A 123,319-nucleotide genomic window follows, 5' to 3' on the forward strand; every position below is an offset into this window, starting at 1 on the left:
CGAGGGTGGGAAAATGATTACGAAAAATCGAGTGCAGATGGAATAATCTGATTATTCGTCTTTTTACTGCCGCAATAAAAACAGCTTAAAAAAATATGTCCTGTCATAAAGTTGAACCCAAACAAATGGAACCCTGACAAAGTGAAATCCTGAAGATGCCAAAACCATGGCGACACAGGATCCTGACGCCGTGGAAGGCCGCCGACACGAAACCATGGCAACACAGAACCCCGATGGAACAGAACCATTAAGATCGGAACTAAACTCTGTCTGACTCCCCGTTCCACTGCATCTCGGGACTTGGAGCCATAATGTTGTTTTGGTTTTGAGTTCGGATTTAGCGAAATTGGCAGCATGTCGCGTGGATATCTCGGATGACAAACAATACCACCAACTGCCCCCTAGTGGCCAAACTAGCACATTACAGCACTTCTGCAAATCGGGGAAGATGACGTCGAGCTTTCTGAATCGCCTGATTTGTAAACAGGCGGCTCTTAGACAACAACAACACAAAAGCAAAGTTGAACAATCATCAGCCTATCATCGAGAGTGACACGGGGGGGGGGGGGGGGGGGGGGGGGGGGTCGCCCTTCATAACTTGTGATGTTCAGTCTCCTGGGGAGCAGAGCGTTGATAAACCGCCAAATGGCCAATAAAATACTAGCGGGCGGGTCAATGGACAAACCAACAGCAGATAATTTACGGACCCTGTTACTTCCCCCACAGGAGGAAAGCGTACATTAACAGGGCATGGGAACATATTCAAACCATGCTAACTCTCTGACTGTCCCACACATGGAACTGGTTGGAGCTTGTTCTCAGTCATGTTGGCTACTGCCAATGCTATTCTTTTCTTTATCTAATTTTAGCGGGAATCGTCACAGCATGGAAAACAGGAAAAAATGCGGATGGAGAATTAGCATCAGCCGTTTTTTTTTTCTTTTTTTTTATTTTTTTTACTTGACCCGGAGTAGTTCCGGCCCGCTGTTGCGAAGGGTGCCTGGAGAAAGTGCTAATTTCCGCTTGGATGACGCCGATCAAGATGGCCCTCCGCAGGAGTCCTTTATTGAACAAACGCTCGCCCTTTATTGGGAATTAGCTGCGATACGACATCAAACCATCAACATCGTTTTACCCCGCGGCGGACGGACGAAGGACAGAGCACGCTCCAAGTCTGCCGCTCGAAAATCTCATCATCCCTTGATCTCCGCCTCAGTATCGGCTTAAAATGGAAGCCGCTCGAAGTTGGGCCAGATTAAGAAAAGCACAATGAAAAAAAAAAATCCCATCATTTGATAGAAACATTTTTTTCATTAAGTTATTTTTATCAATTTTTTTTTATTTTTTTGAGCTGGTCAAGGGAGGCGGGGGAGAGGTTCGCTGTCTCTTGGCAACACACACTCATTAGGGATCATTTATTTCAGTCACAAGAGTAGCTTTGTTTCATTTCTCCCTTCCTTAACGTCTAAGTGTTTTTTTTTTTGCAGTGTATCATCATAATTTGCCCAATAACTGGATAAATTAAAAAATAGAGAGAGAGAGACAGAAAGATGACGTGCATTTGGCGCCCAAACAGCGAAGACCATTTAATTAGGGAAATTATAAATGGGCCTGCAGATGGGGGTGGGGGCTAAGGAGACAGGGACAATGTGGCGGCGGAGATAAGGCTACCTATTGACCACGACTCTGGTGGCGCTATTCACGGCAGATACGCCGTTATCGGACTTGGGTGACGGCCCAGACGGAAGGGTGTCTGCTTCCCCGATTTGTCTTCAAACCGGAAGGGGGGAGGAGTGAACATGAAGGTGCAGACGAATCAGACCTTCATGTAAAGGAGGTTCACTTGGCTCTGAAAGTGAAAGTAAGTTAAAAAAAATAAAAAATAAAAAAAAAATAACGGTTTGTTGACAACAAACTGAAACTGAAGCTGGTTTGAATGGGGATTCAAGCCGGGATGTTTTGTCCAGGTTGTTCCCAATTTTCTATACTTTTAAACACAATTTCGACCCAATAAGTGAGGCATTTTCTTTTTGTTGTGTTAAGTTTTAGTTGATATATTTTTCCTTGTTTTTGTTTCATCACCTGTTTTTTTTTCCAGGACGGTTCCAGTGATTCCAGGAAGGCCTGCGAGCCGTGGTGAAGGTGGGACATTTTTAGTTAAAATTAAAATATGACCCTCCCCCCTCTTCTCCAGGCAGCAGTGGTGGCGGCTCACAGAGATAATCTGTCATTTAATGGCACCATCTGGATTTAGTTTATGTAAGCAAAATGAGCAGACTCTGGGGGTGGTGTGTGTGTGTGTGTGTGTGTGTGTGTGTGTGTGTGTGTGTGTGTGTGTGTGCGTGTGTGTGTGTCGGGGAGGGAGCCTATGACTCCCAAAAAAAAGAGCCTTTTTAAGGTCCTGAGCACAAACCAATATTTTTTTATGGCAAAACATTAAACTCATTAGAAATTCTTCGAACACACAAAGAAGAAGAGAAAAAAAAAGTCTTCCGGAATTGTGAGGTTAATTGGATAAAAGTGTCGTTGAAACAAAGATGCTGACCCATTTGACCTAGAAGGCGGGGGGGGGCCCGCTGAGGGCCTCCAGCTGTCAATCATAATCGCGGTCGCCTCTATCGCTCAGGATCCATGAATACCGCATGAGATTATTGGCAGGAGGATTTGTTTTGTTGCTTTTTCTTATGTTTTTTTTTTTGGGGGGGGGGTTTTGTTTATGCTGTCTTGTGTTGATTCCAGCTGGTGCGCGGTGAGGACGTGGCGCAGGTACGTGCGGTAGCCCGGTGGCGACGGCGGCGCCGGGAACGAGTTGTGCAGATGTCGACTCACGCCCCCCCGCCTCGCCTCCGGTGGCATTTTTGCATAATTTATCAATGTGCTGACATTTTATGACTTGGTCATAAACGCCAGGGAGAACGAGCCGGAAGGATGTCGGAAGTAGAGGGGAATCAGTCCTCACCCGTGAGTTAAACAATACATCAATATGCAGACCCCGTAATGCTGTTTGGATAATTCCCCCTGAGGAACATCAAACTCAAGACCGTCTGAAAAGGTTTATATAAAATAAATAAATAAAATAAAAAGAGGAATCCCTTCTGTCAGCCTGCTGGCAGTGAGGGACAGAATCTTACAAACTCAGAAATCTTCTTTTTTTTTCCGGCCCTATGAAGTCATATCACATCCAGTCACTCTAACTGGGGGGGGAAAAAAAAAGTGACAGTCAAGTGTCACAACGCGTCTTGAAATTATTTATTCATTCGTGCTTTATCTACACCTGTTGTCCTAAGCGAGGGGGGCTGGGGTGTTGATTGCAGCCAATCCCAGCTGTCTCTCAGGCAGTGTTTTAACTGGATGGCTCAGCTGTCAATCACAGGGTAACCTGTCAATCACAGGGCCACTAACAGTCATCCTCCCATTCATGCTCTCTTTGACACTTCTATACAGACAGGCATAGAGGCAGGGGGAGTTTGAGCCAATCCAAGCTGTCATTGAGCAACAGGAAGGGTTTAACCTGGGTGGGTCAGCCGTCAATCACTGCCCTCATATTTGGACATTGGTACTCTGACTCACACCAACAGATTTACAATTTACAGTATTCAATTCACCTGCTGACTGTTTTTGGACTGTGCGAGGAAGATGGAAGAGTCTGGAGGGAACCCAGGCAGTAGAACCCGGAGAACCCAGTCAGATTAGAACCCGGAAACTCCTTGTGGTAAGGCGGTGTTGCATACCGCTGCCTCACAGGACATGCACAGCTCATGTTTGAATATTAAAAAGGGAACCTGCACTAATGGGCTAAATATGCATGACTGTATGTCTCATACGACAATGTAATTTAAAAAAAAACAACACAAAAATTATTACATCTTTAATAATTGCAATTTATAATTTATATTATATTTTAACCCACAGGTGCCGCCTTTGTTTTACAAGCGCAATGCATTCTGGGTTGATGACATATGGAGGTTGCTTGTTTAAATGTTGGCTTTCCGCTAGTTTAACCTCCGCCCGGTATGGTATATATGATAATAATGCCACATTGTGCTAGTTTTGGGTGCGATTTCCAGTCAAAGGGAAACAAAGGTAGTGATGCTTGTCCACACAACTTTCCAAAGGACAGGAAGAGGAGAAAAAAGTGGGAAGTTGTGGACGTAGACAACGATAAGCCGCGACTTTTTTCACGTAAACAACGATGCGGCTGATACATGGACTTTTTGGGTAAGGGACACTAACGAGCTTCACGACGCTAAAACATTTATCCTCGTCACATCGGACCGATGAAATGACCGGGAAATTCTGAGTCCGTTCAACTCTGACACCGAAGAAGACAACTTTGACGGTTTTAGCGCGCAGGAGGAAGACCAAGATAGCGATCGGCTAGCCGGTGCGGCTTATATTGAGGCGCGCTCAATAGTCTGGAAATTATATATATAAAATATAAATATATAATATTTTCAACAGTCGTTTAAAAAAATCTTATCTGGATTCTGTGATGTGAGATTGGACTGTGGAGCTTGAACCCGGAAATCATTCTGCCGGCTTTAGTTTAACATTTTCAGAAAATCAGCAGGATTAAACAAACAAAGGATCAATTAAAAGAACCTGAACAAAAAAAAAAAATGGAGTGTGTCCAAGATAAAGACGTGTCCATCTAAGAATTAAGGTGGGGCATGATGAAAATAGGAAATAGGTGAAAACATCCCGGAGTGACCTGAGAGGAACTCTACTAGGTTCGTTGTTTGACAGAGATTTAAAGCTCAAGTGTGTCCCGGTTTAAAAAAAAATAATGAATACAATCTGGGATTATTAAATAATATAAATCGCAGGCTTTGTCACATCACAGTGAAATATTCAGGACACACCGGCTGCAGTTGTTTACATTTGCAGTAAATCATACGTAGTGCCATATAGTGCACGGACAAAATGTTACCCTTAAGTGCCCTCTCTGCCTGGCATTGTTCTTTCCACATGGAGATATTCAGAAAATATGTTTTCTGAAAAACACACGCAATCGCTACAGACATTTTAAAAAGAACCAAGATGTTAATTTTTGCAGCTTTAGGTTAAATATATCAAAAAGTAAAATGTATGACACCTCCCACCAGCATGTCTAGCAGAGTCTCTTTTTTGGGGGGGAAAAAAATATCCCGAAGCATCTGAAATATGCCTGTTTCCTCCCCCAGTCGGATTTTTATGGAATATCTGGGCAGAGGAGGAGGTGGGGTCTGGCAGCAAGAGAGTGCCTCAAATCCACACCTGGAACCACTCTGTAGATCTAGAAATATTTCCAAAAACTAGGCATTCATTTTTATTGCTATCATAAACATTTGTAAAATGTTTCCTGCTTAATTAATTAAAATATGGCAGGCGCTGGTGGGGGGGGGGTTAAAGAAAAAAAAAAATCAGGAAAATTACTAAAAAATAAAATGATTTTGAATAGTGTCATTCAGAATCTCTGCTGTCATATGGACAGGAGGCTGGGCTTAACCTGGACAGGTCTCGCTGACAATCACAGAGCCACATATAGAGTCATCAACTATTCACGCCTGTGGAATATTTCGGTCGTCACACTGCACCTATGTCAAACAGACCATAATCCCAACAATATAATTGAAACTATTGCTGGCCTGCATCTTGCAGTTGGATCGCCACCCGGCCGTAGGTACCAGAAAAGAAGATAACCAGAAGAAAAACGTTTGTCTACTGGACAAAACAAGGAAGGGAAATCAACCCCTGCCAGCATATTCACTTATCGGGAAATGCATTTTTAGAACATCAAGACCAAACTGTTCAACCGGGTCGTTACAATCTATTGCCATCAGTCTCTGGATGAATATCTCTAATCATTAGTCCACTTCCTGATTCCCATGGTGCGCTGCCTTTTGCGCTGCTTCCGGTCTGCTTTTCATTCTGACCTCAAATAAACTGCGGCAGTTGGGAGTCTGAGAACGGCCTTTTGACGCGGACCAGAGTTCGCTTGAATGTTCACACACACCCAACCCGGCCGCAAAAAGCACCGGGGGTTCATATCAAGTGCAACAAACTGCGCAAGAGTGAACGCCATCAAGAGTCTTCGGTGAACCTGTTTTTGGGACTGTGGGAGGAAGACATGTGGGGAACCCGGACAGGCAGGGGGTAATATGGGGACTCCACAGAAGGAGAGCAATGTAAACACAGAAATCCCCCTCGAAACACAAGAGAAGCTGTGAAGATTGGTGCAGGCTCCACCTCTAGCTGCATCGTAGCTTTTGTGTGATTTCGCCGTGAATCGAGATACACGACACAGAATGTTCGCTAAAACTCCTCTGCAGGAGATGACCTGAAAATCTAAACGGCTCTGACCGTCATTATTATTTATGATTTCCCGAGTCAAATCCCTGAACACCGGGCAGCTTTAATTTATCAAAGACGATGCAAACAAAGACGCGCGGCCATTTTAGCCCCGGTTTCTGGACGCTCGGTGCGTCTCCTTTTTGGATTTAATCCAGAAGTCGATGTTTAAAACATTGCTCGGCTCGAGGGTCGCGCTTCGGCGACCTTTTTCTGTCCTTTGCCAATTTGTGAACAGGAGGCGTTGGGAGGAATTCACTCGAAAATCCTCCCGGGAAACCGGCCAGCTCGCCTCGGTTTAATGACGCACTTTGCCGTTGGAGCGCCCCCCTGTGGACGTCACAGGAAGTGATGCAATGAGTTCCTTGTGTCACGTAAAACTCACGTAAACTTGTGTTTCAAATTGCTGATTTCAAATAGTTTTAATCGACCGGTCTTAGCGATTTACTGGCTATCTCAAAACAATTTTGAGTCTTCATGCGACCACCGATGGGAAGCCCCTCCCCCCCAGGGAAGTGTGTCATAGGTGTGGATGCAGCATTTAGACAGAATAATATTTTTAATTGAGACAACGTCTTTTGGGTTCACCCCCCTTCATTTGGTTGCCACGTCAGGGGGTTAACTGGATTGTCACATACCGTGACAAGATTAATTCTGCATCAGTGTCTGTTTCTGCGTTTTCTGCTTGGTTAAAAAAAAAGACAAACAAGAGGGTCTTGACTGGTGTTTAAACAGCTGAGCGCAGAAGAGAAGGAAAGCGAGGACCTGGAGGCCCGAGAGGAACACTTGGGCACGTTCCCACACTAGCCAAATGTGTCGGAAAACATTGCAGCCGCACTTTGCGTCAAACAGGATGACGTCACGGAAGCCCCCCCACCCCCCCCGTCCCGTCTGCGCCAGCCCACCCCTTCGCGGCACTCAACTCAAGCAAAACACAGCGTGCCGTGTTTTCCTGCCGCGTGAATAACTGCCCCTCTGGGGCCGGCGGCGGAGCCAAAGTGCAGATATTTCAAACAAACGGACGGAAAATCACTCAGTTCTCAGAACCTCCTGTGCATTGAATGTGGTTAATGGCCTCCGAAGCCCAACCCTCCCTCCTCTGACCAACCGGATCGGTGTGTGTGACCGCCGCTTCTGCCGTCTGTCCTCAAGACGTCCAGCGGGATGTTTGCTCACGTTCCTGGGGACGACGGCAAGAATTTTCACCCGCGGGCCCGACATTCTGCACCTCCAAGAAAAAATCCGACGTGGCCGACGCCGTTTGCATTGAGACGCTCGGACACACGAGAGACACACACAGGAAATTAACTGCATGAAACCTAGAAGTCAATTATACTTGGCTGCCCTTTAAACTGGCTTCTAAAAACATTCTGAGAGCCGCTGGATTGGTCGCCCCGGCGCGGACCGTGCATGCTTCTCCATTTCCACCAGCACGGTTGTGCATGTATGTGTGTGTGTCTCCTTTAATCCAGTGTGCCTTTGCGGGTGTATATTTAGAAACACTCGCCCCGTGTCTCGGGTTGCAAACAGTATTTACGCGAAAGCTTCCAAAAAGGAGTCATTAATATTTCAGTGCCACTGGGTTACGAAACAAAAACTCGGCAGCAGACAGTCCCGATCTTACCTGTGCCTGTGCCGGTGGGGTCTCCTCCCTGGATCTGGGGAGAGAAAGCGAAAAATAAATGAATAAAAATCACACGACGTCAAGGTCGGTTTTTTCGTGGTGTCATTTGTTGATTCGTCTTTTCCTCCCAGCCGGATCCATTTACCAGCTGCATTTTCATTAATTGGCATGGCAGCAAATTAAGTTTCTGCAAATGTGGTGATTAATAAAGGTTCCTGATCAAATACACAGTTGGCTTTTAGTGCTCTGGGGAATGGGAGTTAAAAAAAACAAAAAACAAAATCCAATAGCCAAAAGCACAATTTTGATTGATAAGTCACAATAAAGAAAGCTAATCCTTGAATAATCCCGCAACAAGGGAATGGTGTTACCAGCTTAACTCTGGAAAAACACCAATAAATCAACATGTGAACTTTCCTTAATGAGGTCTCCTTAATTTACGAGGCTTTTTTTTTTTTCAGTTGTTTGTTTTTAAATGAGTATTTCCGGCAAACGTATAAGTACTTTCTGACAGGTATTCAGGCCTTTTACAATTTTTGTAATTGAATTTTTTTTTTTTCTTTTTTAAACAAAAGGTTGATGTCAGTGGTAAATGTCACTTTGGCATGACGGAGCTGGGAATTGAACCGCCAACCCTTGAATCGGGGGCGCTTGCTCACATAATTCCACACTCTAACAACCAAGTGCCTTTTGTTTGTTTTGCTCATGATGCTTCAACAAACATCCACTTGTGGAGTTGATTATGAGGAAAAAGTTATGTATCAAGATGGCGCTCGGCAACCCTCAGACACAGAAGAGGACAAAAACAACAATAGCGCGTTCCCCCGTGCACCGCCGGCTGAAACCTGCTTCCAATAACATCCTCTGCTTCTTCCTTCGCTGCTGCAAGAGGTCCGGGGTTTGAGCCGCCGGCTTTCTCTGGCTCAACACAGATGGAAACAAAAAAATCCCAACGAGTTTTCCAAGCGGCGAGTTAAGGTCACGTGTCAGACACCTGCCTCTCGCAAGACGTTCAGCGGCGGCCCACGGCCCCGAGGCCTGACCCGGCTCCACCCTTACTTCGAACCAGACCGCCACATTCCTCCCGGCGTCATTGGGAGGAAATGACGAAATGCTTTTCCTCTCACGTTGAACGCAAATACCTCCGAAATGTGAGGTTACTGTGGAGGCCCCTCCGTCAAGACAGCACGGTAATCGCAGCCGTGCAAAGCGGGGCTCGGCTAAACGCCTGAAAAAAGGTGGGACAGAATCAAGGAGGGTCCTCTGGAGACGGCGTGTCCACACAGAGCCACTTTAATTACGGCGACATCTGTGAAAGGCGCTCGCCATCGACCGATCAAAGAAAGGAGCGGGGAAAACGCTATTTTTTTTTTGCACCTTTTGAGCACAGTGGATTTCCACGCTAATACACGTCTCTTACATAGTAACAGAGCGCGACTCACCCGGCCTGAAACCCGCTTAGCCTCCATTTTTTTTCAACGCCTGAACTCTAGAAATGCTTTTGCTGATATATATAATCCGCTCAAGTTTAACACACTTTGTAAAAAGAAAACAAAAAAAAAACAAACATCAAGCCAGTGAGGAAGTTTAAGAAATTATGACATCTGTGAGATATTCCACAAAAACAGCTATGTGTGGAATATTCCACAGCCATATTAAAAAAAAAAAGATCCCACTTTGCTGCTGTTTGTGAAAACCAAAGCAGAAAATTTGAACTTAAATTTGAATTTAAACTAACAACTGCAGCTGCGCTTCAACCTAGAAGGGTTAAACCCACTGGCTGGTCAAAAAGGTTCTCACCATGAAGTTCCTGATGGACCTGTGGAAGATCGTCCCGTCGTAGTAGTTTTTCTTACACAGACGGATGAAGTTCTCCCCGGCCTTCGGCACCTGTGGGGGGTAACAAAAGGTCACACAGACATATGATGACATATTTAACAGCATAAATAGTGCAATTTAAAAAAAAAAATCTTTACATCACATTACATTGCATTCATTTGGTGGACGCTTTTATCCAAAGCGACTTACAGAAAGTATTTTAAAAATTCAGATGGCCCGGGCCGCAATCGAGGCCAAAGGCAAGAGAGTGCATCATGAAATAAAAAGTAAAATAAAAATGGACACTCAAATCTCACACAAATAGATAGATTTACTTAAGATTCTTTAAGTTCAAGCCAGTACAAGGTGTACTACATGCGGCAGGACATGCCCTAACTGTGAGGTTTTCTTGAAACTTGTGGAAACGAATACTACTTTTCTCCTCATGATGATGACTCCAGATCTGCTGTGCAGTGTGATGATGGTATTGTGTGTGAGACGGAAAGCAGGTACGCTGGTGAATGGTTGCTAAGTCTTGAGCTTTGTTCTGTGTTCGAAAAAAAAAAAAAAAAAAAGAAGGCAGAATGTGTGTGTGTGTGTCATTTCCACGACTCACTTCCATCTCACCTCATAAAAATCTTGGTTGAAAAAGCACCTGAGAGGACTGTGTGACCCACAGGATGCAAATCTTTTTTTCTTCCTTTTTTAAATAAATCCACAGAATAGTATTTTAATGGCAAGCCTGTGGGTGTCAACAACCACCTGGAACGAGTTGTTGTTTGTTATTTTATTTATTCATTTATTGACATCCCTTTTACCTTAACTGTGGAAAAAGGTGTGTGCGTGGGGAGGGGGTTTCAGTGCCTTGCCTCCCCTCCCACGCTTTGTCCACACCCTGGGTCATAAAGTATTTTTTGGGGTGTTGGGCCAGATTGTAAATCACCAAGAAGCACCTTCTTTAAAAACAAATAAAAAAAAAAAAGTAAAGTTTGACTGACTGCTTTTTGTCCCCCAAACGGCGGTGGTGGGGGGAGCCAAGATGACGACTTTCAGCTCAAGTTATTAATGTCAACAGCCTTACAGGGCACTATGTGTGTATGTGTCTGAGAAACGCTAACTCCAGCCCCCCCACCCCCTTGGCAACAATGGACAGCAGTTTTCAAGAACCACCAGCTGCTTTCATAAAACCTATTTTTATTCATTGGCTTTCGCCCTGTATGACAAGTTCTCCTCGGCTCTGCTGCTCTTATTTCTTCCCCGCATCTGCTGCTGTTTGGGTTCGACGGCAACAGTTCCACCTCCCCCATATCCCCCCTACCCACGTTATAAATCCCAGATTGTCAAAGTGGTCCAGTACAAAGAGGCTTATTGTTTCAAAGCACTCCATAAAAAGCTAAAAAAAAAATAAAAATTGGACTGGTTTTCGGGTATTCGGCGCAAGAAAATAGATTCTTGGAATGGAAAGGAACACCTAATCAACAATTACCGAAATGGCGAACCGTACGCAGGTGGTATGCGTGTGAGCGGTTGGCAGTTTAAAAAAAAAAAAAAAAGGGAGGAAAAAAAAAAAAAAAAAAAAGGGGTTACTCAGTTGTGTGCTGTTTTTACTGTTCACCTTTCAATGCAGCTTCTGTCTTCTGATGCGCTGCCGACTCATCGTAGAGGCAAATTTAGTGTGTGTGTTTGCGAGTGTGTTTCACGTCATGCAATGTTAAGCTTAAAATACAATCCAATTCACCAACGTCCCTGGGTGCTTTCAAGCGCTAATCACTTATGTCCGAGTGGAGAACAATGGCGGCTGAGCCAGACAGAAACAATCAGGTGACTCGTTTCACCTTTTAGCGATACTTCTCAGGGAATCGGCCCGTTATAGACAACGTTTCCAGGTTCTCCAAACCGTGGTTTAAGTAGCAGCGTTGCAAAAGGTAGGATAATTTATGAAACAAAATGAATAAACGCCATTTTTTCCCATGAGCGCATTTGCAGGTGTTGGCTAACCGGTGCACGTTTTACAGTAGCGTCTCACTACACGGCAAACCCCTCCAGAGGCTTTCTTGTGAGGCATTCGTGTCAATTCAATACCAAATCCCAAAACCAAGAGACTTAAAAAGCGTTTTCCTTTAAGCTCTGGGATGCAAGGCTTCCTAGTGTATCCAGTGCTCAGCAGGCTCTTCACTCCGTTTCGTTAATGGTTAACTAGCCGACTCCGGTGTTAAGATCATAATCTGTGTTTGGGCTGTGGATCGACGTGGCTCGAGGTGTGTGTGCGTTTTCACTGTCAGATCTGACATAGCGGCCGGGTCTAAAACTTCCTGTTTTTCTATTGAAACAGTGAACTGTGCTACAGTTGTGAATGAGGCCAGGTGTATGAAAAAATATACAATGGAACCTTGACTTACAAGTTTAATTTGTTCCATGACCTAGCTGGTAAACCAATTTCCTCTTGTATGGAATTAAATTTCCCAACAGGAATTTCCCCATTGAAACCTGCTCCAGCCACCTGGTTTTGTTTTGGGTTTTAAATAAGAAAAACGTACTATACAAATAAAAAATAATTTCACACATCATGAAAGAGAATGTAAATAAATAAGTGTAGTAAGTGTATTTACCTTGAAGCTTGGACCAAAATGCCAGCCCTGTTAGAGGAGGTTGGGAGCCTTATTCAGCTTGTGCTCTAATGCTTAACTGTACTCGTGACACACTTAATGCTACAATGTATTGCTAAATTTAACTTGGCCGCTATGCTACACTTTATTGCCAAACTTAATTCAGAGACGAACTGAGTGTCACTCCTCTCCTTAAAACGATCAAATCATCCCTGCCTGGCTTTGAATAACTAGTCCAATGCCTCATTCTAAGCTACCGTATCTCATCAACAGCATCCTCTCCATAAATAGACAACAAACGAACCTCACCCATTTTTTTCCATGATTTTGTCGAGGCTACCTAGTAGCGGGTGTCGTGTCTGAATGTGTTTAAATGTTTTAAAAGTCGTAAGCTGATGCACCCGTAAGTCAAGAGTCCACTGTAGCCTACATCTAAAATATGAAATACATTTATATAATCCCATTTGCAATAGACACCCTGTAATCTTTCAAAACTGAGCCGAGCATCCTAAATGGGCCTGCATAGAGCTCACTGCATGATGAGTAGCTTTAACTGCAAAAATGCACATTTAAATTCAACAATATCCGCCATTTTTCAACAAAATGGCCAATTTTTTTTTACTTGAGAAAAACGATGTAGCGGTATGTATGCACAAATAAATAATCAGGATTTAAAGCAGAATGGGTTCATATAACCATGTGAAGATTCCACTGTCCCCTTCAAAAAAAGAAATGTTAACCTTAGCCATGGATCACAGTATTCACAATTCCATGCAAACTAAGCTGGCCATCCTGTGAAAAAATGGCTCTTCATTGTGTGTGTTTGACATCTGAAAGACGTTTTGAAATTTTACGTGATGAATCTATAAATGAAATTCTTACAGATCTCCAATTTCTGCACGGGAGGCGTGAGAGGCTGGAAATTGGCTAGCGTCACATCGCCTTCTGATCAGAGGACAACTTTCATTTATTTACACGTTTTTCATCGAAATGACGTCGGCCGGCCGAAAACCCCCTTGTAGGAACTCGCTCACTCTTCTACATCCCGAGTACGTCCAAACCGATCTGCCGTGATTGCTTTGCAATCTCCTCCTCACTTTATTATTATTTTTTTAGTATAAGTGAGGGCGACAGCGAAGGCCAGGGGGTGGAGGAGACATTCTGGCCCGGAGAGAGGACGCTTTGCGGGGAGACGCGTCTGATTGAGCCGATGTGACAGTGAAGCTGCGCTCATTAATTCATAAACAGCAGGCCGCAAATAGAGCAGCAATGTTGTGTGAAACAGGTCTAACCACCGTAGCCCTCCCCTCATTATTCTGATTCGACGTCTCAGAGTCCAATAGAAATTGAGCACATCGAAGCGCCTGGTTACTGGGGCAGAAATGCGTTCCAGGAACTGGCTCAGTCGCTCCGGAGAGCGGGCTCTAACCTTAGACAGGGTGCAGGCTGAAAAACAAATAAACAAATAAAAAAAAAAAAAAAAAAAAAAATCAACGTCCAAAGGCAGACAAAACAAAAAGAAACCAACAAGCTGATTAAGTGACCGTGTCACTTGTTTCATCAACTGCGTTGCTCCACTCAAGAACCAGTGTTTTGATTGAGATTGACTAGAGATTGTAACAATCTGGAAAGCAAACAAAAAGCTGCCAGTGAAGTCGGCCCTTCATCACCAACTTAGCCGCGGTAATTCATTAGACGAGCTTTGACTTGACCTCCCTCTACATGGACAAATAAACATCGGCGGACGGGGGTTGAGAGCGTGGTGGTAAGATCCTAAGGCCAAATTCACACCGCCAACTATCCCCCCCCACCAAGAGACAGTGGTTACAAACTCTGTCGCAACAGAGAAAATCATGGGGCCCCGTCACTCCTGGCTGTTCATGACAAAAACATGGCTCAGGGTCAGGATTCTTAGCCGTTTCTTCTTCAAAAAAAAAAAAAAAAAAACAAAGAAAAAAAACACACAACACACATCAAAAAGGGCCAACACAGCAGCTCTGCAGCCTGGTAGCCATCTTCTGACCCGTCCGCTGCCTCGATCTCCATGGCAGAGGAGTGGTCACATGACCCTCCCTGGTCTCCATGCAGACTGGACCTTCTGCACAACAACAACTGGCCGGCTCGCGATGCAATATGCGTTGATGCATCTGAACGAACTGCAAGCTGAACGACAACTTTATAATTCAGCCAACAGAATTTTTTGAGAAGTACCTGAAGGCAGCAGTGTGTGTGTGTGTGTGTGTGTGTGTGTGTGTGTGTGTGTGTGCTGTGGTAACGCGCCCATACCTTATCACAGTGTAACTCCAGATTCAGGTCCCCTTTGTTTGTGTGCAGGCGGACATAGCCCTTCTTCTTAACGTACTGGTAACGCACTGCGTCATCCGAGATGGCGTCTGAAAGTACATTTTGAAGTATTTACATAAATAAAAGGGCAAAGTTATTTTTCTCCACTCCTCTCCAGCCCTCAATTTCTTTTGAGATTTCTTTAAAAAAAAAAAAAAAAGGAAATCAGATGATTTACCGAACGCTACATGGTTGCCAGCGCAAAGAAGTGCGGCCGATAAGTGAGTTGAACCCGGTCAGTTTCAGCCAAATTTATTTTTTCATTCTGTGTAGCTCTGTTTACTATTACTTTCTCTGGATATTTTCTGGAGAGATCATTTCTCACCGTCTTCTGAAATACACCCACACATACACACTTACTAGGGGTCCTTTTTATCACCACTTTGCTGAAATTATTTTTTTTTGACTAAAGAAATTGATAGGGATAGTTGGGTCAATATGATAGAGGGCACTGAAACAGATCAATGTGTAAGAGGGATAACACACACACACACACGCACAGAAAACGTTCAGAACGCTCCTTTCCTCCTCTCCAGTGGGCAAAAGCTCCTCGATGGTTGTGTAATAGGGAGCTACGAAAGTTAATGCTGGGAAGGGGTTTACTTGCCTGCTTCGTGGGTTGTAGCCGGGGTCATGGCTGTGGATGTGAAAGAGGCAGAAACTCTGCCTGTGGAATAGTGGGCCTAGAGGGACACACACACACACACACACACACACACAAAGAAAAAAGGAAAACTTAAGTGTTAAAAAAAAAAAATTACACTACCGCCGAACTCCAGCTGGCATTTCCATTTATTTAATTCACTTTAATTACATTTAATCACACTCAGATATTTTTCTGAGCGGTCCTGGAGGATTTCGCTATCTCGCTGTGTTGGTCACATTAACTCAGTGACAGTCTAGTCGGTGTGAAGAGACGGCCAGCAAGTGGGAGAAATCACCTGTTGTCAGTGGTGGAAACTCAACTACTGAACATTTCTTCTTTTCCTTACGGCTTTTCCCTTCAGGGGTCGCCGCAGCGACTCGACTTTCTCCATCCAGCCCTATTCTCTGTATCCTCTCTCACACCAACTACCTTCATATCCTCTCTCATTTTGTCCATAAATCTTCTCTTTGGTCTTCCTCTGGACCTCCTGCCTGGCAGCTCCAATTCCAACACCCGTCTACCAATAATTTCTCTATCCCTCCTCTGTACATGACCCAATCATCTCAGTCTAGCTTCTCTGACCTTCTCTACAAAACATCCAACATGTGCTGTCCCTCTGATAGACTCGTTCCTGATCCTATCCATCCTGGTCACTCCCAAAGAGAACCTCAACATCTTCATCTCTGTGACCTCCAGCTCTGCCTCCTGTCTTTTGGTCATTGTAACGGTTTCTAAATCATACAGCATGAGTGTGTATGATTCTGACCCGTCCGCTGACCCTTCCACACCACCACTGTCTTGTACACCTTTCCTTTCATTCTGGCTGATATTCTCCTATCTCATGGTACCCCTGACACTTTTGCCCACCCATTCGAACCCACTTGAACCCGTTTCTTTAACTCTTTCCCACACTCTCCATTGCTCTGGACTGTTAACCCAACGTACTTGAAATCTTACAACTTCTTGATCTCCACTCCCTGTGGCCTCACTGTTCCACTCAGGCTCCGCTCATTCACACACATATATTCTGTCTTGCTGCAACTATCCTACATTCCTCTCCTTTCCAGAGCATACCTCCACCTCTCTAGATTTTCCTCAACCTCTTCCCTGCCCTCACTACAGATTACAAAGTCATCTGCAAAAATCATGGTCCATGGAGATTCCTGTCTTAACTCATCTGTCAGCCTGTCCATCACCACTGCAAACAAGAAGGGGCTCAGAGATGATCCCTGATGGAGTCCCATCTCCAACTTGAACTTCTCTGCACCTACAGCACACCTCACCACTGTCTCACAGTTAGCATACATGTCCTGCACCAGTCTAACATACTTCTCTGCCACTCCAGACTTCCTCATACAATACTCATAAAATTCCTCTCTTGGCACTCTGTCATATGCTTTTTCTACATTTACAATGGCACAGTGCAGCTCCCTCTGACCTTCTCTGTACTTCTCTATTAGCATTATCAAAGCAAATACTGCATCTGTAGTATTCTTTCTAGGCACGAAGCCATACAGCTGCTCACAAATGCTGACTGCTGCTCTCAGTCTAGTTTCCACTACTCTAATCCCATAACTTCATTGTATGTCTCATCAACTTTATCCCTCTATATCGATACCACAATTCTGCATATCCCCCTTACTCTTAAAAATGGGCCCCATCACATTTCTCCATTCATTCCTCAGGAATCTTCTCACTCTCTAAGATCCTGTTGAATAATCTAGCCAGAAATTCTACCGCTGCCTCTCCTAGACCCTTCCATACCTCCACTGGTATATTTTCAGGACCAACTGCCTTTTCACTCTTTATTATCTTCAGTGCCTTCCTCACTTCACTTTTACTACCGGTAATCTCTGCTACTTTGTAGTCAATAGTCACCTCTTCTACCCTTCCCTTGCTTTCATTTTCCTCATTCATTAGCTCTTCAAAGAACTCTTTCCATCAGTCTTCTAACATCTGTCAATACATTGCCCTCTTTATCCTTAATCACCCGGACCTGCTGTACATCCTTTCCATCACTAGCTCTATTTCGCCAACCTGTATAAATCACTCTCCCTCCTTATTGTCCAACTGAGCATACAAGTCATCGTATGCCCTTTGTTTTGCCTTTACTACCTCTATCTTTACCTTACGTTGTATCTCCCTGTACTCCTGTCTGTTCAGTCCCCTCAGTGTCCCACTTCTTCTTTGCTAACCGCTTCCTCTATATATACTCCTGCACTTCCTCATTCCACCACCAAGTCTCTTTATCTACTTTCCTTCCATATGATACACCAATTCCAGTGCTCTCATTACTGTCTCCTTTATCACATTAGCTGTAGCTGTCCAGTTAAACTGGAAGCGCTCCCTGACCACCCAAACCCTTTTTCAACTCCTCTCTGAAAACCATAGAACACTCCTTTTTCAGCTTCCACCACTTTGTCCTCGGCTCTGCTTTTGTCCTCTTGATCTTCTTTGTCACCAGAGTCATCCAACAAACCACAATCCTATTCTGTCTGGAAACACTCTCATCTACAACTACTTTGCAGTCGCTGATCTCTTTGAAGTTACCTCGTCTATACAAGATGTAGTCTACCTGCGTGCTTGTACCTCCACTCTTATAAGTTACCCTAAGTTCCTGTCTTTTCTGGAAAAAAAGTATTCACTACAGCCATTACCATCCTTTTTGCAAAGTTTACCACCATCTGTCACTCTGCGTTCCTATCCTGGATACTAAACCTGCCCATCACTTCTTCATCACCTGTACCACCTGCATCAACATGTTGATTGAAGTCTGCACCAATTACCAGTCAATTATCTCTGGGGATATTCTGCATCACTTCCTCTAACTCATTCCAGAACTTCTCCTTCTCCCCTAACTCACGTCTCACTTTTGGGTCATAGCCACTAACAACATTAAGCTTCATACCTTCAATTTCCAGTTTCAGACTCATAAGTCTATCTGACATTCTTTTCACTTCCATACCATTCCTCACAAACTCCTCCTTCAAGATAACTCCTACTCCATTTCTCTTCCTGTAGTACAACTTAAAACCCGCTCCTAAGCTTCTAGCCTTACTACCTTTCCACATGGTCTCCTGGACACACAGTATATCCAAGTTCCTTCTCTGTATCATGCCACCAAGTCTCTAACTTTTCCTGTCACTGTCCCACTCTTCAAAGTCCCAACTCTCTGTCGCAGAATCTTGCTTTTCCTCTTTTCTCTCTGCTTCCGAACACGCCTTCCTCCTCTCCTTCTTTGACCCACAGTAGCCCAATTTCCACTGGTACCCTGTAGGTTATCAGCACCAATGGTGGTCGTTGTTAACCCGAGCCATGACCGATAAGATATGACATTCTTAGGTTCGATTCGCATATTTGATTTTGGCACAAGTTTTACGCCAGATGCCCTTCCTGACGCAACCGTCTGCATTTATCCAGGGTTGGAACCGGCTCAGGGAGACACTGGCTTGTGCTTCCCTGAGAAAGCCCATGCAAAATGTACAACACTTCTGAAATCCCTGAGAGATTTTTTTAAAAATGCTATGAATGGGAAAAAAAAAGGAAACTCAAGGAGTGGGAAAGCAACTACTTAAAAACTGATCTAAAATCACAATGAAAAATACCCAACATATAAAACCGTTCACAACCTACTCGGCAAGGATCAATCTTAGCTTTCATTCTTTTCTTTGCGGAATAATCCCCTCAACCCTTCCCACCATCCGCGCCTCCACTCCACTCATTAGTGCTAAGTGGTGCATCAGGTGAAAATGAGCTTAATGGCGGCCAGCGTGTGATGAAGAGCACAGCCAGCTCCACTGGCCCGGAGAGATTTATCGCGATTAAAAGAGCGGCTGGATGGCGGCCTCGGATGCCCACCCCATGCTCCTCCACCCCCCCCCCCCCGTCCCTAACAAGGAAATTAAAGAAAAAAAAAAAAAAGGAGGGACCAGGGGAGGTGAAAGTCCTCTCTGCCGTCCGGGGCTTACATTCTTCTGCTCCAGTTGCCGTCAACGGCAGACTTTACCTTACCTGATCTATGAACTATCCCCCCCCCCCCCCCCCCCCCCCCGCCCCCTCCGGGCCCCCTGCTCGGTTACGATCACAACATCCCCGACATCACCTTCGCTCTGAGCCCAAGACGCAAACTTGCCCGAAGGAAAAACAACAACAAGATGCTGGATTATATCAAAGCTGCATTGACAGGAGGGTTCGGAGCCCCCCACCCTCGGGCAATTGGGGGTGGAGGGGGGCACTTAGGGACAAAGTGTGTCGTCACGCGTCTGCTGTTCAGCCTCTCTGTTGCAGATGTTTGTTTGTTTACCGGCTGGTTAACACTCATCACGACGCATCAGTTGGGATAAGGGGAGTGAAAAAAAAAAAGGGTTCGAATGAAAATGAGTTCTGATGAAAATCCTTGTTTTAGCATTTGAAATTCTCGCTGGTTTTAATGTTTTTTTTAGCACCTAACGTTTCCATATTTCTCGGATTCAATCGAAATCCCTGCTTTTAGTGTCCAACACGTCTCTCAAGACAGCCTTTGTTCCCCCATCCCTGCGAGTTTGGCTCTCTCTTGTGGACAATCAGTATTACACCCCTAGCCACCAGTCGTCTCCATGGCGATAAGACTATTGACGCTCCAAGGTCGCTGTGGTAAGGGAACAAGTTATGGCAGAGCTTTTTTCCCTCTTTTTTCAAAATAGCAGTTTAAGTTAATATTATTCATGAATTCCTTAAAAACCATTAGCAGGAGGAGAAAATCTGATTGAAACTGGAAAAAATGAAGAAATATATCGCGATTTGCAGTCACTTTTTGGGATATAAATATGTATCGACGACAAATAACTCAGCCATCACATACACAACACAAATGTGTAGTAGTCCAATTCCAGTGTATAAGGCGTTTTGTATTTTCTGTATCTATTTTTAATCACTTATTTCCTCTTAGACTATTAATGGCAAATTGCTCAAGACAGTTTCAAGAAGTAACTAGTATTATTATTATAAATTATCATTAACACCCTGCACACCAACAGGAATCTAAGATTAGATAATCCCAAGTGATCCCCACAGCAATGGAAACTTACAGCATTTAATTTATCTGTCTTCTTGGCCTCCGGCTCCTTCATGGTGGAGGCGAGCAGCTCGTCGCCCTTGTAATCCCTGTAGAGCTCGGCCAGAGTTTCTCTCGTCTCCAGGTTGGTGCTCTTCAGGTGGTAGGCCGGGTCCTGTCTGGCCTTCTCCTCGTCTGGCCAAAGGATTAGGGATAGACAACAAATGTTTAAAAAAAAAAAAAAAAAACAGACTTCCAACCGCGTGTAATTGGTTCTACTCGGCCTCTCACCCGGATCCAGTACTTTCAGATTGTTTTTCACATGGAAGAAGCTGGAGACATTGAATTTGTCCAACCTTGTGGGATCCTGCAAGATGAAAAAGAAAAAAAAGAAAAAAGAAATTACGCTAAGCAAAGAGAAGACATGGGGCCCGGAGATTTCCAAAGTAAGATCCCAAACCCACCTGGAGGATGATGAGGTCTTTACGGGTGAAAGGCTCGTCCGTCAGCAAGTCTTTAAAACTCTTGGTCTTGATGTTCAGTTGCTCAACAGCCTGAAGAAGGTAAATAAAATGGCTTGTTGTTATTTTTCAGAGCCTCAAACCCATTCTTCCACCTTGTTTTTCAAAGTTCTTGAGGGTGTGCGTGTGTGAGCGTTTAGTCAGGATCACACATCTGGTGGAGTGGAAGGTCACTCACATCGTTGGAAAACACATTGCCGGTGACCTTGTTGGTCACGATGTGCGAGTTGTTGGTGAAGACGCTGTAGAGAACCGGGCAGTGATACTTTCCTGGAGGGAAAAAAAAAGGAGAAACACAAGAGTGAGAGCGAGTAGAGTGCCGGTAACGTCCGTCACCCGCGGGAGCTGAAGGGACTCCCAGTGGAGCTGAGGAGACTCCCGAAGGAGTCGAGGAACCAGGATTTAATTACAGTCTAAGATGTGACATCTTTTGGGCCACTGCTTGACTCCCGGGTGTGTCGGGCAGACCAACACCCCCCATGGATGACAAAGGAATAGCAGGGTGGCGAAGGGCAACATGCAGGAGGGTACATTGCTATGGTGCTGTTGTCAACATGTTAAAAAAAATAAAAAAAATGGAATAAAACTGTAGGTAAGCTTGTTCAAAGTGGCTACAACTTGTTATCCTACTTTGCACCACAGTTTTAAACAAAGCCAGTCAGCACAGATTAAAAAAAAAAAAGTGTGACTTGACCAGAAGTGGAGGTTTGAGTAACCATGGCAACAAATAGCTACATTTAATTAAAAAAAAAAAAAAACAACGCATAGCATGAGGGGTGGATTTTGAACCCCTCTCCTGCAGTTTGCTATAATACCCAGCAGCGTTTAGGTGAAAGTGAGCGTCTCCGCAGGGACAATGCATGGATTGAATTTGTGATGTTTCCAGTAACCACGGCAACAGACTGGCACATGGCTGGTGATCACAAGCACAGAGGGTCATAGACATCGGTTGGAGGTTGAGTTTTGGTTGAATGTACGTTTCACAACAGATATTGGCCGTCTGGATTTTGTTCTGATGACCTTTATTCATCTGCCAACGGGGAAACTGCAGCATGTTGATATTTTTGCGTGAATTTGGGTGAAATTGGAGTTTCCCTTCCGGGTGGGTCTAAGAGACCAAACAGTCTCAGACTTTAGCTGGTTCATGAATAACCAGTATTTTAGCTCCCCGGTATTGCGGTGGCACTGAGCAACAGGGTGGGCTCGACTCGCACCTCTCATCATCACGCCAACGCCATCATGTGACATCCGACTTAGTGTCTGCCAGGTCTTTTCTTAGAAAAAGAACTGGGACTCTCTGCATTATTTTCTCAGGTTTCTGGCCCTGCTCCATATGAGCCGATCCAGGCTCTGTGAAAACTGGGCTGGAAGAGGATGAAGGCGCTAGGGAGGCGTTACCTTCGCTGTTCTTGGCGAAGTTCAGCTTGATGAGCGACTTGGCCTCCAGTTTCTGCAAGGAAAATGCAGACAAGTAAAGTTTTAGGATGAAGCTTTAGACACATTAATATAAATAAAACGTCCTGGAATTTCAGGGTCAGGTGGCAATTTAGATTTGGATGGATGATAAGGAGGAGAAAAAAGTAAAATAAATACGTTCAGAGTGTAATATCTTGCTGATTTGTCTTTCACAGGTTGATCAATTGTAGATTCACTCATGACATTGTTCATTTTTTAGAGCAAATTGACTCAAATTTCAGTGCCATCATCAGCAGAGGATTTGCAAAAAAAATGAAAACAAACAAAAAAGAATTTGAAATTATTTGAGCGCACAGTGATTTGCCTTTGGATGCAGACAGTAACACTGCATCACTGGTTGGACGTCACAAGGTGTCTTAAACAATGCCGAGGGACGTTTGAGACAAGATCAAAACCTCTCCCAAGAATCCACAACCACATGGTGCACCAGGAAAAAATGATAAGCTTCCAATGATGTTTGCAGGAAATCAACAGAGTCCAACCAGTTTGACAGAGGAAATTCTATGTTAATGTTGGTGTCAGCTGCCGATGAGGTTAGCGCGGGGCTTGGAAATATATATATTTGCACTGGATTTCACTGTGGTGAATCGGCTGCTGTCTTACCTCTCCGGAGATTGGATTTGTGCCATACTTCTTGATCCACGGAATGATGCTCCTGAGATAGAAAAGAAAGCGAGGGGGATGAGTGAGGGAATCAAAAGGCCATCCAAAGGAAAAAGGCTGGGCGTAGATGGCTCTGAGACAAGGAGACGGGTCCTCCCTCATCACCCCTGCTGATATTCAATACCAACTCTTCCAAACAGCTTTTTCTCACTCTTGTCCCCTTTTTTCATTGGTATACATGATTTAACCTTATATGCTAAATACTATTGTCTGTATCCTCTCTTATACAAAATACTGGAGGCGGCTGAATGGAGTGTTCAAAGCACCAAAAACGAACAAAAAAAACTAGAAACTAGTCAGTGAGAGATTCACAGTGGGGCATAAAAGGATTTGTTGCTACTCACAGCAAGTCAAAGATGACGCCCTCGGCCGTGCAGACAGGATACTCAAATGGCTGAAGGGACAAGCTGCAGCACAAAGAGAAACAGGCCAAGTTGAAAGGACAAGTCATTTGTTAACTGCCACAAAAAGAAGAACCTGGGGTATCAAATCCACTCTTGCAGATAGCGCTTTGCAAGCAACATGTCGCCATATAACCACTTTTTTTCATACCTGCAGTGGTCAAATGGCAGCCGCCTGAAGTCAGACCGCGGGACCTCTGAAAAGTAAGAAAAAAACAGCTGAAACAGAATGACAAATAAACAGCACTCCCGCACATTCATTAGACTGATTAAAAAAACAAACAAACAGCTGCAGCACTGTAATGCTGTCGGATCACAAATGACCAAACAGCGGTTATTTGAGAGGTACATCGCACCCCATAATTCACCTTTTTTTTTCAAAATTAAATCTGAGTTCCAAGCTCTCACATCCTGAGGAAGATATCAAGAATATGATGAATATAACAATATATATGAAAGCATAGAACTCGACCAATGATCTAGAAATATCTTTGGTCTCTGGGGAAATCAATATTTCAAAGTGCCATTGATTTATAATTCAGAAATAATCCAATACAGCACCAATCTGACATTGATGGATGGTTTATTTTTAAGTCAATTACCATTTAGGGCTCAGTATATTGTTGTAGATTTTAGGGACAGATTACATCGAAGGAACTTTGTGAGAGATTTAAAGAAAACATGCGTGGTGTTTACGGTGGCAAGAATGTGTAGGAAATTAATTTTGACAGGACTGATGTCAAAATTCCACGACAGGATGGAGTAAAGAAAAGACAGGAAACCGAAAAACAAACTGTACCTGCTCGCTTCCCTCCGTAGAAGTTCGTGTACTCACTACACGTTATGTACCTGCAAGAAAAATAAAAAAGAACAGTATTCTTGTGTCACAGTAACTTTAAACTCAAGTACTATTTAGCTAGCTAACTAGCTCAAACGGCTAACGTTAGCCTGTTAAGCTAACAACAACGAATAGGTTTCAGTTATCTCGAGTTTACCGCGATAAGCTCTGAACTTACATTTTGTCTTTTTGGTGCTGTCGTTTCCCCATTATGAGGTTTGTGTAAATTTATCTCAGGAGGGAATGGTACTTTTGATTCCTCGAGGATAAGTATTCCGACGCCAGTGTTTATATTCTTGTTCGTGGGCATCAACTGTCGCAGGTTTGTTTTCACAGCGACACTCTTTCGCCCCCTGCGGGTGACTTTGGGGAAAAACTTGAAAATGAAGTAAATGTTTTATGTAATTATATGTCGACAGAAAAGGAAGAAGATGACAGTGATACTGTCTTATATTTATTTAGTATTTAGGGACAATAAACAACAATCCCCTCTTCCTCCTTGGATTATTTTCGAGTGACGGTAAAAAGTTCCGTTTTTGTCAGCACCAGTTACATCCTCTATTTCCAAAATGTCTCTGTCACCTAATTTTGAAAGTCTAAGAATAATATCTTTAAATCAAAAATAATTGTAAGGACACAGCATCAGCTTTATCAGTTTGCATTTATTACAACTGCCACTTTTAATCCATTCTTCCACACAAGACATGTAATAATCCTAGGATAATTAATTTGCCATCATACTTAGCAAATTTATTTTCACTCACCACTTCATACACACAAACACACACAAAAAAGGCATTATTTCATTATACAACATAATTGCTTTATGCAAATGTCAGAGGGTAAAAAAAAGAAAAACAGGACGGATGAGTAAACTCATCAGGGTTTCATTTATTTCGCCTTGGCATTGAGTTACTGGAGTATATTCTCACATTTATGGCTAATTATCAATGTCTTCTGACAAGAGAAGGGAGCAAACAGTGATGGTTAGAGTATTAGTTTAGTTAGTTACATGTGGTGATCCAGTGGGCAGGAGGTACATTCACACCAGCGGGAGGTGATTCTGCCGGCCTTCATAAAGATGCTTAAAAATCTGCACTCATTTGGGTTAACAGGCATCAATCGGCCGTTCACACAACCTGATCGATACTAGCGCGTGCTGGCTGGCGGGAAACCTGTCAATACAGATAATATGGAACACAGAATACCTGACTGATTTAGAGGGACTGCCTGGGATTTGGTTGAATGTTGGTCGTGATGTGTCACACCAACCCATTCTGACCAGTCGCAGTTGACGTGTTTTTTTTTTTTCCAGTTTTGCCCTTCACTGACCCAAACAATCCTTCCAAAACACAGAATTTCGAAATAAACAAACAATTTTTTTTTGTTTTGTTTTTTTGTTCTGATTCTGAGTGTTGGATTTGACGTCAACCTCGCTTTCTGCTTTGAACAAAAATTTGACACTTAATTTGACATCTTCACCAGTACTCTGCGTCTTTAGAAAGAACGAAGAAAACAAATATTTATGTTTATAAAAGTTGTATTGGGGCCCTTGGCTGAATAATCATCCATCGTTTTGAAACTGTGAGTGCTTTTGGTGTGATATTGTCAATTTTGTATTGACAATTCTTGTTGAAATCTTGTGACAACTGAATATTTTCCAGTCCAGTTGCCATGACAAGAAGATTTCAACAAGAATTCACAATGGCCTGGCTGACTGAGAACCTCCCAAGATATTGTCCAATATAATTACGTCCGAAAACATTTACAAAATTCTAAAATTACAGGATGATATCGTCCTCGCAACAAAAACTGGGTTTCCATTGCTAGCACTGATGGAGCAGCCTTTGTGATAAGACCTATTACTTCCACTGCCATACACCTATTTGTCAGTGAAGGATCCAGTATCGTGGGATTTCTTAACTTTGTTTTTTCCTCACCAACACATCAGCACCAAAATAATCCAGTATCAGTCAAGCTCTAATAAAGTCGTGTAAAAAGGTCCACTCATGAAAAGACTGAGGAAAGAAACCTTCATCCTACAACCTCTCCGAGTGGGTGGGCGAGGGGGAGCGGAAGGGGTACTGTGTAACACGTTTGTTTATACAGAAAATACCTGAGTTAGAAAAAAAACAAACAAAAAAAAAACACTTGTTTCTCTTGTCAATCGGAGCACTTTGAAGAACCTAGAGGGAAAGACACGCTGAGACTGAAAAAGGAAATAAAAAGCGGTAATAAACGGCAGACTTTACGCTGAACTCTGATGCACAGAGAAGAACCCAGCGGGTGAATCTTCTCGTCCTTGGCACTTTAAGTCTGTCAAGGCAGACGAGAGGGCGACTCAACCCCCCACCCCGACCCTATTCCCAATATCTGGGAACCCAAACGACGATATGACCAAAGGGGACAACTCGCTCACCGCTGGTTGTGGATCTGGTTTACATGCGGTAAAAAAAAACAACAAAAAAAACAATTGGATCCGTGAAGATCCAGCCAGGATCAGGCAAGGCTTATTATGCTGTGTGTGTGTGTCTGTCCATGCAGAAACTTTACATCAGGTTAAGACAAAGCGTTACCATGACAATGCATGGACTGATTTTGACTTCTTAGTTGCATCAGCTGTGAAATCCCCGCTGATCCAGTCCTACCACCCCTCCAGGCCCGGTGGTTCTGAGTTGGTTTTCCATGTCTGAGGTTTCACCGAGCACTTTTCTTCGAACACACACAACTCCGATTTCGAGTTCGGGTCCGGCTGCTCTGTGGGGGTTTCACATGTTATCCACAGTGGGTTCGGGTTCCGGACCGAGCGCCATCAAATCTGCAGGAGTTTCCTCCACAGCTTCCAAAAACACTCGGGTGCAGCTCTGATCAGACCAATATTATCTTATCTAATTAGGAGTGGTTTCCTGGTCTTTCTGGGTTCAGATGGGACTTCCCAGTCCTGATTTTCTTGTTAACTTCCTGGTAGCAAATGTTTTTATCAAAGAGAGGCAGGTGAGTGTCAGCCTGACAATGACCCAGATGGGGGTGTAGGAAGCTGGAGAGCCAGAGGTTTGGCAGTCAGTTAATCGTAGTTGTTTGCTTTCAAAGTGCAATAATATGCTTTTTATTTTGCTTTTGATTCTTTCTCTTTTTTTTTTAAACCAAGCAAAAAAAAAGAAAATAAAGGTTCCCTTTGAGAACAACTGAAGTCCGTGTAAAGGTTGACGATTGATCAGTACCTTCCTGAAAACGAATGTTGATGTTTTCTGAAATAAAGATTCTCCGGTTTGATAAAACAGTCTTCTGAGTGTTCTGGTTGGACAGATAAAAAGAAAAAATAAAAAACAAATAAATCACCGCAGATCCATCATGGATACAGTGTCATCGGAGATGGTGATGTGCCCTGCATGCTGGAAAATAAATTTGGGGAAAAAAAAATTGGGATTAAAATTCAGAGAATGATTTTGTGGAAAATCCTGACGACTAAACCAATCTTAGCACCTTTTAAAGAACAGAAGCATAAACAAATTCAGTCAGGTTTTTAACCAAACTATTTTGTCTCATTTTCCACACCAGTTGGTTTCCAAATTGCTGGCCTGACCGCACCACAGTTAGAAATCACTCGTGACGACATAATGTCTTTCACGAATCACCTCATTCGAATAAGAGTGAATATCAATTCATGTTCTGCATGGGAGTGGTGCCATCGTCGGCCGGGTCAAGACTGCATTTGTGCAATTATGGGTACATTTCAATTGCAATTTAGCAGCTATCTCCTCTACCGTTTGGGCCAAACCATTGCTATGTTACCCCTTTTCAGACTGAACCATCTGCGGGGTGATGCAGCGAAGAAGGCCTCCTTTTGTTTTCACTGAGCTAATCTCTGTCAGGCACACTAGCGAGGAACAAGGAAGTATTCTGACATGAGAGGAGAGGAAGCCCTCTGATTGGCTAACTGTTCCAGAGGAGGCTATGGCTGGTGGAATCTGACGGGACGTGCTTGACTGGCGGCTGCGCGTCTTCTGAACAAGAACCAGAGTTTGTCGCGTGAAGGAAACCTAGACCCGGCTGCGATCTGGTCTAAGCGGCCTACCGTAAACAGAGGTGGGTCTTTGCTGTGAGGGTGGAACCCCTTCTGTTTGCACGAGGAGATCTCATTGGTTCCACGATCTGTCAGCCTGAAGTAGCCGATTCTGCAATGTTTTAAAAAAAGAGATGTTTACGTCAAATTAAGAATCACACCGACAGGACTACAGGCCGCGCGGCAGGTGAAGCCGAGTGCTTCCCGACTCACTCGTTGAATTTGGGAGAACAGACGATGGCGATGGCCTCTGGCAGCATCATCTGGTAGGAGCAGTGCGTGTGCAGGTCGACGCTGGATAGGAAGGCCGTCTGCGTGGGGTGCGTCTGCGACGATAAAACAAAAAAAAGAAAACAATATCAGGCTTTGTGCAACTAGAGGTCACTCTCATCCTTTTCTATTCATTCCTTAAAAAGAATTGCCGTTTTCTTGATCATTTCAAGAAATAGGAATTCTTGCGGAACTCCTTGCCTTTTTAGTGTTTTTCTTAGCTCCTGTTCAAAGCTTATTGTTTTTATTGAATTCTCCATCTATTACCAGGTAACAACCATGAGTATTTTCTTCCATTTTTTCTTATATAAAACCAAGACCGGTTTGCTTCCCACTGATTTTCATTCAAGTTATTCATTGCTGATATTTAGGTCAATTATTGCCGGCTTTTTATGAAACTTCCCTACAACTTTCACATGCAATGTTTATAAGCAATTCAGTGTTGCATATATATCCACTTGTGGTTTACCATTCTTGTTATTTCTTAATTTATTATCCATTTTTGTGCTGGCTCTTAGCCCCCTTGCTTGCAAATACTGTGTTGTGTGGCTTATATTCTGGAGCTACGCTGCCTCACGGTGGACCAGACCTGAACGGTGGAAGGAAATGAGAGGGAGAACCGCAGAAGGCCTGGAACTTGGGATCAATTGAGGGATCCGGTCAAGTCAACAGAAGGGTGCCTGATTCCCGCCATCCCCGTCACTCACATGAATCCAGCCCAGGGTGATGAGGTCGTACTGGTCCTGAATGAGAAACAGCTCCTCCTCGTTCTCGGTGTCACAATAGTCCGGTCCTCCGCACTGCTTCGGTATGATGACATGCGTCACAGTGAACATATTCCTTGTCTGTAAGTTCATCACACAGTCACAGACTAAAATCAGATTGTGTTCAAGGTCTTTATCCACGTATATAGATATTTGCACATATTCCAGCTGATACTTAGATAATTACAGTGGAACCTTGACTTACAAGAGCATGACCTAATGAATTTTCCCTGACACAAGCCGTTGCTCTATCGATTTTTTGCTTCAGATACAAACAAAGAATTGAGTTACGAGCAAGCGGGATAAGTGTTTGACACCAACCTGCTGCTGTCAGTGAGGTGGAATTTAAAAAAGTCTGACGTGCCGCCTGCTACTAGGTAGCCCAGAGAATATCATAGAAAAATACAAGCGAGGTGTGTGTGCTGTTGACTTGTCCGTGAAGAGGTGGAAAAGTGGTAGCTGGTGAGATAACGTAACTGAGAGAATCATCCGCGAGAGGGACTTTTACAGGATTTTGGCGCAGCAGATGGCTGGACTCTCAACAGGTGAGGCATGGGAAGAGTGATTCAAAGCCAGTTGCGGGTGGTTTGATTCTTTTAAAAAGAGGACTGGCAGTCAACCTGACGCTAAATTAAGTTTAGCGATAAAGTGTAGCATGGTGTGCAAGTTGCATTTAGCAATGCATTGCTGCATTAAGTGTGTAGCAAATAAGTTAAGGGATGAGGCACAAAATGTAAAACACCCCCCACCTCCAACGCTTGCACCTCCTACACTTGATAAAACAAGTTCATTTTATTTACATTCTCTTCTATTATGTTTTATTGTTATTTTTATCATACATATTTGCTATTTACTAAGTACATTTTTTTTATTTAAAAACACACAAATGGATTAATAGCATTTCATTGGGACTCTTCAACTTAAATATATGAGCAAACTGAGTTATTAGGTCGTGGAACGAGGCAAACTCATAAATCAAGGTAATATTGTACTTTATTTTAAATTGCTATCTTTTAGTGTTTGATCTGGAAATGTTTTTCTCAACCTACCTACACCAGGTACTTTCTTATGTGATAATTAGTTCATGGTTTTAAAGATCATATTAAATTATTAGCAATTTGCTGAAAAAAAAACATCTGAGAAAAAAAAAAAAAAAAAAAAAAGGTTCTTGTTTGGATGTCAAATTCAAATCTTGCGCTGAAATACACAATTTCTTCTTTAAATCTTCTTAATTTTCAAACTGGTGTGCGACCCATGTCTCAGACCCCTCACCCCCCCAACCTCAAACACTTCCCCGCCATGATCTTACCAGTTTTCCACAAAGGATGCCGCAGGTCTCCACGGCCCGGCTGGTGTTGGCCTCAGCTAGCCTCAGGAAGCTCCTGCACAGCTCGGATGGGACGGCCAGCTGCCGCAGAGCGTCCACCATGGCATCTGCAACACAGCGTGCGGTGGAATCAACACAAGGCGTGCGGGACAGCGATGTCAGGAAGGGTGAATTAGGTCAGGGGGAAAGGGATCGGGGCAGGAGAACAAACAGGGTGACGCGGGAGCAAGGCAGCTTTTAAATCCGCTGAGGACTGCCGCCCCTCGCCGGAAACATTAACCCCCTGTTGTTACCAGGGCAACGGAAACCTCACGTCTGAAATGATCTCTGATATGATGTTTGAAGAATGTTTAGAAACGAACAATAAACATATGAAATAAAAAAAAATCTTTTAAATTCCTTCCACACCCCTCAACTAATTTTAGATGATTAATTCATTAATTTGTTTTGCAGTTTTTAGTCATTTTGGAGTAACCCGTGAGATTATTTCACATTATTTTGAAAACAAGTTCATCAGAAGGTGAAAAGCAGTAATTTACAAATGACAGGGAAAAAAAAGTCAGCTTTTCTTGGGGGGGGGGTATTAGTGTTTTTGCAGTCTGATTACAGTCTGATACTTTTGAGTCGAGCCTTCTGAACTTACTGTTGTTCCCGGGGCTGGCCAGAGACCCCGGCTTCAGCGAGCGGTCAAACGTGGGCGGTCCGGCAGCAGATGTGCCGACGGTCCCGGGAGGATGATTGTATTGACTATTGGTGCCGCACGATAGGTCCCCTGGGCTCTGTGGAACGGCGGGGGAGACTGTCGGTGGGCCCTGAATGCCCGGGATAAGCGGCATATCGGGGGAGGGCGCGACGGGCGTGGCGAACTCCAGCAGCACCCGCTGGCGCTCCTTCTCCAGCTCCTGGCGGCGGATCATCTCCTCGAAGGCACTGAACTGCTCCTGCTCCTGCTGCCGCCGCTGCATCTCTGCCACACGCTCGCGTTCTGCGTCCAGCGCTCGCTGCCTGGAGAGCTCCCGCGCCAGCACCTCCTCCTCGGCTTTCTGGGCACAGAGGACAGTTTAAAAGTTAACACTCGGACCAGCCCAGAACTTTTGCATGTCGTGCATGTGTGTGTATATTTTTATTTATTTATTTACCCCCCCCCCCCCACAAACACTCATACATTCCCCATATATTTAATGATGGTCAAAATTTGATACTGCTACCCCATGTGGCCCCCAATTGCCCCTTGGTTACAAATAAAGCCATCCTTTCTCTGATTCTGATTCCTCGAGGGAGCTGGGTTTGGAGCATATTTGGAGAGGGAGTGACAAAAAACTTGTAAAGGTATGTTGCTACAGTGACTTTCCTCCTTGACTGACGGCGCTGTTGTAAACCTCGCAGTGGAAAGCGGCAAAAATGTCAAGTATTTAACACTGAGCGTCCCGTGTTGTCAGTATTCTTCGCTGAACTTGTGCGATTCTGCCCACGTGACAAGAGCGCCGGGGGACGAAAGCAACGCTGTCGGTGTTTGCTGGCTCACCGCCACTCGGCTGCCGGGCGGCCTTATCCTTTTAATCGGAGGAGTAATGGATCAACGTGTTAATAACAAGCTTATGTAACAGACTTAGTGCGGCTGAATATAGAATGCGGGTAATATGTGTCGATCGACAAGCGGCGTTCTCGCCACCTGCCGCGCTCTAACTGTTCATTCATCCGGTCAACATGAATGGTTCTGCTGTTGAGATGCTCAACGATGTTATGACCAGCACCACTGACACGCTCTCTCAATGCTCACTGTGAAAAGAAACACTGACTCAAAGTATAAACAGCAAAGAATGAGACAGAGGTAAGTTATTTCATGACATTTAGGCCTCTGGATACTTTACGACACGAGGAAATTCCCCTCAAATCCAGCGGAATGACTTAAACGCCTTTCTCGCTCTGTTTACCAACCTAGAAGTCAAATTTCAAGGTGTTTGATCTAGATCTCGGGGGATCCCGGCATTAGCATAGTGACTGTCAACCACCAGGTGCACTGGGGGGCGGGTATGGATTTTCAAAGGTTCACCCTAAAGTATTTATTAGTGTCAAACTCTGAGTATCTACACACGCTCTGAACGAGATCTCACAACAAAAAATGTCTCGTAATGAGTCATCGAGGCTACGAGGACAACATATGCGCTCGTACGAGCATTTGAAAATCCCCGAATTCTGAAAGTCTGTCAGTCTTTCCAGCGTGGAGCCCCCGCCTGGCCATGATTTCAAAACACTTTCTTCTCTTTTGCATTTCAAGGGGCCATTTCTTTCCAACTTAGCACTATTCTACCATGATAATCAAGGGATAATTTAAAGGAGTTTCAGAGTGGGATCAGTGTAAAAGATATCATACGGATCATAAGGAGGCGGCGGGGAAGCTTACCTTTTTAACATGATACTGAGCATATTCTTGCTCAAATTTTCTCAGAAGAGCCTTCTTCAGAATCTCTGCTTGAGGAAATGCTACATCCTTCAGTTTCTGGAAGACAAACAAAAAAAAAAAAAAGAAAAAGTCCTTTAGAATATATGGAGAAAATAAACGGGAATAAAAATGGCCAGTCATGTACCTTCAGTGTGTCCTTCTTCTCCGGAATATTAGCTGTCTTATACTCGGGGTGTTTGGGAAGTTTTTCCACAAAGAGTCTGTGTAAAACAGAAAATAAAAATTATTAACTGGCTAACTAAAGTTAGTGGCTGTTAGATATTAGGTTTTGATTTGAGAAAACTACCCAGACTGGAGGAAGTGACTTTCTCTGCCAAATTCTTGTATAAATCAGCGGAGGGAGGAAGGTTTCTCTCCACTTTGTTGAATTAATTACTTAAATTATCCAGCCTTATTACGGGAAGGAATTAGAGGGGGGGAGGAAGAAAAAAAAAAAAAAAAAAAAATCAATGAGACCTCGAAACTTGACACGAATCATTCATGGTCCTGCAAACTTCAGCTGAGCACCAGCGTAAGTCCCTCTATTGATCTTGCAAATGAAAATAAATAGATTAGAGGTTGACTGGTTGGGGAAGGGGGGAGAAGACCTACGTGATGTATCTGTTGTAGAGGACGAAGGCGGGCTCAATGTTGCCCTCATCCGTGTAGATGTGGGCCATTCGGATCATCTCCATGCCCGAGCGGAAGTAGCGGCGCGGCGGCACGTCATCGTTCACCTCCACCGAGCTTCCCTTCTTGGTGAGGGCGCGGACCCGCTGCTCCGGCTGCAGGCTGACATCAGCGTGGTCCGACATCATGACAGCACCTTTAATAAAGAAAACCTTTAATAAATCACACAATTTGCTCTAAGGAACTACAATTAAAAGTAGGATCTACTTTTTCAGCATCAGCGTATATTTTTACACAATCAAATCACCTTATGTTACTCAAATTTTCAACACAAATCAATGCTTAGGAGAAAGTAAAGCTATACCGAACAAACTATTTGGCCTCCTGTCCTCATGAGATTTATGAAAATCTCTGAAACAAGCTTGGTCGGGTTGTAAAATTAATCCCCCCCCCCAAATTCTCTGCATTTGTATATCAGCCAATCCCAAGTACCATTTCCCCAACTTTGTTTTCAAAAATACTCGAAGTGCTACGAATCACACTCGGAGTATAAATAAAAAGACATCCGAGCCTTTACTGATGTGATCGATCAAATTGAGAAAAGCGTTAAGGGACAGAATGATCAGCTGGCAAACAGTCGGCAGGGTTGTATTGATTCTCGCATGATAGCTTTTGGCCCTGCCGCTGCAACCCGCAGCAGAAGTGGGGCGCGTTCAGGTTTCGCATAGAGGCAGCAGCTCAGACAGCAAGGCACAAATTTCAGGCCTAGTGACAATCAGACATTAAGTGAAATTGATTAATAGGTCTAACACTGATATACATCAACACAAATAAAACATTAAATAATGCTCTCCCTTTCAAAAAGTAAGAAAGATAACCCCCCTGCTGGCTGGCTGGTTAATGAAAATATGCAGCTGATATAAGCTGCAAAAAAATTGGAAAATATCCAAGTAAATGTAATTATGTCAGGTGTTTTAGGACAAAAAAACGCTTCTATTGTATTGAATTTTTGTCTAATTTGTTTCTTCTAAAATTCGAGATCTTCGAAATGAACAAATATTCAATTTGCAAAAAGAAATACAGGGTTTATCTGTTCCGCAGTGAAACAACATAGCTTCTGTTTACCCTAATCACACTGGTTTTGTTACTTACAGCTAAATAAATCAGTAAAAAAAAATCCAATCCCAAATATAGCTTCTTTTCAACGTAAATTTTACCATCATTATAAATTGATTGATTTTCCAACTCATGACCTTTCGAATTGAAAAACTATGGCCTTGTTGGTCATACTGTGAGGATTTCTGCAGACACTGCACTCTGGAGCTGCAGGCCAATCTGTTACAGAAAGTATCAACGTTTAGTCCTGAAAAGTGGTGACTTATAAAAGCAGCACATGATCCATCGGTGACTTAACATTGCAATCTTTGTCAAGAGTCAGAATTAGCCTGGAGCTCGTAGCTCCAACTCCCACATTGCAATGCATTCTGGACATTTAACATAACGTGACGTCAACTTCAGATCTACCAATAACGTTTTTTTTTTATCTCTCAGTGATGAAAAACAAAGATTGAATTACACTGAAGACAGTCTTTGAGTTGGAAAATGTATTGCCTAATATTTTGAAATAAAACTCCAACTGAAAACCACCCGAAAATAACGTCTCACTTACTTACCTTACAAGCACATCTGTCACAGGCAAACAAAATACTGTATAGTTTACAGGTATGGATATCAAAACTCAGGGCCTTTACAAGTTATAATCCCGAGAAACATTAAGTTGGTGATACTTTCTATTTATATTACATTAATAACGCTATAGCAGCATGTTATTTAAAAGGGTATGTTCCCTCCCTGAGCTCTTTTTATCCAACTTCGCGGTGTCACTGACCATCACTGTCACAGCGGCACGGCGTTAGCTGCCGATTTAACGTTAGCTAACATGAAAGACAGCTAGTCGTAAGTTTCAAATACAAAACGGCGCGACGACAAGCGACCGCGGTAACGGTCTGGGGGGCACTCGTACCTGGTCTTCTCGCTACCCGAAAGTCCTACATGAAACCGGATCGAAACGGGATTGAATTACCAAGTCATAAAGCAGCTTGCTTCAACGAGCTGCGCCTCGAGCATCCATACACTTCCGCAATCAAACCAACTTCCGGATGACGAATGGTCACATGGGAGCGCGCACAAGAGAACGTTTTTCCAACAAGTTATTTACGTTTACGTTACGTTTAAGACAGTTTACAGCAAACAGTATTCAGAGAAAATATATGTAGTATACAGCGTATTTTAAGCACAATGTTTTTGTTTTAAATTTAAAAGGTAATGATATTTTATTCACATCTATTTTTAGTTATTTATCATTTGTATTTGCTGATACGCAAGGACCTCAACTGTATTTGTGTCCATTGGTCTGTTGGCATGGAATTAAAATCTTAACCATAAAAGAGTAAAATAACAAACTTACCAAATGAATATAAGAATGAATAAATAGATGGATGATTTTATTAATGGTGGGAATTGTTTGACACGCATGCGCAGTAGTCTTGATGAGCGGTCAATGACGGGGGCGCGGTGCGATTGTCTGCAATTATAGATTTTTTTCAACCTTTATGGGACTTATAAAGTGTAAACAAACCATATAAGCAAACTAACATTGCTAAATTCAATCGTACATCAATGACATTTAACTGACACGAGGAAACAAAAAGACTTATTTTGTATACAATCAAGTAACTTTAAGAGTAACAAGAGTAGAGCTGTGCGGAAAAACAATGGTTGTACAATGTAAAATGTAACTTTGAGAAGCAACCAAAAAAAGAAATGACAAGGGGAATACAATATGTATTTATCTTAATGGATCTAAGGGAATGTCATTCATAAATCGGTTATCTTTTGGTTTGGTTTTTTTTTTTAAATTTTTTATATCATTCAAAATAGTTTTTAAAGATAGTAAAATTGAGGGTACATTTTGCATTCTGTTTTTGTGTATGAATAACTTGGCCAAACCTTGACACAGAGTTCATCTCATTCATTTCCTAAAAGTAAACGAAATGTTATGTCATCTCTTGAGAGAGAAATTGGTGATGAAGGAAATTTTTCTTCAATCCATTTTTGATCACGGTGCTCAGTTTCAGGACCACTGCCACAAAACCACACCTCCGGGAATGTTGCTTTAAGATCCCCTGGAGTAACATTTCAAAAAGTCCTTCCTTTTTCCTTTTTGGGATATTCCATTCACTGGGTGGCGCTTTTTCGGGGAGGAATCTTGAAACCATTGGGTGGTGAAGAGTTGCGCAGCTTGACAAAATAATCCAAGCTTTTAGTGTAAATGGGTTGCTTTCAAACTCTTTTTGTTCCATATATCAACCTTCTAACCTCTTTGTGCCATATAAAGATGGCAGAACTTGTTTGAAAATGTAGGGTAATATTGACAAATGACAGGAACCCAGAACGCCGGGTTCAGTTTTTGTGTCATCATATTCCCAAAAGACGGCTTGTTGGTCTAGGGGTATGATTCTCGCTTTGGGTGCGAGAGGTCCCGGGTTCAAATCCCGGACAAGCCCATAATGTTTTGATTTTACATCAGTCAGTGCTAAACTCACATTTCCAGTTATCATTCTTTCCTCCTCTGAAACTGCTGCCTCTATTATTAACCCTTGAACACTAATGTTAAAATAAGTAACACCATCACTAACGTTGGATATACCCAATACAATATCCTGGATAAAATACAGTTTTCATCAATTTATAGATGGGCCGATGGGAGGAGGGAGACAAACATACAATTAATAACATCAGTGAGCCCATAAAGGACCCATAAAACTCAATGGCAACACAATGAAAATCACATGACAAGAATTGTGTGGGTGAAAATCACCCAACGTTAGTGTTCTAGGGTTAAGGACAAATAAAGCAATAAATAAAGAAAAAAACAAATGCATACATTTACACAAGTTTGCAATATTATCCCTGAATGATGAAATACATTTGATTATAACGATAAAATCACAACCATCTATTTCTGTTAATTGTATTAGTTTACATTGTTGTCACTCTGATGTTAAACAAAGTACAGTTACTACTGTCAGTAATGTTTCATGTGTTATCTGTGTCGTTTCATATACGGTAATTTCATGTGTTAGTTGTGCTGTTTTTCTTCTATTTCCACTTATTATTGTAACTCTCTTGTAGGAGAAATAACTGACAGCAAATGATTTGATTTAATTTGTAACTTGTCAATTTTATCTGCATTCTGTGTATATGTCTGTACAGTGTACTTGACTCTTAAATAAAATGCCTTAAAAATCCATTATCTATCTATCTATCTATCTATCTATCTATCTATCTATCTATCTATCTATCTATCTATCTATCTATCTATCTATCTATCTATCTATCTATCTATCTATCACCTCCATTACATTACATTTACATTACAGTCATTTGGCAGATGCTTTTATCCAAAGCCACTTGCAAAAATTGCAATTCAATAACCGTAAATCCAAAGTACGGGTAGTTGTTATTCACCCCTCTGCCAAATAGCCATCTCAAAACCATAACAACCCCCGCTTGTTATCTACCTAAATTATTTTGAACCCCAATGAATTCCAGTTTTCCAATGTTTTGTCAATGTCATCGCTGTCTATAAAGGTTACAGAAAAAGAAGTCTTTCCCCTTGCAGTTCCCAATGTCTACCACTAGAGGGCGCAGCGACCCGCCTTCTGAAAACACCACAGAACGCGTTTATCGACGTCACCGTTAACACGTCCGAACGCATCCTCCACGCGCTGGCTGCCGTAGAGCTGTGCGTGTGTTCCAGTGGTTGAATGGCAGGAAACGTACCGGCGACGTCCCGCCGCCGCTGCCCGCACCTGACGTCCCTCCCAGCGGAGGGTGGCTCTCCGGTTAGTCAGAGGCAGGAACACGTAGCACCGGAGAAGAGTTTGACGTCAAGCTCGGCTCCCGCGCCCCCAGCAGCATCACCGGGTAAGCTAACTGGCGAGGCTAGTAATCAGCAAGCTAACCTCTACCTGTCGCACTTAAGCTAGTAGCCGGTGACCGTTAGGGCATGGAACGACCAGGCTGGCCGAAATGTTGAGCGCATTTCCGGGGGCTACCCAGGTCAAGGAGTCGACGTTTTATTTTGGGAGGGCGGGCGCTGGAGCTAGTTTAAGTTCAATGTTGTGAGTGCGGTTGTTCCCGGTATGGAAAACCACGACCGGAAAGGAAATAAAGGAAATAAAAATATTAGCAGGGAAATGTCAGTCGAGGGGTCTGTTCTGTGTGACGCCGGATGCACAACGTAATTTCTTTCTCTCTGCATTGATTGATGTATCATGAAAAAGGATGTTTTCTCAGCCTATCTTACAGTCAGACACACTCTCACCATTTAGATATTATTCTTAAATGAAGAAATGAAACCAGCCATTTAGGCTTTAGGATTTAATTTCTTTGAACTTCCAGGTGAGTCGTCCGGCTAATTGACAGCACGGAGTTGGGAGATACATAGTACTGTGTGTTTTATTCATTTTAATGATTGGGAGACACAATTCTACATTTGTCTTCTTCTTTTCCTTTCGGCTTTTCCATTCGCCACAGTGAATCAACCCTCTCCGTCTAACCCTATTCTCTGTATCCTCCTCTCACACCAACTACCTTCATATCCTCTCCCACTACGTCCATAAATCTTCTCTTTGGTCTTCCTCGAGACCTCCAATTCCAGCATCCATCTATCAATATATTCACCATTCCACCTCCGTACATGACCGAACTATCTCAGTCTGCCTTCTCTGACCTTCTCTTCAAAACATCGAACATGTGCTGTTCCTCTGATAGTTCCTGGTACTATCCATCCTGGTCCCTCCCAAAGAGAACCTTAGCATCTTCATCGCTGCGACCTCTAGCTCTGCCTCCTGTCTTTTGGTCATTAAAACTTTTTCTAGTCCATACAGCATCGCTGGTCTCACCACTGTCTTGTATACCGTTCCTTTCATTCTGGCTGGTAGTCTTCTATCACATAGTACCCCTGACACTTTTCTCCACCCAGACCAACCCGCTTTAGCCCGTCTCTTAACCTCTTTTCCCCACTCTCCGTTGCTCTGGACTGTTGATCCTAAGTACCTGAAATCCTCCAACCTCTTGATCTGTAGCCTCTGCCCTGAGGCTGCCTTTTAAACTTCCAGGTAAGTCTCAGTAGATATTGTGTGGTTTATTTCTGGAATCATGGACTGAAGAGGATGTTTTTTTTAATTAGAGTGGAATGATATGTTTCTGAAGTCATTACCATTCCAATCGTGTGTGAAGGATCAAGAGCTGAATTCATTTGTTTTTATTTCAAAGAAAGGGTTCCTACCATTTCACTGCTGTTGGGTTGCCCGCTGAGGTCTCACCTCCTTTGTCTGGGAAACAAATCACTGTAGTGTTGAATTTTTTCATGGCAATAAGTAACTAATAACACATATACAACATCTCAAATTATCCAATGCAGGGCATTGGATATCTAACTGTCACATCACTGAAACTGTCACATGACTGAGTTCTTGTTATTAAATAAGGTCAGCAAAAAAAATACCAAAGTTCCCTAGAAATTTTTTTTTTTTAATCTGCAAAAAAACGTTAACTCATGTTCATGAGTTGGAAATGTTGGTGGCGGGGAAATGAAATATCCTTGTCATTATATACTTGGAGGAAGAAATAGATAGCTAAATATTTTCCAGCAGTTGTTAGAGCAATACTCTGTATAAATTCAAACTGAGGATAAATACTTTGGTTGTACGTTGGTTTGCAATATTTCAATATTCATGCAGTGGTGTTGTAGAATTTAAAACCTACATTTCCACTCTAGAAGTACATGTTACACACAAAAATCTGGCCATACAAAAAAATAATTTGACAAGTATACTTTGTACACCAAAAAGTGAGATTCCTCCATCAAACCACTTCTGTAGGAGTATTGTTGTGTATGGTTTATTGTCAGTTATATTCTCTGCAAAACATAGGCCATTGATTCCTGAAATGTTTTTGAGTTAAAGTGGTTTTAAATGTTACCTGGTGGGAGTTTGGCTGGTGCTCTCCTGTTTTTCCTGACCTCTAAGCCGTCCTCTGGTTAAAAACCAGGGGCCGGAGCGCACCAAGTCATGTCTTAACCCCTTAATTTGCCGGTGAAATGGCTCTTTGTCGTGCTCTGTGGGTGAGCGGAGCCGGTGGATAATGTGCTCGGTGAACCTCTTTCGTGCCCACAGCAATCTGTCTGTCATGTAATGACGCTCTCAGGTCGATGATATCAATCGTTGAGCCAGCTGAATGGTAATTATAGGGTTTTGTTGGTAAAAGGTTGGAGAGTCAACATGCAGCACTACCTACCTTTTAGCCTGACAGTATATAAAGGTGCAGATGATGGTGAAGTGGCAGAAGATGAACTGAAGTGACACCAGTTGTTTTGGAGCTTCCCACAGATGAATTGTTCTGTCTGATTAAAGTAAGTTGTTTTTTATGTTTTGTACGTTTTTTACAAATGGCAAATCCAAAACTAAAGCTCTTTCAGTCTTAAGATGTCTGCGATTACCATTCCATCTACCCTTATCAATCTATTTGTGCAGATTACAAACAAGATTTAGCAGCTTGACTTTTGAATTCACTGGATACATAGCATATTGTTCTAATTTCAGACTCCCAACATGGATAGACAGCATCACAATATTTACTGGGCCAATAATTTATCAATAACTCTGATGTCAAGTCATTTATTCACATCTGCTGGTAACAGCAGGGAATTTAAATCGGCAAGATATTGCCTAAAAATATTGCAAGAAATTTCCTAAACGTCTTTGAATATTTGCGTGTGGATTATTTGTATCGTCCTATTTTTAAAAGCAAAAGTCCAAACTCCCAAGCACAGTGGATGAAATGTGTGTTTTTATGTATTTAGTTTTTTCTAATGAGCATCGTTCTGTGACATGATGCTAAATAAATTTTGGGTTGTGGACATTTGAGATACTGGATTTTAGCATTTTCTTGGATGAAGTTGTAGCTTTAATTCGCAGTATAACTAAAGTTAAAAAAAGTGTCAGTAACCTGCATCCCGATCTCCCTTAGATATCTCACTCTCAGCTGATAGCAGCTGACGAGAGCAAACTATATTTCCATCAGCATTTTCTTATCCAGGAGATGTTTAGTATCACCAGCAGCTATCTGTTTGCCGTCTGTCTGTCTGGGTGTCTGTTTCTATGCTTGTTTTTCTGTCTCTGTTCATCAGTCTGTCTTTCTGTCTGTCTCTGTGTCAGAAGGATGCAGCGTCTCCTTGCATGAGCTTGAGAGACGGTCTAGCCTATTAACATATGGAGCAGACCCGACAAACATAGATAACCTGTGTGGAACTCTGTGCTCCACATTGCCCTTCTAGTTTGGCGCTACATCTCCTAAATGATTGAATATCAGTGACAGAACTGAGGAACTTACCTTTTGACTGTCCGACCCATGCAGCTTCTAGTTACGCGTGTAACTATTTAATATTGACTGATAGCAACACATTCCATATATTTTTTGCTGAGATTCAAACGATCACAGTCCAGTGAGGTGGTTTTCCCTGTATATGCGTGGCTTGGGTACCACCTGTGCAGGTTTTTCTCACTTCGGGTCTGACTCTCCGTAGGCTGAGCATGCCGACATGCATCTTTAAGTGGATGATAACCTCCAGACACAATGTCTGAGACAAGATGTTTTCGCTTTGGGTCTGATAAATGTGACCACAAGTTTCCATTGAGTGAGCATGTTGTGGAGGTTGTTACAAACCCATTACAGAGCACTGTCAGCTGCTGAGGGCCAAGTGTGTGTTTTCGTTTTACCCCGTTAGCAGCAGCAGAACGGACTTGTGCGGGAGTGTGATGGGTTTTGGGGCCCTTTGTCAGGTGTGTTAGGATTCTTGCGTGCTCCAATATGTTAGTTTTGTTTGTGTTTCCATTAGCTTGTATCATTTAGTATTTCGTTTTTATTTTTTGAGTATTTACTGTGAGCATCTGTTTTGTTTTATTCGACAACAGAAGATTTTGGTTAAACTTTTCTTTGTTTGCCAATGATTATGTTATTAATCATATAAAATGGGCGTTACTCCATTGACTATTTGGTTACTCCAAACTCCAGTTTCTTTTTCCCTTTATTTTTGGGAAATAGTCACTGTAACATTGTATGAGTCCTTCATCACCCTGCTTCGAGAAGTGCCCCCCCCTCCCCCCCCCCCCAATATCACAGAGCTCCCACCGAGAGCCCCCTATTTTGCAGTTTGGAGATTCTTTCCGAGGCCTCTTCACGACCTGGCTGTTGATGCTGTGTTTGGACTGGCAGCGTGTCCTTGACTCTTGACCATTAGACCTCAGCATGCTTGCCTCATTGACCTTTCTCTGCCCACTCAGCTGGAGAGGGTGGCAATGACCAGGAACGTGTGCGTGTGCGCGTGTGTGTGTGTGTGTGTGTCCTCAGACATGCTCCGTCTCACTTGCGCAATGCTGCGCTCACTGTGAATGGAAATGTGTGTTCGGTTCAACAGAGGCATGACTTTATTGATAGGTTGGCTCAGTGTTGTCTGACTGCGATTCATCAAGCGTTTATTTATTCTTTTTTTTTTTTTTTATTCAATTCATTATCATAAAAAAGTCTGAGCTTTGTATTCAACAGTTATTTTCCAATTAGAAGTTCTTGGAAAATGCACAGGAAATGTGTCTGCAGCTCAAAAATGTAACAATATTATGAGAAAAATTATATTCAAATTTTATATTCATTTTTGTGTTTGTTGAAATTCTATTTAAACTAAACATCAGGGATACAACATCGGGGCTCGTCGTATTTACAATACAGAGGTTCCCACACGTCACGGTGGTGAAGTGGTTAGCGCTTCGGCCTCACAGCATGCAGGACCCTGGTTTGATTCAGTTCAAAAACATGCAGGTTAATTGGAAAAATTTGGAAAATTGCCCTGAATGAGTGATTCCACAGTACAGAACTGTATGGTCACTGAGCTGAATCACAGGGGAAGTGTGACACTTAGACTGACAGTCCCGATGTCTGACTGCCGCAGGCCTTATCTCCTTTGCTTCAAATAGGCCATGGACTCTCAAGCGCGCGCACACACAGGACAGGGCACAGTGACTCCGGGCGTGTGTGTCTGAGCGCGCATTGATGCCACTCCAAGCTGTGGTGCTGACATTTAAAAGTGCTTATTCTTCCGATTGGAAGTTGAGCTGCGGAGACACATGTCTTGTTGTCCGGCTGAGATGATGACCAAATCAAATTCAGGGTTTTATCTTTGCAACACAAATTGTGACTAAAATTAGTTGGGTGACCAAAACTAATTTACAGATATGACAGTTTTTTTAGAACAACTTTTTCAGGACTCTGGTTAATTTTAAGTTAATTTTCAGGCACAAAAATTTACCTGTATTGGGGGGAATTTCTCATTGATTTTGTTGGGATTTCATGACGCTCTTTCAGGAATTTCCTAATGAATATTAGGGATTATCTTTGTTTCGGGTGGTTGATATTGCAGTCCTCTCACAGTTTCTCCGTATACCCGCCATGTTCCCACACTGGAGCTGTGGAATGTGGCTCTTAGACAAAAGTCCTTTTTTATTCCACATTATCCTCACTTCACCTGTCACTGTCCTGTGTGTCACCCTCAGTAAAACCCCAGTGCAGGCTATTTCTGCATTCTTCCTAAATGGCCTTATTCGGGTTTATAACATCACTCGATATTTATTAATTTAAAATTATAAAACCTCAATTAAAGCTAAATGTTGTCATTTTTCGGACATCTACCCTTAAATTTTCCAAATTACTTCAAGTCTTTTGCATGAAAGTGCACATTTCCCATGTCATGAACTTAATCCTGCCTTATTAATTGTTACGCTGCCACTCAAAGGTATTAAGAACCATTCAGTAACAACAGAACTGATATCCCTCACTTTCATACTTCCCTGCAATTCTTGAACGAGCAGGCAGATTTTTTTTTTTGGAAATTACAGATTTAGTTGAGAGGGATATTGAAACGCCTTAAATAATGGGTTCTGGCTCCAGGATACACCTAGCAGGCGGACACATGCAGGACTTTGTCACCTGTGAGAAAGTACTCTGGTGCTGTGGCCTAGCCTATATTTCCGTGGAGATAATCTTGATAGTTTCCATTGTAAATTTCACTTGTAAGCGTTTACCAGCAAAAAGTCGACAGAGGATTGGTTACACTGTCAACATAATTGAAAATGGCTACCGTCTGGGGGTGGCGTGGCGCAGAGTAATCGTCTTGGGAACCGGAGGTTCCCAGTTCGATTCCAGTCTCCTCCTATTGTGTCAGTGTTGTTGAGCAAGACACTGAACCTCTTACTGCTCCCCTGGCGCTGGTGGACAGCACCCTACTGTTCATGGTTCATCCATGATGGGTTAATTACAGAGAACAAATTTCCCCAAATGGAATTGGTAAAGGATAAATTGTTATTATTATTATTAAATAACAGTGAAAGAACATAGACAAACACGACTGATAAGAAACGTGGCCAAGCTGTGACAAACACCGCAATGGCAGGGATCGTCTTTATGTCTCTTCGTTGTTGTCATCCGTCAAACACTTTTCTCTCTCATTAAAAATAAATGTGGGAAACGAAAGAGGTATCACTTTACCTCTAGCTGTTTTCACACATTTTTACTGCTGCTTTATTCACGTCACATGTTTATCCTCTTCTATTTTCCTAACGCCCCACTGCCAAAATCCAGAGGTGTATCAACTTCAGTGATACAAGCTAAATATTTAAAATAATTATTTAAAATAAAAAAAGATAAAATGGTTGTACATGAAGGCTGGGCTGTATATGGATATGACGTAAATATCATTAAATTGTGACAGGAAGTGAAGGACTGAGACATCAAATGTTATATTTTATTTAACTTTGGAAAGATAATTATTGAAATATTGCATTATTAAATTGGCCATATTTAAAAAAAAATCTACTGAATTGTTAAAAGTTAACAAGAAGCCACTTAAGAGTTCCATAAGAATGAAAAACAAACATCAAGAACCTTCTTACAACAAATTTTAAAAAATGGCCTACCCATCATAAAAAAACAAATATAAAAACATAGAAAGCTGACTGAAAAAATCAAGGAGTTACTCTCTGAAGAATGGAGAAGTTGCACAGAATCTATGACATTACTGAAATAACCTGATAGTAGCTGGTTTTAAACATCTGAATCAGAAATAAATGTAAAAGAAAGTGAGATACTGTGATGATATTGCAAAAGAAAGTGTGTGGGAAAGATAGTGGACACTGCTTACAGTTGCATGTATGTTGACATTACAAGAGTCAGGCGCCTCAGTTGTTTGTCGGATGTGATAAATGTGAGATTCCGTTATTTAACTGTAACCGTTAAAGCACTTTTCTAATTTCGGCTCGTTTCTCTGTTGGCGTTAAAACTAGGACCCTGAGCTCCTGCCTCCAAGTCAAATTGTATAACAAAGAAAACACGGCCAAGCTCATAAAGGCATTATTTCTGTTGTCCGCCTCTTTTCCTACTATCGGGGCGCAGCTCTGATAGATCGCGGAGGGGGAAGAAGAACACATTGAGAGTAACTTTGACTGATTGGCTTCCCTGATTCATGACGACTCAGTAGGAGAGGGGTGGAGACAGATTTGAAACAAGAATTGGCAATTACACTGCAGTTTTGCCCGTTTTCTAATAAGTCACTTGATTGTTATTAGACAGGGAAAACATTGTGAATAAATGACACAACTAGCAAATGTCTATCTGAAAATTCAGCAGGAGCTGAACATGAGGTCACAGCATGTACCCGGGAGTCTGGGAGGAGCTACAAATAGGAAATAGATAACTGCTGTTGAAAAATCCCACATTTGCAGTTTTATCAGCATGGTACTATGAAAGCAGGGATGATTTTAACATTTTCTGACCTTGAAGGAGTTCTTGAGTGAACCATGTCTGACGTGCACTGTGACCACCTCAGATTAAAATTATTTAATCAAACATTTTGATACTGAATCACGGTGGTTATGTTCCATTTCTTAAAATGTTCTGAGTTGTTCTTTGTTTTTTATTTTTTTTGTCTTCCAATGCACAGCTGACAGGCAGGGATCTAACTCTTTATCAGATAAAATCCAGTGTGTGATTGGTGTGGGCGTGTAAAACCACATTAATTATGACAGCAATGCCAAGAACACAACGGAATAAAAGGTCTGTGTTAATATCAGGATCACAAAACAGTGATTTATAGTCTTAACCTCCATCTGATGCCAAAGTGATATGTCAGCTAAAGAAAAATGGTTTTAAGCTCTCGTAAAATCAACCTCAAACGCTAATTTTGTTTCCGGTGAAGATGGAAAGCAGTGCCTGTCAGTTGAACTTTGATTCATGTCAGTAGGTGATTTCTTACTTATATTTTAGGGAATTCCTGGATGTTTTTTTACATACATCACTCATTGAAAGGTTTTATTGATTTTTCTTGATTACTTCCAGATTTTTTTGTATTGGTTTTCCATTTTATTTCTTTTTTAAGTAAATATTTCATTTTAATAATTTTAAACGTGCTCCTAGGCACTGACTGCAAACAATAATGCCATGCACAGTCTTGATTGTATCGTCAAGTCAGGCTGTGACAATATCTGGCCCAAATATTCATTGATGAGATTAAATGTCTATCATTTTCTATTCAAAGCTCAATAATGCCCATGGACAGAGATGTATGTGAACGTTTTGGAATATCAAAGGGTTCAGGAACCTGACACACACGCACACACAAGCACACATCTCTCTCGTGTCAAAACCATTCCAGAGGCAGTTAACGTGTGCAAGAAGACAGAAAAAAAGCCACAAACTGCTTGGAGTTCAAAGGGTTTAAAGGGAGATTAAATGAATGTCCTGATCTGTGGGTCACAGCAGTCGCTGGCTTTGTTTCTTTTTTTCTTTTTATACATTTCTTTTTTTTTTTTTTTTTCTTTTTTTTTTTTCTTCTCGGTTGAGATGGTTTGATATTTCGAGTCACACTCCCCTAACCAGTGGGATACATGGTCTCACACAGCTCAATATAAACCAAGAAGGAATGCTGCCGCATCAAAAAAGCCGTGTTGCGGCCGGTTTGGCTCCACACTGGATGTTGTGATCTGGGCTAAAATGTGAGTGGACAGCCACCATTTCAGGATTCCTTTCTTTTCGCTCCATTTCATACTATTCCTCCCTTCCTCACTGGCAACTCATAACCTTTGTTTGACCAGCCCCTCTCCCCCTCTCTCTCCTCCACAGTTGCTTGCCCTCCTGAAGCTACTACCGCTTGCTGTTCCCACAACCCCCCCCTTTCTCCCAGGTAACCCGTGGGCATCGGTCCGCTCGCCTGGAGCCTCGGGCACTTCCCGCACCGCCTGCCATAAGGGCCTCCATAAGGAAAAGGTGAGCATTTTCTTGAACCAAAACAAAATGAATGGGTCCGTTTATTCGTCCTGAGTGGAGGCATCGCAGACATGAATCAGTGCTCTGTGTGTTGGAGGAGGGGAGCTCACCTTGTGTGTGCGCTCACGCACGTTGGGGGATGGCCTAGGAGACATTGCATTACATCTGGTGAATTTAAGATCATAAAGGGATTCTTTCTTTGTATCCCAGCAGGCTGTCAAACGTCTTAACTTAGACCACAGAAGAATGACGAAATGTTTGCGTCAATAAACAGTCTGAGCATCTGTTTGCATTTGCAATGCTGTTAAATGGTTGAAAAACATGTTTTACAAACTGTTAACTTGGTTCAATCGCACAGAGAACCTTCTCCCCCCTCACTGTCCAGTGTGAGGTTACTTTGTGAAAAATATTGAATGTGCAGGTAGTAAGACTTTCAACAGACATTACAGAAATGGTGTTAAGTCCTGGGCGGTAGGGGAAACAAAATGAGAATATTCAAAATAATATTCAGGAATCTGTTCAGTCCCAAGCACATCATATTTTTCATATATTTTCAAAGTTTTGCTTACCCTCAAGCAGTTTCAAAGTAAAATAGTATTTTATGCTTGAGTGTTTTCTGCAGGTCTTTAACTCTGCCATAACGTGTCATGATATGTTGCCTGGTTGACATTTGCTGTGATTTTGTGTTATTACTGGCTGAGTTTATCCCATTGGCTTCTTGCCACAATGTGTACATTGTAACCTGGTTTCGAGCCAGGCCCCTGTGTGGCCTGAGGTTTTTCCTTTGTTTTTCGTTTGAAATAATTGGAAGGTAATTATGGGACGCCATGTATGGTCCTCTACCCCCGCAGACCGCCAGCCTCCTTCTGTGAAGAAGCCATGCTCACCTCGCAACCTCATGGCCGTCCAGCTTCCACCATTAGATTCCTCCAGTCACGGCCCATGCTGGTCCTGGCCCTGGCCCTGCTACTCCTCCCCAGGACCCGGCTAACAGTGAAGGGGGAGAGCCAGACGCAGTCCCCTGCCCAGGTGCTCCAGGACCTGCTGGCCCGCTACGGGGACAACAGCACCATTACTGTGCCGCAGCTGCGCTCCCTGCTCTCTCTCCTCAGCCAGGGCCAAACCCAGGCCCAGGTCACGGCCCCGGGTGACACAGACAACAGTAATGTGGCAGAGACACCCACAACCGCTCCATCTAAATTAAACAGCTCCAAGGTGAGATCAAATGTCTTCCTGTGTTGGTATGTTGTATTGTTATAAACTACAGTGAAAGGTGGCAAGTAAGACCAAGAATAGTCAGATATGTCAATTTTTGTGGCATTGAATTCATCTTAACCGTTGCAGAGATAAAGCCTACTGATGATAACACCCATATACATTTTGTAATGATGATAGCAAAATGTGATAATCTGTGACTCAATGCGGGAGAGAGTGTTTGTTTAGCAAAATGCAAGTGTTTTTACATTGATTTTATATACTACAGATGTTAAGTTTTGATTTGAAATGGTAAAGATTCATCTGCAGTCTAGGATCCTCACCTTGGGGGCTAAAGATGCGTCAGGCATAGTTTTGACTCGGGTTTCAGTACGTGATCCAGACCTGAGAGGACAACACTGGATCAGGAGACCATTTAGGTTGGCTGAGGTGGACTCCCTCTGATTGTGTTAGGCAATGAAGTGCCCTGAGCAGTGGAGATATACTGACATATTTCAGTCCCGGCAGCAGCTGAAGCTGTGTTACTGGCATCTTGGCCAGATCTGTGAACAAGCTGTTTGTAATCCAGACAAATGCATGCAGGGTTTTCCCAGAGAATTCTTGACATGTGTGACCTTAGCCATAATTCCCAGGTTTTAGAGCCTAGCCCTGATTGTTGACTTGACGTAACAACTTGAATCCAAGTCTGAGTTTATCGGAAGATAAAAGTACTATTTGTACTCAAAATTTATCTCCCTCTTATATACCGGTAGCCATACTAAAAAAATTATAAAATCCTGAGCATGAAAACAAATTGATTTTATTTAACCTTCCCATTTACTTGTTGTAATGTATTAATTAGAATGTAACTATGGTAATAGGCTTTTATCATGTTATTAGATGGTAGCTCCTACTGTTAATAACATCAAAGACTCTGTGATATCGACTTACACTAGATCACTTTAAACATAATAAGCAATATGATACTTCAGATGAAGCCAGTTATTTACAGTACCTCCCTGAATTTCTAGCTTTTTTTTTAACACTTTCAATGACTAAATTCTCAGTTTTTCTTTTCATGTCCTAAAAGCATGCCTGTTGCCTGTCTTGTCTATCGTCATATACAGAATGTTGGTCTCCTGAAAAGGTCCAGTGAAGTTGTCATTGTCTTGAGTCAGGTGTAGATGTCTCTGTCAGACAGTCTGAAGTCCACTTGCTGTCATGCCTTCATAAAACAAACATTGCGGTGAGCTGTCCCTAGTATTTGACCAAGACAGCAATGGAGCTCAGTGATGTTCAAATTATGTTTCTGAACTGTTGTTCATTTATGAGCATTTTATTAATATTTTAAGCCCCACGTACCAGTTCCTTTTTTCTAGCAAAACTGATATGTGGAAAAGTTGAATCTCGATAAGCCACAGCAACCACAGTTCTCATCAGCTGGTTCACGAGACATCTGAAAACTTCAGCCTCAATAATTCAGCAGCAGGAAAATCCCAGATATGTTTTACCTCTGATTAAAAGCATTGGCATGAAGGCTTCTTACCGTCAGAGGTGAAATTTGTCTTTTGCCACCTAAACATCTCATGAGGGTCTTCAAGCTTCATTTGTTTTGGAGGTCAGTCCTACTCCAGTCATCAGAAGACTCAGTGATTATGTGGAAGCCTGATGTTTTCTGGTCATAAACAATGAGGGAGGGCATTATAATGGAATAGAAGACATCATGTGTCCACTTGGATTTGGTCAATTCAGGAAGTGGAATTTTAATGTTAATATTGTGTCCTCAATAGTATAAGTTAGGCATAACATTTCTTGGTATTTTGAAAAACCACATTAAAAGACTGATAATGCAGGGTCTGTTTGACATTAAACAATTCCACAAGTCTAACAGGCCAGATCCAGACAGTACTGGTTATTCGGGGTCTGTAAGAATTTCCCAGCATGCCTTAATGTGGAAGGTTTTGCGAAATTGTCAAACTGAAAATTTGATAATGTTTTTTGCCTGCCGTAATGAAGGGGATCTTCAAGGATTGCTCAAATAAAGCTGTTAGGGACTGTGTGGTTAGTTGGGAGTGGTGAGCTGTGAGTGTTGCAATTCAGGTATGTGTAGCATGAATGTCCTGATTGCTGCACGTTCTACTACCAAGACCAAGCCCTGAACCGGGCACAGAACACAGACCTCCTCACGCCCATTTGCCTCCCCAGCAACTAAAGGAAATCCCACTGTGAAGGTGCAGTCGAGCATGCTAGACAAACCTGAACTAAAAATTCTGTTACCTCCCTGTGTCGTATCCTCACCCTTGTTGTGTCGTCTCACGGTCTTAAAAAGACTTCTGAGCGTCTTTTAACACCTTTAGGTCTGAAGTACATTTCCAGCTGGAGGCCTCTGCTGAAAGAAGTGAGAGCAACCGTTTCCCAATATCTGAAATTTTTAACATATTTTCAATGCTTAATGTCCCCGGCACAGCTTACTGATCTACGCTTTAATTGCTCCAACACAGACATGTTGCTAAGGTTACAAAAACATGAGTAATGCAATTGAACATGGGAATCATGTCACATGTTTTCAGTTTCAAATAAGTTGACAGGATTTACTGTTGCATACCTGTTGGTGCTTGCACACAGAGGTACGAGTAATTTTGGGCTTCACTGTATACTGAATTCCTATATTCAGGTGTTTCCTGCATCTCATTCATGAATTTAGAGATTGAGATTCCATGCCATTGACCCTCTGGTTATTGAAATGGAATGTCAGTTTAGGTCCTCATCAGCAAAACAGTGATCAAAAGGTTTCTGTTTGTGCACCTGTTTATTTAGCCACTCCGTAGGAAATTGATTATTTCTTTTGCAGCTGGCCTGAGTGGCCCAAGTGTCTGTGATGATTTGTTGAGTCTGTCTCGCTGTTTGACCCCAGGAAATGAAATGTTAAGGTACCTGTGTTCCATTGTAGGAGTAATTCTGTTGTTCTCGTCTCTGCTGTTTATAAGACGATGTCCACTTCCCGAATTGGGCTTTATGAGCCATGATGATTACGTTCAAAATGCTGAATGTTAGAAGTTTCTTACCGGCAGCTTTAACTTCCAACAAATTTTCTAGATTTCTCTCAACCTCTCTCTGCTGAATTAGAGAGTAGATTTTTGTTGTGAAGAGTTGTGCAAGATGTATTCATATTGAAAATTGTCCTACTTGGAGAGCGCAATGAAAAGTATTGAGCTGTGATGCACATTTTTCCATAATAAATACTGTAGACTTAATTCAATACCAAAAAGGATTTCAGAAATCCCACAAAAATATATTAGAAAGTATGTATTGAAAAGGCAAGATCAAGAAATGCTGTGTTATGTAGTGTCTGACAATTGTTTTTCTTTTCCTTAGACAATATTCACATGTATACTCACATTGAAAATCTGGACTCTGAATTTCACGCTGATTCATTTTATAAGCAAGGTCTGTATTCTGATGAGTTGCCGACCAGTGGGTCTGTTTCCATCCCCAGTGCTTGCCGGCTGACAAGCTGGCCATCTACAGCATCAGCGAGCAGTCGCGTCTGGATGAGCGGGGCTTGCAGGAGCTGTGTCCTACCATGCTGCAACAGCTGGGAACGGGCAGCTGCAGGGCGAAGATGCAGGAGGAGCTGAGTGCGGACACCTCCCCGAGGCCCTCCGACGGTGAAGGTACTGGCAAAAATGGCATGAGAAAACAGCGAGCAAGTAATTACCATGGAACTTACTAAACTAATTAGTCATTCTTGAACAAGACACTGTTCATTTTGTTTAGGTCATGGTTCAGACCTGGGTAAATGCACAATATCTTTGATTTCAGAGAAGGGTCTGCAGGGTATTGAATCGTCATTTGTCGTCATTGCCCTATCCTGCCTAATTATTTTATTTGAATATGTGATAGGTCTTTATCAGTTCACCCTTAATTCAAAATATTAAAGGTGAAAACATGATTCAATCAAGCCCCTGAATCATTATCAGAACTGAGCTGCAAATGTGTGTCCTGTTGCCTAGAGACAGCGCTACCAAGATCCCACAGAAGGAGATGAAAGACTTGAACACACTCACACCATTAGCCAAGGCTTAGGCTGTATTTCTCACTTTTGCTTCCAACACGTCTTTGACGCTCCCAAATCCAACCACCCTCGGCCCACCGGCTGTGTCGCACTTCTTCTCCCACTCGGCAGCTCGACCAGGAAAATCTCTCCGGTACTAAGAGTTCTGGTTTCTGCTGCTGCTGACCAGGTGAAAATGCATCCAAATTGCTGACTGGACACCAAGCACGGTGTCCTTGAGCACCCTGGAAGCCATTTTTTTGGCATTCCGCATCTCATCAGTGGGGCTCAGGAATGCATGGTGCCTCTCAGGCTGAGTTCTTTTCAAACTAAAATGGATTTGAAGAGAGGAGCTGGTATGAAAGTCAGCTAATTACATGGAGACTGTGGTCAACTTGGGTGACTTTTCTGTCCTCAAAAGTGCAGCAGCACTGAAGTGAATGTCATGACTTCCAGCTTCGAAATAACTTATTTTTATGCATATGATGCTTTCAGACACTCATTCTATACGGAAAGGCTTGGCATTTTAACAAACTTTCAAAGCAATAGAATATTGAGGTTTTTTTTTTTTATTTGTCCAGTATGATGCCAGTTTTTTGCATCCTGGCTGAACCTGGCCACCATTCAGATAGAGAACACCTGATGAGCAACAGAATATTTTTCTTATAGACAGTTCCTTTACACTATTGGCACCCAAAAATAAGGCTCTTCCAATATTTACTGTCAGCTTTGCTCTGAATATGTAATATTGGGGTGAAATGCATGTTTTAGGACTGCAATCTGTTTTTACGTGTGATTTTTTTAAATTATTTATTTATTTATTTTCTCGGCACAGTCTTTGAAAGACCGACAGCTTAATCTTACTTGGCCTCACTCAAGACACCCCACCTACTCCAACCATGACGGCGAAACAAAATCCGCCCTTATTTTGAACAGTTCCATCTCCTGTCAGGCAGGTAGAGAAGTCATTCCGCAGCCTGTAACTCTGGCTCTCACTCAGGCAAACTTCATTCCCCCCTCATGCACTCACAGCCCCGGCAGGCTGCTGAGTTTGGCTTCGTTGCTGTTTTTCTTTGCAGATTGGCAGCGGCGGGGAGGCAGATGTCCTCTCTGCCTTTTAGAACCTGATCTCTTTTCTTTGTCTAAATCTGACACCATTTACTTTATGTTGTTTCAGAAATAAAAATTTGAACCTTATCTGACAGAAAAACCTGCTGTATGTAAAGTCACTTCTTTTGTTGCCTTAACCAATGTGCTTCCTGCTACAGTGATGTTTCTGCTGACTAATCCCCCAGGCAAAGATCCAGCCACGTAAAAGGGATCTTTGACTCCATGTCAGAAATATTATTTCATATGTTTAAAAAAATAGTACCAAACATGGAGTTACGGATCCTCCAAATAGATTTCAAGATGAGGGGTCTTGAGAGGATTTCCAAGAAATTATGGAAAAAATCACACTTTTCTAACATTTGTTTATTTGAACACGTATATTTGAGCCTCTGGTTATCCTACCAGCACCCATCGTGGAATAAGATCACCCATTCAGCTAGGTCACAGCTGGGTGCTTCTGTCAGTCAACCATAATACAAGATGGGAATGAATGGGTGGTCCCGCCTGAGTGAAATTCCATTTTAAAAAGGATTTAATTTCTGTAGATTTTTCTATCAAGTAAGATGTTAATTATTACGTGGAAAATAAAAATAATATAGGTTTTGTGCAATACTTAAACCTTTAAAGTACTGAGTCTCTGAGCATCATGGATGTTCTTTTTGTTTTCATCCAGTAGAGCAGAGGTGGGAGAATGAATCCGCTGATTGATGCTAGGTGCTACCAACCAGTCACCTTTGCAGACCAAATTTAAATTCAAGAAACTATTATTTAAAGCTCAGCCGAGGCAGACAGGTGTTATTGGAGCAAGAATTGGTCCAAACATAGTTTATGGTGATTATATTTAGCATCTCTGAACTAATATGACGATACAGAGCAGCAGCTGCATCACCACTCATTCTGTACTTTTGTCTCGATGAAACCATTGCCTTTTCCTCCTGCCCCGTGATGGGCATTTCCTTCAAGAGTATAACAGTGCTGGAAACTCACAGATGTCGTCATCGTGCCGCTGAAGAAGGCCCAACATGAAATGTCCGCTAAGCTTTTGCATTGCTCTTGCTATTGGCATGTTGTTCTTTTCTGCCGTCCTGCAGCTGCTGCCAGAGGTCTGTCATCCACCCTTTCCCCCGTGGCACATTTCCACTTTCTGTAAAGCTTAATCACATGAACTTCTTGCAGCTCTACTGGGCTGACCAAAAAAAATTAATAAAAATCAGCTTTTGTAGGAGGCAAGCCCGCTAAGTGCCCTTCAAAATGCAACATGACCCGGTGGAAGCAGCGTTCCCCCTGCTACTGTTGTGCTATTTAAAGCACAGTTGCCCCCTTTTGTGTCTGCAGTGATAGCTGGTGTTTAGCCCGAGGTTAGGTCAGTGGCGGAGGCACCTGAATGATCTAGGACAAAGTAGATTTCTCGGTCTGTGCATGCGGTGTCACTGCACTGTAATTTTCACCTGTTGTTCCTCACCGCACCAAATGAATGGAATTCGAGCATTGCTTCTAATGACAGTCTATTATGTGGGCCTGAAGTGTTTTCAACCAACAATGAGCCGCCTTGTGTCTTGGGACACACTTGTGGGTATTTTTACAATGTCTTTTGTCTCTGATCGATTCAGTTCTTCCTTTTCTTTTTTTTTTACGCATTTAACCTCCGTGTTCATCACCCGCCCACCCACGTCGAAGACTTCGATTCAAATCCACTGACTAACATTTCTCCTCAATCTTCTTCCAACCTGTCTCCTCTGATCAGTGTGGGGCTACGGGATCCTGTGTGTGACCCTCATCTCTCTGTGCTCGTTGGTCGGAGCTAGTGTGGTGCCGTTCATGAAGAAAACCTTTTACAAGCGGCTGCTGCTCTACTTCATAGCCCTTGCCATCGGCACGCTCTATTCCAACGCCCTGTTTCAGCTCATCCCAGAGGTAATGTCCATAGATCCTCTTCGTTCCAGCCCCGTCAGGTATATTTATCTTAGATAAACAGGGTTAAGCTAAACAAGCAGGTACGTAAGTGAATTTCATTCCAATCTAATGGGGAGTGGTTGCACCACTATTTATCAATTGCAACAGAACGTCAAAGGTATACGGCAACAATATGGTGAAGATATTGGTGTGCCACGATCCCTGCAGTAAAATGAGGGGATAGATGGATTTATATCTCTTCACAGTTACTTAACATCACATCTCAGTTGGGGGCTTACGTGTTAAAACACCAGCTGTGTAAGAGATTTGAATAGTGGCAATATTCAAGACTAGTTCCATAAAAAGGCCAGATTCTATTCTGGAAAGACAAAATTTGAAAGTGATTTGCTTGTCATCACGCCCTCAGATGTGAAAAAGTAGGGATTCACGTGTTTGCAGTGAACATTAATGCACAAGTCACAGCATGTATATTTGAGTACTTCGAGTTGTTGGAATGTGTCTGAAACCTTTTGTCAAACGAAGGCCAATACTGAATGTGCTAAGTTAACCAGCAGGATGGGGCTCTCAAGCTCTTTGACGCAGCACAGAGAAGAGGACTCATTGCTCCTCTTGTTATAAGGGAAGATCACACATCCCTTAAGTAGTGAGGAAACAGCTAAAATCTCTTATGATCTGGGCCCCGTGGGTTGTTCAAACTATCCACTTTTGATCATCAGGGTTTTGCTAAACAACCATGTACTTGCCGAGTCCAAATGAAAGAAAATCTTTGCTTTCAGTCTGTCTATGGTGGAGGAGTAGAAGTTCTATTATTCATCAAGAGCAAAAGAACATTAAATATCATATTCTATTATGTCTGGATTCATCTGACAGTTACCAATGTTCACACATTGCACCTGAGGATTATACAGCACATTTGAAGGGTACTTGATAGACATTAAACTTCTAACAAATATCTTGCCGGACAGCTTTGAATTTAAATAGAGTCTAAAAATGGCTATAATTCCAAGTGATGGCTCATTTCCGACAAATCAAAACTACACATTTTCAAGGCAAATTGTAAAGCTTTTATGGTTGCTTTGTCTTATCAGGTGAAAATTATTTCTGAAAGACAGTAAAAGAGGATCCCAAACCCACACCTGTCTTGTTTCTAAAGGGAAGAAGTTAGCAAGTTAACATTTTTTTGGATTATATTTAACCTTAACCTTAATATAAACCCTTCCTATAAAGGGCAGTGCATCTTACCAATCATCACATGCCTCCCCGATAACATTGTCGTATAATTTGGAGGTTTCGGCAAGATATGACCTTGCAAACAGGTGTATACAGATTGCCTCTGGTCAATGCATCCAACTTGGTTCCTTTCAGTCCTTTCACCGCAGTTATCCCCATGGGGCGTTGATTAGCACGAGTTTTAATCAAATCAAAAGTGACAGTTGAGCTGTGTAATAAAGACCCCCTTTAAAGTAAAATGCAGAAATTGCTTCCTGTGTTGAAACACTGTCAGGATGGTGTGCTCTCAGCTGCCACCATGTTCCACAGCCGTTGCGTAAAGAATTTGTGGAATGGATTGGATGGATTCACCAGAGATGAATAGTAGGAAAACACATTTGTGAACCTTAGGTCTCAAGTGCTTTGATTTATGTGACACTTGTTCCTGCGTGAGACAGAAAATTAGATGTATAATTCAAGCTGTCTCTGGGATCGGAGACTGCCCTGAAATATGCCTGCGCTGCCCCCAAAGAATACTGGCTTTTGGTTGATGTTGTTGTCCATTTGTTTGTGACGGAGGGTAAACAAAAGCGAAATGTTCCAAAACCATGGTGAAGGCCTTGTTTCCACACAGACAGGGCTCTTCCTCACCTAGAATACAAATTCAATTCCAACATTGAAGTATAATTAGCACAGATCAATAAGAATTTTAATGGAAATTACTTTTCTGCTCACATTAATTTTAATTTGCTGCATTTCAGGCCTTTGGTTTTGATCCGATGGTTGATCTCTACGTGTCCAAGTCTGCTGTGGTGTTTGGAGGCTTTTACCTTTTCTTCTTCACCGAAAAGGTCCTTAAAGTGCTCCTCAAGCAGAAGCAAACGGTTGGTATACGGTTAAATCTCTCCTTTGTTTTATCCTACTGGTACGAAACGTGACCCCTTGGGAGTTCACACCCAGTGGTATTTTTGAGGCCTACACTGATTCTAGAGTGAAAAAATAATTGGACTGCTGACGTGGCAGCAGATTCATAGACTGTGAATTTAGAGAAACAAAAACAGAACTCTTGATTGTCAAAGGGGAAATTACACTAAACCCTGAAGAAACTCTGAAGAACTCTGTAACGTAATAAACTTTATGTATTGTGTCTTTCAGGAATGAATGTAAGACAAGTTGAAATACCTTTTACAGGCCAACGTTGGGAGAGCATTATATCGCTTTGGTTATAATTTGGCCACTGGGAGATACTCCAGAATATCCATGTGGAAAGGTCATCCAGTCAGATCTTCAGGATAGATACATCCAACATTCCCTACTTGTTGAAAGCAGGGGGCAACTATCAGGCCCAATCATGGGACCGAGAAGAATAGCTTCAAACTTGTGAAAAGTCCTGTATGGCTTTCAGCAAAGAGTAGCTGCACATGAAATGTATTTGGAGTGAATATAGACCGTTACAGCAGAAGTAACAATCAGATCAGCTGATCAGAGAAGCTCCCCTGCAGCTCCTCATGAATCTACCCTGATGGGTTTGTGTTCTCCATGCTTCTGTTTTATCAAGGAACTCCACACAGTAGATACTAGTGCTTATTCTGGGCACATTTCTACATAATCATGGACGACAGTGTTGCATTTTCTCCTGAGGAGTTGTACCCAGAGAACTAACTGAATGGGGGAAAAACCTTTGTTGGGCACCTTGAGAGAGAGCCAGAAATGCAAGCTACACCTTTTTAACAAAATTGGAATGAAGAAGTGGATATTTGAGTGTACAATCAGCCACTTTGTCCCAGATCAAGTGAACTATCATGAAATCAAAAGGCCTGAACTACTGAGCCACAAATCTGTACAGTTCAGTTGGTCATTTAGTGCCGGGCTGGACATTTCATTGCGTTTTGAAAAACCATCTACCTACAACCACAAATGTCAATACTAGAGAAAGCTGTTAAGCTCCTTCATCCACTTAATTTGTTTTCTTTCCAGCCGCTTCATTGTATCCTATTGTATTGGTCCACCATACCCTGAAATACATGAAACAACTGACACATACAACAGAGTCCTGAGCTTTTCCTAGTTACTGTTTTTTGTCTGCATTTTTCCACAAACATCCCTTGCTTCTCATGTGTGAAGCACAGCTCCTTTTCAATTACTGGCATCACCTACAGACCGTGGCAGGTTTGACCAGCTGTACAGGATTTTTTTGGCTCTTGTGTAGGTATGTTCCTTTATGTGTAAATTTCCTTTACACACAAAGACAACAATGTTAGCTGGATCACGATATCTAACAGTACCCAGACCAACAGGATTGTCCAGGTCAGTCCAGGTTTAACTGCCACTGTAGGTCAAACTAATACAATAATTGTATTATTTGACATATCAGTGTAATGACAAAATCTTGATAATTTTTCCTTAAATTTGCCCCTTAAACTTTTGTAGTTGTGCATTTTTTTTCCTGGATTCAGTTTTATTGTTAGAGATTTGCTGCTTTTAATCGCAGATTTATTTATTTTTTGCACAATTGCCACTTATGATAAAATACATTTCTCATTTTGTTACCCGTTAAATTTCCTATTTATGGTCATATTGCAGACAGCGCAACTTTCTAATTGGATATTTTTGTATATTTCTCATGAATTTGTCAGTTTTAATTGCTCAATTTGCATTGCCATCACCTACATGCTAGATACAACATGCAGGCTTTATTAAACACTCCTTTTGAATCTTAAAAGTCCATTTACTTTTATTACAAAGCTCAGATTAAAAATCTTTGGATTCTTTTTTTTGTTTATTTGTTTGTTTGTTTTCAAAATTCCAATTTTAAACTGAGATAATCTATGCTCTTTTCTCATACACTCATCATTTATTAATTTTTTAATATAATGGCTCTACATCATCCAAGGGAGTTGCTTGCTCTGTATGTATGTCTGTGCTTAAGACTGAAAAATGCACAGACACAGGGTGCCTTCACCTTTAGTTCCTTTCATTTCACACTGAGGTTGGACTTGAATCTTAAATTCTCGCCCTGTCACGGTGGACACTGTTTTTCATTTCGGTAGGAATTGATGTCATTTATCAGGAGAAATACCACAAGATTAGAATGAAACAGAGTTATCCGTTTGTGCCCATGGACTTTCGAGAAATTCTCCCCAATTAGGATTTTCCTGAGAATCAATGAGGTTCATTGGTTATTATCCAAATATTCCATATTTTAATCGCATCAGGAAATAATGAAAGATGTAGTCATTGAGTCTCTTTCAGTGCCCCCCCTTTTACAGTTGTGTTTACAAATTCTGTTTCCCTCTTGAAAGTGAAGGGGAGTTTTTTTTTTTTTTCCCATGTGTTTATGTTGTGTGGTTTGCCAATGTAGAGAGACAATAATACCAATCCAGCCTAGTTTCCTCATTGTTTTGCTCTTGGCGGCCGTGACGTGACCTGTGTTGATGTTCAGGCTGCACTGCCTAAATTGTCTTTGTCCTCAAAATTCACTCCTCTTGCCAGCCGGCCTGGAAGCTGCAGCTTCACCAGGGCCTTGCACTCTGGCTGATTTCATTCACAAAACAGAAGTTGCTGGAAGGGAAGGTGGAGGTGCTCCACCCTGTGGCCAGTCTGCTGTGAGCCATATGGTCAGGAAGCCTAATTAACACACGGACCTGTTGATCCAATTACATGCACTGTGTGACCCAAAATAGCACCAAGACTGGTTCAGTAATCTGCCACTGGACATCCGGGGAGGGAAAGGGGTAGGGGGAGATGTGGGGGGCAGGCAGTACAAAGAATACTGTCCAACTGTGGGGGTGTTTCCTTGGCTATTTTATTTTTCAAGGGTTGTGCTTAATCACTTTAGTGTTTACAAACATGCATCTTCTCTACTCTATCATTTTCCTGTCATGTAAAAATCCACCAGATCCAGTGCTCAAGTGCAATGACAAAACTGTTTTGTCACTTTTTAAATTCAGACCCATCCCCACCCCCTTCAAAAAATAAAATAAAGTTACAAAATGTACTAGAACAGGCCTTAATCAAAGGAGGAAATGACCTGGAAATTGGAAGGAATGAAAAATTGGTAAAAAAAAAAAGTTCCTAAGATGATGTCAAATTAGCACAAAATTGTCCTAAAATGTGTGAAATCTGGTTATGTGAAAATCAGGTGTTGTGTGTGTGTGTGTGTGTGTGTGTGTGTGTGTCTGTCTGTGTGTGTGTGTGTGTGTGTGTGTGTGTGCGCATGCGCATGCGCATATCAATACATATTTATAGTTTACAATATGAACCCAAAAATTATAAAAAAAACTCCTTGTGCATTCTGACATTTTTTCATTCGTGTCTTAAGGGTTACATTTTTGGGAACCCATAAGTCATGCAAGTCTGAGAGATATGTCCGTGTGCAAAGCTCAAGCACATGTCTTTAAACTTGCGACCTCATGCGCAACCTGACTTGTGACTGTGTCATAGACGTGTAAGAACATACGTGAATAATTGCTATGTGGAGAACCACTCAATGACGCGCCAAAACTTGCTGTTTGTCTCTCAGAGTCACGGCCACGGTCATTACTCCAGTTCGGATCACTATTCCACACCTGACCGGGAGGTAGAGGAGGGCGAGAGGGAGAAGCTGCAGCAGAACGGAGAGTCCAGCAGCCTGGCTCTGGGGAAGGTGGACTTAGGTGAGGGCGAGCTGATGCTCAGCCCTGCTCAGACCCCGCAGGTACGCCCTGGACTCCTTTCAGTGCTTCTGCGTGTGTGTGTGTAATCTTTATCTTCCTCAGTATGGGAAAAACCACATGTTCAATGCAGCTTAGCTCTCTGAATCATCTCAAATTTGTGTCTTGCTATTTTTAAGCCAGCCCCTAAATGTACACAAACAAGTGAATATCTCTTCTGACAATAATTGATTGTTCTTGCTGAGATAAAAAGCAGAAAAGTATACCACTGAACAAAAATAATCATTCATCACAATAGATTTTGAAGATGGCTCAAAAATGCTCACAGAAGTGTTTCCCCAAGTCTTTGACTGCTTTATTGTTCCCGACAGGAGTCTCAGAACCCGGAAGCTGGTGGGAGGACCGGCGGCGGGGGATGCTACTGGCTGAAGGGGACGTCCTATTCTGACATTGGCACACTGGCCTGGATGATCACTCTGAGCGACGGCCTGCACAACTTCATCGACGGCTTGGCCATCGGCGCCTCCTTCACCGCCTCCGTGTTTCAGGGCATCAGCACTTCAGTGGCCATTCTGTGTGAGGAGTTTCCCCACGAGCTCGGTGAGTCGGAGGCAGGGCTCGGATGACAAACTGTTAATCTGTCCTGTTTGCGTAGCCCTCAGTATGATTGGCAGAATATATGTTTTAAATTGTACAAGAAAATTAATAGCTGCAGCCCTACAGACAGACCTCTGAGTCATACCAGAACTGACTTATCCTGAAATGTCCTTGAAAACAACAGGAACCTTCATATATCATGTGTCCCCTTTGTGTCATCCTGCCCCTCCGTCTGGCACCAGGAGACTTTGTGATCCTGCTGAATGCTGGCATGAGCATCCAACAGGCGCTCTTCTTCAACTTCCTGTCTGCTTGCTGCTGCTACCTGGGAATGGGCTTTGGCATCCTGGCTGGCAACAGCTTCTCCCCCAACTGGATCTTCGCCCTGGCAGGGGGAATGTTCCTCTACATCGCCCTGGCTGACATGGTTAGTGCCTCCAGCTGGCAAAGCTGTGCCTGGAGAAAGTCAAAAGCAATTTCGCTGATGTTTCTTATTAGCTACCAGTGAACACAGAACTCACAGTAGAAAGCAAAGGAATCTGATTAAGCTGGAAATACAGTCCCTCTTAATGAATCTCATGTTTTTCTGTCTGAACCAAAGTTAGCCAGTCAAGGAGAAAGAATTCAACCTTTGAATAACAAGAAATCTGATCCTGCATCACTGATCCAATTACTAACAGTTTAACTATTTTTTTTTTTTTTGCATTTGTTCATAATTATCTGGTTTAAAAAAAATTAAAGGATAGAAAATTCTTGATTTTTACTTATCTTTACTGATCTAGGAGGAATAAAAAGATAAAGATGCTCAGGACTGAGCAAGAACTGAGGAGGGGATGGAAAATCAACAAAATACATCAGACTTTATTATTTGTATTGCTACTATGAATAATTTTAATAATGATAATGCTGATGATAATTGTTATAGTTAGCTATAATTATAACAAACCATCATGTTGGAAAGCCTTCATGTGATCTGCCTGGGGCTGAAGTTGTAAATAAGGGAAAACTTTTGTGAGAATCTTTTCAGCCCATTTAAACCCCCTCTAATACAGATTTCCTATCATTTCTCTGCCATCAGTTCCCAGAGATGAACGAGGTGAGTCGGGAGGAAGAGAATGCAGGTGGCAGCAGCTTCCTCCTCACCTTCGCCATCCAGAATGCTGGCTTGCTGACAGGCTTTGCCATCATGCTGCTCCTCACTACCTACTCCGGTCAGATCCAGCTGGCCTAGCAGGACCAGCGCTGGTCGAGGTGACAACGACACCTCGGCGAACTCGGGAGGAAACCAGCCCTGGGAGAGGGGAGGCCAAAATTCTGTTTGTGTGCGTGTGTGTCTGTGCATTTATCTTCCTCTCAGGTTTGGATTTCCAGTCGATTTGTCATTGTCAGGACCTCGGTTTTGGAGGATTTAGACTGCTGTGCGGCAGGAACGCACACGCACTCTTCCACCAAAAGACTATTCGACCAGCTGTTGTCATGCAGCTTACACATGCAGTAGGCGGTGGAGTCGGCAGCATCCATTCCATTGTTTTCAGCGTGCGTCTCCACCAACAGCCACCCAAATGAACGGTCAGCTCCTAGAGAAGAAATGTTACTGATCCACCCATTTTTTTTTAATCATATGCAGTAGAACTGCTCCCTTACCTGACTTAGTGTGTAAGATGGGTGAAGTTTTATGGTTACGCTGAGAATTGAACGACAGCAACTGCAGGCTCGTCACTCGAAACGTCTGCTAGTTTATCTTCTCGTTCTTCCCGCCGTAGATGTTCGTGAGCCTCAGCTGTTGCCATTAGACTGAGACTATTTGCATCGTCATCTCCGTTCGCATTAAAAAGCACAATCAGGTAGCGGCTGCTTCCCTCAGACTTAATTCCAGTAAGCTTTGAAACTTTAAGCCACCTCTTTCCCCCAATTCATACCAAAAACAAAATATACGAATCATCATGGACATTTTATTTGAACGTCAAAGGCGAACCGACTTCCAGCTGGACTTTACTGTTTGTTGGTTGGTGTTCTATTTTTATAACCGTTGAAAAGAGATGAGAGTTGGTGACCAAATAGGGGCGGACCTTGGAGAGGGCATCGAAGGGCTACACACTGACGCCTGGAAAGTCCTAAGGAGTCCAGAGCTTGATGTCAGAGGGTTTGTCTGGAACCGTGTCCACGCCTTCTCCCATAGTTAACCATCTGTGCCCTTTCATTATCAGATAGATCTTATTTTCTAACTTCTCTTACTGTAACCCTGAGCTCTGTGTGCGACTCTCCGGTCTTTGCACATCCCATGTACTGTTTCTTCCCAGAATGCTCTATTCTTTTATATTCAGAGACATATTCAGAGTCATTTAAGAAGAAACTTGTTGACACGCACACTTTGCCTACGGATCTGTGACCTTATCCATTGTTATTCATATTAGAAATGAAGTTACTGTATGTCGTTGGCTGGTTCTTCCTGTTACTCTGAACCATTTTACACTGTTCTCCCGATCAAGAGGATGCTCATGTTATGGGACCTTTCTCTTGCTCGGACTGAGGCGTTTATTGGTCCCTGCCCCAGTTTGTGCCTCAAATGCATAACATTTGTCGCACTTGTCGCTGACGGTTTGATGGAAAAATTAAATATCCAGAGATCATAAAGTATCCCAGGTGATCACTCATAATTCTGGTCTGGACAAGGGCCGCAGGGATGAAGGCTTTTCAAGGTGAGTCAAGGTCAGTGTTCATACACTGCTGAGACTCCAAAATCAGAAAAAAAAACAAAACAGAACTTAAAAATATGTACAGGTTTTAATCATAAAATTGACACAAACCGAGCCCTGCCAGTGACTGATAATCCCCCCTAGAACATCAGTTGTTAGGTTGTTAGTAATTGTATTTTTAATCAACACACTTTATAATTCATGGTTGATACACTTTTAAAATGTAAAATTTTAACCTTTTTTCTAAATGGTGACCTCATAGCAGAATGGAATTCAGTCCGTGACTCATTCTTTCATCAAAGTTTTTTAATTTTAGGTATTAGATCCACAGCTGAAAATGAAATAGCGTGAAATAACATTTTTCGCTATTTTAAATTGGGGATTCTTAATTAGGTCCAAGGCAATTTATTAATCACTACTTTTATGTGTTTACATTTATGCATTCTGACATGTGTATATAAATACTTAAAAAGGGAGGCGCATTTGTTTCATTTTAAAAACCTTCTATTTTAATCCCTTATCGTCATTCATATCACAGGCTACAATATTATCTCTAACCAGTATTGACGTTGGAAACCAGAAAGCTGCTGCCCTGGTCCAGGCTTCTGGTGCCCATTTCCATGAACTGCCTTATAACCCTCTCTTAGATTTAAATATTTTCCATAGTCTTGCCAAACTGTAACATAATTGCAGAAATCTCCTGAAGATGTTCATACCTTCCAGTAGAGTCTGTCATAAAATACCACATGAGGTTCAGTTATCATGATTACATCATGGAGAGATGAAGGCAAAAACAATAATTCCTTGTAAATTCAACTTGAGCGAATCAGAAAGGGCTTTCAAGCTGAACAAGAGGGAAACCTTAGCAAGTTGCTAAGTCACTTTAAACAGGCAGTTCTTAGTTTATAACTTCTTTTACTGTAATCCTGAGTGAGTGTTAAGAAGTCACTTTAAAGAGATTTTATGCAAGCAGGCTGTCAGCTTAACTGCCACTTCAGCCAAGAGCATGGTGATTGACAGTTGTGCCAGTCCTGCACCGCACGTTAAGAGGATATCACTTTAAAAATGAAAAGGAAAAGAATTGAGGTAAAAGGAGGGAAAATATTTTCGATATTCCTTATTTTACATCCAAAGCACTGTTCAGTCTGTTCTGCTGACCTGTTGTCTTGACCCAATGATGTGCAGGTGAGCCGCGGCCACTAACTGGATCAGTGGCCCTTCTTTCTCGCTGCTTGTATTGAAAGTCTGATTGCAGATTTTCAAGAGTCTGCACATTTTGAATTGACCAAATCATTGCATTTACTGATATCTAAATGAGGTTTTAACAAACCTGGCTTGAAAATTGTTTTTTTAGTACAAAGGTAATAATAGATCGAAGGAAATTAAACTTCAAACAAACATGTTTTATGTAACTGGGCACCAACTGACTAATAACTATCTGTCCTTCTTAATCAAAATTAACACAAACTGGGTTTCCAAGAACACTGACCCGGCAGATTGCGTTCAGAAGAATTTGAAATCTGCCGGTTGTGGGATGTGTTTTTTTTTTTTTTTTTCCTGAAGCTTGTGCTAATCGTATTTGGAGGGAACTGGTTCTGAACACTCGCACGCAAAGAACCCCCTCTCAGAACTCACCCAAACCTTTGTGGAATGAACGGAAACACTAATCTGAAGCCAGGCCTCATTACCGATATCAGCAGTGGATCTAGCTCATGTTCTCATAACCCAACAGGTGGCGAGAACAAACCAGGAGAATGTTTTGAACTGATCCGCTGTGTCCAGTGAAACCGCGGGCCACTAAAACTCATTGTCAATGTAATGTGACATTGGTTGGTCAAACACTGAGCATCCCTTTGGTGTGATCTGTCTGGTTTCACCTGGACAAACTTAAACTTCTGTTAAGAGCGACTTAGCCATGCACATTCATTCATGCAACAGTGTCAGTTTGAAGATGAAGATGCTCATTGACAGTTATCTTACTGATGGACTGCCCAGGACTTTTCTCTGTGCTGAGCTCTTCAGTTAGAAAGTGGGACCGCCCACCCACCAGAAGTTACATACATTTCTACAAAAACTGTCAAATAAAGCTGAATGCTATTTATTACATATTGAAACTGGAAGCCGTGATTGGCCGCAATTTCTAGTGAAAGCTACATCGGTTGATTCCTAGGTGGAAAGGCAAGCCTTGAAAACGGGTTGAATCAGCTCCAGTGTTACTGCTGCTTGAGAATGTTGGAGAGATTATTTATTTGTTTTTATGCTTTACAACAGAGCCCGACCCATACCGGCGTCATGGCACTATCAGCGTGTGTATTGTGTGTTTGTGCTATAGCTGGTGCTCAAAGCATTAAAAACTGCATATTTATACTTAAAAAATACATATCAGATTGGTATACCTTACCTGGGTTCCCAGTTGAACACAGTAAATGTCAATATTTGGTTGAGTGTAGTTGGTGATCAAAATTTAATATGCAATTTACTAATCTCTTTTTGTTTTATAGTCTCTTTGGTAAATTAACTTATTTTCCTTTACATGGGTGAAATGCCATGAATAGATAAGCTACAAGTTAGCAACGTATAAAAACTTTTCCAGTAAAGTGGTCAAAAATTCAAACATACATTACAATAACCCAAATTCTAGCAAGAACATATGCAAAAAGCAGCAAAGAATTATCGAACCTTATTTTCCTTCACGTTGATAATAATTTAACTGGGTTAACTGGATGTCTGTCACATTGGAATCGGTTCCAGTTTGAAAAGATATGAAAATGACATTGCTTTAAACAGGTGAAAAAAAATATAAAGGAAAGAATAATCAGTTTGTGGTTTTGTTTTTTTTTTTGTGGTTGTTTGTTTTTAATTACAAAATAAATAAAAATAAATATTTAATTTCTCATTTGCTCCAAAAAGCCAGTATTGGTCAGGCTCTGCTTTGCAAGAAAGATAGTTTCATATTTTTAACTTTTATCTTGATGAAGTATTGACTTTAGCTCTACACAAGCCACAGACAGAAGATTTCTTGTCATTTCAGCCATTTAGCAGTTTATTAACACTTAAATACGAGATGAAATACATGTTAAAGCTGTTGTGCGCTTTTGATTTGTTTGTTTTCATTTTAATTCGAGTTGAAATAATGTGGGATGGTACAGCCACAGAAACACTGTTTTTTTTCCTTGTATAAACCAATATATAAATGTGAACTTCTCATTAAAATAACAGCAGATTCATTTTGTTGAAATGTGACATTTCAAGTACAAAACAACAATGTTACTGTCTTAAAATAAGGCTCCTTCAAAAAAGTACTGCATTGTTTTGAAAAATACTGTACAGTGTAATTCATGGGAATCAGCAGCCTTTTCTTTGTCATGGTTTTTTTTTCTTTCTGTCCTTTTTATAAACATCCTTTTCCAACAAATCTCTGGTGTCAAGTGTCATCAGTGTTTGAATGAAATAGGGACTAGATTTGATTTGGAATGAAAATGTGTCACAGCAAAATGTCCATCAGAAAATAAGTCAGCTTATGGAAAAACATTTTGAATTGTATGATTGTAAGATTATTAGTAATTAGTAGTTTGTAGCATCACTTTTCTATGAATTTAATTTGTAACTTCTATATATTTTATCATTTTTTTATTAAAAAGTAAACAGGGGATACTGAAATTTCATATCAGCAAAATATGAAGACTACAATGGTACAAATGAAGAGTATACACTGAAATTGGTTTTTAAAATGTGCCATAATTTATTTTCAAGAGGGTAAAAAAACAGTATCTTGAAATTCTACATTTCATATCCCATGGGATGTTGTGCATCATAAGCCTTTTTTATTTAGCTGATTGTCAGATGACGTCCTCCAATATGATCAAGGGAAACATTTAAAAATAAATAAAACACAAATTGTTTCCTCGATAATGAAGTCCCTTCGTTCCTTCTATCGTGTCCACAAGAGGTCAGCAGGCAGAATGCAAGCTACCTTCACTGCGCATGCGCATTGATGCCGCAAGCTCCAGAATCGTGGACAGGTGACTCCGAAAACGTTTGGAAAATGAAACTTTCGAGAGGGCAGTGACGCCTCCGCCGTTATGGCTCGACGGAGGCAATTCCGACAGCAACGTTTAGCGGGTACGTACCCCCGCCAACTCAGTACCTCACCCGTTATTCCTGCTGCGTCGAGTCGCCGGTTTGTTAGCCACGCTACGCCAAACATTAGCCTCTCCACCGTTTGTCTCCGTTCAAACTTGTATGCCTTATAGGCACTTTGCTAGCTTCCTGGCGACGTAGCTGTAACGCTGTAATGCTACGTAGCTAAATGGCTGCTTGGCTATCAAGCTAAATGGCTACATGGCAGCAGTTTGGTGGTGATGTTCGCTGTCAAGCTGCCACACCGCCTGCTAGCCAAAGATCTGTTTCCACTTGTTTACCGGCTGGTTATTGGTCAACCCAGAGTCTGTCATATTGACTAACGGCGGCGGTGGTTCGCATATAAGTTTTAATTTTTAAGACGTTTGTAAAAATCAACATTTATGTAAAAAGAAGTTGTTGAATCTCAAAGATCTACAAACTCATTAGAGCTTGGCTAGGTGGGGGAAAGAAAAACTGCATGTCTTTTTCAGAGTCGAAATTAGTGTTTGTTTTTTTTAATTTCTTAATATGCGTTCAGATATGTTTATTTCGAAAAGTCATAAAGTAACAAGATAGATTTTTAGGAACGTTGGCCTATTTCTATAGCATGGAGTCTGGACGTTGACAGTAAATATTTAGATTAGATTCAGCCATTAAGTTTCTTGCTCTATACTGGCTATTTTCTCAGGATTGAATAGGAACACAAATTACATACTTAAGCTTCAACAGAAAGAATAACCGGATTATTGAAGACAATTCCCACACCAATATGTAATCGATATCCGAAAATTATTTCTCAGGACAGTTAAAAGTCAAATAGCTCTGTCAGGTATAAATATGTTCTAACCTCCCAAGCCCACATTTGTTCTCCATTTATGTTGGTGATGTTCCAGTAAACTAAAAAGTGAGACGCCATGGCTGGCACTCGAGTGCCTCTGGACGAGCTGCAGGTGACGGAGCTCTGCCCGCTGGGGAAGGAGCGAACACTTGCTGCGCTGGTAAGCATTATCCCCCATTGGCTACTTGGAAGGGCCCTGGTGTTATAATCAGAATCTCAACCCTGTGTTCTCTCTCCCCTTGCATCACCAGCATCCGGACAGAAAGGAGGAGCGATATTTTGTGCCTTACAAGCCCCCGCCAGAGGACAGCGCACCTGCTGAGGTTGAGGAATTTTTAGAACATGCCAGATTCATCCTGGAAGACCTGGAGTGGCTGCTGACACTGCCTCATGACAAGTTCTGGTGTCAGGTAAGGAGCTGGAGGTCCATGTCGTCTAGGAGATGGAAAAGTAAATTGAACTAGCACTTTTAGCACTTCCTTTTAGTTGACACACATCCCTCTAGTTCAAGTAAAATTTAAGGTACATTTACTTTGTTCAAGTTTTTCGTTTTACTTCTTCTAGGGTGAAATAATCCACTGTCTACTGTATTGCAAATGTTTGATTGCTGCAGTAACAACCCACTCACCAGATTACTTTTACAGGAAACCTCTATTCTGCTAAAACCTTGCATTCCCAAACTTATTGAATTTGATGGTAAAGTGTTATGACGTTTGGAGTGAAATTAACTTCATAAACTCCTGGATCAGATGTGCAGCATGATCGTTTGAATAAATCCTCCCGACAGGAGTAGTTAATTAGTTAAACTTTGGCTTGTACCTCGAACCACTAATGCAGAACAATTAACTAAAAGTGTCTTGAACCCATATATTTCCTTATACAATGAAAAACTAACGGGAACATTTTACTTTTGAGACCTCAAAATACATTTTGCTGTTCACATGTTTTTTTGAGTTTTTTCATTTAGGTCCTTCCCTGTAGTGTAGTATTTTTCCACAGAATGGTATTTATACTTTTCCAGGGTTATGGTTCTGAATATTTCCCTGCAGAGAAACAAGTATGAATGATGGCATTTCTTATCGCCCCAACTTCCCTGTTTGGCCTGTCTCTACCGCCAGGTGGTGTTTGATGAGTCTTTGCAGAGATGCCTGGACTCATACCTGCATCAGGCCCCCCGCGGCCTCGACCTTGCTGCCTCACCCTCGTCTCCAGCTGTGTCGGACATGCAGCGCTCTGTCCACAGGCTAGTCTTCTTGGCTTTCCTCAGGATGGCCACGCATAAAGAGTCGAAGGTAGAACTGTTTATTTATATCCAGTATCTTTACTCTTAACTCAAAAACACTGTAAGATGTAATTTAAATAATTCGAGATAGTTTTTTTGTTTTTTGTTTCGGGCAGCTTTTAAGTCCGTGAGTAATTTCTTGGTAATGTTTTGCAAAGTTCTCAATTGCAGTTGCTTTAATTGTCCTTTTTTTATTTGATTTCTTTGTAATTGTTAGGTCAAATAGTTCATTTCCAGCTGTTTGTCAAGTCAGCCTGGCTATAAATGAACATTGAAAGAGTGCATGTAATTAACGTGTTCAGTTTTATTACATCTCTTTGCTCAATAAACAGCTTCCCCTTTTCTGCTCTTATGAATCACCTTGTTGTGTACGTGTGTGTTGCTTGTCTTCCATCAGGAGAACTACCTCACCCCAGCTGTGTTTGGTGAAATAATTTATGAGAACTTCCTCTTTGACATTCCCAAGATCCTGGATCTGTGTGTTTTGTTTGGAAAAGGCAACAGCCAGCTGCTGTACAAAATGATCGGTGGGCTATTTGAATTTGATTCTCATCCATCATTCTCTCCCATCAGAGGAAAAACATGTGATCCTATACATTTTTGTGGACATCCCTTTGCAGAGAACATCTTCACCCAGCAGCCAGCCTACTATAGTGACCTGGATGAGACAGTTCCCACAGTGTTAGAGGTCAGACCGCCTTCAGTTAATATAGCTGGCTTGTTCTGCACATTCTTAAAACTCAGTAATGTAGACATTAAAATAATCATAACGGAGCTCATTCACAGCTGATGTCTTAGAATTCTGTGTAATTGTTCTAAACATAAGATTTGACAAATATGAATTTTCATTTTATGGTTGATGCCTATCTTGTGATAGATATCATTTATATAAAATATAGCATACCATTATAACGTAACTAAATCTGTTAAATATCTTAATAAAATGCCACAAGTCAATTGGAATTTTGTCAGCTTTTAACATTATCCATAGATGACATAAATCTTTAAAAAAAAATTTAGCAAATTTGCAAACCATAGTAAATCAAGATTTAATTTGAAAATCAACTGCAAAATTTATGAATTCCAAAACCTGGAAATCATTCAGTTTTTCCTTAGATCTCGCTTTGCTCTGCTTCCCCTTCAGGTTTTTGACACAATTATGGACAGGTGTGGTCTCCGGTGTGAGGGGGCAGCTGCCGCAGAGCCCATGAAGCTCAACGCACAAAAACAACCCACTGCCATAACAATGAATCAGCAGGTTGGAAACACCTCACAAAAAAATCTGTATTCAATTCTATATCTTTCAGAATTCAACAACACACAAATATATAATGAATAAATCAAAGATTAAATCTTATGAGTTGTAAATTCTTGTCTGACGTTTTGGAGGTTGTGTGTTTGCAGGAACTGGTGGACCTTCTCCTCTACCTCTGCGACTCAGCCAGCACCATCCATGCCTTCCTCAACATCTTTCCTCCCGCCTGCTCCAGCTTCCACTCCCACGGCTTCCTCGGCAGATTGACCTCTTTTTACGAGTGTGTTGTGCCTGACCTGGAGAGGGCATTGAGGAAGAGGAACTTCGATGATAAAGGGTGAGTTACAGTTGTTAAGAGTGAGGGGTAAGAGCGGCAAGAGAATTAATTGGTGAAACCCCGGCACAGCCTCCAGGAGGACTTGTGGAGGAGGTTGTCTCACTCCCGTCGGAAGATGGTGGAGATGGCTCACCTGCTGCTGCAGCACACCTGCCTGCAGCCCATCCTGGAAGGGTGAGGCATCTCGCCGCTGCCAGGACTCACTTAATCTTTCTTGGCACAACACTGATGCCGCACTGCTTTGTTGCCTTGCAGGGGTGAAAACATCCAAACATTCGCAGAGGAGCTCCTCCAACATTTCACCTCCTTTTTGTCAGAGAAGAGGTGAGAGGCTAAAGTTTTATCCAGACCCACTTCTAGCCCTCCTCATATTTTGACAACCGTCTCCTTACTCTCAGGTTCCTGTCGGACTATGATGACCAGTTCCCTGTGGCAGATGACGTCAGCCTACTTCATCAGGCACTTCCTTTTCTGTATCCTCATCTTCACTGCAGTATGGTCTGCAAACTCTATCCAGGGCAGTTAAATGTTGAATTTGCTATCCTGTATTAATCTTTTTTTTCCACTAATGTAAAACTTCATTTCTCTTAGTTCAGGTATTATATCTTCCACTTCAGATTTATTCATAATTTAAAAAACCCTTTCAGCAATTAGAATGTACTACATTCTCCAGTAATAATTTTATGCTTAGTTAATTCTCTTGTCTTCAAAATAAGCAGTCACTACTTAAAGTGAACTGGCAATTATTCCCCTTAAACTGTTAGCTAGAAATCCCCTAAAAATCAGCATCAAATTACTTACAATAATGCAAGTAGAAAAAGAATTGGCAAAGCATCAGGTAAATTCAAAGTGAGAACAGTCACAAGGTAATCGGGCCATCAGAAAACTTGATTTATTGATTTTTCTTTGTTGTTTGTTTGTTTTAAGTGGTTTAATGTTTGTTCACATCATTATATATAGAGATGTAGATGCACAGCTCAGTACCAAGACTCCATGTCCAGTTCTTGTCTTAACTGTCCGTGTCTGTCAGCGATGAGACCCGGACCTCCTACCTTCTCCAGGGTGTTGAGAGCGCCTGGGACAGCATGGGAAGACGGAAACCCCAGATCCAGCCTGTGGCTTCCTCCTCACGGCAGGATGAGCAGGGAGCAGCAGGCGGAGCTCCAGCTGCCGCAACCGCTCCATGTCCTTGGGATGTCCGAGAAGCCGGAGGAGGAGGAGGGCAAAGTCTGAGAGGCGCGGAGGCCATGTTGGACATTCCCCTTAAAGGAGACAATGTTAGTCCTTTTGTTTTTTACTGATACTTCTTTTCCTCAAATCGAACTTTAACCTTTTTCCTTTTTTTCTGCCATTTTAAAAAAACAAAAAACTAAAAAAAAACTTTGTAACGTCAAGCGTAACATCAAGTAGAGCACATTTAAATATCAGAGATAAAATTCCAGGATGGAATGTACCACTGTCTTAAACTTGAGGTGGTTATAAAGGGGAAACACAGAAGGCAGTACTGAAAGATGAATAAAGTAAAACAATTTATATTGTATTGAATAAAAGTTTTTGAAGAAAAAAGTTAATCAGCAACTTTAATAGGATAAAGCTTCTTCTTGGAATATAAAGTGAGATGTATTGAAGTTAGATTTAGAAATATTATGAAGATAATTCAAGCCTAAAATACTGAGTTTCAACATCAACATTTTGCCTGTTGTTTGCCTTGTCAATTGTTTTGTGTGAATCAATCATCAGACCTTTTATGACACAATATCACCCCAATTTTTTTTTAATTTTAGATGTTGAGGCTTTGAAAGGGCAACTTGGTTTTGATAAAAAGAATAATGGGAGAGAAAGACTGATGTGAAAAGGAGAGGAAATGGACATTTAGGGTAAATTGAAGCCTGTTGTTTGGTTCCAGGGCTTGGTGTGTTCTGTCAGCGAGGCTGAGCTGGAGTCCCTGCTGTCATGCATCCGTGATCTGCTGCCCGACCTGGGGGAGGGCTTCCTGCTGGCCTGCCTTAAGGAGTACCACTACGACTCCGAGCTGGTTATCAACAACATCCTGGAGGGCCGGCTGGCCCCGGACCTGGACAAACTGGACCGCACCATGCCCAGGTGAGAACACACGAGACCAGGGGACCACCTCTTTGGTTACTGTCACATGAAAATTACCAAAGTCTTAATCTTAAAATTGTGAAACTTGGGGTCCTGATGGTCTGGCTGGAGATCCGTTCCGTCCATAGTCCACTTATCCCAGTCAAGGGGGATGCGACCGCCAGTAAATTACAGGGCCACATAAACATACAGACAACCATTTACTCTCTCATTCGTACATCTGGGCAAATTTCCATGTTTTTCCAATTGATCTTTTCAGACTGGAAGGAAGCTGGAAAACCCGGAGACATGAGGAAAACACGGTCGACACCTGTTTTTGAAAATCCCGAGTGCAAACAATAATTGCTTTTGAAAAGCAAAAACTCAACACCTGCAGCATTTTACTGGTCATCTTTCTTTATATCAGCCCTTTCTGGTTTTACAATAGAACAGTAACAAAGAGACCATTTCAAATCAGTGACTTGTTTTGCTGAAAAGATGGTCTTGATCTATTACAATCCTTCTTCTCCATTCGGCTTTTCCCTTCAGGCGATGCTACAGCGAATCAACCCTCTCCATCTAACCCTATTCTCTGTATCCTCCTCTCTCACACCAACTACCTTCATATCCTCTCTCACTACGTCCATAAATCTTCTCTTTGGTCTTCCTCTAGACCTCCTGCCTGGCAGCTCCAATTCCAGCATCCGTCTACCAATATATTCACTATCCCTCAATCGCGATCCATTTAAGGCTTGTGATTTTCAAAGTTATTTGTGTGTGTTTTTAACAGTCTATATTGTGTGCCCACGTCCAACTGGAGTCTGTCCTGTCTCCTCAGGCCTGTGAAGGAGGAGCTGCCCAGCGTCCTGAGTACCAGATCCAATGTGTTCGATGATGACGAGTTTGACGTCTGGCACCGTGACCAGCTGGACATGTCCCGCATCTGGAAGGGCCGAAGGTGAAATCTGCCCACCGATAGAACCGCGACACAAAAATTACGAACAAATCTTGACAAATTAATTCCAAAACAATGAGTTAACTTTTCAATTATACGTTAAAAAAGATTTTCAATATTTACTCAAGAAAAAAAGATTCATATCCAAAACACAAACAGGAAGGAAACGGATACATAACTTAAAATTATTTATATCTTATATACTTACAAATGACCCTATTAATGCCGCCTGCAGGAAAGGCGAGAGCATGCAGGAGATGCTGAATGACAAGCAGCACATCGCTGAGCAGAGAGCTCGTTACCATGCCTACGAGACGGTGGTGGACGAGGTGGAGGTGGAGCCCGGTGATGTGGAGAGCGGCTACAGCCTGGGCGACTACGACGACGAGTACGACGACACCTACGACATGAACCAGGTGGGAGCCAACGACCTGGACGGAGACAGCCTGCTGAACAGGAGGTAAGCTGCACAACCTCAGGCTTCGTCGACCTCTAGTGAATGTCGCTGGATTCAAACTTGCCTGCTATCTTGTCTCCCCCGCAGGCCATTCACGGTGCCTCAGGTTTTGCGAAAAGCAAACAAACCAGAGGAAGTTGTGGAGGATGGAGAGGATGAAGAGGAGGAAAGTGAACAGGTAGTTCACTTGGTGTTTTAATTTTAGATTTTTCTTCCCCAGATAAATAACAAGCATTCATGGATAAAACAATTCTGAATCGTATAATTTAAAAAACCTGTTTTTGGTTTTTGAAAGAGAAATGTATTAATTCATTTATTTATTTCTCTTCTTCTCCTCGTGTAACTATTTACCATGTGAATCTATCCTATTTCAGAGCAATGTGCACAGGGACCAGTTTGTGCAGGACCCAGCTGTGCTGCGGGCGCGGGCCGAAGCCGCCAGGGCTGCCATGCAGCAGAGGAAAGGGTAGGGACCACACAGACACACACACACACACACATTGCTTATGTGAACATGATTTAACTGATTCCTTTGCGAGTTTATGCGTCACCTACACAGTGACATTTGGGCTGCATTGGGTAGTGTTTTCTTTTGGCCACTAGGTGACAGCCGATACCAGTGGATACCACCCTCTAAAAATAATCCTGCTAATACAATATCTTGAATAATTGTCAATGTTTGTACAACCTTCAGAGGTAAATGTGTCACCTCGCTGTTGTTGAGCAGTTTGGGGCTGCAGGTTGTCCTATATTTAAACCCGAGTGGATCTGAACTGACCTTCAGGCCCCCAATGGATGGGACTTTCACTGGTCCCCGGGGGACAGACATTCCCACCCAAAGCCGTAGAGGACGAGCTCTGCCGCACAATAACAGTTAAGATTTCTTGTGACTCGGGTTCTCCTCTGACCAGCTTCCGGCCGGAGCGTCCCAGTCACGTTGTGGGCCGCCCCAAGGGCCAGGGTCAAACCACAGAGACGTTCCTTGACCGTCGCAGGAAGGAGGCCAACAAGAGCCGCGGTGCCAACCACAACCGACGCACCATGGCCGACCGTAAGAGGAGCAAAGGCATGATTCCCTCCTGACAACCGTTGTGGTCGGCTTCTGGAAGCAGACGAGCCGGAATAGGAGAGGCGGCGGTGGCAAGGGATGCTGGGACTAAAAACGTTCATCGCCAGGACCCCGCCTCAGACCCGCACCCGTCGACCTTTTTCTCAAGACAAAAAGGATTTCAGATGCCATGTTCTTGGCTCTTTGCGATGAACTGGTTCCCTCAAAGTGGGAACGCCCGAGACTCCGAAGGTGTCATTTTAGAGCCCGAAGCTTCTTCTGTTCTTCAACCTGAAGAGATTTATTTCATATTTTAAGGAAAAACCAAAGATCAGTGACCATGTCAGGATCTTAGGACAAAGACCTTTATTATTCTTTTTTTCGCCAAGTAACAAATGTATCACGATTAAGATCCAGAGTGATTGGATGAGGTTTATGTTTTTTTGTTTTTTTTTTTGACCTTATTAAATAAATAACATAGGAAGAAAAGGAAGAAAACACCCAGGATTCTGCAGAGACTGTGTTCCCCTCTGTAACTGGAAGAACAATAATAACTGACCTGGTGATCAAGGCTTGCGGCGCAGTGGCACATCAGTAAGGGGGAGAGGCTTATTGCATGGAGGTGCATGTCATCCACCCAAAAAACACGGCTGCAGTACAGCAAATCAACAAAACAGCCGCTCTTTGTGAAGCTTTAGTGTGTGTGTGTGTGTGTGTGTCGGAGGCGGTACGCGCACACCCCGTTAACTGCGCCAAGAGGGTGCCTGGAACAAAACAACAGATGTACTTGCTTTTTGGAGTTGGCATTGCAAAAGAAAAGAAAAAAAGTGAATAAATTCATCTGTGCTACGTTTTTGACATCTGAGTTTTGATTCATTGGTTATTCTTTTCGGAAGTCAAAAAATCTGCCTTCGGAAAAAAAACTACACCACTTCCTATTTTTTATGCTTTTTAGAAGTATTTCAGCCTGAAACTGCTCAAATCTCTGTCTTTTAATAAATACATATGAAAATCTTGGGTAAAAGTAGATTGTGAAAAAATAAACCCATTTTTTCCTGGTCAGTTTTTCATAATTTTTCCCTTTTGTTATTATCCTTGAGATTTTTTCAAATGTTTTTCAAATTCTGTGTTTCTATGTAGTTATTTCAGCTTATATCTTTAGTATTTTGGGCTATTTCTTGATAGCTTGGCACAATCAGTTAGACTTTGAAAACCTAGTTTAATTTTGTATAGTATTTTTGTTAAGGTCCAGTGTCACAATAGTTTGGTGTGTATGTGTGTACCTACATGTACAATATTGTTGGTATCCCACCATCAAAGACAGAAAAACCTACAGTGGTCACTGAAATAACTTGAAACTGACAAAAGTGAATAATACATTTAAAAAAACTATAGAAAATAACTCATGAAATCAGACATTGCTTTTGAATTATGCTTAAACAGAATTGTTAAAAAATAATGAAACTGGCCTGAACAAAAATGATAATGTCCCATAAAATATTGCAATAATTTGACTATAGGGATGTGTTAAACTAAGGTGGGTACTGGAAGAGGAAAGGAAAATCACAGGTTGAAGAGGCACATAATACAAAGAACCCGGAAAATCTTATAAAGAGATAAGAGGTGAACTCCAAAGTAAAGGTACATCAGTGTTAGATCACACCATCCATCGTTGGATGAGCCAAAGTGGACCCAGTAGAAGATGTCTGAGGAGGAAACCACCGACGAAAGCAAATCATTACAAAAAAAAAAAATTGCATATAAAAATGCATATTGTCAACTCAAGGCTTGAAACAAAACAGATAAAGAAGAGAAGACTACCAGCACCGGAATGCAGAGGAGGCTCGGTAATGTTCTTAAGCTGCTTTGCTGCAGCTGGTATGAGTTGAGAAATCTCAAGACATGAAGCAAAAGGTGGTACCTAGTGTCAGAAAGTTTGGTCTCAATTGCATGTCAGGGGTCCTCCCAACAGGACAATGACCCAAAAAACACCCAAAAACGGCTGAGGACAAAACAGTGGACTTTTCCGGAATGGCCGATCAAAATCCAAACGAACATCTGTGGAAAGAGCCCAATGTGCCGTCCGGAGGAGACCGGCAAGGGCAGTTTGTCCGCTAGGAGTGGAACAAATTCCTTTTTGACGGGTGCAGAAGTCTCACTTGTTACAGAAATCTCCAAGCCAGTTTCATTTATTTTGTTTAATAATTATTTTTCTGCTGAAGCCCAATTCAAATGCAATGTCTGATTTTCAGTGGTAAATATTCAGTTTATTTTCATTCATTATTACTTTGGTCAGTTTTGTTATTTCAGTGACAATCGTGGATATTCCTTTCTTTAACGGAACGCTAGCACCAATTTTGTTGAGCTTCTTCCTGGTTTCGTCCGGACGATGAGGGGAGGAACTGGAATTTTTTGAGTCCAAAAACTCAGGCCTGCCTAAAACGGAGCTAAGGCTAAAGCTACACACACTGACAACACAGCGCCGGCATTTGTGGTTTGACCACTCCATACTTCATAAGGCAAGTCACGTGCACATCTCGGGCATGACGATGAACCACAAGACCCTGACGGCGAACACCGAACTGCAGTTTCAACCCCGGATGGAATCAGTTCCATCTGGTCGGCTGTAAAATGACATCATCGCGGATCTGAGTGTCCACATTCACGCACCTCAACGTAGTACAGCTCCATGCACAAGCTTCTCGGGTTGTGTCCCAAAAACTGCTCGGGGAATGGAAGGTGACTCACACACACACACACCCTTGTAAGTTATGACATCACTCCTGTTCGTGGAACGTAAATCTAACATATTGTTCACACACAGGTCCCGCACTGTACTTGGGTTGCACTGCATCACACCACCTGGTGGTCCATTTGTGTGTGTGTGTGTGTGTGTGTGTGTGTGTGGACGGACGGTCCGGAGGAGGAGGTCAGCTGTTCGCCCCCCATGATCCACTGCAGTACAGGGCAGGCGGTGAGGTCAGTAGAAAAACCAAAACAAAAAAAAGGCTACAGGAGCTTCTTGCAGGAGACGGAGACTTGGGGTCCTGGTGTTACGGCCGTTAGCTGTCTCTGCAGACGCTGCCTGGTGGGTGGGGGGTGGGGGGTTCTCTTAGATTACATTGTTGTGAAGTTCACAGAATAAAAGAAAGGAAATTAGTAAATGTGGCCAGAACTAAAAGTGGTGCCTGAAAGCCAGCAAAATCAGTCTTGACAAAATGAAACACTAAGTCGAGGAATTGACTTAAGTCCGGCCTCGAGTCTGGGATTAGAGAGATTAATTCCAAAAACCTGATTACGTTTTCATATCAGAAAGAAAAAAAATTCCTGGTCTCGGCCCTGGAAGGGTCACCAGACGCAGGAGGTGTGAAAAATTTAACAAATCGTGCCTGAACTTGTTTTTTGCACTTTAAATTAGTGCCCATTTTTCATAATGAAATCCTTGAAGTTTGACAAACAGATGTGTGGAAGGGAAGGGGTGGGACGTGAACTCACCAAGGATACTGCGTTTGCAGAGCGGGCAGGTGTGTTGTAGCAGCAACCAGGGGTCCACGCAGTCTCTGTGGTACTCGTGGAGACACGGCAGCACCCGTAGACACTGGGGGATCAAACAATTAACTTCTTATGTCGGCAACCTGCTTTATTACATATCTATCACAACCAACAGCCAAAGGAGTAGGAACAGCTCACTCTGTGGCTGTTTTGGGAGTCAAGTCCCTCTATCTGTTATCTGCGGTGCCGGCCGTCGACTGACAGGTCACCTGGTTGTTGTTGAACGGCTCCAGGCAGACGGCGCACGTGTCCGTCTCGCCTGTCTGAGACGGATCGCACCGGGGTTTGGGCTGCCGGTATGTTTTGATCTTGAGGGATGACATTCTCTTCAGGACGTCCTGTTTGGGGAACAGCTGAGGAGGAGGAGGGTTAAGTTGTTTCTTATTGTTGAATCATATCTTGATGATTTAAGTTCATATTTTTTTTTTAATCTATTTGCATATTTTTGAAAGAATTTCAGCTCATTTTTCAATCAAATATGGGACGTTTTCTTCCAGAGTGACAAATAACCAATATACTGATGCAGAATTGTATGGATAGGATCAGGAATGAGTCCATCAGAGGGACAGCACATGGAAGATGTTTTGGAGAGCAGCTAAGAGTAGCCAGACTGTGATGGTTGGGTCATGTACGGAGGAGGGATAGAGGGTAAATTGGGAGACGGATGCTGGAATTGGAGCTGCCAGGCAAGAGATCTCGAGGAAGACCAAAGAGAGGATTTATGGATGTAGTGAGAGAAGATATGAAGGTAGTTGGTGTGAGAGAGGAGGATACAGAGAATAGGGTTAGATGGAGAAGGTTGATTCACTGTGGCGACACCTGAAGGGAAAAGCCGAAAGAAAAAGAAGAAGACCGATGTAGAATTGTGTCTCCCAATAATTAAAACGAATAAAACACACAGTACTATCTATTTCCCAGGTCCGGCCTGTCAGTTAGCCGGCCGAGGACGAGGGCGCTTGTACCTCCAGCTCCTCGTTCGGCTGGCGGTCCTGGTACTGCCAGCGGGCCTGAACAATGACGCCGGTGCTGAGAATCAGAGCCACCAGCAGGACCGTGTCCCATAGCTGCTGCAGGTACTTCTGGACACACACACACACATGATCAATTATGTAAACAAGTCATGTCGTAAGAGATGCTGGTTGTTCCGCATTGAAAAGTTTTTTTTTTTTTTCCTGTTATTGTTTATTTTTGTTGTGTTTTGCTTGAAACTCTGGCGCTACAATTTCCTTCGGGATAAATAAAGTTGTTCTTATTCTAATTCTTATTCTTAAAAAGATCTGATTGATCGTTTTTTTGTTTTTTTTTTTGTATTCAGGTCCCTTTAATTGCATTTAAATTCATTCATTGATAAATTTATGAACTGATCATATTTTTAACAAATGAATTTTGATACTATTTTTTTTTCATTTTTTCATAAACAAACAACAAAAAACACGGGGGGATATCAACAATAAATAGCAAGTCTTTGCTGGACCAGCTGTCACAGAGACCTCCCGGCACAAAAAAACTAAAAAAGGAGTCTGGTGCGGCTCTCCTCTCCCCACCTGGACCTGAGAGTTGGTCTCTCCCGTGCAAATGACCCCCTGCCACTCTCCGTAGCGTCCTCCTCTGGACCGGCCGCAGCTGGACCACAGCGTGAGAGTGGCGCCCTGCCCAGACACACAGTGGCAGCAGCTCAGCATCACTTCAGCCGCTCATCTGTTAACTCACCAGTTGTTCGCTCTTATAACTGCTTGGGGGCCTCGGGGGGCTCGGATCTCACCAGGTTGTCCTGCAGGATCGTCCTGTATGTGATTTTTGCCGTAGCCTGAAGACCCCTATAGGATGAAATCCCCATTCATCAAAACTTTGCCAACACATTATTACATGTTTTACCCCGTAACAATGCCCTCTACTGGCAAGCTTCAAAATAATCTGATTATTTTTGTCTTTTTCAGGCTACTGAAGATAGATTACGCGCTGATTTTAATCAACAAATTTGAATTCTTCAATGTCACCTGAAGTGAACTTTTTTTTTTTACAAATCGTGTGACTCCTATGGCGAGTTACCTGAGCAAAGCGCCAATCAGCTTGGTGACGTTCTCGGAGGTCTGGATGACGATGATGGGCTTAGACAAAACCTGAGACAGATCCATCTGTGGTAGGGGCGCACATGCACAAACAACAATTTACTTAATTCCAGATGTACCGGATCATTGTGAGAGGTGCCTGATGGTCTCACCTCGCTGACGGTGTTCTGGTTTAGCGCCAGGATGATGAGGGCAGATGCTCCAAGAACCAAGGCTCGCTTCATCTGGAAAGAAAGCAAAACAGTTGAAAAATCATCAGCAACAACAACCAAACAAAGCTAAAAGTGAGCTAAACAAATTAGCTGGAAATGAAGAAAGATCTGAGAGCATTTTTTATCTATTATGTGATATAAGATATTTGAATTAAAAAAAATATCTACTCTTCATTAAGCTGAGAATCCTATGTATTGTTTAAAACCAGGCGACTGATTATCAGGATATAAAATGTAATAATTGACTGAATCATGAACAGGGTCTGCTATCAATCTTCGGTCTCTGTGCACCAAAGCGCCTGGCGGCCACCTTATTGACCATCGCATCAGCGAAAGACTCCTGGTTGCTGGTGGAGGCTTTGCTGTCGTCCATCTCCACCGGCACCACACCGATCCACACCTCCTTCACCCGGGCCCCGTCCTCCTTCACTGCTCCTCCACCGGCCCGGGGTTCCGCGTCCCCGACCTGAGGAGAAGAAAAGGTGCTTCTGTTAGTATTTTCTGCTACTTTCCGCCACAAGATCCGATTGTCGGGCAGGGGAGCGCACTGTTGTGGTGATGGTCTGTTTGAAAAAAATAAATAAAGGAAAGGAAAAAACTTGAATGCGATTTCAGAAGAGGATTAATAGTCACACGTATTTTAACATTAATCCTTTACTTAAATCGTCCTTGTTTTCCTGCTGTTGATAATCTCGGAAAGTTTGGATTTCAGGAAAAATCCCTTAATCATTGATGAGGGAAAAAAAAAAGTCATTTTATTTATTTATTTTTTTTTCAGATTTGTCTGACAATGTGACCTGGTTTGTAAAATCTAAATTCAGCGAATGATTAAGGGAAACAAATTAAATTGATTTTTTGAAACACATGACAAAATATTGGGAGAGATGTTTTTTACAGAAAATCATAATTTTTGCCCTCCCTTTTTGTATAAATACAACAATATGGAGGTAGCTTTAATTTATTTACTTACATCAATGGTAATCTGTACTGTATACTCATCAGGCTACGTGGCATTTTATTCATTTCTTTTTAAGTCTAATTTCAACCTTTTGTCCTCTGATAATGTATGGACTGTTCAGTGTGAGATAAGAGCCAGCCCCACTGACCAGGACCAGCTCTCCCTCCAGGTCATTGGGCTCCTCGTCCCGGTGTTCGGATCTCCTACTGCCGCCACCGGCCTCCACCACCTCCCCCTGGAGCACGGAGCTGACACCGAGCTGCTGCTGCTGCTCCACCACCACAACCTCCACCAGAGCTACCTGCTCCGCCGCGACCAGCAGCACCGACCACAGCAGCAGCAGGAGCGGGGACGTCCGGGGACGGGCTGCGGCCATGATACCGGCAAGAGGGAAGGAAGTACGGCCCGGTGGACACGACGGAACCCGGTCAGCTGTCATCCATTTTCGGGGGGAAACACCTCTATCCTCCCCACTTGCCAGTTAGCTCCAACCTCCAGAAAAATGTAAACAAGCGACGATGGCTTCCGGCACAAACCGGAAATGACGAGAGGACCCTTATCTTGCGCGTACTATTGTCAAAACGGATGTGGTGAAACACCGCATGTTTCAGGGATTTCAAGGATGAGGAGCTTCGACGTGAGTAAAACTATTTTTTATTATTTTTTAATTTGTTTTTGCTAATTTAGTCAGTTTTATTATTAACTTATAGAAAATGATGTAGCGAGACAAGAGAGTAACGGTAAGTACTTCCCGCTTCGCCTTATTCCCGTTTCAACTTTTCTTCCGTGTAGCACCTTGACGTACTGCGACAGTATCACACATGCTAACGGCTAATTCTAATCATTTATTCAAGAGGGAGACCGACCTTATCTTTAAACAGGTGGTACTTCACATATTCTAATTACTATCCGTATTAGTGCTCGGGTGCGGCATTTCGCGGCAGGGTTGCACCAAAGATCGTATATTTATTTTTGTTATCGAGACGATCACTCCTCTTGAGAACACGCTGCTGGTGCAGGTTGTATTCTATAATCGTGCTAATGAGTTTCCATTTTCAGTGGATTTGCTCATTATCTGTTGTGTTGACATCTCATGGTGCGTTTTTTCCATCATTGAATAACACTTATCTAAAGCAGCGTTGCGGTTATAACAATAAGAATAAGAATAAGAACAACTTTATTTATCCCGAAGGAAATTGTTGTGCCAGAGTTTCAAGTAAAAACATAAAATAATAAATAATAATAGGAAGGAGGGAGAGTAAGAAATACAAATAAAACCGTAAAGTGTCAAAGTCAAGGCTATAAAGTGTCATAAGGTCTTATAAAGTACAAAGAGTTTGGTATTTTAAATAGTTTTTGTATCAGTTGCACTGCAACCAGTCTTAATGATACTGTGCAATCATTGCACCGTGTCATAAAGACTGGTACTATTGCTGTTAGAAGTACCAGAATCAGAAAGGTTGAATATTATAGTGTTTTTTTGTTTTTTTTTTGTCATTGTACACGATTGTATTCAAGCCACAAAAAATGAAAAATGCTCAATGTAAAAACGTAGTACAAGTATACAGTAGAATGTAATATCATCAAGTCACATAGAGAAGTGGTATGGCTTAGATGTGAAGAGTATGAATAGAAATTTACATATGGTATTTTGTGTACAATTTTGTTAGATATAAGTATAAACATGGATACTGTATAAATATAGACATGAATGCAGAGGAGGATATGGCTAAATATACAGCTGTTATGCATGGTGTCGTGCGAAGTGTGCAAATAACACTAATGTTATTTTTCAGGGAAGCATGGTTCAAGCAAACCATGTGGCACACTGCAGATCTGCTGCTTTGCATTTGTTATTTTATCATATTTATCACATTGTAAAACATTACAAAATTTAAATCACATTTAAAACCACGCAGAAGTTATTTTTTTCCCTTTTGCTTATCCTTCCTCCCTGCCTATCTCTGTAGTCGACCCCGATTTGCAACACGAGAAACCATCTTGCTATTTTTCTACGATCTTTGGCCGAGTCAGCCGGTTGGAGCGGGCGGGCGGAGTGTCATCGTGTTTATATTTTTTTGGACGCCCCCATGACACTTCTTCCCCCACCTGCCAGCAGCTGACGGGGAGGACGGACGGAGCCTGACGGCCTCGATGAGCGCATCGGGGAGGCGCCAACCTCAGACAGCCGCCTGTCACCGCTGACGGACTCGGACTGTAACGGCGCGTCTCGTCGGGTCGAGGTGTCTGCAGACATGAGCGGGAGAGTCGGAGACCTGAGTCCCAAACAAGCTGAAGCCTTGGAGCAGGTGAGCAAAAAAAAAAAAAAAAATACAAAAAAAAATAAAGAATTGCAATAATAGCAATTCTAACGCTGGTGATAATATTTCATATTGTTTGATGTATTGCATGTTGCTCATCTTGTAATGTGCCATCACGCAGGCTGCATTTTTTAATGTTTTCAACAATAAATGATTTTAATATATGAGCCATTGCCAGCCTTGCAGAGGAGATATAAGACAACCCACCCCTCTGCTTTATGGAGAACCCATCCGTACAACAATGATATTGAAATGATACTGCTTCTTATATTATTAAACTTTAAAAGTAGGAGTGAATATTGAATGAGGAAGCGGGGCTTTCGGCAAAGACTTAATTCCTCCACTTGAAAGTGAAACGGAAAATATATCAGATATAAATGAGCTTTCTACTGCTGTCATTTTGATGTAAAGTGATGTTTTCTTGCATAACACTTGAAAAGAGATGCGGACGTCAAATTTAGAGTCAGACTTTAACCAGGGATTACCAATAGTGACCATTGGTGATTCACAACAAAGATCTCTGACTGATCATTTATCAGTCAATCATGATCAGCCCGGCCACGCAGCGCTGGGTTTATTCACAAACACCTCCACAGTTTCTGCATGTAATTGAGCATTCGCTGTTGAAAATGTTTGCTTGTTTGCTGATCCTCTTAGAGTCGAACCTTCACCCCTGTCCTCCTGCTTGAGGATAAACAGATTTTTCTACAACCAATAGAGATGGGAAATATTTATCCAAAGCGCTAAGCCATTATTAACAGTTTATAAGCTCTCAGTAAACACTGCTTCAAGTGGCCTTGGGTCTGGAAATACATGTTTTTGCCCCAAGTGGACCCTTTCCTTGTGTAAACTGGACCCCGGAGCTGGTACGTCAGCAGAACCCGAACCCAGAAGACCCACAGCTGTAGTTTCACCTGCAGAGCGTCTGGGATGATCACAGGAATCCTCAAAAAGTACAGACCCAAGCTTTCAAAGTGTTTATTTTTAATGATTTTTGTCGTCTTCTATCATGATTCAACCTGCATCTTAAAGTTTTGCAGGAAACAAGTAGAGACTCACTCTAAAACATTGACAATGTCAGCGGACAAAGCATTAAATGAAATTATTACATTGGCAGTATAAAAAATCAATAAGTATGTAATAAATAAATAGATAAAATGAAACACTTACAAATTTGCCAGAAATTACAGGAAAATTTGTAAGGTATAAAAATTGTAGCCAAAGGGAAGCAAGATAGTATATCACAATTGGCGCAAAATTACTTTGAAACATCCAAAACCTTGAGAATTTATCTTCAAATTATTCAAAATTAAGGGGTTCAGTCTGAAATATTTAAACTCCAGAATCAAGAAAATAAAAGAAAATATGGAAAGAATTACCTGAAAAATGTGGCATTTTTACTTCCAATGTTTAGTCCAAATACTAGCAAGAAATGACTGGGAAAGAATTTGTCTGACAATCAGCCTAGATTTAGCATATGGCACGAAATGGCAAGAAATTACCAACAAATCACCAAAACATTCTCAAGGAATAATCCAGTAAAACGCACAAAGGAAAATTAGGAATATAAGCCCATTTAGTGCTTGGCAGGCAGGAACCACTTAGTACCCTCCCCTGTAAGACTGATTTTAAGATATATTATTCCAAACCAACATTTATATTTGAAAAGTCCCCTGATAGCTTTGTTTGTTTGTTTATTATTGTTGTTGACCATTATATGTGGCGTAGCCATGCCGGTCACTAAAGGTCACTAAAGGTCAGACTGCCGTGCACTTTAATCATCACAAAATTCTCCTGCACAGATATCATATCATTAATTATCGGATGTTACAGTATTTTGCCAATGAATCACTTTAAGCCATATTTGAAGCGTTATTCTGTCATTTTAGCTCATCTAGTGTGATTTTTCCATCCAAGTGATTTGTATATTCTTCGGACAATGGACGTTTTGGGACGTCTTCTCGGCCTTTATGAAAGTCCCATTATATCACTGTTTCAAGGAACAGTCAGCTGTTCGAGAAAGTAATCGATACGCTATTTATTTGCACGCGGAACAAAACGCGGTGCAAGGGACAAGACGGCGGTGCGGTACTTGCATGAAAGAGACGCAGTGAAACTATAAATAAACCAGAAAACGGGGGGGAAAAAGGAAGAAGAACTGCATGTTTTTCTGCTCCGGGGTCTCAAACCGTAATACGGGGAAAAAAGTCTGCCTCTCTCGCCTCACATGTGTTTCTCTTCCCCCCCCCCCCCCCACGCCGCCGCTACTGCAGTTCCGTGCAAGGATTCAAGACATTCTTCCTCAACTTCCTGCCCAACACGACCACTTCCTGTTACGATGGCTCCGAGGTGAGGCCGCCGGTCACTGACAACCCCCTGCTATCCCCACCGCGCCACCCCGAGTCTCGACTCCTTGCGGTTTGTTTCTCCATTAACGTTTGGAAGGTTACAAGGAAACGCAGGTGAAGCAGAAGCCGAGGCGTTTCATAAGCGGACCTGATGCAACGCCATCCTGACCCCGCTCGCAGCTGTTGAGAAAGACGCTCACATGGTTTTCAAGCATGAGCTAAACCTTCAATTGGCAATTGGAGAAGGATAATAATTAAAAAAAAAGCTGCTGGTCTCAGTGTTCAGCCAAACAAGAGATGGCTTCACAGAGCCCTGAAATGTGATTTTACCCGCCCGTCACGCGGGTTTTTACCGCAGTTCCCCCGCATTTAATTCAACCGCCGGACCCAAACATGGCGCTGTAGGTTTTCTCCGTTTAACTCGACTGGCCTTTGAAAATCCCCAGGTCTGAGTGTCTACAGTAGGAAATTAACTTGAAATAAATTCTGATTTCGCAATGCAAATTTTTTTTCATGGAATTTATTTAATGGGTAGTAAAAAGTTTCCAAAAGGTCTGAGAGGAGAAGGAGAAGAAAAGTTTGTTTGTTTTTTATACGCCTCGGGTAAATATATTGTCAGAGAATGAACTCCGAGCCCTTTTGCCGCCACCCAACTGAAATTTTGAATCGATTGCAAACAGGTCGACGACTTAGATCTATTTATTGTTGATTTCAACACTATAAAAGAAAGAAAGGAACAAAGTTGTGGCTTTTCATGGCTTCATCGTTGTGTGATTAGCGAAGAAGAAGAAAGACCAAGTCAAACATTGACGGTGAAGTAAACAAGCACACATTCAGCGCGTGTTACTTTAAAGAGGCGCGCATTTAAGCTAGCTGCAATTAGCTGCACTTTTAAGTTTTCCACCCCAGGTTTTCTAAAATAAGCTATTTTTGCCAATAATGGACATGAACGCTTTAACAACACTAATATGTGACAATTGAAAATTTTAAATTGTTATTCTAAAATACATGCTAATATCGTTAGCTACCTCCTCGTATTTTTCAAACTCCCAACATTTTATTTCAAACATTCATTGCAAAGACATTAAATAAGTAACAAATTTATATCAAACAAATAAATATCAGCTAACGAAGCCTGTTGCTATCAGCTAACTTTTTCTCAACAGCTAGCAGCTAGCTCTGGAAGCTAACAAGATGGTTGTGCGTTTTCTTTGTTGTCATTGAAGCGTTCCCTCATATTTAACCAAACAAGCCTTAAATTTCCCGCGTCAGACAAGTTTAAAAGGTTAAAAAACCTATTATCCAGTGTTATGAGACTATCGGGTAGCTGTGCTTTGAAAGCGCTATATAAGTTGACTATATACGTGTAATTCCATTTCCTTCTCCAACGAGGGATGTTCGAAACATTAAAAAAAAAAAAGGTTTCAGGTTTAGGTTCGCAAAATAAAACATTTAAAATAAATAAACATTTTTATAAATAAAATATATAAACTTTTTTATTTATAAATAAATAGAGAATATGAATGTCATTTTTTTGTTTGGAAAAATTGAAAACTGTTTGAGGGTGATACTTGCAGATGGTGTATTTTAGTGCTTTTTTAAAATACGTAGTAATAATAATAATAATAACACGGCTGTTTGGATTATTAGTATTTTGTAGTTCAAGCTAGGGGAATACGGGCAGCGTCGGTCAAACTGAGCCATGCTCCCGTTCATCCCATCGGGCTGGCACTCACCAAATCAGGCTAATCTGGGGGCTAATCGCATTAAAAGGTGCGCCACCATGGGGGACGGCAACTATGCAAACACACACACACACACACACACACACACAGACACACACTCTACAGCCCCACCCTGTTCAAGCTTCATGGAATTTAATGACTGACTTGGGACAATTGTTTCCTCTAATGAAGCTTCCCTAAGTGGCCAACGCGGCTTCCCCTCTCCCCCCCTCCAGCGTCACGGCCCCCGGACCCGGACAACAACAGTCTGTCTGGGCCCTGAACGCTCCGATTGAGTCGAGTTATTCGCCTGTCCGTGCCAATGTCCCGCTGCTCATGAGCCCCCTGGGGGCTGCTGGGAGAGGACTTGGCAGTCCCATTGATTATAGCAAAAAAAAAATATATATAGGCATGTGTTGACCCTAAAGTCGTCCAATCGGACGCCGGGGTTCGTTTTCGTGTCACCAATAGAAAAGTGCTGAGTCGTTTTCAGTCCAGATTGAACATCATTAGCGAGTTTAAATCTGTCGCCGACCCGGGGTTTCCCCCGTTCTTTTAATCCGTCCGTAGATCATCCATCGATTGTCGGTTTCACTGTAAGCTACTGCTGTGGCGACGCTGTCGTCATTCTCCTCCTCTTCCTCCGGCCCTGAGCAGAAGAAAAATTTAAAAAAAAATTACAAAATCTCTCACCTGGGAAAAATCCTGTTTACTCAACCAAAAATCCTCAGAGTATCCGATCAGAGGATTTACCCAGAAATGATTTTCCCTCCGCGTGAGAGTTACAAAATGAGACTGCTTATTCTACCAAAAAATGTGCCGCTTCTGGCGATGGCTGATTGTAACCTGCCGTTTGTTTTACAGAAATCTGTCTTAGAATCGCGGTCGAGGGCGTTGAAATGTTGCGAAATATTACATTTGCACTGTGAACCGGGATTCGGAGGGCACCGGAACACCTTATCTATCCTTAAGATAAGGACTCACCTCAGATCAGATGATGTTAATTTCACCAAGTTCTCACTACGAAATATAAATTCATGCCTTTGTTTCACGTTAGTAAAGTATTTAGAGTATTTTACCTGGCACTAAGTACTTCTTATAGGTCAGCGTCATTGGAATCTATTCACGAGTATCAAACATAAGAGGTAAATGTTATTGAATATTAATAGAATAAAATATGTATAAATATTTTTAATAAACACAGATAAACCGCATGAGGGTCATGGAGCTCTGAATGTAACGCCCTCACATGTGGACAAAGTTTATCTATTCACATGCCATGTCCTCTTCTGTGATTCTACCACTATATTTTTTTGAATATTTTATGCAATAGTTCTATGCTAACCACTTATATGTATTACGACTTTATCACAATCATTATGATTTTTTTGGTATGTATAATGTTACTTTATAACTGTGTCATCGTTGCATCAGAAATCTGCATTATCTTTTGTATCTTTTTGTCATTTATACATTGATCGGTGAAAGGTGGTTAGCTGGACGCTATAAACAACTGAAACATCTCTGGTGTGTGTAGAGTTTTGTTGATCATCGCGTCTTAATCAGTACATTTTATTTCTTTTATCTTTTTGCAGCCAGGAACTTCAACATCCAGAAGTCCGAAGCCATGCTGAGAAAGGTGAGTGTGAGTTTGGGGGCTGAGTATGCAGAATTTCTGGATACGTGAGGTTTGTTTAGATTGTGCAGATCAGAAAACATGGATGGAGGAAACAACGTCAGCAATGACACTGCAGGATTTGAACCCTTGAGGATGTGGAAGATTAGCACACAGGTGTTCAATTTTTAAATGTCAAAAAAAGTCAAATTTACACCTAAAAATCTGATATTCGAATCACAATTCCGATAAAACGTAAGTTCAAGCGCATCATTTCCCAACATGTTTTTATTGAAAGTCAAAATGCTCACTTATTCTTTGCAGACTAGTAAACCACCTTCCCATGAGTTAGCCAAGCACAAGCGAATCATAGCCTATCAAACTGTTAGCCTAGCTTTTTAATTTGTCCTCAAATTGCCACCCCACCCCCGTCGAGCCCGTTTGAATTCTGTCTTTGCCTCAGGTGACCAGTATCATCTCCAGTCTGTTGTCTGAAGATAAACCCTCCAAAGCCTTTTGGCGTGCAGTTCGGCTGTCAGAAATATAGCCACCCCGCTCAGCAGTAACTAGATTGTGCTGGTGAAAGAGAAGTTCTCTTGACATTCTAATCAATTTATTTTTGCAAATTATGCTCCGGCCGCGAACTTTATTTAGGTAATCTGACAACCAGCTGCTTGTAAAATTAATCTGTGTTGTTTTTTTAAGTGAAGACAAACTTAAAGGCACTTTTCTCATTTAGCCTGTTTACTGATCTTTTTGGATCGATTAAAGGGAAAAAAAGTAATCTGAAAATACTGTCACCATAAAGTCTTATAACCAACGATTGTATTTTCTCCGACTTTTTTCCACAATTAATAAACAGACAAGTCGGGTTGATTTGTTTATATTTTTTAAACATTATATTTAGATAAATGTGACCAATTTATTTTACGGTCTGTACGGTCTGTGTGTGTGTGTGTGTGTGTGTGTGTGTGTGTGTGTGTGTGTGTGTGTGTGTGTGTGTGTGTGTGTGTGTGTGTGTGTGTGTGTGTGCGTGTGTGTGTGTGTGCGCGCGCAGACAAATCAACGTCTGATCCCCTACCTGCTGACTAGGCGGGTTTTACTTCCTAAGCCTTAAATCGCCTGGCGGTGCTTGTGGGCGGGACCAACGCTCTGCACCCATCAGTCACGCATGTGTTTGCGTCACACACCTGTGTGTCACACACCTTCCTGTGGCGCTAAAGTAAAACAAGCTTTTTTTGTGTGTGTGTCTCTCAGCATCTGGAGTTCAGGAAACACATGAAAGTTGATACAATCATCTCAGACTGGCGGCCACCCGAGGTAACCGATTGATAAAACATTCAATCGATCAGTGAAAGCAGTACTTGGTGACGATGTGCGTAACCCCCCCCAGGTGATCGAGAAGTACCTGTCGGGGGGGATGTGCGGTCACGACCGTGAGGGAAGCCCCATCTGGTACGATGTCATCGGGCCCGTCGACCCCAAGGGCCTCTTCCTGTCCGCCTCCAAGCAGGACTTCATCAAGTCCAAGATCCGTGACTGCGAGATGCTGCAGAAAGAGTGCGACGCCCAGTCGCAGAGGGTGAGAGCAAAGGCAGACCCCCAAACCTTTTTTTTTTTAACTCAGTATTAATTATTGACATTCTTTCAAATTAGGATTTAATTCTTTAAATGTTTTAAATATACTCGCTGTTTTATTTCTTTCATGCAGTTTTAGATTTTTTTTCTTTCCTTGTTTTGGCTTCTTTTAGGTCATTTTTGGCAGATATTTTTTTAATCTCTTTTTTTTTTTTTTTAATTTCCTTGCTGATTTTAGATGATATCCGGGTTCGTCCTTTACTGTTTTTAGGTGATTTCATAGTAGTCAAAAAGCTTTATTTCTTCCAGATGCTGTGTTTATTTTACGCTACTGTTGGGATACATCAATCCCAAGAAAACCTCTTTTCAACAAACAAGATCATCATATTGATCGATTCATAAAGAGTGCATATTGAGAACCCAGTTGTTTTTGAATGTGGTGCAGCTGGGGAGACACGTGGAGTCCATCACCATGATTTATGATGTGGAGGGTCTCGGTCTGAAGCACCTGTGGAAGCCTGCCATCGAAACATATGGAGAGGTAAGCACGCACACACACACACACACACACACACACACACACACACACACATTGGTGTCCCATCTTTGTAAAGACGGTCTATACCGTTAAACGCTCCTGTGTGTCACCAGATCCTCCAGATGTTCGAGGAGAACTATCCTGAGGGCCTGAAGAGGCTGTTCGTCATAAAAGGTGAGTAGGATGGCGCGCGTCTTTTTTTTTTTTTTTGCCACCGTCGCCGCTGCCAACGTTCAATCTTTTATTTCTGTCCTGTTTCTTTTTGTTTATTTGCCTCCCTCAGCCCCCAAGCTCTTCCCCGTTGCCTACAACCTGGTCAAACACTTCCTGAGTGAGAACACGCGGCAGAAGATCTTCATCCTGGGAGGTAAAACGGAGCCTCCTTTTGAAACCGACATCATTTAAAATTTCTCCAGCGGATTTGTTCATCTTTATTTGCATTTGTTCCTTCAGCAAAAAACTTAAAACATTGTCAAAAAATAATGGAAAAAAAAGTTTTTCTTAAACATTTTTTACCCCGGAATAGATTTTATTGGTTATTAATCAGTAACCGAAAAAAATGGGCGTGGTGTAAAATAAAATAGCTTGGAGTTTTTTTGAATTGAACCAATTTATCTAGTGAAAAATTACTGTGATGTGAAACACCACCAAAAATCATATAAAAAAATTATATAAAATTAATTAAACGAATGAGTAATAGTTTGAATTTCATCATAAAAAAAAGATCTCGGTAAAATCAGGAAGAAGTTAATAATGCAAAATATGTAATAAAGATATATGAAAATACTTTCATTATTAAAAATGCAATTTACCTCCTGTTAGAGTACTTTCAACTATGCATCAGTCTGGAGTATTTTACAGTGTGTTTTCTCTCTGCCCCTGCAGCCAACTGGCAGGAGGTCCTGCTGAGGTACATCGACGCCGACGAGCTGCCCGTAATCTACGGCGGCAAGCTGACCGACCCGGACGGCGACCCCCGCTGTCGGAGCAAGGTGAGTTCTGCTGCCGCCAACGGGTCAGCAGGTGACCTGGGCCAGAAGGGCGTCCCTTGCGATTATCTGACAATTATTTCTACATCCAAAAAAATTTTAAAAACAAAACTTCTTTTCCGCCTTCGGTAATCCCAGATGATGATTGGTCCTCTGAGGTGTTCTTTAAACCCTCACATTTTCCAAAGTCTCAGCGTCACATGCTATAATTACCTTTTTATTATTTTTTTAAATGGCAAAAAATACCTGGAATATTTCACATAGCGAGTACCTGGATAGTTCTGGTGTTTTGGCAGTACGTCTGTTACCAATGTATATACACCGCTCAAAAAAATAAAGGGAACACTTAAAAAACACATCCTAGATGTAAATGAATGAAATATTCTTATGAAATACTTTGCTCTTTACACAGTTGAATGTGCTGACAACAAAATCACACAAAAATGATCAATGGAAATCAATTGTATCAACCCATGGAGGTCTGGATGAGGAATCACACTCAAAATTAAAGTGTAAAAACAAACTCCAGGCCGATCCAACTTTGATGTAATGTCCTTAAAACAAGTCAAAATGAATCTGTGTTGCTTCCTGAGTGGACACTATGATTTCACAGAAGTGTGATTGACTTGGAGTTACATTGTGTTGTTCAAGTGTTCCCTTTATTTTTTTGAGCAGTATATAATATCAGCTGATTTCACGACCCCAAAGTATTTTACAATACTTCCGGGATTATATAATATGGATCCCAGCCCTGAAAACGTCTCTGGTTCCACACCTGTTCTGACCTGTTCTGAGCTCAGAACCCCTCCCAGGCTGCAGTAGGACGTCCGCCACCCCACTGCAGAACCCTCTGAACCCACAGGCACAGACTAGCTAGCTTGTTTTTTTTTTTTTTTTTTTGATTTTGCTTCACATTTGACTTGCAAATCATCTTCCATGTGAGTTTCCTCGACTGTAAACACACACACACACATATCAGACAGGATCTACGGTTTTACTGACGGCGTTAAACGTCAGAAAAACCTGCAATAGGATATTTTCCTTTGTTTTTTTTTCACCCGATTCCCTGTCGTAATGGCAGTTTTCTGTAGAATTTGTTTGAGAAACCTTGTCACTCGGATGACGTTCCATGCACAAGTCAAATCTTTTTCTGAGCGCTGCTAAAATGCCCCCCGTCGCCAGAGTCCCGCCCCCGCCCTGCTGTGTAGAAGAAGAGCAAAAAAAATGTCCGTCCCCGTAGTTGGTGCGTAGCTTGAGGCCGCCGGTCGACCCGCCGGGTGACAGGACTGACTCCCGTTTGTCGTCTCTCTGTAGATCAATAACTGGGCCTGCAGCGAGTGATGGGGCGGCTCGAGGGAAACGTCCGGAGGGGCGGAGTCGAAACCTCGATCTGTTTTTGTTTTTGTTTTTATTTTGTTTTGTTATGTCGAAGTCAGGCCGTAGCTAGCTAGCTGTGTGACCTTGACCTCCAACTGTGTGTTTTTCCTGTGGTTTCTAGGATCTGAGTCTAACTGGGGACAAGGGGGGACTTTCAGGAACCACAGTTTTGAGGGATTCGATGATTTTTATTGGCTTTACATCGGTAAAGTCCCTCCCTGAGTCCCCCCTTTTGACGGAAATAATTCTTATTCTTCCGTCTTCCTTCATCTTTTTGTTTTTCCTTTTTTTTTTTTTTTTTTTTTTAAATTGGGATCCATAAAAGGACTGAACCCCCCCCCTCAGGACTTACTGATGGACTGATTTTAAATGAATGAAAAATATTAAGTCAATCGATATCGCGAATCATCGATATCCAAGACATTGTAATATGTTTAAACGTTTAAACATTAATTCCTGCCATTCCATTCAGTGTTTATCTATAAATGGACAAGGCTGAGCATCTATGAATGGATATAATACATGTTTGTATGTATTTATTTAATTATTATTCAAATACATCGAAACACCTTTTTTTTTTACTTTTTTAAAATCTCTTTCAACCCTTTTAAACACACACAGACGCACACACTTGGATGTATTTTCCAACCAGACACTGAAGTAGAAACTGAAAATTCTCAGCCTTATGTATCTAGAATTCTATTTCATTTTTTCTGTAAGTAAATACCGGCAAATTTAATTGTTTTAGTCATATCAGGAAGCCACAGGTGTTTCCTCACTCATAGGTTGTGTCTTGATAAGTTGTGTGTTTCTGCAGAATTGAGATTAGTCTTTTTTTTTTTTTTTTTTTTTTTGGCATATAGAGATGAATAACAAATTTTGAAAATGTTTTTCCACCAAGAACGTCCAACAGGAGAATCTCCACCGTGAAGAAAATCAGGATTCAGAGTTTCTTTGTGTTCTTTTAGAGTGGGGTTGTACTGCAATGTAAACTCCCTGCTTCCCTTTTCTGTCCCAATAATCCTATTTTTTTAAGTAAAAACAGAGATAAGAAAATAAAGTAGTAAATAGGTAAATCCATAAATAAAAAGATGCAGGTTTGAAGTAAGTGAAGCCTTTATCTCCTTCTTTCCTCCATGTTTTCCATCATCTCAAGTCTTTTGGAGGATTCCTGCTTTTCACCCCTGACTGGAATTTGTTGTTTATTTCTCACATTTGGGCCCTGTTTTGCAGATAAATCACGTGGGTCCGGTCCCCACCTCCTACTACGTGCGTGACCACGTGAAAGTGGACTACGAGCAGTGTCTGACTGTCAGCAGAGGCTCCTCCCGTCAGCTGGACTACGAGATCCTCTTCCCAGGCTGTGTCCTCCGGTCAGAACCCGAAGGAACCCACCGTTCCTTTCCAATGGGCGGATATGTGCCTGTTTTTTAAAAAATGTTTTAAAAGACGGAGTCGGGACGCTCGCCCGTTCCGATCGGTACCGCTACCCGATAGATTAAATATAATCTACAAGAAATAGTGACGACAAACGCAGATCTTAATTGTCCCCTCAGCACATTTAATTGCGTCAGTCAATTCTTGTTTTTGTTCTTACACATTTGATATATTTTTAATCTATTTTAAAAATGAATATTCATTTTCTCTTTAAATTTATAAATAAATATTTTCTGGATTTTATGAGCAGCGATTTCAAAAGATCTAACGCGATGCTTTTATTTTGAAGGTCTGTGTTAATATGATTCATTTTGAGTCTAATATTTTTTTTTCTCTCTTTTTTTGTAGAAAGTTTTCCCCCCTGAGTCAATTGATTGATTTCTTTCTCTTCTTTTTTTTTGATTTTTTTTTTTTAATATACATTCATTTTCTGATTTTACCTTTCTTAAATCTATTTTTTTCTTTACATCCAGAGATCTGCTTATTTTATCATCCCTTTATTAGTTTTTCTTTATTCTTTTATTTTCTTAATATACATGAATGTTCTGATTATATTTTCCTTTCATGATTTTTTTTTTTTAATGGAGAAAAAATTTCTGATTTGATTTTCCTCTGAAGACCTTCCTCAGGATTGCTCACTTGATATTATTTTTGATAAATTTTCCTGTAAAATGTAACGGGTGCACCAACCCCTCTCTCTGCTGCCCCCCTCAGGTGGCAGTTTGCCAGCGAGAGCGCAGACATCGGCTTCGGGGTGTTTCTGAAGGCCAAGAAGGGGGAGTGGATGAAGGCCGGTCACATGCACGAAGTCGTGCGCAGTCAACGCTACAACGCTCACCTGGTGCCCGAGGACGGATCTCTGACCTGCGAGCGGCCTGGAGTCTGTGAGTGGGTGGCGGGCGGGGCAGGGCAGGGCAGGGCCAAAGATCAGCAAAGAATCAGCAATGAACACTGAAATATACCTTGAATTCTGGTTAAAAAAAAAAAAACTTCTTTTGGAAAATACCTTTTAAAACCTCTCAGACCTCAAAACTCTCCAGTACTTTTAAGCTCTGAAAAGAAATATCTTAATTTCTGTAAGGACATTTCTGGAACTCATAAAATCTTTCAGAAAATATGTTTAACTCCATAAGTAAATAACTAGAACTTTGATAAAGAAATACCTCAACATCTTTTAAAAAACACAGAAAAATCTGCTGGAAAAAATACCTTAAAATCTGTTAAAAAAAATTAAAATTTCCTAAAAAAAAAATATCTTAAAATCAGTAAAAAAAAAAAAAAAAACTTAAAATATTTTTGAAAATACCTTGAACTTTGCAAGGAAATACCTCAAACTCAGTTTAATCCTTGTGTGGTGTTCATGTCTGTGGGACCTATTTTCACTTTTGTGTATGTATGTGCCCACAGACCCGACCACCACACAAGGGTTAAAAAATACCTTAAAATCCATCAGGAAATACCTTAAACTCTGCAAGTTAATAAGTTAATACTTTAAATTCTTTGACAGAATTCCTTAAAATCTGTCAGGGAAAGTACCTTAGACATCTGTTAGCAAGACATCGCGTTAGACCTCAGTAGTGGGACAAACTTCCAGAAGCAACAAGACTAGCATCATCTATCTCAACCTTCAAGAAATAGGTAAAAACTGTTCTCTTTCAGGACTTTTTACTGCGCTGATGCCCCAGATCCGGTTAGGCAGCAAGTTAGGCTATGCAGTGTGTGTGTGTATGTGTGTGTACGTTTGTGTATGTCTTTGTCAAAAAAAAAAACCTCACTAACCCAAGCTTACTGTTCTTTATATTTCCTGTGCATCGTGTATTTGCAAGTGTATTTGCAGTCCCTATGTCCTCTATTGTAAGTCGCTTTGGATAAAAGTGTCTGCCAAATGCAATGTAATATAATGTAATGTAATCTAACATCTTAAACTCTACAAAGAAATACCTTAAATTCTGTTCATAAATAAACAAAATGAGCAAGAATTGTTATATACATATAAAAAATACCTTGACCTCATCATAATAATTCTTAGAATTGAGTAAAAAATGTCCTTAAATTATTCAATAAACAATTTGAGTTCAGGTGACGGCTCAGGCCCTTGGAAAAAAAAGAAAAATAAGAATCAGCTGTTTTCTTGAAGGGAGAGGGGAAAAAAAAATCCCTTAAACTGTGAGTTGAGGACGGGTGCTGAGGTGGGGTTTGATTGACAGGCGTTGACCCCGGGTGCGTCTCCTTCCCAGACGTGCTGCGCTTTGACAACACCTACAGCCTCTTCCAGGCCAAGCGGATCAGCTTCACCGTGGAGGTGCTGCTCCCCGACCAGCTGCAGCAGCCGGCGCCGGCGGCAGGCCGCCAGCCGGAGGCGTGCGGCGGAGCGACCGTCAGCGGCCCGTCCTGATCGGTTGTATCGGCGTCCGACGGCGAGACGTAAGCACAGCCTGAGATACTTGACGTCAACCAGGAAGGAACTTTTTTTGTTTTTTTGTTTTCCACCTCCCGAGCCGGCAGTGGAGGACGGGTATTGGGTGTTTTTGAGCACGAGCAGCATTGGAATAAACCAGTTCTAGCTCGGATCAAAGAATTGATCCTTCGTTATCGATCATTCCAGTCCTCTCATGGCTCATGGATGCAGTATTTCCTCAGTATTTATGTAACTTTACCTTCAAGTGCTGAAAAAATGAGAAAAATGTCACAGCGAACATGGAGTCCAAAATCTGTTTTGTGGAATCTCAGTTTATTCCACAAAAAGTATTGCAGTAATATGCTAATTTAAAAACGCGGTCGAAAAAAGCCCCAAACTTTTGATTTTGCTTCTTATTAATGCTTCTAGTTCTTTTTTTCAGGCCCTAAATGGGCAAAGTGTCACATTTCAGCAGCAAAAATGGGGCGAAAAATACAGAAACTGTGATAAATCATCAATAAAGTGGAAAAAATAGAGAGGATGTCGAGTGAAATGTTAAAATCCCGCACTGATTGTGATTCTACGATATCGAACCATGTGACCAATTCTCAGATTTATTTAAAGATTTTAGTTGTATTTGTTTGTTTAAATCAGATTTTCAGAGTGATCTGACGACCTCTGCGCTGCCTTGAAAACTCAGGAGGGGTCAGAGGTCAGGGGTCACGCTCCTCCTCCTTATGGTTATCCTTTCTGATCCAGGAAACAACTTCATTATTTGGGGTTCTCCATGTTTTCCCTTGCCTCCCGGGGTTTTTCCGTCATCCTCCAGATTTTGTCCGGAGGTGCAAATAAGCGGATGATTAGATGTCTACGTGATTGACAGATGACCGTCCCGGTCAAACTCCGCCTCCCACAGCCAAACTAGTCACAGAAACTCTGAGGTCACGATTTCATCCAGATACTTCGAAAGTACAAGATGATGAAGTATTTAATTCAATGTCCCATGCCTTTGATTAATACTTGAACGCAGATGGTCGACTAGGTTGTCACATTCCTTGAAGATATTTAATTCCGAACGTATAATTGTTATAGAACTTGACATTAGAATTGTGATAATATAAGAGCATGTGTTTGTTTTTTATTTTTAAATCCATATATTTTCCCAGCCAGGACCTCGAATGTCTCAATAAATCATAAGCCCTGCACAATTTTCACATTTCAGTCATATGCAATGAATGTACAGTTGTTGAGCTGTGGGGAGAAATGTTTTGTTCAAATATACATACATATATATATATACATATATATGTGTGTATACATAGTTTTATATATAATTTTTGTGTGTTATATATATATGCGTATCTCATATATAACTTTTGTGTTTTATATGTATATATATAACACAAAAGTTATACATAAAACTATATATATATATATATATTTTTTTTTATGGTTTAGTCCACAGATATGTAAGATGGAATAAATAATTTAATGAGAGGAAAAAAGAAAATATAAGACTCTCTTGTCACTGCTGTTTGGATTGCTAATCGCACATAGATTAAGATTACTTTTTAATAATGTCTTTGTTTATATGAGTTGATGAAGGAAACCCATCTGGATTTCTTGGAACATGGTGGTGGTAAATGTGAGTACTAGTACTTAATACTGACATCTGTTGTCATTTTACACTCCTATTACCTGATTGCCTAATTTTGAATACTACATGGTGACCTAATGTTGTAACGCTGCTCTTCCTGCAAAACCCTCGCTGATCGAGTAAAGTCACTGTGCCTGCGGTTTTGCTAAATCTCCAGGAAAGTAGTTCTGACTGGATTTGTTCGTGTCAAAACAAGATGAAGGTACGAGTCCTGACCCGGACCGAGGAGTGCTGTTACTGTTGGAATGTGTTTGATTATAGCGGTAAGCTAACAATCACCATAGACAGCCATTCATTGTGCTAAGCTAATTTGTGGGAAGTGGGTCCAAAGAAGGGCTTCCATCTTCATCATCATTTTACCATTAGGATCTTGATTGATGGGTACATTGGTGTTACATTAAGAATTAAAAAAAAATGTTTAATATATGAATGACAATCGTATTGATCGCAATGAGTTGCTACCTTGACTGTTTATATTTTATACTAGAGAGCCAGAAACAAGTCAGATACGATGCCACATAACAAAACTCACCTCTGCAATGAAAGATGATATTTTTGGCATTGGATTTTTGCACACACTGTTATTAAAGGCAGTAACCAAAGAGTGCAACGCAGATCGATACCTGAGAGTGTCAGTGGGGCCTAAACCTTTTGCGATGTGTCGGGCTGGTCTGAGAGGCAAGGCAGAGGTCAGAGGTCAAAGCTTGCAAGTGTGTCTTCTACAGCTGCTGGGACACCGATAGTGCTTCTGTCGTGGACATTTCTATTACTGGTCCTGTGAGGCACAATAAGTAAAACAAACTGGAATACGAGACGGGTCTCGGTCTTTTCTTCCTTTATTTCTTTGAGCTCAGAGAGGTACCAGTCATACAGAGTAGTCTGAAAGAGATTGCAAAGAAAATACAGGTTTTTATGCAGGACGCAGTCAGGAGATGTGTCTGGTCTAACATAGGAGAAGAGCTGCCATCTTGGAGGACACGTTCCATCAGTCAGGAGATGTATGTTTGGTCTTTCGAATGAGACAGAGAAGGACACCTTGTCTGGAGGACAGACAGTTGATCAAGCAAGGACGAGCAAATACTATTGTTTTGACTTGTTTGTTTCCCTCCCCTCCTCATGGAGACACGAGTTTAGATAAAAAGCATAGTTTCTTCCAGAACAATGAAGTTACAGAGTTTCCGCCTCTTCAGGGAGGCGATGCAGTTCCAGACGTGATCCTTCATGCCTTTCTAGGACCCGGCCCTGAATGCATGTGGCTCCACCTCCAGGCAGCAGAGGCAATCGCTCTTTTAGGGGACCCGGTGGCCCCGGATGAAGGGCATCATCCGCCTCCTCCCGTCTCTGCTTGCTTTGGACCCAGCTGCCCAAGGAAGAGGACACCGACGGGCATTTGCGATCCACCCTGGGACGTCATCCTTCGGTAATTAATTGCTATGCTGAGATGTATTCAGCCAAACATTTAGGGCACACTTTTAGGGCAAAAAATTTAATTTTACTCTTGGCTCCTTGAATTTGGGGGTATTTTCACATCCCTCACATTTCTGTGGGTTCCACGGGTTTTATCCAGGGTGACACCAGGGGGCGGCGTCCGCATACTGGAACCTTCCTGCGACCGAGGAGGTCAGTAGATATGAACTTGTGTGGACTTCCTGTGAAGAAACTGATGATCTGAGTGAAACAACTGTAGCATAATGTAAAAAAAAAATGTCTTGGAGTAGAATTACTGTGCAGTTTGACTGTTGACAAATACTGCTGTACCGTGATACTGCAAATAAACGCTGACTGACAGCGCAAGGTCAATCTGGTCGGACCTGAAAGAAACGGGAAATTGAATATTTAAACTGATGAGTGAATTTTTTATTTTTTCAGGAAAAAGAAAGAGAGGGAAGGGTAAAGCTGTTGTAGACAGTGAAGTAGCAGAGATTAGTGAGGTGGCGGGAGGAGGGCGTTGAAGAGGATGAAGAGTGGAAAGGCAGCCGGTCCTGATGATGTACCTGTGGAGGTGTGGAAGGGTCTAGGAGAGGTGGTATTAGAGTTCCTGATTAGATTATTCAACAGGACCATAGAGAGTGAGAAACGCCCAAAGAATGGTGAAGAAGTGTGATGGTTCACATTTTTAAGAATGAGGCAGCTGTGCAGAACTGTGGTAACTGTGTAGAAATAAAGTTGATGAGCCATATAATGAAGTTATGGGAAAGAGTAGTGGAAACTAGAATGAGAGCAGCAGTCAGCACTTATGAGCAGCAGTATGGCTTCGTGCCTAGAAAGAGTACTACAGATGCAGTATTTGGTTTGATAATGCTAATAGAGAAGTACAGAGAAGGTCAGAGGGAGCTGCACTGTGCCACTGTAGATGTAGAAAAAGCATATGACAGAGTGCTGAGAGAGGAACTCTGGTATTGTATGAGGAAGTCTGGAGTGGCAGAGAAGTATGTTAGGCTGGTGCAGGACATGTATGCTCGCTGTGAGACACTGGTGAGGTGTGCTGTAGGTGCAGAGAAGTTCAAGGTGGAGGTGGGACTCCATCAGGGATCAGCTCTGAGCCCCTTCTTGTTTGCAATGGTGATGGACAGGCTGACAGATGAGGTTGGACAGGAATCTCCATGGACCATGATGTTTGCAGATGACTTTGTGATCTGTAGTGAGAGCAGGGAACAGGTTGAGGAAAATCTAGGGAGGTTGAGGTATGCTCTGGAAAGAAGAGGAATGAAGGTTAGTAGTGGCTACTGGGAGTGGAGATCAAGAAAGTGGAGGATTTTAAGCACTCTTGGTCAACAGTCCAGAGCAATAGAGTGTGGAGAAGAGGTTTAGCAACAGATTGAAGCAAGTTGGAATGAATGGAGAAAAGTGTCAGGGCTAATGTGTGATAAAAGAGTATCAGCCAGAATGAAAGGAAAGGTGTACAAGACTGCTGAGACTGGTGATGCTGTATGATTTAGAAACAGTGACATTGAAAAGACAGAAGGCAGAGCTGGAGTTCACAGAGATGAAGATGTTGAGGTTCTCTTTGGGAGTGACCAGGATGGATAGGATCAGGAATGAGTCTATCAGAGGGACGGCACATGTTCGATGTTTTGGAGAGAAGGTCAGAGAAGGCAAACTGAGATGGTTGGGTCATGTACAGAGGAGGGATAGTGAATATATTGGTAGACGGATGCTGGAATTGGAGGTCAAGAGGAAGACCGAAGAGAAGATTCAGGGACATAATGAGAGAGGTTAAAAAGTTAGCTGGTGTGAGAAAGGAGGATCCAGAAAATAGGGTTAGATGGAGAATGTTGACTAACTGTGACCCCTGAAGTGAAATGCTGAAAAGAAAAGAAGAACTCTAAGTTGTGGACCCATACAAACAAAATAATGTTTTAAGTAATGTGCGTTAACTTAAATATAAATATTAATTAGCAATTTCTATTTTCTTTTCTGGATTTTTCTCCTTAAATATGGAGACATTCAAAATTAACATCCAAAAACAAATATTCTAAACCATTTAAAACCATTTTTTCAAGTAGAATGTGTGTTCAGGGATTCCGATATAAAAAAAGGACATGAAATTTCGCCCCTTTGATGTACTTCTAAAAAATATCATAACATAAACAACTAAACAAACCCCAAAAGCCTTGAGTAAAAAAAAGAAGCGCAGGTCTTGGTTGCATTTTTTCATTCCATATCAGTATCATGTTGTGTGACCAAAGCGAAACTGTACAAGGTATTAATCACCTCACACTTGTATCTATCTGATACCAATACCATCAATATTTGGAATCGACCGTAATGATTCTGGAAATTAAAACATTTTTGGGGGGGATTTTCTCAAATCAGGTCTTTTTCCCCTCCAGTCCAGTATACAGAATTAGGAAACGTCCATCCAGGAAATATCAACGCCTGACAACTTTGTCTGGAAGCATTTTTCTTCTGCAGTGTGATGATTTGAAAACGAAAAAAAATGATACAAACATTCGGTCTCATCGCACATTTGTTATTAACAGGGCTTTCGTGTATTTAAGAATAAGAATAAGAACAACTTTACTTATCCCGAAGGAAATTGTTGTGCCAGAGTTACAAGTAAATAATAACAATAATAAATAATAGTAGAAAATTGTACAAACAGTACAAACAGGGGGTGGGAGAATAAGAAAAAGAAATACAAATAAACTATAAAGTGTCTCAGTAACAAGTCAAGGCTATAAAGTGTCTTAAGGTCTTAAGTACCAGGTGCAAGATAAGGAGTGCACAAGAGTATGAAAAAAATTGTACATGCAGCGGTTATGAAATGAAATATTGCACAGTTATGATTATATATACAGATAAATTATTATGATTTACAATAAGTGGGTGAGGTTTTTTTTTTTTTGAAGGTTTAAGATTTTGAGATTCCCTGCGGCTGAAGGGAGAGGAATTAAAAAGTCTGATAGCCTCAGGTAGGAAAAACCTCCTGTGGCGTTCAGTGGCGTTAAATTACGTCATGTAAATAAAGCCCTGTAAAAATAGCTTATAAAATTATATTTTTAACAACATTACTGCGATCGCCAGAAGCAAACTAGTAAAAGCAAAAGCGTTGCTTTTACTGTCCTTTGTAGCCAGCGGCGCAGATTTTCCCATTATTTAAGCGACAGATATATGAAAGATTACAGAAGAAATATTTTCCTAAAAAGCTTTCAAGGCAACTCAATGACAATGCAAACCAAAACCAGAACACAGGTGAATAAAAAGCAAATTCTGTGGAGGTCGTGGTGAATTCTCCACTTGAAACACTTTCAAGTGAAGAAACTCAAGTCCTGTTGCAAAGAAGATTTCAACAAATTGTGAGGTATATCTATTGATGTTAAACTGGAAAGTGCAAATTTGTGTGAGCCAAAACTGATTCTCAGGTGTGTGTATTCATGTATTCTTTTTGTTTTAGTAGTGTATTTTTTTTTTTTTTCCTTGTGATGACTCCAGACTACCTGCAGAGGGTAGTGTTTTTTCAACACTGCATTCAATCTCATTTTCCCCCTCCAGGTTATGGGGTTGGAGGATGATATGTATAATTTTTTTAGGGGGTCACAAGGTTTTTTTTTTTCTTTCGATCCTGTCAGGGTCGACAACCCGACAAGGTCGGTGATGGCGGCTGGACATCAGCCGAGGATTACGAAACGGAGACTGAACCCAATGGTTTGCCTACTTTAGAAATGAGTTTCAAGCAGAGAAGCTGAAGTCTGTTAGAAACGCTGATTTATAGCCGATCATTTGACCTCTGCCCTCAACTTTCTCAGCTTCGGAGGCGGTGAGAGGATCGCAACTAGTGGTGATCTTGATTGAAGGCCCGTTAAAATACATTTTTGTATTATTTGCAATCCACATCTCTGTGCATTTTGCATAGACGTCATTATTAGCTTGAGGCGGCGGGATGTTTTCCCGTCTGTGTTTTTTTTTTTTTTTTTTTGGGAGGCGTAACGCTCTGCTGCCTGTTTTAAACGAATCAACATCTGCTAACGAAAAAAAAAAGGGACCGCTGGACACGCCTGGTGTCTCAACTAATTACACGTTTTGTCTTTATCCTTTTTTTTTAAAAGTCTTGATTAAAAATGCCAGTAAACTCTCGATTCATTCAAATATCTTACAGATAATATTCAAAAATACGATCGACAGGGATGAATAGGGATCGTCTTTGGGGATTACAAGGTCATTACAAAGAGGATTTATCTATTTTATTGTTATTTATAACTATTATTTAATTCCTGCATTTTTCCACCAATTTTCACATCAACAAGATTCCTCAATATCTTGTTTTTGAGGGGATCTTTGATTTAGCTTAAAAAAAAGTAAATGAAACTACGCTGCAATACTCCTGCGTATACACACACACACACACACACACACACACACACACAATCATCCAGAGAATAATATGAGCACTTTTTTTCTTCTACTGTTTGTTGCCCAGTTTTCTTTTTCTTTTTTTATGCACACACACGTGCGTAGCACACCTTAGTCGCAGCACGTAAAACGGCTTTGCAGACTGATACCTTTGAAAAATAAATAATTGAATAAATATATATATTTGACAGCAGGAACGATGCGGGCATCACATTACCTTGGCAGCATGAGGTGCAAGAGAAACCTGGAGCTGTCACGCATTTACACACACACACATACACACACACACACACACACACACGAACACATACACACACACGCAGATGCTCCTCAATGATCCCTCAAGGAAGGAACCTCATTTGTTTCACCATGGAGACAGAGGAGCCGGGAAGAGACACTTAAACCTTGGAGGACCCTCTTGTGTATGACACACTAATCATAAACTCACACAGGCACAGACACACACACACACACACACACACACACACAATTTGTCATGGTCTTTTTTTCTCTGCAGCTGTAATCCCAACTAATTCCAGTTGATACATAAACTAGAATTTGTAGATGGCACTCACTAACACCCAAAGTGTGTTGTGTTTTATTTCTCCAACGGGGGCCATTCACACACACACACACACACACACACACACACACCCCTTCACTGGCAACCGTACAAACACACACTCCCTCTTCATCCTCATATCCTCCCTTCGTCATTAGTGTCATTAAAACATCCACTGGAGATGCGAAACACAAAAAAAATCCCTTGTCTCCAACGATGCCATGCTGGTCTTACTCCTCAATGAACACGCACACACACACACACACACTTTGTCCACAGTTCCCCCAGAGGGTCCTGTGCCGGACCGTCCAATTCCCCCCGGATGTCTTTGGAAGTGCGTGGCGCCTGCAGGATGCCATGATTGGCTGAGGTGGCGGCCTGGACGGCGTCCCCTGGCGTGCGGCGCGTCATTAGCTGCCATCTTGGTGGACAAGGGATGGATATTAGCGCTGGACCAGGTGATGCTCGTTTTTATGTAATTTGCTTTATTTTATTTTTGTGCTACGGTGGAACAAGACCAACAGAAACCCTTGGTGCAAAAAAAGAAAGCACTGGGACTTTTTAACTACCGTATTTTCACGACCATAAGGCGCACCTGATTATAAGGCGCACCTGATTATAAGGCACGGGTTTTATATACAATCCAGGCCCAACCTTCCCCTCTTCTGCAGCTTTTCATTATAATCCGCTGGAAGTCGCTGCGCTACCGTAGTCCTGGTCCCAATGGAAAAATGGCAGCGTTTCATGAAACGAAGGCACCAAGACGGATCTCCTTGGAAATGTTAAATAATCATTTCTTCTTCTAGCGTTACTGCTTTTGGTCGAATGGTGACCGTCCAAACGCTTCTCCCGCTCGTTCTTTGCTCGATGATCCACCGCTCGAGTCTTTCCTCCAACTCGGGCCACCTCGCCTTATGTCCGCGGAAACTCAGCCGCGTCTTTTTCCAGCTTCCTCCACTTGCGAATCATCGATTCATTTATCTTAAATTCTCTCACGGCTGCTCCATTTCCATGTTCCTCCCTGTAGCTGATGGCCTTCAGTTTAAAGTGTGCTTTGTAAGCATGTCACTTTGCCATTTTCAAGGTTGTTAAAACAATGATGTTCTGCGTAACGCCGGGTGCGCCGCACATTTTGAAGAAAATCTAAGACTTTTATGTGCGCCTTATAGTCGTGAAAATACGGTATTAGTGTAAACTGTGGGAAGTTTTTTCAAGTTTTTTACAAAAACTACAGGAACCTTGATTCATCAGTGTATCGATATTTTGAGATGCAAGCCGTCGCTCAGTCAATTTTTTTTTTTCCAATTGAGTTCGGTGATAAAGTTCAGCATAGCGTGCTACACTTAGCGTTCAGCACACTACACTTAGCATAGCGTTTAGCCATACATTGTAGCATTAAGTGTGTAGCAAGTAAGCTAAGTGTGAGAGCACAAAATTAAAACTCCCCCAACCTCCTCTGTCCAATCTTCAAGGTAAACACTTATTTGCAGAATTTCTTTACTCACTTTTACCTATATTATTTGTTTTTAGACTTTATTTGTGATTTATGAAGTATATTCTTATTATTTTAAGACACGTAACAAAAACAGGGGTCTCGATTCATAGCATCTCAGTTCATCGGTGTGGGGAAATTTAATTCTATCTACATATTCAATTCGTAAGTTGACGTATTACTGCATGGGCTAACGTGACCGGCTAACGCTCAGAGAGAAGAAAACACCCTTTGACTGATCTAAATGCTGGCCGAGCAGGGATGCTAGCCAACTGTTAGCTAGTGTTGTGAGCGCTATATACACTCCGAAAAAAACATGCCATAAATTTTACCGTGACTTTGCCAACGCACATGTTTTTTGAAAAAAATAAATGACTGGGATTTGCTAATGCAGCTGGTCACTAACAAACCCACTGGCTCACACACACACACACACACACACACACACACACACACACACACACACACACACACACACACACACACACACACACACTTACAGGAAGGTGCTAATAGCTTCAGCATCAAATTCGGCGGCCCTTAATGTAAGCCTCACATCGTCACATCACGTGATTGGAGTTTTATTATTATTATTAAAATGTGATCCTTGTCTGACCTTTGACATTTTGTTTGATTCTGCGTTTTCCCACTGTGTCAGCTGACCAAATGTCGTGCACTGTTTGTTTTTAACCATGTAATCAACCTGAATGAATGTTTTCCAGCCTGGACACGGGGAGGCTTGACTGGCAGCTAACGTGTCTGGTCCTGACACGTCGTGTCAGAACTTTTTCATCTTCCAATCCCTGCAAGAACCCGGTCAGCTCCTGGTGAGGCTCCTAATACAGCGGTGTGCGTATGTGTGTGTGTGTGTGTGTGTGTGTGTGTTGAGGAGGGGGGTTATTACATTACATTAAGGGAGGGATTACACTGACCATGCTGACATCAACATGTTAGCTAATTGACAAGGGAGATATTCATGCTGTTTGCTAAATCCTCTTTGGGCTCAGACTGAATCAAAGCACTTGGGATGAATAAAAGTCCACGAGCGTACACGCTCACACACACACACACACTTAACATAGTGCACACACTCGCGGGGATTGTAGGATTTCAGGATTTTGTGGGTGTGGTCTTTTCGTGGGCCCCAGAGCAGCGTTTGAACAAGGAGTGGGGCAAAACAGGAAATCAGCTTTTTCCTCCGTGTTTTTGTTTATATCTATATTTTTATCCCTTTCATACTATTTTCACCAGCTCGTGTTTTTTTTGCAGTTGTCTTCACCTCACGCCAGATCGGTCAATCGAAACCGGGATGACTCATAGCAGCTAAACACGAACGGAAACACGAAAGAAACGTACGCGGATCACAAAAACCACCGTCGGCTGTAATCCGATTACTCCTGACACGCCGGCAGACTAACCCGGTTCCAGACTCAGAACTCCGGGGTCAAGGTTGTCGATCAACCAGGAAATGAGGCCAGAAATATTTCTTCATCAAAAAACCAAAACCTCAGCTCTATTTCCTGATATTATTTCCTGTTTTGAAAGGGGGAGGAGGCGGGGCTTAACCTGGACCGGACACCTGTCAATCACAGGGTCTCGTATGGAAACATCCAGGTATTTCCCTCATTCAGAGTCTTCCGCCGACTGGTTTCGGACTGTGGATGAAAGATGGAGAACCCGGGGGTTGGCAGAACCTTCTGGAATCCAACCGGCAAAAAAAAACTTCCCGCTGTGAGATTTTTTAATCTCCTGAAACTGTGAGTCACGTAAAGCGAAACAATACACGGTTATTTTCAGCGGTAACCCTTAGCAGTAGAAGGAGGAGGAGGTATGTCGAAAGACGTTCTCCAACCCGGCGCACCCGGTGATATCAGTGCCGAGGCATCCCGGGCCTGAATCGGAAATGGCGAAACAGCGGCGGCCTTCGGCGGGACGCCGCCCCGGCGTGCCGGCGGCCTTTTCTCCACAACTACATCCCCGTCCTCCTTCATTATCCCTCCTTTTCCTCTTCCTTCCTTCACCTTTCTTTCCCTCCACTTCCTTCTCACTTCCTTTCCTCACCTTTCTCCTACCTCCCTATTTCATCCTCTCCTCATCTCCTACTTCCTTCTTAGTCCTCCACCTCCTTTCTCTCCTCCACTCTTCTTTTTTCCTCCTCCTTCCTTCCTCTTTGTTTTTTTGCACCTTCATCCCCTCCTCTCCCCCCTTTATTCCTCTCGTATTTCTTTTTTCTCTCTCTCTTCGCTGTCACTTCATCCCCGCGGACCTCCTCAACCCCTCTGCCACTCCTCCCTTTTTTATCTCCTTGATTCCTCTCGTGTCTCCTCGTTTCCTAACCTCATCTCTCCTTCCTCCATCCTCTCACTCCTCTTCGTCACCTGGCCGTCGCTCATCCTCCATTCCCTCTCCTTCCCTTTAGCGCCCTTTTTCCCCCTCTTTTTTACACACACACACACACACACGCGTAAAGATTTATTTAAAAAAAAAAAAAATCTGAGCCGAATAACGACTGGAAGAGTAAAAAAAAAAAAAAAAAAAAAAGAGCTGGTAATTCAGGATTATCGCCGTGGAAACAAACTGCACAATCTGACACTAAGCCCCCCCCCTCTAATTACTCCCCTTCGACTCTTTGATCAGGACTGAGTGTGTGCGTGCGTGCGTGTGTGCGCGTGTGTGTGTGTTTGGAATGCGAACCTGACTTTTCTTTGGCCTCCCATATCATCTCCTCTCCTTCTTATCTCCTCTCTCAAACCCTCCCCTCTTTCCCACAACCTCCACACATCAGTTCCTTTTCTTTTCCAACCTTTCCTTGTTCGGGCCCTCGTCTCCTTTCTCCTCAAGCTCCCCATCCCCTTCCCCCCAACGTCGCCTCCCCTCCGCAGAGGCTCGGAGCGGCGTCACAGTGGAGCATCTCCAAGCCCAGGGCTCCAGACACAACAAGCCGCCACATTCCCGCAGGGGTGGAGGAGAGAGGGGGGGCAGCGAGGCAGACGGGGCGGGGCAGAATAAACAACCCTAACCGCAATAATAACTGTTTTTTTTTTTTAAAGCGAGAAGCTCATCTGTTTACACTTTACGATTTTTCCAGTTAAAACTGGCGGTCATAAGGAGAAAAAAAAAAAAAGAGTCATAAGGTTTGGGTTGGTAGTTTTAAGTCTTAGTGCTGTCATAGTTTGTAGCTTGTGACAATATCAAACATGTTTGATATTAGTGCGATGTTTAGCGTTAATAAACGACCACTAGATGAGGGCCAAAAAAGAGGAAAAAATTTGCAGCTGAGAGGATATTCATGAGCGAGTGGAGAAAAAAAAGCCTCAATAATAAAAAAATAATAATAACAACAATACTTATTGATTTAAAGTACCATATTAATGTTATAGTCGCTTCACTTTATTTTTATCTATTTTTAATTTACTTTTAACAATAATACTTTTTTTATTTAAAGTGCTGTCGCTTCACTTTATCTTTATCTATCTTTTTATTTATATTTTAACAATAATACTTTTTTTATTTAAAGTGCTGTCGCTTCACTTTATTTTTTAACTATTTTTTAATTTACTTTTATTTTACCCATATTTATTTAATAGATTGACAGAGGTTGCTTTGCTACCCCTCGTGCACTTCAATCGTCCCTCGGGGACAAATAAAGTTTCTCCGATTGCGATTTTTGGACTGAAATAGCCGAGGCTCTGTAAAGTCTCGGTGAAAACGCTGCATGTTGGCAAAAAATTGCTGAAAGAATGTAGTTGTAGTTTTCCACGAGTGTTTACCAAATCTTTGCTAAGTCTTACTCACTAATAACATGTGAGCTGGTGTGAGTTGATAGTTTTATTGGAGTCTTAACAAAATCTTTAGTCTTAAGTCTTAAGGTGTAAACCCAGATTAAACCCCCGCCTCATCTGTCAAGACGGCGATCAACAAAGCATCCAACCGCCTCGTCTTGTAAAAACAAAAAACAAAACATTGCCCAAAACATCGGAGTCGATAAATCAAAAGCGCAGACAGCGTTGCTTTGGTGCTCGACGATTTCAAAGTGCCTTGGATGAATAACAAAAATGTTTAAGTGGCATAATTACAGATTTCTGTGTTCTCCTCTCCAAAGACTCCTTTGCCAAAGGGGAATAATGTTAGCATGTGGATAATCTCAAAAATTCCAAAGTGCATAGGCACAGGAAAATGTGTAAAAATACAACAAAAATTAAATCAGTTTTCTTATAATGGACCAACATAGCCTCATAATGGTCACAACAATATATATATATATATTTTTAGGGGTGATCGAGACTGGGGAAAAGGATGAATCCTGTCCCAACAAAGTAAATTAAGCGCGGGAACAAAATAAATTTTTTTGGAGGGGAGATTAAATGAAAAAAAAAACATTTTTTTTTAGATAAAAATTTGTAATCTAAAAAATTGATCCTGCAGTCAGGGTTGCGACAGACTATCCCAGCTGTCACCGGGCGGAACAGGGTTCAGTCGATCACAGGGACGCAATTATTGGCATAAAAACAATTCACTCACTCATTCACATGTGACACCAAACCATCCACTCTCATTCAAACGTCACACAGAAACAAACAGAAACATACAAACGATTATCCACTGTTTCACTCACGTGAGCCGAATTAAGTGTCTCCAATGCATCTTTTTCGGACAGCGAGAGGAAATCCACGCAGACTCGAGCGGAACATACCGGACGTGGAAAGGCTCCGAACCGCGAAACTTCCTGCCGTGGGGCTGAAGCGCCATCGGGCAAGTATAGAACGAGAACACACACTGCCTTCCGCTCGTTTCAGTAGAATAAGTAGCATCAATTAACAAAAAAAAAAAAAAAACAAATATTGCAAAAGAAGGCAAACAGTTTCCGAATCTGTGTGTAAACCCAGCCAGCTGTGTTTTTCTTATCATATATAAACAACAAACTAGTTGTGTCGTGCCAGATGCTCCTCATTTGCATAGCTCCGTCCGCTCAACTCGGTGCTAATGAGCGCTAGCGGGTAACGTGCGGACAGTGAGCGGGGAGAGATCAGAAAGAAAGCCTTATAACGGTAAAAACACATTGAGCTACATAATAATAATAAAAAAAAAATAATAGGGAACAGTCTCTTGAAAGGACGTTAAAGTAAGTAGAGTAATCAGGGAATGGATGTGTTTGATTAACGGGGGGATGAAGATGAGGAACAGGCTGCAAGCAGCTGCTCAGCCTTTAAAACTCAGCCGGCTTCTGGTCCGACGCCAGCGATTCCTCCCCGGAGGAGGACGCCGCATCCTTCGGTCCGTTTCATTTCCACCTTCGAGAGCCGGTGAGACCCGGAGCTGACATGCAGGGAGATTTCTTTCTATTTATTTTTTTCACAATGCTTCTCATTTCAAATCTGTACCCTGTCGTCCTGGCGATGACAAAGAGATATATTTCCTGAATGAATATTTTTTTTTTTCTAATTCTCCCCCAAACCAGGAAGGCGATATCGTTTCCGCATCTACGTTCCGGTTTCAGAGATTTTGTAATATGCTGTTATCTGATCTCCGCAAGAATCAATGTCGCAACTCATATCCTGAGTGTCCACGGCGACCGACGTGGCGGCGTGTTCTCCCAGGGGTCCGAAGTCTTTGCAGAAGAACCTTCGGGTTCTGCACCAAGAGCTAACTTAGGAGGTGAGCAGGTCAATGTTTCCGGGTCCAGAATGCCAAGGTTTCTGTATTCACGGGCTTCGTTGTGGCGGGTTCTAAAGGTTCCCAGGTTTCTAAGTTGTAGATGGTTCTAGTGTTCTGGGAGTTCTTAGTTCCCTTGGACAAGTGTTCCCTTGGTCCAACATTACCAGGGTTCTTTGTTACATTTCAGTCATTTAGCAGACGCTTTTATCCAAAGCAACTTACAAAAATTGCGATTCAATAACCGAAGATCCAAAGTACCAGTAGTCGTTATTCAGAAGTCACCACTCTACCAAATAGCCATCTCAAAACCATATATATACACTGCTCAAAAAAATAAAGGGAACACTTAAAAACACATCCTAGATCTAAATGAATGAAATATTCTTATGAAATACTTTGCTCTTTACACAGTTGAATGTGCTGACAACAAAATCACACAAAAATGATCAATGGAAATCAATTGTATCAACTCATGGAGGTCTGATTAGGAATCACACTCAAAATTAAAGTGTAAAAACAAACTCCACGCTGATCCAACGTTGATGTAATGTCCTTAAAACAAGTCAAAATGAATCTGTGTTGCCTCCTGAGTGGACACTATGATTTCACAGAAGTGTGATTGACTTGGAGTTACATTGTGTTGTTCAAGTGTTCCCTTTATTTTTTTGAGCAGTATATATACATTCATTTTTTTGGGTGCGATTAGTGGGGTAATGCTTGGTGAAGAGGTATGTTTTCAGCTCACGGCGGAAGATGGGCAGCGACCTTGTTGTTCTGACCTTCTCCGGGAGTTCGTTCCACCACCGAGAAGACCGAGAAGGGCCGAGACCGGTTCGATCGGCAGCCGGGGGCTCTGAGTGACGGGGTGGACGGTCGCCCAGAGGTGGGGCGGTAGTCATAAGGTACAAAGTTCCCAAGGTTCTAGGTCAGGGGTCGGCAACCCTTCACACCCAAAGAGCCGTTTGGACCCGGTTTCCTCGGGAAAGAAAACTCTGGGAGCCGCAATTACTTTTTGACGTCTAAAATAAAGGTACCACTGTATATATTGCTTTTTATTACCTTTACACTTTGTATAAACGAGTGTGTAGTGTGTTGCTTCTGAAATTCACAAAGTATTACGGAGAAAATTAAATTTTATTTATGTAATGGACTCATTTTGAGCTTTGGGCTTTCAGAGCGTGTAGCGGAGCCCTGACCTGAATTTTAAAAATAAATCGGGAAAAAAATCACTGTGTCGGTAAACAAGAAAAAAATAAATATTTGCAAAATATCTTCATAAATATTTATTTTACCTGGTTTATGGGACTTCTGCTCCTGAACTTCTGCTCACAGCATCTGCGAATTTAGACTTTACCGGCTGTCCGCGAGTTCGACGTTATTTTGAGCGGCGAAAAATAATGAATATAATTTTATTTAATATTTCAAGATCACAATAATCTTCTAACTTAGAACTAAAAGTTAAAAAAAGGAATCAACAAAAATGAAATACAGTTAAATTGAATATTTAAAATTTATTTTCCCAAGCCACTCGTAGCCGCAGTGTAAAGATGAAAGAGCCGCGGATTGCCGATCCCTGTTCTATATACAGAGAACTATGTATATTGTTGAAGGTCCCAATGTTCTATGGGTTCATAGTTCCCTGGTAGGTTTGTTCGTTGGGTCCAAAGTCCCCAAGGTTCTTTGTTCGGGGGGTTTCATCCTGGCTTTCCTTGTGACGATGAATCACAGGCGCCAACATTCTCAGGGATCCATGTACTCAGGCCAGTTCCTGTGGGGTTCCCAGGTTTCAGTGTTCCTGGAATCCAATCTTCAGAGTTCGGATTGTTCCTACGGACCCAGGTTCCAATGAGCTGTGTGGCTAATTTTCACTTGTTGTTGTTATGTTCCCGTCATTTCCCTTGGACTTGATGTTCTCAGCTCTGCCTGTGCTCAGAATTCAGTGTTTCATATCTGGAAGTTAATGGTATGTATCCACTGCATTTTTTTTCTCCCCCTCATTTAAAGATTGACACACTTGACAGACATCCCAGTGCATACACACCAAACAAGCCTTGCCTTATCATTGGGCCAACACGTTGCCGTCCTCGCCAAACTCGTCTCCGAAGACGTAAACTGGTTATTTGGCCGGGACAACGGTTTCAACGGTTCCTTTCCAGGGAAGCAGTTTCCCTCCCCAGCCACGTAACACGTGAACTCTGAAAGGGGAAACACAGATACGGCGAGGCCAGCGCACAGAAAACCCCGATGGGAACACTTCGAAAGGTCAAAGGTCACCCCTGCTAGCCATAGCATACAACCATAACCTAAATACAAATGTGAATATGAAACCAGGAACATCAGCATCCACCCCCTCCTCCCCCTAACCACCGCTGAAGACCTGTCGTTAAAGAAAGTTTTCAATAAACTCATGTTTTTTAATTTACATTATTTTAGTGTTTTTTTTTTTAATTTTTTTTTATTTAAATGTGACATTGCTTATCAGCTCGTGCAGAAACACTGCATCGGTTTATGATGCATTCACATCCCTCCCCGCGTAGGTGCTAGAAAGATAATTTATTCCCGTTGTTATCTTTTTTATATTTGAAACACGGGGATCGGGTGTGTACAAATTAATTATTCATTAGTGTTTTAGTTATTTATTACACGCTTATAACAAAGGTTGATTATCCGGGGCGTGTCTGACAGCAAAGGTTGAGGAGCCGCGGCCCTATCCGGTCGAAACGGCGACTCGAGGGGGGGTCCGATACCCGACTTACGATATGCCTGCGTTAATAAATTGCTGCTCACGCCCGTCTGGACCTCGAGATGCAGCTTTGACCCTCCCATTCTCTCTTTTTAGTTTCACGTCGTGACTTTTACAACCAAAACATTTCAGACCGACCACCAGCGGGGGTCCGATCTGTGTGTCCGATAAACCGACGAAGGTCATTCCATCGCCGGAGCGAATTGGAAATTCATCAAGCGCTAGTCAGAATTATATACGCAACATCAGCGAGGGTTTTTTCTGGCGGACTGACGGAGGGGAAACCAGAACCGAGCAAGTTCTCATCTGCATATAAGGAGTGAGAAGATTCCTGGTTAGTCTTAATGGGCGGCCCAGTGATTGACGGATGACCGTGTGATTGACAGCTGACCCGGCAAGGTGAAGGTAGAGATCCAATCGGCCAAATTCAAAACCAAAACTAGAGGTATTTCTTCAGTAGGCCAGTATTTTTTCAATAATTTTGCAGGGTGATGGGGGATGTTTCTGCGATGCGTTCAATGGCGGAAATCGCAGGAATAAAGTAAAATCTTGACTGAGCTCATGACAAAATTTGCTCGTATATCGAATTAAATTTCCTTATTTAAGTGAATTAAAATATGATTAATCCATTCCAACCCCCCTGTTTTGTTCCATGTTTTAAAATAAGAAATCAAATAATGTTATAAAAAAAAATAATAATAATAAAATGGAATGTAAAGAAATAATGTAGCCTGTTTGCCGGCAGCGGCGGAGGAGATTCGGGTTTTTTTTTTCTGTGCTCCATCACTTAACTTACTCGCACTTGCATGCTATGCTACCGCTAAACTTAATTTAGCGATATAGTGAACGCTGGTCCTCTTTTTAAAACGATCAAACCAACCACATGCAGACCTCGCTGATGTTTTTTTCTGTGATTTCCTTCCTACTTTTTAAACGCCACCTCGGTGTCAAACGCTCATAACTCGAACTCGGATCATAAAGCAAAAAAAAATAGTCAAGGTTCCACTTTGTTACAGCTAAACGTCGCCTCTGTCCAAATGTGGTCATCGCTTGTTTTTTTTTTTTTTTGCCTCCAAAAAACCCGGGGTCGAACATTTGCGTTCACCCAGCTGGACCGACTTTTCAATCTCCGCCGCCGAGCTCTGTCCCGTAAATCAAATTCCCTTTTTTTTATTTCCAGCCAGATGTTACCGCTCCACATCGTCCCGCCCCCCCACCTCCCGAATCATGAGTTTGTGCTTCATACTGTTTTTTTATTTTAGATTAAACCCAACCTCATCATGCAAGGAAATCTTTCCACCGTTCACCCGGACAGGTTTCTCAAACAAACAAAAAAAAGGCATTATATATCAAATACCGCTTTACAGCTCAGAGTGAGTGGACTGGTGTTGACATGAAATACTCAGACGCTCCATTTCTGTCCTCCAGTGCGGCATTTTAAACATTTGAATGGACCAAAATTTCACCCTTTGAGCTATTTGGGTTATCGATACTGTTTTTGATGAAAGCCGAAGAACAATGTTTGCCCGTTTGAAAAAATTCAATGCCTTAATGAGGCTTCCCAAAAAAAAAAAAAAAAATGTTTTCGCGTTTGGATGCTAGACAATGTGCTGACACGAGGGACTATTTTCTCCCTCAACGACTCCTTTTGGGTGAAACTATTGCGCTCATGTTGACTGACCAAGCCTGTGAACGGACGGCGATTTATCTTTAACATTTTTTGACACATAGAGTAGCCGCTGTTAGCCGCTAGTTAACAAAAATAAAAAAAAAATGTAAAAAAAAAAAAAAAAAATCGGAGCTCCTTGGGCGATGAGGAAAAAATGCTATGGTGAATCTTTCTGTGTGGGTTTGTTTTCCTGCTCTGGATTCTCTTCAGGGTCTCAAAAAAAAAAAAAAAATAAAACAGCCTGTAGGTTCATTGGCGTGACTGAGAGGATCAGTAGTTGGATGTCTCTATATGTGGCCCCGTGATTGACAGGGGACCCATTCAAGCCCTGCCTCTTGCAAAATTTGTAATTTTTATTCATAATCAATTCATTCATTCATCTTTTGGTCTGCAGGTTTGCTAAGAACTAAATTGTCTGTACTGGTGAATGGGAATGTGTCTTTATATGTGATTGACAGGTGACCTTTTAAGCCCCGCCTCCAAGCCAACTGTCCCCCATGATTGGTTCCACCCCGCCCTTATATCAATTATTAAATTCATTCATTCATTTTTTCAATCTCTTCTTCACTGGATCCCTAGGATTTACGCGATAAATCTTATCTTGTATCGTATCTCAAAGAGATTTTACAGTCCTCCATAACTTCACCTGATTATGTGTATGTGAGAGTGGGTTGTGTGTGTGTGTGTGTGTGTGTGTGTGTGTGTGTGTGTGTGTGTGTGTGTGTGTGTGAAGGGGCTTTGGTCGCTTCACACTGAGCTCAAATCCAGTCGCAGTTCCAATCTGATTCCTTGGATCTTTGGTGGCAGTTGGTATCTATTCTAAGATGAAACTCATATGTCTGTGTGTGTGTGTGTGTGTGTGTGTGTGCGGGCACCTATCGCAGCAACCATAGGCTTACTGCGTACACGCCCGTAGCACGTGGCCTAAAAGTACCTTTGACTGGCTGTCCCTGCTTTACCTGTCACACCATCTGTATTCTGGTGTTTCCCTCGGTCTTTGGCGGCTTCAGTTTTGTCTATTTGATTGACGTGCTGAGATTTGTCCCACAGCCCGACGCACCAGAGCCCCCCCTTTGCCAAAAAATGTGTCTGGACTCTCACCAGAAGCTGTTTATACCCTCGCTCATGGGTAATTAGTATAAAAAATCGAATCAAAAAATAGAATTTAAAAATAGAATGATAAAATAAAATGACTCAAAGTTGCAGATTGTAATTTTTGTGTCCCTACGAGCAAGGACGATTTATGCTTTTCTCCAAAACAATAGAAGACTCAAGCACTACAAAAATAAAAACAATAACGAAATGTCACAAATGTCGCATCAAATTGAAAATCAAGCGTAAAACTTATGAGATAATATATGAAAATACACTCAAGCTACTACAAAAATAAAAACAATAACGAAATGTCACAAATGTCGCATCAAATTGAAAATCAATCGTAAAACTTATGAGATAATATATGAAAATAGACTCAAGCACTACAAAAATAAAAACAATAACGAAATGTCACAAATGTCGCATCAAATTGAAAATCAAGCGTAAAACTTATGAGATAATATATGAAAATACACTCAAGCTACTACAAAAATAAAAACAATAACGAAATGTCACAAATGTCGCATCAAATTGAAAATCAATCGTAAAACTTATGAGATAATATATGAAAATAGACTCAAGCACTACAAAAATAAAAACAATAACGAAATGTCACAAATGTCGCATCAAATTGAAAATCAATCGTAAAACTTATGAGATAATATATGAAAATAGACTCAAGCACTACAAAAATAAAAAACAATATCGAAATATCGCAAATGTCGCATCATTACATTTTACATTACATCGCATTTGGCAGACACTTTTATCCAAAGCGACTTACAATAGAGGACATAGGGACTGCAAATACACTTGCAAATACAAGATGCACAGGAAACATACAGAACAGTAAGCTTGGGTTAGTGAGGGTTTTTTTTTTTTAAATGGACAGGGACACACAAACGTACACACACACACACTGCATAGCCTAACTTGTTGCCAACCTGATCTGGGGCATCGGCGCAGTAAAAAGTCCTGAAAGAGAAACCTTTTTACCTGCATCAAATTGAAAATCAAGCGTAAAACTTATGGGATAATATATGAAAATAGACGACCCGTAGTCTTCATTTCAGCTTGTAATTCACAGATACGCCTGTAAACGCCTGTCAGATAAGAGTTAACAAACACAGAGTTACCATGGTGACTTGTACTGCTGAAAAGTAAGCCACCTCTGCGCGGGCTGAGGTTCCGCCGCTAAGCCGCTAATGCGCCATTCGGGCCCCTGCTGAGTGAGAGATGAGGCCTGAATACGCCGGCAGCCTCTGGAAGGATCTTTCCTCCGTGTTCCCCGCTCGGACGCCCAGAACCGGCAGGAAGGTCTGATGTCCCAGCTGGACACGTCTGCTTAATTGGCTCCGGTCCTGGCGCCGGGCCGACGCGGCCGACACGCCGCTCGCGACACGTGTTTGACCGCCTGCAGCCCGTGGAGGAGGCCGATCGGGCG

General features: G+C 42.0%; 6 protein-coding genes, 2 long non-coding RNA genes and 1 other non-coding gene across 20 annotated transcripts in view; 4 read left to right on the forward strand and 5 right to left on the reverse strand.

Moving 5' to 3' along the window:
- ppil2 (peptidylprolyl isomerase (cyclophilin)-like 2) overlaps positions 1 to 24,616 on the reverse strand; it is a 38,488-nt gene extending 13,872 nt beyond the window's left edge. For all 4 annotated transcript variants that reach the window (XM_086169178.1, XM_086169180.1, XM_086169179.1 and 1 more), the window contains exons 1-14: positions 24,477 to 24,616; positions 24,260 to 24,309; positions 23,612 to 23,657; positions 23,404 to 23,466; positions 23,000 to 23,051; positions 22,319 to 22,370; positions 21,099 to 21,190; positions 20,864 to 20,953; positions 20,691 to 20,766; positions 20,434 to 20,594; positions 15,329 to 15,404; positions 14,665 to 14,771; positions 9,755 to 9,844; positions 7,955 to 7,988 (exon numbers count right to left, since the gene is read on the reverse strand). In XM_086169178.1, the coding sequence (XP_086025304.1) occupies positions 7,955 to 7,988; positions 9,755 to 9,844; positions 14,665 to 14,771; positions 15,329 to 15,404; positions 20,434 to 20,594; positions 20,691 to 20,766; positions 20,864 to 20,953; positions 21,099 to 21,190; positions 22,319 to 22,370; positions 23,000 to 23,051; positions 23,404 to 23,466; positions 23,612 to 23,657; positions 24,260 to 24,309; positions 24,477 to 24,508 (1,021 nt within the window). In that variant the 5' untranslated portion in view covers positions 24,509 to 24,616. The remainder of the gene's footprint in view (positions 1 to 7,954; positions 7,989 to 9,754; positions 9,845 to 14,664; positions 14,772 to 15,328; positions 15,405 to 20,433; positions 20,595 to 20,690; positions 20,767 to 20,863; positions 20,954 to 21,098; positions 21,191 to 22,318; positions 22,371 to 22,999; positions 23,052 to 23,403; positions 23,467 to 23,611; positions 23,658 to 24,259; positions 24,310 to 24,476) is intronic.
- A 327-nt stretch (positions 24,617 to 24,943) lies between these two features.
- On the reverse strand, positions 24,944 to 35,952 carry LOC147221553 (STAM-binding protein-like A). Of its 2 annotated transcripts, none has more exons than XM_086169643.1 (10): positions 35,819 to 35,952; positions 33,778 to 33,991; positions 33,311 to 33,386; positions 33,127 to 33,222; positions 31,366 to 31,765; positions 30,705 to 30,829; positions 29,339 to 29,476; positions 28,575 to 28,687; positions 28,374 to 28,473; positions 24,944 to 27,690 (listed from the first exon to the last, which is right to left on the reverse strand). In XM_086169643.1, exons 2-10 carry the CDS (start codon positions 33,981 to 33,983, stop codon positions 27,634 to 27,636), a joined length of 1,311 nt encoding a protein of 436 aa, XP_086025769.1. In that variant the 5' UTR covers positions 33,984 to 33,991; positions 35,819 to 35,952; the 3' UTR covers positions 24,944 to 27,633. The 2 variants fall into 2 exon arrangements, with proteins under 2 accessions (XP_086025769.1, XP_086025770.1); XM_086169644.1 differs by having other exon boundaries at positions 35,879 to 35,945.
- A 1,337-nt stretch (positions 35,953 to 37,289) lies between these two features.
- On the forward strand, positions 37,290 to 37,361 carry trnap-ugg (transfer RNA proline (anticodon UGG)). The gene has a single exon. It is a non-coding gene; the product is annotated as a tRNA-Pro (tRNA).
- Positions 37,362 to 38,576: 1,215 nt separating this feature from the next.
- slc39a14 (solute carrier family 39 member 14) lies at positions 38,577 to 69,072 on the forward strand. The gene is made up of 10 exons (XM_086169161.1): positions 38,577 to 38,784; positions 48,088 to 48,231; positions 49,083 to 49,446; positions 52,922 to 53,099; positions 56,334 to 56,503; positions 58,474 to 58,596; positions 62,235 to 62,408; positions 62,736 to 62,964; positions 63,204 to 63,388; positions 64,040 to 69,072. The coding sequence occupies exons 3-10, from the start codon at positions 49,111 to 49,113 to the stop codon at positions 64,190 to 64,192; spliced, it is 1,548 nt and encodes a 515-aa protein (XP_086025287.1). The 5' UTR covers positions 38,577 to 38,784; positions 48,088 to 48,231; positions 49,083 to 49,110; the 3' UTR covers positions 64,193 to 69,072.
- On the reverse strand, positions 49,159 to 51,719 carry LOC147221556 (uncharacterized). Its single transcript, XR_015107837.1, has 3 exons — positions 51,703 to 51,719; positions 50,972 to 51,100; positions 49,159 to 49,283 (listed from the first exon to the last, which is right to left on the reverse strand). It is a non-coding gene; the product is annotated as an uncharacterized LOC147221556 (long non-coding RNA).
- On the reverse strand, positions 62,708 to 64,744 carry LOC147221557 (uncharacterized). Its single transcript, XR_015107836.1, has 3 exons — positions 64,606 to 64,744; positions 64,449 to 64,538; positions 62,708 to 63,417 (listed from the first exon to the last, which is right to left on the reverse strand). It is a non-coding gene; the product is annotated as an uncharacterized LOC147221557 (long non-coding RNA).
- Positions 69,073 to 69,623: 551 nt separating the features above from the next.
- ascc2 (activating signal cointegrator 1 complex subunit 2) lies at positions 69,624 to 78,893 on the forward strand. Its single transcript, XM_086169160.1, has 18 exons — positions 69,624 to 69,779; positions 70,673 to 70,777; positions 70,869 to 71,027; positions 71,736 to 71,909; positions 72,297 to 72,426; positions 72,520 to 72,587; positions 73,044 to 73,157; positions 73,304 to 73,491; positions 73,561 to 73,665; positions 73,747 to 73,815; positions 73,890 to 73,964; positions 74,522 to 74,768; positions 75,398 to 75,594; positions 76,412 to 76,531; positions 76,764 to 76,988; positions 77,073 to 77,163; positions 77,360 to 77,451; positions 77,897 to 78,893. The coding sequence occupies exons 2-18, from the start codon at positions 70,694 to 70,696 to the stop codon at positions 78,066 to 78,068; spliced, it is 2,310 nt and encodes a 769-aa protein (XP_086025286.1). The 5' UTR covers positions 69,624 to 69,779; positions 70,673 to 70,693; the 3' UTR covers positions 78,069 to 78,893.
- Positions 78,894 to 79,006: 113 nt separating this feature from the next.
- Positions 79,007 to 85,337, reverse strand: rnf215 (ring finger protein 215). Of its 5 annotated transcripts, none has more exons than XM_086169168.1 (10): positions 84,973 to 85,337; positions 84,186 to 84,332; positions 83,807 to 83,878; positions 83,635 to 83,720; positions 83,348 to 83,402; positions 83,130 to 83,234; positions 82,548 to 82,664; positions 81,795 to 81,938; positions 81,529 to 81,631; positions 79,007 to 81,118 (listed from the first exon to the last, which is right to left on the reverse strand). In XM_086169168.1, exons 1-10 carry the CDS (start codon positions 85,261 to 85,263, stop codon positions 81,096 to 81,098), a joined length of 1,143 nt encoding a protein of 380 aa, XP_086025294.1. In that variant the 5' UTR covers positions 85,264 to 85,337; the 3' UTR covers positions 79,007 to 81,095. The 5 variants fall into 5 exon arrangements, 3 of the variants coding, with proteins under 3 accessions (XP_086025294.1, XP_086025293.1, XP_086025292.1); XM_086169167.1 differs by having other exon boundaries at positions 82,548 to 82,661; positions 84,177 to 84,332; XM_086169166.1 differs by having other exon boundaries at positions 84,177 to 84,332.
- A 59-nt stretch (positions 85,338 to 85,396) lies between these two features.
- Positions 85,397 to 102,567, forward strand: LOC147221560 (SEC14-like protein 2). 4 transcript variants are annotated; one of them, XM_086169162.1, is made up of 13 exons: positions 85,397 to 85,461; positions 86,941 to 87,133; positions 89,419 to 89,494; positions 92,813 to 92,856; positions 94,090 to 94,152; positions 94,226 to 94,414; positions 94,856 to 94,951; positions 95,062 to 95,122; positions 95,232 to 95,315; positions 95,834 to 95,940; positions 98,548 to 98,687; positions 99,466 to 99,635; positions 100,989 to 102,567. In XM_086169162.1, exons 2-13 carry the CDS (start codon positions 87,080 to 87,082, stop codon positions 101,144 to 101,146), a joined length of 1,242 nt encoding a protein of 413 aa, XP_086025288.1. In that variant the 5' UTR covers positions 85,397 to 85,461; positions 86,941 to 87,079; the 3' UTR covers positions 101,147 to 102,567. The 4 variants fall into 4 exon arrangements, with proteins under 4 accessions (XP_086025288.1, XP_086025291.1, XP_086025289.1 ...); XM_086169165.1 differs by having other exon boundaries at positions 85,415 to 85,461; positions 86,944 to 87,133; XM_086169163.1 differs by having other exon boundaries at positions 85,447 to 85,461; positions 86,795 to 87,133.
- The last annotated feature ends 20,752 nt before the right edge of the window (positions 102,568 to 123,319 follow it).

This window comes from Fistularia commersonii, chromosome 22 (assembly GCF_037954325.1).
Source record: "Fistularia commersonii isolate RoL2024-O1a breed Wild chromosome 22, RoL_Fcom_v1.0, whole genome shotgun sequence".
Lineage (NCBI taxonomy): Eukaryota > Metazoa > Chordata > Actinopteri > Syngnathiformes > Fistulariidae > Fistularia > Fistularia commersonii.

Coding starts and splice junctions, on each gene's coding strand:
- ascc2 (XM_086169160.1), top strand. CDS start 70,694: ATGGCTGGCACTCGAGTGCCTCTGGACGAGCTGCAGGTGACGGAGCTC. Junction 73,816..73,889: donor TCCTTTTTGTCAGAGAAGAG/GTGAGAGGCTAA, acceptor CCTTACTCTCAG/GTTCCTGTCGGACTATGATG. Junction 74,769..75,397: donor TTCCCCTTAAAGGAGACAAT/GTTAGTCCTTTT, acceptor GTTTGGTTCCAG/GGCTTGGTGTGTTCTGTCAG.
- LOC147221560 (XM_086169162.1), top strand. CDS start 87,080: ATGAGCGGGAGAGTCGGAGACCTGAGTCCCAAACAAGCTGAAGCCTTG. Junction 87,134..89,418: donor AAGCTGAAGCCTTGGAGCAG/GTGAGCAAAAAA, acceptor CCGCTACTGCAG/TTCCGTGCAAGGATTCAAGA. Junction 95,123..95,231: donor GAGGCTGTTCGTCATAAAAG/GTGAGTAGGATG, acceptor TGCCTCCCTCAG/CCCCCAAGCTCTTCCCCGTT.
- LOC147221553 (XM_086169643.1), bottom strand. CDS start 33,983: ATGATGTCGGACCACGCTGATGTCAGCCTGCAGCCGGAGCAGCGGGTC. Junction 33,223..33,310: donor AGAAGAAGGACACACTGAAG/GTACATGACTGG, acceptor TTTGTCTTCCAG/AAACTGAAGGATGTAGCATT. Junction 31,766..33,126: donor CTCAGTATCATGTTAAAAAG/GTAAGCTTCCCC, acceptor CTCTGTGCCCAG/AAAGCCGAGGAGGAGGTGCT.
- rnf215 (XM_086169166.1), bottom strand. CDS start 85,263: ATGACAGCTGACCGGGTTCCGTCGTGTCCACCGGGCCGTACTTCCTTC. Junction 83,721..83,806: donor ACCAGAACACCGTCAGCGAG/GTGAGACCATCA, acceptor CCCCTACCACAG/ATGGATCTGTCTCAGGTTTT. Junction 81,939..82,547: donor AGCCGAACGAGGAGCTGGAG/GTACAAGCGCCC, acceptor CCTCCTCCTCAG/CTGTTCCCCAAACAGGACGT.
- slc39a14 (XM_086169161.1), top strand. CDS start 49,111: ATGCTCACCTCGCAACCTCATGGCCGTCCAGCTTCCACCATTAGATTC. Junction 58,597..62,234: donor TCCTCAAGCAGAAGCAAACG/GTTGGTATACGG, acceptor TTTGTCTCTCAG/AGTCACGGCCACGGTCATTA. Junction 63,389..64,039: donor ACATCGCCCTGGCTGACATG/GTTAGTGCCTCC, acceptor CTCTGCCATCAG/TTCCCAGAGATGAACGAGGT.